A 121,092-nucleotide genomic window follows, 5' to 3' on the forward strand; every position below is an offset into this window, starting at 1 on the left:
GGCGTTCTCTACAGTGGGGGCTGTATGGCGTTATCTACAGAGGGGGCTGTATGGCGTTATCTACAGAGGGGGCTGTATGGCGTTATCTACAGAGGGGGCTGTATGGCGTTATCTACAGGGGGGACTCTGTATGGCGTTCTCTACAGTGGGGGCTGTATGGCATTATCTACAGGGGGGTTGTATGGCGTTCTCTACAGGGGGATGTATGGCGCTATCTACAGAGGGGGCTGTATGGCGTTATCTACAGAGGGGGCTGTATGGCGTTATCTACAGAGGGGGTTGTATGGTGTTATCTACAGAGGGGGCTGTATGGCGTTATCTACAGGGAGGCTGTAAGGCGTTATATACAGAGGGGGCTGTATGGCGTTATCTACAGTGGGGGCTGTATGGCGTTATCTACAGGGGGGGCTGTATGGCGTTGTCTAGAGTGGGGGCTGCATGGCGTTATCTACAGAGGGGGCTGTATGGCGTTCCCTACAGGGGGGGCTGTATGGCGTTCCCTACAGGGAGGGCTGTATGGCGCTATCTACAGAGGGGGCTGTACGGCATTCCCTACAGGGGGGGGTGTATGGCATTATCTACAGGGGGGACTGTATGGCGTTCTCTACAGGGGGGGCTGTATGGCGTTATCTACAGGGGGCTGTATGGCGTTCTCTACAGGGGGGGCTGTATGGCGTTCTCTACAGGGGGGCTGTATGGCGTTCTCTACAGGGGGGGCTGTATGGCGTTCTCTACAGAGGGGGCTGTATGGCGCTAACGCCATACAGCCCCCCATGTAGAGAACACCATACAGCCCCCCGCTGTAGAGAAAGCCATTCAGCTACTAATAGTCCCCTGAAGTTCTCCATGACTAACCTCTGACTTCCGGCGTCTGCGCAGCTCAATAAAAATGAAAGGAGTGCTGGTCACGCATGAGCACAAGCGCGACCGGCGCTCCATTCATTTCTACGGAGCTGCCGACACAGACCCCGGAAGTCCGAGGTTTGTGATTGAGAACATTGGGGGACTTTCAGTCCCCTGTTCTCCTTATCGCTGCCAGCGATCACACATGTATCCCCTATCCTATGGATAGGGGATACATGTCTTTTGTTTAATGGCAGAGCGGGGAGACACCTCCCTGCTCTGCAGTAGTGTTAAGTGGCGTCGCGCTGTAGCAGCCATAGCAGCCACTAGCGGAGGCTCCGGCCATGGTGGGGGCCCATGCCGACGGGCGACACGGGCCCCCTCATGCCGCGGGCCCCGCAGCAGCCGCTACGGTGGTAGTTACGCCACTGGGTGTACGGACTCAATAGAAAGTCTATGAGCCCGTACATTGATATATCGGCTTTCCGGAAAAAGCCGAACAGACATGAAGCAGCTGAGCGCTCACACGAGTGCTTCAGCTGCTTCGTTCTAGCGATTGGTGAGGGTCTCAGTGCTCGGACCCCCACCAATCCAAACTTCTGACATGTCACTATGACATGTCAGAAGTTTGTCGAACGTTTAGCTACACTTTATGCTTTTTTTCAATAAAATGGTAAAAGTGGATTGTGTGGAAGAGTTTTATCAATAAAACTTTATTTTTTATGTCTCTGTTTTTAAATACTTCATTACCGCCTTAGTAATGGCAGTTGTCTGATTGAAAGCGTCCATTACTAAGAAGGGGCATAGTGTTAGCCAGTAAAAAGGCTAGCACTAACCCCCTTTTATTACCTCGGTACCCACCAAGATCAGGAGTACTGGGAAGAGCTGGGTACAATCCAGTACCCGACCATCTGAAGTGAAGGGTACTGGGGTGGCAGCAGGCTGGTACTATCAGGCCCTTCCCACCCTGGTGATGCTAGGCTGCTGCTGCTTTATTGTATCTGGCTGGTTATGAAAAATGGAGGGGATCTCACTTAATTTTTTTCAATTTATTTTTAAAAAATGACGTGGGGTTCGCCCTATTTTTCATAACTAGCCAGATACAATAAAGCAGCTGCAGCCTAGCATTACCAGGGTGGGAAGGGCCACGTTTTTTGGCCCTTCCCAGCCTGATAATACCAGCCTGCAGCTGTTCCGCTGCCTAACCGGCATTTCAGATGGCCAGGTACTGAATCGTACTCGACTCTTCCCAGTATACCTGGCGGCAGTAGGAACCAGGGTAATAATAGGGGTTAGTGATAGCCTTTTTACTGGCTAATGCTAAGCCCCAGCCTTAGTAATTGAATGCTGTCAATCAGACAGCAGCCCTAAGGCCATAATAAAATATAAAAAAAAACAGACATAAGAATTTTATTTTTATTAAAATCAAAACTCCCCCATGCAACCCTCTTTCACAATTTTTTTTTAAAAAAAGTAGATCATCGGAGTAGTCCAATGAATCTACGACGTAGTCCAATGAATCTACTACGTATTCCAATGAATATACGACATAGTCCAAACGGTCCAGCGGAACCTACCAAAAAAAAGTTAGCAGTATAAAAATAAAAATAAATTCAATTTGCCACAATAATTCCCCTTCATGTAACTCTGCTACCTATCAACTGAAAAGTCATCCTTAGAGGGAAAAATGTACATGAAAGTCTAATTCCCAGGTGAGGCTTTCTTGTACTCCGCTAACAAGAAGCATTTTTCCTCCTGGCGGATGATTTTCTGTTGACAGGTAGCAGAGTTCTTCTGTAGCGGTGTTAGGGGGGCAAACTCGCCAATTGCCCAGTGCCCCCAGAATGGGCCGCTACTCTTGGGCCAGTGCTGTGTGCTTGCTCCCAGACTAAAATTTGCCAGCCAACCCCTGGCCATTGTCTCCCTGCTCCGCCGTTCGCTCTTGTAGGCCACAGCCTGGTTTAGACCTGAGATCTACAAGAGATCGGGAGCACGCTGATGATGTCAACTGCCCGGCACGATGATGTCACTGCATTATGCAAGCCATGCCGGGCCACTGAACTCAGTTAAAAATCATAAGTCAATTAGGTAATAAAAAGGGGGCATAGAAGATGCGTTAAACCATTTTCAGTGATAATGCTGCGTTGTTGATCTATGATACTAAATAATACAGTAAGAAGAATTCTTTAAATCTTCTCTATACATTAAACAGCCCACAACAAATAAACAACAAATGTTTTCCTATTTATTTATTTTTTTATATATTGCGTGTTTGTTGTGTAAAGCTAGTAATGACAATAACTCGGATAGATTGGGGGGGGGGGTGCCTTTTTATGGTTCGTCCCAGGCAGCAGAGGGGCTAGGTTCACCCCTGTTTGCAGATCGTGGTAACATCATCAGCCCGGGATTCCTCTGTAATTAGACAGCCGTTCTTCTCTTGTTTCCAAACGTGTAACATCCTCTTTTGTGGATTTTAGAGTAAGACGTCAACAAAAGCGACTATTTCAAGGTCTGTTCACACTTGCCATGAAAGAGACAGTACTACATACTAGAACAAAATGGCAAGACATTGCATTTACTGCATCAAGTATACAATGGGGAAGATTTATTAAGACTGGTGTCGTACGCTAGTCTTAATAACCAACTCGCTGGCGTAAGATACAAAACTTTTATTAAGAGGAGAACGCCTTTTTAAAAAATGTGTCGCATCTTTCCTCAGGCCGTGTGCCACAATTGTGGCGTAACGACCGTGCCTCAACCATCCCCCTCCCATCACATAAATTAAAAAAATACATACTCACCTCACCGGTCCTTTTCTCTTCTCCCAACTAGGTCCACTGTAGCTCTCTCTTCATGCCGTGGCTCATTCAAGGTACTGACACTGGACAGTACCTGAGTGCTGCGTCACACAGGTACTGACCGACAAATGCCCGGCCTCAGTTCCTTAAATGAGCCACGGCTTGAAGAGAGCCGCAGGGAACCTGTTGGGGACAAGAGAAGCGGAACTGTAGGGTAAGGTTAGGGGAGTAAAAATATTTTTTATTTTATGTATCGAAAGAGGGAGGGGGGTAGTCAGATTGGGGGAGGGCAAGGTTGAGCCACACAGACTCAAACCTATGCCAGTATGGAGCTAGCGTAGATTTCTGCTATAATTTACGCCAGTTTTCTGGCGTAAATTATAATCAATTTGACGTAGGTCTTGACTCTTTTTGCTAAACTCCACGCCCTTTTCCGACAAAAGTAAAAAGTCTGGAATTTTTTTTACGGCAGAAAACTGGTGTAAAACTTTGGATATTTTCCCTTTAATATGTCTTCTATAGACCAGTATTAGGCTCTATTCTTGTTGGGGGAGAATTAGTAAGACTGGCTTTTCATACACCATTTTTTATTAGAAACAAGCTGGAGTGAGATGCGACAAAGTTATAAAGAGGACGCATGTTTCTGGCATAAATTATAGGAAATACGGCAAACCATGGATGGCCACGCCCCCTTCGGCTAAACTTCACCCACTTTTCTAAAAGTGGCAAGAGGTGCAATTGGCATGAAATTCATAGTTGTTCCCACAAATTGCTACTTTTCTATGTCAGAAAACTATTGTGGACATTTTTTTATTACCAGACATATGTCAGCTGTATGGCAAAAAAATTTAAGTGACATACAGATAATTACGTCTTCCTATTGCCTTTCCTGAAAAATAAATATATATATATGGTATTGCAACGTATATGTTCTGTTAAGGTACAGAATAATGTCCAGTCTGCACTATTCCTCACAATCCAACAAACATCTCAAACAATCTTTTCCTCGTTGGGAGAGGATAAGTTCTGCAGTCATGAAACGATTGGGAAGACGAATATAATTATTTGCAAATGTAAATGTTTTTCTTCTAATAAAAGAGACGACACAAAAGTTCTAGTTATAATTTATCATTTATTTCTAATACCTACAATTATCACTAGTTTTACCCTACAGCCCTATTTATGATATTAATATTAAACTATTACTATTTATGAGGTCCCTATCCCTAAAGATGTTGATCCAGAAGAAGGCGAAAACCCCTGGACACTTTCAGCCAATCCATGTTACAGGGGGGAAATTCCCTCTTGACCCCGGGAAAAGGCGATCAGTCAAACCCTGGATCAAACCCTACTACTAATGCTATTATTACTATTATCCCCATTATTATTACTACTAATAATGTTTTATTACTATTATCCTTATTATTATTATTATTATTATTATTACTACTAATATTATTATTATTATCCTTATTATTTTTATTATTATTATTATTATTATTATTATTACTACTAATAATGTTTTATTACTATTATCCTTATTATTATTATTATTATTATTATTATTATTATTACTACTAATATTATTATTATTATCCTTATTATTTTTATTATTATTATTACTAATGCTATTATTACTATTATCCTTATTATTATTACTAGTACTAAAGCTTTTAATATTATTATTATTATTATTATTATTATTATTATTATTTTTATTATTACTACTACTAATGTTATTATTACTAGTATCCTTATCCTTATTATTATTATTATTATTATTATTATTATTATTATTATTATTATTATTAATACCGCTACTGTTATTATTGCTATTAGATCCCTAAACCTAAAGTTGTTGATCCAGAAGAAGGCAAAACCCCTGGTCACTTTCAGCCAATTTGTGACGCAGGGGAAAATTCCTTCTTGACCCCTGGAAAAGGCGATCAGTCAACCCCTGGATCAAACCTAACAGTTATCTAACTAATATTACAGTACTAATTTAATTACTACTTCAATTCTTAATAATTGAATTGCTATTTTTTATTTTTTTTATCGTTTGGTTACTAATATTATTAGACTATAACTATTCTACCATTGCAACTATTATTAATATCACTATTATTAATACTATTACTATTATATCACTACTATTACTATTATACTATATTATGTTGTCCCTATGCCTATACTGTTGATCCAGAAGAAGGCAAAAAACCCTGGTCACTTTCAGCCAATTTGTGTCACAGGGGGAAAATTCCTTCTTGACCCCGAGAAAAGGCGATCAGTCCTAGAACCCTGGATCAAACACCCTACTTTTATTAACATCTATCTAATGCATTATTATTAATATGATCATATTTATCTAATTACTGCTAGTATCTGATTAATATTATAATTTTATTACTATTACACTATATCATATATACTATTACACCTAATTATTCATATTATACTATTTCATACTTTTAGAGTTTTAATATTAATATTATTTCAGCGGCAGAGAGGATTCAGCAGGATCGTCCACAAGATGTTCCTCTTTCCTCTCATGAGCTGGTCCACGTACTGCCGGATGGTGTTCTGCCTTATCCGGCTTCTTCTTGTGGAGTTCTTGATTTTGATGGTCTTCACTCTCTGTATCTTCTTTCTTCTTATCTTGCTGTTTTCTTCAGTGCTTTCCTTTTCTTCTTCTTCCAGGTATTTGCACAGTTCTCTCATCATCATAGATCTTTCTTGCCGCTCTGTTTTCTCCATCGATGGTCTTGGCTGTTCTTCCTCTTGTATTAAAAAAAATTTCTGGGCTTCTGGGTTGGTCGGCATGAGGCGCTAATAAAACAATAGATTAAGTTACTTGTGTATTCAGACATTCTCAGAAACCCTTCTATACGGATGTAACTTCAACTAATCTTTCATAAAGGCAGAGAAATCGCCAATATTCTCACTAACTTCCATCTTGTAGAGGGGTGAAGGCAGAAGCTTGATACAATAGCCCAGTCTTCTTAGATGTTCCTCTGGGGTGATGTTCATATAAGCTGAAAAGAATACAACCTTAACATTATTTCTTTTTATTATAATCACAGCAGCCCCTGAAGTTGTGCCCATATCCTCACAGGAATTGTTAAAGAAAGTTTATTGGAAACTTGTATAACTTTTCATTATACATGAATGACCTTTATTTCCTGAATCCATAATCGCCCCTAATATGGATCTGAGCTGGGGGTCACCTGTTACCAGCAAAGCAGTAGAGACCAATTTGGCAAGATACATTACAGAGAATGGTCAGTCATCCCAGTGTAAAGAATTATACCTGATCCAATGCTGGCTGAATGGCCGGTCCACATGGTCTCCGATGCAGTCGTCGCTCCAACGAAATGTCGTCCAAATCCTATAAAACAGTCAACATATAGAGAAACCATGAAGTGAAAAGGTAACCCGTATGCTGCACACTTTACTGAATACAATGTGCGACCCAAGCCGCCATCTATAGAGTTATTCTTCTATATTGCTATCATAGCTCTTTACCAATGACTCCACCGGTGTAAAAGGGAATTGTGCACTCAGCGAATTATTAGGATTTCCTTGTCCCCTATTATAACAACTGCTGGGGACTCACTCCTCGTTCCCACTTTTCTCCCAAACAATGGCGGTCCCTGCCCGTGCTAAATGCCAGGACCTTTTTGTAGCATCTCATCAGCTCCAAAGTGTCCCTATGAATCAGCGCCTGGGCCCCAGTGCCAAATCTGTAACGGCCTCTCACCTGCCAAGTGCCATTTATAATACTGGTGTCTCCATACGAGGCCCTCAGAGGGAACATTGGACGCCCCGGGTGTGACTGCCCCCTCCACACCCACCATAGCTACACCCCTGATTCTCACCAGTGATGGGGGTGAGGTGGAGAACGGCAGCACTACTGCAACTACACAAAACTTCTAACACAACATCCATCCAAATACAAGATGTGACAAGTGGAGAAGTCATTGAGTAACAGCCGCAGCTTCACCCACAAACATTTATCTTATCATGTCAAGTTTTAGGTAAATAATAAATATTTTGGAGAATCTGTTATTATGAAATGTTAATAACATGTATGAATATGTGTGATGAGATGAATCAGCCGTCATTTATATTATATTCCGGGATCTTACCTGAGAAATCGCAGTAGTCGCAGTCGTCCGTCTTCACTCTCACCTGAGATATAACAGACTGAAGACAACTCAATTTTTTTTTTGTTTCAAATTCAAATCCAGCAATCCTATTGGCTGTTGATTAGTTCAGTTACCATGGTGACAGAAGCAGCAGTATTTTTAAAGGGACATGATCCTCTTATTGAATACAGTGCATTTTACTTTATGTTTCTTCATTTATACAAGATACCTAACTAATGTGTTATTTACTAATGTAAATGTATGTTTAATCTTCTTAAAGGTTATAATGTGGCATTTTGTTTTAATACTGTAATAATTCTTTGTTATTTTATTCTAAATGTTATTCAGACATTAGTGTCTTCTATGAATTCTTTGATATCCCAAATATTTTTTGCTATTTATCAAATTTACAATTTAACCACTTCATGTCACTGTTTTCTTTTTCTTGCTTGCATTCAGATTAGCAATTTTTATTTTAGTTTTTGTATAGCCAGTCTTTCCCTTCTCAGTTATTAGGGTGTTATGCATGACTATAAATTTTAATTCATTCAGAAATTGGGTCTTGTTTTGTTCTTACTCTTCACTATCTACTATCTTCCCTTTCCTTAGTATCCTACAAAATGTAGGAAAATATTTGGAGGCATAATAATTGTTTTCCAAACTGTATACTATGGCCATCGCCAGGTCAGTACAGCCTGGCCTGTTTATTTTACTACCACAGCATGAAGGGTAATGGTTAACAAATAGTAACCTGGGATTTGTTTCCTATACCCTCCTCCAGACCGCAATAAGTGTCAGCAGCAACTTCTCTACACAGATAACCAAGTGACTGCGCTGATCAGGTAACATTTGTACCATTTGTGGCGGTCAGACGGTTTTTCATATCCTTGACTGTAAAGTCAAAAGGTCCATTTACACGAGGCAAATATTGGTTCATACAATCGCTCATTCCCAATCATTGCCGTGTGTGAACAGGGCAGCGATCAGACGACAAACCAACAAACACTTGTTCCTCGGCTGTTTAATCTTCTATGCTGCCCTGAAAATCATCGTTGTCGGCAGCACATCTCCCCGTGTAAACAGCAGATGTGCTGCTGACAGTACGTATGTAAACTATATGGGAACTGATCAATCATATTAGCAATCCTTAGTCTCCATACAGTTTATATTGACCTGTGTAAAGGGTCTTTATACGAGCGCTGATCAACCGATAAATATCTGTCAAATTTATACAGTTCAGACAGAAAAAGGCGTATAGAAGTACAGTAGGGCCTCATGTATTTCTATGGGTGCCATATTACAGCTCAGAGGTTATACAGAGCCATAATACAAATGTATGGCCCTAGCAGGGCCGCATTATCATTGATGCTCCTGAAGCTCCTGCTCCAGGCCCCACTCTCTGATTGGCTTAGTGGGGGCCCCATGCATATTTTTGCATCTTTACTTCACAACTGCTGCAAATTTAGCATGATTTGTGCATTACCGCACTGTTTCTAAAACGGTTCTACGCAATTGCCAGAAAAAATGCTGTGCTTTTGCCGTGATTTTTTTCAAATTATGCCAAAACAGCAACTGAAAGAGGAGCAGGACCTTTTGATGACATCATAGTCACATGACAAAGGTCCTAAACCGCTGAGGAGAAAATTAATAGAAGATAGAGCGGAAGTCAGCTGACCACAGGTTTACACCTCGATTTACACCTGAAAAGACGGCTCCATTATGTCTGCAAACATCTGCCCATTGCTTGCAATGGGTTTTACGATGTTCTGTTCAGACGAGGTGTAATTTTACGCATCGCTGTCAAAAGACGGCGCGTAAAAATACGCCCCCTTCAAAGAAGTGCATGCCACTTCTTTGGACGTTTTTGGAGCCGTTTTTCATTGACTCCATTGAAAAACAGCTCCAATTACGTCCGTAATGGACGCCACGAAAAACGCGTGTACTTGCAAAAATGTCTGAAATTCAGGAGCTGTTTTCGCCTGAAAACAGCTCCGTAATTTCAGACGTAATTCGTTAAGACGTGTGAACATACCCTAACTCCTAATGCATCTCTATGGAGAAAAGATACAAGGATGCTGCAGGAGAGGTAGAAGGTGTGAGAAGGGGGTACAGGGGAGCAGTGCGTGAGGAGGGGGATACATGGGGAGCAGTGTGCAAGGAGGGGGGTACATAGGGAGCAGTGTGTGAGAAGGGGAGTACATTGGAGCAGTGTGTGAGGAGGGGGGTACATTGGGAGCAGTGTGTGAGAAGGGGAGTACATTGGAGCAGTGTGTGAGGAGGGGGGTACATTGGGAGCAGTGTGTGAGAAGGGGAGTACATTGGGAGCAGTGTGTGAGAAGGGGAGTACATTGGAGCAGTGTGTGAGGAGGGGGGTACATTGGGAGCAGTGTGTGAGGATGTGTGGGTACAATAGAGCTGTGTGTGAGGCAGGGGTACATGGGGAGCAGTGTGAGAGGAGGGGGTACAAGGGAGCGTTGTGTGTGATGAGGGGGTACATGGGAGCATTGCGTGTGAGGTGGGGGTACATGGGGAGAAGTGTGAGGAGGGGGCTACATGGGGAGCAATCTGTGAGAGAGGGGTGCACAAAGAGCAGTCTGAAGAGGGGGGCATGAGCGACAGTCAGTCAGTGGTGTGGGGGGCACTGGAGAAACTGTGGGATGCTTGTTTAGTGATGTGTTTTAAGTAATTTATGCAAGGGCGTTGATAGGGTCTTAAAAGATCAGGGGCCCGAGACATATATTTACCACCCCCCCCCCCATAAAAAACATAATACATTTTTACATACATATCGGAGATATCATATCTATAAAACTAAGGCTCCTATAGATACACCACTGGATAGAATTGGATGCATTGTCTCAGCAGACAGTATCACACATGATAGACTTAGATACATGGCCCCAGCAGACTGTATTATACATGATAGGCGTAGATACATGTCCCCAGTAGGCAGTATCACACGTGATAGGCTTAGATACATGTCCCCAGCAGACAGTATCACACATGATAGGCTTAGGGCTCATTCAGATGTGCTGTATGTTAAAACAATGGGGCCATTCACACATTCGTGTGTTTTCACGCAGCGAGTGTCCATTGCGTGAAACTCATGGCATGTCCTATATTGGTATATTTCACGCACCTAGCCGCCCATTGAAGTCAATGGGTGCGTGAAAACCACGTACAGCTCACGGACGATAACTGTGTGCTGTCCGTGTTTCACGCATCAATTACACTGAAAAAAAACAACAAAAGTGCTTGCGAGTGCATGAAAAACACACGCCACACACGAAGCACACTTATGCAAAACGCAACGCACACGACAAGATTTACGCACGTAAATCTGTCACGCTCCTGTGTATGTAGCCTTGGATACAAGACCCCAGCAGTAAGTTTCCTTGTACTAACCCTCAGGGGCAAATTTGGCATTTCTGGGGCCCCAAGCAAAGTTATGCCTTGGGGCTCTAATCAAAGACACCTGTAGAGAGTTCCCCACACAATGCCCCCCTGCATATAGTGTCAGAATCCCATTTTATGGTTCCACACTCAGTCCCCCGCCATAGATCCCCCTTGTAGGCAGCGCCATGCATGTCGCCTGCAGTGTTCCCTATAAGGTGACTGGCCGCGCACCTTCTACAGTCTCCGGCGCTAGCGACAGCCACAGGACGCACATAAAAAAAAGAATACTATAGGCTGCAAGTCACGTTAGGCACGTCCTAATAGGCATATGCCCAGGGCAGACCTGGGGCTTTTATCAGGTCCCCGGCTGCCATGGCACCCAATCGGAGGCCCACAATTGCATTTTCGGGCTGCCGATGGGTGGGAGAGGAAGCTCCCTCCGTCTGTAAACAAGTTAAATGCTGTGGTCGCTATTGACTGCAGCATTTAAAGAGTTTACTTCGATCGTGGTCGTTGGAGCAAGAGTCCTTGCTGTCATCAGACAGCCGAGCTCCGGCTCCAGCCTGCACGGGACACCCGTGAAAAGGCGACGGCCTCGCCTAAGGCCCCTTAGTGACCGCCGTGAAAAGACGTATTGGTGGTCACTAAAGGGTTAAAGAGAACCTTTCACTAGCCCATACATGTGCAGCTGAGTGCACCATGTAATAGGCAGGGCTTCACACACCTCGTCTCACTTTAAACTTTGTTACTAGTCTCCTACGTTTTTTAGATATCGGTGCCGTTATATTTGGCGCCTGATATGTAAATTACTTCACTGTTTTTTATGATATTGTATTTGCGCTCCCACAAAGTATTTTGAAATGTACACAAACTGATTGTGACTAATGAGTAAAACTAAATTTTATTGAATAACCCCCCAAAATCAGGGGTACAATCACCACCGTGAAAAGAGCCCACCATGCTAGGTTAAAAAATTATTAAATATACTTCATTATCTGATTCATTTGCGAACCTTCCTAGAATGAGGATCAGGATTGCGTTTAATCATTGGTGTTACAGCGAATTTAACCCTGTACAACACCGGAACCTGCAGTTACCGCTCCTATGAACCCCAGTGCTGGGGTCACCCAACAATAGCGCTGTCACCTACGCTAAAAATCCCCTCTCATATCTGACCCTACGCGTTTCTATATATTAATTTCATCAGGGGTCTGTTTTTGTATCAAACTGGCTACTACGCCAGTAATATAGAGTTGTAACAGATACTCTGTTACACACACAGAAACGTGCTCGGATTGATGTCAGCGGCACGCCTCACTAAGGACTCGGAGTATATATAACTAATACACCTCCCCTTTGGCTGAGGCCAAGCCCTAATACTAGCCAATCAACATCACAAACGTCATCCATGACGTGTGGTCATGTGACACCTGGCGCGTCAGTTGACATACCCGGAAATCACAGCCATCACCTAGGCGAACGCACATGCGCAGAGAGTGGCAGCGAAGTGCATCTTATTAACGCCTCTAGCCCTGACGTCTAGGGGGCAGAGTAAACTATTGCCATGGGAATAAAGATTACCGTCCAGCTCAAAACTGTAACCTGGCAACCCCTAATCTAACATGCCCTCCGGTCACACACTATGGGATGTGGATTAGTAAGTGATCAAAGTGTTTGATATAATACACCATGTCCATAATATGGGACATACATACCAGTTTGGAGAATTTAATAAGAGATGGTTCTAAATAGATTGATGGATGTTTAAATAAAACACATATAATTTGTCTGCTCATTTAAGCCATCTGGCTGTATACATGACAATCTATAGATCCACTGGGCCTCTTTCTTCAGGATTAGATTGTCCTAGTCCCCTCCTCATTTTGGTGGACGGACCAGTTCAATTGCCTGGAAACGTAAACATTCTGCTCTTCCTTGATGTTTTTCATGCCGTTTTCGCTTGACTCCATGGAAAAACAGCTCCAATTACGTCCGTAATGGACGCAGCGAAAAGCGCCTGCACATGCCATTACGTTTGAAATTCCGGAGCTCTTTTCTCCTGAAAACAGCTCCGTAATTTCAGACGTAACGGAGGCTGCTGTGTGAACAGACCCGTACAGTTCACAAAATCTCGTATATCATATTCGATTTCGGTGGTGACACTTGATTTTCCTCCCATTCTGGAAAAATGTACAAGCTCTACAGCTGCCACATTTATATGTACCTGGAATCTTCCTATCCAACCATGTTCCTTTCTGCAGTATAGGATCAAAACAGCTATGCATCACTCTGTCCCTGATATTCTTTCCCCTCCGGAACATAACAGATGGCTGGTAAGTGATCTGATCCGCCAAATCCATATCTGCACTGAGAATACGCCAGTATCTTTTTAGTATTTTCATAACTTCAGGTTGTTTAGAGTGAAAAGTGCCTATGAGCCTTGTGATGTTTTCTTCTTTTCTTTTTCTTGGGACTCTATCTGAGTCTCTTGCCATCTCATAAGCCTTTTTAACTACCTGTTTGGGAAAACCCCTCTCCTTCAATCTTATAGCAAGATCCTGTGACTGTAGCTCAAAATCGTCTAAAGAACTACAATTTTGGCGTACCCTTATGAACTGGCCCCTGGGGATACCTAGTTTCAGGGGATAAGGGTGACAACTATCCCATTGTAAGAAGCTATTTGTAGCTGTCTCTTTCCGGTATACTTTGGTTCGGGTCTTACCTTCCTTTGTTTTGGTAATCTTGAGATCTAGGAATGATAGTGAATGATCACTAATATCACTAGTGAACCTCAGTCCCAAGTCATTCTCATTTAGAGCTGCCACAAAGGCATTGAACTCTACAACTGTGGAATTCCAGAGTAACAACAAGATGAGTGGGTAAAATAGGAAAGAAATGGATCTTCTGGAGGTGCTGCTGCGTGTCAAAGTAGAATCAAAGAAATTCGGTCCGATATAAATAATGTTTTATATAGAGCAGAGTGGCTACGCGTTTCGACGCCGGACTGACGTCTTCATCAGGCCAGATGAATTGACAGGAGATGAGCAGGTATATATACAAATATTGGGATGGTCATGATTGGACCAATTCAGACAGGGCTGCTAACAAAAAACCGCCAAAAATAGGCAGGTCAAAGTTCAGAGCAGACAGGTAAAAAAAAAAAAAAATCAACACAATTGCAGTGTAATGACATGGTGTGCTAAAACCGATCAATTAAAACAAAGTAATGTGAGAAATACATGATCAGAACATTGGTATACAGAAAATTACATAATTGATGCGGGAAGTACATACAGGGAATTGGGATGAAAAAGTTTAATAAGACCATACAGTAACAGTTAAAAAGGATAATATAAATGAGACATATTGGTACCTACTGGATTTGAGTACGTGGGGACAATCTATGTGTCAAAAGTAAAAACAGAAACGGCCGTAGCCAAAGCAACTCCAAACAGTATGGTGGCCGACAGGGTTCAAATAACGATGGAACGCATGGTGGCACGCAAACGCGAGGGATCGCGTAGCGCTGCCGGGATGATACAGAGGAACGGAAGGCTGACAGAGCGCAATGTAAAGGCAATGAGCATTAAGTGACGAATTGCTGCATTTGCATAGATACATATTGGGTAGAGAAAAATAAAAGATATTAAAATGATGAAACTAATCACAATAATAAAAATTTTATAATTGCTTTCGTGTCAATTTGAACGTTGCTAGGTAACGCAGAACACAACTCAGTGACCAAGACAGCCCGGTCGGGCTACGGAAGCCGGGGATGGTCAGAAAGGAAGAAGAGGGAACATAACACGCCGCAAGGGCTGCAGATGGGTAAGTCTTAAAATGTATGTATAATGTGAAAAAGTCTTTTCAAAGTAGTGAAACTTGCGTATTACAATAAGTAATGATCAGTAGGGTAAAAAAGAAGATGATATGTAAGATATATAGGCAGTACATATGTTTAAAACTGCATTCAAATTTCTTATAAAAAGACAAATTTATCTGTTTGATTTTGAACAAAAAAATAAATGTCAGTTAGTCCAATGAGGACTCAGAAATGTCATTTAGGCCCCCTGGGTGCAGTGTTTGCATTTTAAATATCCAAAAGTTTTCTCTCTGTTTGAGTTTACTAAACCTATTTGGGACATCTGGATGGATATTCTCGATAGGTGTAATGGTGATTTTACTAAATTGACAGTCATGTACCTGTGCACAATGACGGGAAACGCTATGTTTTAAAAAACCAGTGTTAACCCCTTAACGCACCATGACGTAACTGTACGTCATGGTGAGCAGTACGTTCGCGCACCTTGATGTACAGTAACGTCAGTGCTTCGACAGTTAAACGCCGCACGGCGCTACACCGCAGCGGCGGTTAACTGTGCAGGGTGTCAGCCCTGCTCTCCCCGTTGCCGATCAGCCTGTCGCCGCTGATATCGGCAGTTAACCCCTTAATTGCGGCGCTCGATTTTGAACGCCACAATTAAGGTCTTTAGCGCCGATCGGCAGCCCCCATGTGAAATCACGGGGTGCTGGCCATGGTACCCATGGCAACCGGACGCCAGACAATGGCTTCCGGGTTGCCATGTACAGAAGCCTATGAGGGCCACCCGGAGGGTGGTCGTCGTCGGCTTCCTGTCAGTGTGACTGTCACGTCACAATGACAGTTGGAATGCATTACACTACGTGTGTAGTGTAATGTATTTCAGCAGCGATCAGAGCTGCAAGTCTAAGTGTCCCCTAGTGTCCCCTAGTGGGACAAGTGAAAGAAGTAAAAAAAAGGATAAAAATGTTTTAAAAAAAGTGTAAAAATGAAAGTTATAAGTGATATAAACAAGAACTGCTTTTTTTCCTATTATAAGTCTTTTATTATAGGAAAAAAAATGAATACGTAAAAAAAAAGTACACATATTTGGTATCGCCGCGTTCGTAACGACCCCAACTATAAAACTATAATATTATGTTTCCCGCACGGTGAAAAATAAACAAAAAACAATGCCAGAATCACTATTTTTTTGGTCACCACCCCTCCCAAAATATACAATAAAAAGTGATCAAAAAGTCGCATGTACGCCAAAATAGTACCGATACAATCTACAACCCGTCCCGCAAAAAAGAAGCCCTTACACAGCTTTTTTGACTGAAAAATAAAAAACTTATGGCTCTCAGAATATGGTGACACAGAAAATAATTTATTTTCTAAATAAGTTATTTTATTGCGCAAACGCTGCAAAACATAAAAAAACGTATATACATCTGGTATCGCCGTAATCGTACCGACCCGCAGAATAAAGTATAATAGTCATTTATAGCCCAGGGTAAACGCCGTCAAAAATAAATAAAAATCATTGTCAGAATTGATGGTTTTTGGTCACCTTGCTTGCCGAAAAATTGAATAAAAAGTGATCAACAAAATCGCATGTACCCCAAAATGGTACCAATGAAAATTACAGATTGTCCCGCAACAAATAAGCCCTCACACGGCTCCGGTGGTGAAAAAATAAAAAAAGTTCCGGCTCCCAGATTATGGCGATTATGTTCCAAAAGCGGATAAGATCGGGCGCCATTTATAAGTGCGACACTGGCCACATATCTGTGGATTATTATTTATTTACCCCATTATTATTCCCTTATTATGCCCCTGATGTACTCTGCCCAACCTACACATGCCCCCACATTATAAACTGAAATACCAGCAAAACGCCAAACAGAACAACTGCCAAGCAAAATCTGCGCTCCAAAAGCCAAATGGTGTCCCTCCCTTATGAGCCCTACAGCGTGCCCAAACAGCCGTTTACGTCCACCGATATGGCATCGCCATACCCGGGAGAACCCTGTTAATATTTTATGTGGTATTTGTGGCACAAACTGGGCACAACATATAGTGCACTAAAATAACACATCAGTGGAAAATTTTAATTTTCACTCTGCACCATCCGCTGCACATTAAACCCTTCGCGCACCATGACTTAATAGCATGTCGTGGTGCGGGGGGTTATATATAGAGCATCTCACTCGCTGAGCCCGCGCCATACGCTGCGGGTGTCAGCTGTGTATTACATCTGATACCCGGGACTAACGGACAGAAACAGCGAACACGGTGTTACAGGAGCCTGTAAAAATCACAATATACTGCAATACATTAGTATTGCAGTGTATTCTACCAGTGATCTAACGATTGCTGGTTCAAGTCTCCCAGGGGGACTAATAAAATATGTAAAAACAAAAGTAAATAGTTATTATCAGTGGAAAAAATTAAATAAATATTTAAAGTCCAAAAAGAAACCCTTTTCACATTTTTTCTCTAAAGTAATGTAAAAAAATACACAAAATTGGTATTGCTGCGTCCGTAAAAGTCCAAGATATTACAATATACCATTATTTAACTCACACGGTAAACGCCGTGAAAAATAAAGAATTTTAAACGGCAAAATAGCGTTTTTTTGGTCACCCTGGCTCTACCAAAAAATGTAATAAAAAGTGCTCAAAAAGTCTTTTGTACCAAAAAATGGTACCAATAAAAACTACAGCTCGTCAAGCAAAAAATATGCCCTCACACCACTATATTGACAGAAAAATAAAAAAGTAATGGCTCTCGGAAAGCGGGGAGGAAAAACTAAAAAGCAAAACATGAATCAGTTCGTAAAGGGTTAATTACTTTCGAATGAAAAATATTTATGCCCACATGTGGGGTATAGCCGTACTTGGGAGAAATTGCTTTACAAATGTTGGGGTGCATTTTCTCCTTTATCCTTTGTGAAATTGAAAAAAATCAACATTTTAGTGGAAATAATGTTGATATTAATTTTCACGCCCTAATTCTAATAAATTCTGCAAAAGACGTGTGGGGCCTAAATGCTCACTATACCCCTAGATACCTTAGTGGTGTAGTTTCCCAAATGGGGTTACTTTTGGGGGGCTTCCACTGTTTCTGTCTCTCAGGGGCTTTGCAAATTCGACATGACACCCAAAAACTATTCCAGCTAAATTTGAGCTCCAAAAGCCAAATAGCGCTCCTTCTCTTCTAAGCCCCGGTGTGGGTCCAAACAGCACTTTATTACCACATATGGGGTATTTACGTAATCAGGAAAAATTGTTTTACAAATGTTGTGGTGCTTTTTCTCCTTTATTCCTTGTAAAAATTAAAAATGGCTACCTTTTTTCAGAAAAAAAGTAGATTTTTACCTTTACAGACTAATTCCAATGAATTCAGCAAAACAACTGTGGGGTCAAAATGCTAACTTTACCCCTAGAAAATGCCCTGAGGGGTGTAGCTTCCAAAATGGGGTCACTATTGGGGGGTTTCCACGGTTTTCATCCCTCCAGTGCATTGCAAACGTGAAACGGCACTGAAAACTATTCCAGCAAAATCAGAAATCCAAAATCCAAATGGTGCTCCTTCTCTTCTGAGGCCTGCTGTGGGTCCAAACAGCAGTTTTTTACCACATATGGGGTATTGCTATAATCGGAAGAAATTGCTTTACATATGTTGGGGTGTTTTTTCGACTTTATTCCTCGTAAAAATTTAAAATTTCTAAGTTTTTTCACCAAAAAAGTAGATTTTCATCTTCACATACAAATTCAAATAAAGTTAGCAAAAAAACTGTGGGTTCAAAATGCTAACTATACCCATAGATAAATTCCTTGAGGGGTATAGTTTCCAAAATGGGGTCACTTTTGGGGGGTTTCCATTGTTTTCATCCCTCCAGTGCATTGCAAACGCGACACGGCACTGAAAACTATTCCAGCAAAATCAGAAATCCAAAATCCAAATGGTGCTCCTTCTCTTCTGAGGCCTGCTGTGGGTCCAAACAGCAGTTTATTACCACATATGGGGTATTGCTATAATCGGAAGAAATTGCTTTACATATGTTGGGGTGTTTTTTCTACTTTATTCCTTGTAAAAATTTAAAATTTCTATGTTTTTTCACAAAAAAAGTAGATTTTCACCTTCACATACTAATTCAAATAAATTTAGCAAAAAAACTGTGGGTTCAAAATGCTAACTATAACCATAGATAAATTCATTGAGGGGTATAGTTTCCAAAACGGGGTCACTTTTGGGGGGTTTCCACTGTTTTGGCAGCACAAGACCTACTCAAACCTGACATGGTACCTAAAATATATTCTAAAAAAAGGAGGCCCAAAATCCACTAGGTGCTCCTTTGCTTCTGAGGCCTGTGTTTCAGTCCATTATCAGACTAGGGCCACATGTGGGATATTTCTAAAAACTGCAGAATCTGGGCAATAAATATTGAGTTGCATTTCTTGGGTAAAACCTTCTGCGGTACATAAAAAATGTATTAGAAATAAATTTTTGAAGAAAAAAAATGAAATTTGTAAATTTCATCTCTACTTTGCTTTAATTCCTGTGAAACACCTAAAGGGCTAAAACACTTTGTGAATGCTGTTTTGAATACTTTGATGGGTGCAGTTTTCAAAATGGGGTGACTTCTGGGGACTTTCTAATATATAAGGCCCTCAAAGCCATTTCAGAACTGAACTGGTCCCTGAAAAAATAGCCTTTTGAAATTTTCTTAAAAATATGAGAAATTGCTGCTAAAGTTCTAAGCCTCGTAACGTCCTAGAAAAATAAAAGAATGTTCAAAAAACGATGCAAACATAAAGTAGACATATGGGAAATATAAACTAGTAAGTATTTTGTGTGGTATTACTATCTGTTTTACAAGTAAATACATTAAAATTTGGAAAAATGCTAATTTTTGCTAATTTTCTCTAAATCTTGGCGTTTCTTACAAATAAATATTGAATTTAACGACTACATTTTTTCAGTATCATAAAGTACAACATGTCACGAGAAAACAATCCCAGAATCGCTTGTATAGGTAAAAGCATTCTGGAGTTATTACCACATAAAGTGACACATGTCAGATTTGCAAAAATGGGGCTGGTCCTGAAGGCCAAAACAGGCTTAGACACTAAGGGGTTAACATTGAATCGATGCTTGTTTACTCTAGTGGGAAGGCATTGTGTGGTCCTGCCTATGTATTGTAACTGGCAGGGGCACTCCATTAGATAGATCACATACGAGCTACCACAGTTAAGGAATGATTTAATTGTCAAAGTTTCCTTGGTAACCGTAGATGTATAGGTATGTTTTTTATGTGTGATATTGTTGCAGCAAAGGCAGCGTGAGTGACCACACTTGTAGGAACCAGTAAGATTGGAGAGAAAGTTTGTCTGCGGTGCTACGGGTTTCCGAACTCTACTGGGGGCCAGGATATTTTTTAGGGTTAAAGACCGTCTAAATGTAATGCTCGGTCGGGTTGGTAACTTGTCCTTCAAATATGGATAGTTCTTTAAGATGTGCCAGTGTTTGCAAAGAATGGCTCTGATTTTTTTACTTCCTTTGTTATATGTAGTGATGAAGTTGGTATTGTATTTATTAGGTTCGGATTCCCTATTGGTAGGATTTAAACAGGAATCTTGCGATAATTCTGTGGCTTTGTGGCGTGCACCTTTGATAAGACTTAAAGGAAAATTCTTCTCTTTAAATCTTTTTTCCAAGACATTACACTCTTTCTTGAAATTTTCGTCTGTACTGCAACTTTTCCTGACCCTTCTAAACTGCCCAAAGGGTACGTTTTTCAGCCAGGGGCGATAGTGTGCACTCCTGAAGTCGATGTAGCTATTGACGTCTACGGGCTTGAAATGAGTTTTGGTGATGAATTTATTGATATTGGTGTCATAATTGATTTTCAGATCTAAAAAATCTATAGACGTAACTGAGAAGGTATGTGTGAACGATAGATCGTAATCATTTGTATTTAAAATTTCAATGAAGCGAGTAGCTTCATCTTCATTTCCCTTCCATACGAAGAACAGATCGTCAATATAACGTTTATACAATAAGATGTTACTTTTAAAAGGATGTTCCCCATAGATGTATTTATTCTCGAATGAACCCATATAAAGGTTTGCATATGCGGGCGCAAACCGAGTGCCCATTGCACAGCCTTTGATTTGATTATAAAATTGTGGTTGAAACTAAACGTGTTGTGATGAAGAATGAATTCAATACAGTTGATTAAAAAACGGACCTGCGAGTCGGGAATGAGGGTATTAGATGATAGAAAAGAGATAGTTACTTCTAGGCCTTTGGTATGTGGAATGTTACTGTATAGTGCAGTCACATCCGCTGTCAGGAAATGGATTGAGGATATAGGGGAATCAATATTCAAGGTAATTAAGTCCTTAATTAATTGCGTGGAATCCTTGAGATAGGATGGTAAGGTGAGTACATGAGGTTGGAGGTGTAGGTCCACAAAATGGGAAAGGTTACTAGTGAGTGAACCTATCCCTGAGATAATGGGACGTCCGGGGGGATTTGTGAGTGACTTGTGAATTTTTGGGAGGTGATAGATGAAGGGCATGTTGGGAAAGGGGACATACAGAAAACGTTTTTCTTTTTTGGTAAGTAGTCCCATCATCTCAGTTTCTATCATCTAATACCCTCATTCCCGACTGGCAGGTCCATTTTTTAATCAACTGTATTGAATTCATTCTTCATCACAACACGTTTAGTTTCAAGCACAATTTTTATAATCAAATCAAAGGCTGTGCAATGGGCACTCGGTTTGCGCCCGCATATGCAAACCTTAAAATGGGTTCATTCGAGAATAAATACATCTATGGGGAACATCCTTTTAAAAGTAATATCTTATTGTATAAACGTTATATTGACGATCTGTTCTTCGTATGGAAGGGAAATTAAGATGAAGCTACTCGCTTCATTGAAATTTTAAATACAAATGATTACGATCTATCGTTCACACATACCTTCTCAGTTACGTCTATAGATTTTTTAGATCTGAAAATCAATTATGACACCAATATCAATAAATTCATCACCAAAACTCATTTCAAGCCCGTAGACGTCAATAGCTACATCGACTTCAGGAATGCACACTATCGCCCCTGGCTGAAAAACGTACCCTTTGGGCAGTTTAGAAGAGTCAGGAAAAGTTGCAGTACAGACGAAAATTTCAAGAAAGAGTGTAATGTCTTGGAAAAAAGATTTAAAGAGAAGAATTTTCCTTTAAGTCTTATCAAAGGTGCACGCCACAAAGCCACAGAATTATCGCAAGATTCCTGTTTAAATCCTACCAATAGGGAATCCGAACCTAATAAATACAATACCAACTTCATCACTACATATAACAAAGGAAGTAAAAAAATCAGAGCCATTCTTTGCAAACACTGGCACATCTTAAAGAACGATCCATATTTGAAGGACAAGTTACCAACCCAACCGAGCATTACATTTAGACGGTCTTTAACCCTTAAAAATATCCTGGCCCCCAGTAGAGTTCGGAAACCCGTAGCACCGCAGACAAACTTTCTCTCCAATCTTACTGGTTCCTACAAGTGTGGTCACTCACGCTGCCTTTGCTGCAACAATATCACACATAAAAAACATACCTATACATCTACGGTCACCAAGGAAACTTTTACAATTAAATCATTCCTTAACTGTGGTAGCTCGTATGTGATCTATCTAATGGAGTGCCCCTGCCAGTTACAATACATAGGCAGGACCACACAATGCCTTCGCACTAGAGTAAACAAGCATCGATTCAATGTTAACACTGGTTTTTTAAAACATAGCGTTTCCCGTCATTGTGCACAGGTACATGACTGTCAATTTAGTAAAATCACCATTACACCTATCGAGAATATCCATCCAGATGTCCCAAATAGGTTTAGTAAACTCAAACAGAGAGAAAACTTTTGGATATTTAAAATGCAAACACTGCACCCAGGGGGCCTAAATGACATTTCTGAGTCCTCATTGGACTAACTGACATTTATTTTTTTGTTCAAAATCAAACAGATAAATTTGTCTTTTTATAAGAAATTTGAATGCAGTTTTAAACATATGTACTGCCTATATATCTTACATATCATCTTCTTTTTTACCCTACTGATCATTACTTATTGTAATACGCAAGTTTCACTACTTTGAAAAGACTTTTTCACATTATACATACATTTTAAGACTTACCCATCTGCAGCCCTTGCGGTGTGTTATGTTCCCTCTTCTTCCTTTCTGACCATCCCCGGCTTCCGTAGCCCGACCGGGCTGTCTTGGTCACTGACGGTGTTCTGCGTTACCTAGCAACGTTCAAATTGACACGAAAGCAATTATAAAAATGTTATTATTGTGATTAGTTTCATCATTTTAATATCTTTTATTTTTCTCTACCCAATATGTATCTATGCAAATGCAGCAATTCGTCACTTAATGCTCATTGCCTTTACATTGCGCTCTGTCAGCCTTCCGTTACTCTGTATCATCCCGGCAGCGCTACGCGATCCCTCGCGTTTGCGTGCTACCATGCGTTCCATCGTTATTTGAACCCTGTCGGCCACCATACTGTTTGGAGTTGCTTTGGCTACGGCCGTTTCTGTTTTTACTTTTGACACATAGATTGTCCCCACGTACTCAAATCCAGTAGGTACCAATATGTCTCATTTATATTATCCTTTTTAACTGTTACTGTATGGTCTTATTAAACTTTTTCATCCCAATTCCCTGTATGTACTTCCCGCATCAATTATGTAATTTTCTGTATACCAATGTTCTGATCATGTATTTCTCACATTACTTTGTTTTAATTGATCGGTTTTAGCACACCATGTCATTACACTGCAATTGTGTTGATTTTTTATTTTTTTTACCTGTCTGCTCTGAACTTTGACCTGCCTATTTTTGGCGTTTTTTTGTTAGCAGCCCTGTCTGAATTGGTCCAATCATGACCATCCCAATATTTGTATATATACCTGCTCATCTCCTGTCAATTCATCTGGCCTGATGAAGACGCCAGTCCGGCGTCGAAACGCGTAGCCACTCTGCTCTAAATAAAACATTATTTATATCGGACCGAATTTCTTTGATTCTACTTTGACCGCTCCACGCAGCAGCGCCTCCAGAAGATCCATTTCTTTCCTATTTTACTCACTCATCTTGTCAAGCGGTTTCCTACGTGAATCGGCACGGATCTGGCAGCAGCACTTGTGGACCACTATTGCGAACTTACTTCTGGCCCTTGGTGAGCATACCAATGTCTGTTTCTCACCTGCCTAACCTATTGACCTACACTATGTGGCGCCGTGGTTTTTGCTCTTCTCTTCACTCAGAATAACAACAAGTCATCAATATATCTTATCCAAAGACCTATTGATGAGTTCCACTTGGAAAATTTGTCTCCAAAGACTACAGTCTCCTCCCACCAGCCGAGGTACAGATTAGCATATGTGGGAGCAGTGGGACTCCCCATTGCTGCACCGCGCTGCTGATGGAAAATACGATCCTCAAAGACAAACATATTTTTTTCCAATACAAAATGTAGCAGTTGCAACACAAGTTGATTGTGAGCCACATATTGGGTAACTCGTGACTTAAAGAGGCTCTGTCACCACATTATAAGTGGCCTATATTGTACATGATGTGATCGGCGATGTAATGTAGATTACAGCAGTGTTTTTTATTTAGAAAAACTATAATTTTTGACGGAGTTATGACCTATATTAACTTTATGCTAATGAGTTTCTCAATGGACAACTGGGCGTGTCTTACTTTTTGGCCAAGTGGGTGTTGTACAGAGAAGTGTTTGACGCTGACCAATCAGTGACCAATCAGCATCATACACTTCTCTCCATTCATTTACACTGCACTAGCGATATAGCTATATCGCTATGTGCAGCCACATAAACACACTATAACATTACTGCAGTGTCCTGACAATGAATAGACATTACCTCCAGCCAGGACGTGATGTGTATTCAGAATCCTGACCACTTCTCTGCACTTCTCTGTGATTTATAGCACAGCACAGCGAGATCTCGCTGTAAATTACAGTTTACAGCGTAATCTCGCGAGACTACGCCTGCTATGCTGTAAATCACAGAGAAGTACAGAGAACTGTTCAGGATTCTGAATACACATCACGTCCTGGCTGGAGGTAATGTATATTCATTGTCAGGACACTGCAGTAATGTTAGTGTTTGTGTATGTGGCTGCACATAGCGATATAGCTATATCGCTATGTGCTGTGTAAATGAATGGGGTGAAGTGTATGACGCTGATTGGTCACTGATTGGTCAGCGTCATACACTTGCCCCCACAACACCAACTTGGTCAAAAAGTAAAACACGCTAAGTTGTAAATTGAGAAACACATTAGCATAAAGCTAATATAGGTCATAAAGCCATCAAAAATGATTGTTTTTCTAAATAAAAAACACTGCTGTAATCTACATTACAGCGCCAATCACATCATGTACAATATAGGCCACTTATAATGTGGTGACAGAGCCTCTTTAAAGGGAATGTGTCGCTAGAATTTTTTTTTTTCAGTTAAACAATTATTATTTAAGTGATTACACATTGTTTTAATTTTTTTAATTTTTTCACAAGTCAGGAAATATTATAAATTAGATTCTAATTTATAACATTTCCATGTGCTGGCCACTAGAGGGAGCAGTTCCCAAAATTGCAGCATGGTCAATGTGGTAAAGCAACCTCATTGCTTTATGCTGCAAATTTGGGGTAGAAACATTCGCTCTAGTGTCCTCACACAATCTCCCCTCCCTTATTCTGGCTAGTGCCAGGAGAAGGAGGGGTATGAATCTTCAAACCTCCTACACTGTGTGCCCCCATTTTCTGAGCGACTGCACAGTGTAGGAGGATTAGATACAGTGCTCAGCAGACAGTATAACACGAACATACACAAACATAATACACACATCACATACACGAACATAAATTACCTGCTCCTGCCGCCGCTGCCGCCTCCGCTCCTATTCCTTGCGTCTTCGCTTCCTTGAACATATGGCCGGAAGCCGCGGCCGGAAGTTGTCATCTTACTGTCCGGCAGCGGCTTCCGGTCCACATGAAAATGGCGCCGGATTTCGCTCTGCTAACGAGCTTTGTTTTGGTCTGTGTGGCATGCGTTAATCGACACATACAGAGATGAAAAAAAATGGCAGCCCCCATAGAGAAGTAAAAGTAAGAAAAAAGTAGAACACAAGAACACAAATAAATAAAATTTATGTTCATATCATACTAAAAGCAATATGATAAAAAAATAAATACATTTCATGACACCTTCCCTTTAAGGAAATACTCCACTGCTTGGCAGCCAAGCTCATGCGGTATAGAGGAGTACAATGGCTCTACATCGAGGCTTGCCAGCATTGCACCCCGTTCCAATATGATACCATCAATTTCTTTCAATACATCCATGGTGTTACGGACATAAGATGTCAAGCTAAGAACAAAGGGATGTAAAACTACATCTATATATGTGCTCACATTTTGGGTTAAATTGTTTATGCCTGATACAATTGGTCTACCACGTAGGGGAGGGTACTCCTTATGAATTTTTGGTAGGCTATAAAAACATGCCATAGTTGGAAATTGTGGAAACAAAAAATTTAATACGCTAGCAGTAATCAGTGCTCTACTTTTTGCATCCCGAAGGATGTCCAGAAGCTCCTTCTTAAATTGAGTGGTGGGATTCTCTGTGAGGATTGTGTAGCACTCTGGATTGAGTAGTATATCTTCACACATTTTTTTATAATCCTCCCTATTCATAACTACAATGTTCCCACCCTTATCGGATGCTTTTAACACTATATTTTGTCTCTTTTCCAAAGTAGTCAGAGCTTCACGTTCAGACCGGGACAGATTATTTTGCATCCCACTCAAATCCTGATCCAATGCCTTCAACTCATATCCCACCAACTCAACAAATAAATCAACATTGGTAAAGTCTCCAACTGGCGGCAGTTTCCTACTTCTGGTTTTAGGCTAGTAAACGGACCCTGTCCTGGTGTTCTGCTCGATTCCTCGAGTAACCCCTCTAGCACTTCTAGACCTTCCAAATGAGACTCTTTCATACACATTTCTTGACATTTCTCCCATTTATTGTGATGCTTAAAAAAACTTTATCCATTTTAATTTTCGAGCAAATAGGTGTAAATCCTTCACCCAGGTAAATTCATTAAATCTCACTGTAGGGACGAATGAAAGCCCCTTCTTTTAGAGCATGATCTCAGATGCCTTTAAACTATGATCTGATAGATTTATAATTTGTAGTTTATCTTTTCCTCTTCCTTTTACAAATCCTTTTGTCCCCTCAGCATATAGCGGGAAATCGGGGGGTTGTTGGATAAAAAATTACTGCCACTGCTGGTAGAGGCCACGACCTCTATTCCTGCCTCCGGCACCTCCCCTATATTTTTGTCTCCCACCAGTAGCCCCAAAATATGGACCCACTCTCTCAGAGTCAGTGGTTTCACTTTCTGATGTGGAGGGTTCAGACTCCCTTGGCCCCTTATTTTGCTGTTGCTGTTGTTGCTGGTTGACAAAATGGTTAAACGCGATCCAGATCCCATACATTCAAACATACTCATTCTATGAGGGTTCGCAAATGAATCAGATAATGAAGTATATTTAATAATTTTTTAACCTAGCACGGTGGGCTCTTTTCACGGTGGTGATTGTATCCCTGATTTTAGCGAGTTATTCAATAAAATTTAGTTTTACTCATTAGTCACAATCAGTGAATGATATGTAAATTACCCCTTGTACTGTCAATGGGACGTTTCTTTTCTTGTAAAGGGCAGGGGGCGTGATACTTAGCGCTCTGACACTGTCCAATCAGCTACGGACAGTGTCAGAGCGGCTTGTGCTGTCTGATCTCTCTGGCGAGATCACTAGTGCTCTGCCTGGGACTACTTCTCTGCTCCTGACGTCACTGTCCATATATGGACAGTGATGTCTGGGGCTTCCCCAGAGTCGGAGTCCCGGGCAGAGCTCTAGTAGCTATTAGAACTCTGCCTGGGAGTCTGTAGCGTAGTAAACGGCAGAACGGGGAGATACCTACCTCCTAAGGCCGCAGAATCTATTGAAAGTGGCGTCGCTCTACCGCTGTAGCAGCCATAGCGGCTGCTAGCGGAGCCACTGGGCATGTGGGGCGGGGCCCGTGACGGCAGGCGGCACGGGCCCCCTCATGCCGTGGGCCCTGTGGCAGCTGTTATGGTTGATACAGCGGTAGTTACGCCGCCTCCTAGACAGGGCTCCGTCTAGAAGCAGAACTCCCGGCAAGACTCTAGCCGGGGATTCCACTCCTGGAGGAGCCATGATGACAGCGTCAGCACCCGGTGGCTGAGTGGGCCCCCCCCAAGGGTAGTGGGCCCTGGCACTTGCCTGGTTGACGCTGGCACTGCACACAAGGGACAGTGATGGCATACAGGCAACAGAGTGGTAACATACCCAGGGGACAGTGATGTCATACAGGGGACAGTAATGTCATACAGGGGACAGTGATGGCATGCAGGGGATAGTCATGGCATACCCAGGGGGCAGAGTGGCGGCATACAGTTGACATAGTGGTGACATACAGGTGGCACAGTGAGGGGCAGACTTTTTTAGAGCCTGTTGTATTTTTTTCACACAACATGCTTTATCACTAATAATATACAGTATAATGCAGCTAATAAAGAATAATTCATAAATAATAATACACTACATATACTGCTGCTCTGTTCTCTATATGAAATTATACTGGAAGCCTTTCAGTTGTACAGAGCTGTAAAACAGCGGTCATAGACTTCTCTTGTACAGCCATATGCCTCCAATTTCATATGGAGGCCTACATATTTTATTTTTTTCTATTAGATTCATATGGAAATAAGATCGTGATGGTTTCAACAGCCAATTTTCTCTACAGGACAGCACTAAAGGTTTACAGTGGGCATCTGTCACATAAAAGTATATTTCTGCGTGCCAAGCGCCAATCTCACAATAATGAGCAACTCCCATTGCGTCTAATTGTCTCTACAAAGATAGTTAAAGGCAGACTATTTTTTATTTCTTTTTTTATGCAGAAATTGCGCCTCTTCGCAATAGCATCTTAGACGACCATTCATACCCTTCATCTCGACCCTAATGATAACAACAGTAATCTGAGGCATTTCTACAGAATTCGCATAAGATGAGCTGTTTTTAACACCGGCTGTCGCAATGCAATCATTAAGTAGTATTTGTTGCACAAGAGCTTACACTTCACGTGACGCCTGTGTGTCGAGCCAGCACCTGTGTCACTTACAGCTTTCACTATTTCAATAGACCACTTCTCTGGGAAGTAAGTTTACTTTGGACTCTCTGACACCACTATGAAGTAGCTACGTATTCCCACAATCTATTTTGTTGATAGATATATCAAATGACAGCGTTTTGTAAAACTAAAAGGTTTTTAATTCTAGTTAAAAGGAAACATGTCACAATACATTGCACAATAGCAATAATCTTATATAAAGGGGCAGTAAGAATCACGGGAGGGAATTTTTGTGTAAATAAATGTTAGTGCTTACTTTTTAATAATATTATCAGCATACCGTACCGTAAATCAAACCTCAAAAGGGTGGGGTTTAGGCTAATTTTCTTTAAAATGGCCTTTCTGAACCATTTTGGGGACGTTTTTCGGTTAGAACGAAGCAGACACTATTTAAGTCAGTTGTGTGAACATAGATCCTATCTATCTATCTATCTATCTATCTATCTATCTAATGTCTATATATCTACGTGTCATATCTATCTACTATATATATATATTTTTTAATTCAATTTCAAACAAGAATTGAAACACTTGAATTAGATATGAAAGATATCATACATTTAGTAAATATAGGGCCACCCTACCCCTGACACTGAGGCAGGAAAAAAAAATAATAATAATATATATATATATATATATATATATATATATATATATATATATACAATCTTATGTCTACCTACACTCCTCAACATTGAAATTGCAACAAGAAGAAAAAGTTTTGGAATTGTGGAACTTATAGGATCGATAGACATGTTAATAATATGCAAATGATAAAAAGATGGAAACAAAATATTCCAAACATCTTGATTTATTCAGTATAGAGTATGAGCGCCAGACGCAGTAATACATGCATGCTATAAATTAAGTTATTAATGGATATCTGAGGAATGTTATGCCACACTGAATGCACTTGGGAACGCAAATCATCAAGATTGGCTGCTGGCAGCTCCCTTTGCACTTGCTGACCAACGACGCCCCAGATGTGCTCGATGGGAGACAAGTCCAGAGATGCTGCAGGGCATGGTAGCACGTTTAGGCCACGCAGGCTGCTCACAGTAGCACGAGCAAAATGTGGCCTGGTGTTGTCCTGTTGAAAAATGGCATCTGGGACACTTTGGGGAGATGGACATATTATTGGTTTCACTACCAAATCAATGTAACGCCAAGCTGTTAGAGTACCTGAAATAAAGACATGGGGGATCCGGGTACCGTACATTATGCCACCCCACACCATAATCCCAGGATTAGGACCGGTGTGACGTTCTCTTTTGAAGGCCTCTTCATGGTGTTGCCCACGTGGTCTCCAGACCAATTTCCAGCTATTATCGCATCTGAGACAAAAGCGAGACTCATCACTGAAGAGTATAGACCTCCATTCCAGCCTTCATTGCCATCTTGCCATGCATCATGATAGCCTTTGAGAGCGGTGGTCAATGGAACACCTGTAGCTGGACGTCTGGCTCATAGCCCAATGTCGTGCAAACACCTTCTAATGGTTTTTGTCTACACTGGTTGCCGTCCTAGGCATGGGATGTGACATCTTGGCCTTGGCGCGTAATGATCTGCCGGAGTGACAAACCAAGGTCTCCCAGTTCAAGGATTCTGTCCCTCTCAGTTTGCGACAAGTGGTGATAACTGGCACATTGATGAACAGGATGCATCACACAATAATCCCACACCACTTGATCTGGTGACCTTTGAGGTTACATGTGACTAAAAAACTTTGATTTAATTTGGGCTTTTATGCTTTACCCACATGTCACAGACTGGAACGAGGTGCTTGAAAATGTGATCATTTGCAGATCTTAGCGAAACTTGGTACTCCCTCAATTTGCATAACCTTACGGCTCGTCCTTCCTAGTGTTGCAATTACAATTTTATCTGTTTATGTCATGTATATCTATTATCTATCTCATATATATCTATGTATGTCATATGTTAGAAGTCAGGATGCCTGGCAAAGTTCATGGTTCTCATTCCTTGGTAGCCAATGATGTGTACAGTGTAAGAATCAATGGTTGAATGGTTTCTGAGCATAATATAAGTGAACATACACATCACTATGGCTGGGGTTCTCGTACCAGTGTATGTATGTATGGGAAAGTACGGTATGTCATTTGTGTGTATTTGTGCGTGCGCTTGTGTCGTTTATCGGTGCCTATGCCTCCTCATGTGTATGATGGTGCATGAGAATGGCTCAGGGCCTTTTCCCTAAGATATTTTAAAACCTAAATGTTGCATGATAGTGTGCCACAGGTCTCATGGGTACATTAAGGGTTTACTCACCTGTAATGCAGAAAGGCAGACATGAGATGTTTGCTAGACACTTCATATAAGAACTTATTTCTTAATCTGAGAGTGCTTCAGATAATGGTGTAGGAGTTCTCCTAGCGCTGTGTGTATAGTGGGGGCTAATGACGAAGAAGAATTGGTTTATGTCATTGTGTGAAATGCCAAAACAGTTTTAGCAGAGGGGTGCTAGTGGATTTGAAATGGAGCCGGTGATATCTAGCTATAGATATGTGTATTTCTGCTAGTGGTTGAATAATTTGCAAATTTAGGTGTTACTTTGGGCAAAAACTTTGTTTTTTCGTTAAGCGATACACCTGAAAAAGTAGTGCGCATGCGTCCTGCAGCTCGCTAGAAATAAGAGACACTCATTCTCTCGAACAGTAGGGGTCCCAGCACTGGAAACCCAACCGATCATACATTTATCCTGTGTATAGGTGATAAAGGGGTTGGCCCATGGAAAATATTTAACTTTGAACATTCCTAACTATTATTGTCGCACACTTGTGGGGGTGGCCGGAGCAATGGATACACTCTTCACACAATTCTTTACTTTAATTCTTTACTTTCATTATAGACATCAACAAGGGGGGAGCAAGTAGTACAGAACTGAGGTTGGGAACGTTGAGCCCGCTGGGAGAGTCCGTGCCTGATACCACTATACAAGCTGCATGGGTACGCGCCTCCGGTAGTCACGGCAGGAGCTACCTGCTATTGCATGGACTATCTAGGAACAGGAGCCACCTACGTCTTCTGGCTGCACCGTGGTATCAGCAGACTAGCCGGCTTTCACACAGCCGTCGGTCCTAGCGGTGCTATCCGCTACATTTCCCGGCCTAACTCTCCCGCCCTCAGTCGGCGGCTTAACGATTATGCGTGCCTAGTAACGCAACCAAGTCCTGGGAAACTGGTGTGACAGGATAACAGATGGAGGATGGGAGTTACTTTAGTATCTCATCCATCTGTCCCTTATGTACTACTTGCTTTCCAACCTTTTGTGCGTAACCTCAACAGCAACACAACGTTCAGCTTAATAAAGGCAGTGTACATTCCTGTCGCAAGTTCAGCGTACTACATGCAGCGTATATTCCTGTTGTCAGTTCAGCGTAATACATGCAGTGTACATTAAGTTCAAGGACACGGGTGCTTAGAACATGGAGGTATCACACTAGTGCTACTTAGAGCAGGACACTTATCTGGTGAGTGTTCTATCCTAATCCTCGAATGTATCTCTGGCCACTTCTCTGTGGAGTCCTGCAGTCCTCTCCAACATTGGCTCCTCCTGCCTCGGTGACGTGACTCCTCGTCACTTTGCCCCTCCACTTCCGCCCCCAGCCCTGATGGAACTCTGCCCCGTCAGTCTGGTCGGCCATGTTGGCGTCATTGACGCCATTACCATGACACCGCCAACGCTCCACTTTGTGAGTCGGGAGTCTCTCTCCCCGCCTCACTGTGCCCGTGTTCCTGCACAACAGGTAAAATAAACAACCCTCCTCTCTAACACCTCTATAAACAATCCCACCTAATACACTTTCTTATACTCCTGTCATCTCCTTGACATTTATTTTATAGGAAATATGATAATTAATAAGATTAGCCTGCAAAAATTACTAAAATAAAATATAACAAGAATCTAGCAAAGTCAAATTTCTGTTCTGACTTAATCACATGATCAGTTTAAATATGATTAACAATTTATTTATTAATTTCCTGTTGCTTATATAGCAACAATATATTCCACAGCGCTTTACAGAGATTGTCATCACACATCATTTTCTTTCCCTAAAGGCGCCCACAATGTAAATTTTTTATCTCAAACACACACAACTAAGGCTTCGTTCACATCTACGCTAGGGCTCCGTTCCGTCTGAGCTTTCAGTCAGAACGGAGCCCTGAGAGACACAAACGGAAGCCATAGGTTTCCGTTTCCATCACCATTGATTTCACTATTGATTCCGTCAAGACGACGGAACCTTTGCACAATGGAGACAAACGGAAACCATTGGCACCAGATCCGTCACCATTGAAATCAATGGTGATGGAAACGGAAATCTATGGTTTCCGTTTGTGTCTGTCAGGGCTCCGTTTCGACAGAAAGCTCTGACGGAACGGAGCCATAGCGCAGATGTGAATGAAGCCTAAGGACAATTTCATAAGAATTTAGTATATTTTTTGTTGTGTGACAGTTACTGTATTCAGCAAGTACTAGACAATAGAAAAAATAGATAGTTTATTAGGTAGATACTAGTCAAGAGGTACATAGGTGGATATATAGATAGATAGATAGATAGATAGATAGATAGATAGATAGATAGATAGATAGATAGATAGATAGATAGATAGATAGATAGATAGATAGATAGGTAGGTAGGTAGGTAGGTAGGTAGGTAGGTAGGTAGATAGATAGATAGATAGATAGATAGATAGATAGATAGATAGATAGATAGATAGATAGATAGATAGATAGATAGATATACCGTATATTACAGCTGTTTTCTCCCCCCACTCGTGAGGATGTACAACATATAATTTATAACTATATATATCTATATATAAAATATGTATGAATATTCTATAATTGTAGCATCATAGTTGTAGATCATTCCTGTGAGGTGTAGCCTGAGAAACATTATCTAATTATTGTCCTGTGTATTGTAAAAGATAACTAGATAGATATGGCAGACAGACAGATGTTAGATAGATATATTAGTTAGAAGAAAGAAAATAGACAGATAAATATGGAAAAATAAAAAAGAAAGTTGTTAATCTCTGACAACAGTAGGAGTGGTGCACTTATTCTGGGAGTGCCATCAGCATCTCTCACTCCTCCTGTCCAGGTATATAGGGTCAGCAGGTAAGGGAAGCTGCCCATTACAGCTAATCATGGAAGGACCGCGCCTGAGCCTGGTACGTCTCCTGTGTGTCGTCGCAGGTGAGTGGTTTTACTATATCATAGGATGTAGCAGGCGTATAACCGGTGGAATTTCTATTTTAATCTATTACTGGATTTGTAAGGGATGTTCCCAAGAACAAATTAATTTCTATTTAGGTCATTCAGATGCTCCTAATAATAAGCTTAGGAAAAAAATATTTATTGTTTTAAAAACTTTGCCGTCTACCTGTGATATCTTAATCTACCGCAGAGAATGGGCAGAGGACCTGAAATATTTGTAAACCATGTTTTCTGTCCATTTTGAGAGTCATTTTGCTTAGCAAAGTGTCAATCAAGATTGGAATCAATTTTGACTCAATAAGGTGTAATTCTCCAGAATTCCCTGTCTTCTCTTTGGCTTCTGTTGGATAATCTTATTCAGTAATAATTGGAGACTGTATTATGTGGTTACTCAGGTTTCCTCTATGTAATATTACTTTTGTTTTATGATCAAAAACCCGTCAATATATAGGGGACATCTAAGAGGTGGCAAATACTTCTCAGCACTGTAGGCTCCTGATTTTAAATTCTCTCCACAGCGGTGTCTGGTAAAGTCCTGGTGAAGGAGGAATGTGCCCAGGGTCCAGAGTTCTGGTGCCAGGATATGGAGACAGCTGCTCATTGTGGGGCAGTGGATCATTGTAAGCAGAATGTATGGGAGGAAGAACAGGTAAGTCCCAATGTATTCACACAACCCACCAATCCATGCATTAACCTAAAGAGTCGTAAGAATATATGGATGTCATGTGAGATAATGCGCTGCCTATACTGCATGATGTCCCCGGTCATTTTCTTTCTTTACATGTTACGCAGAAAGATTCTTGATTTTACATCTATAAGAAAAAAATATTAAGTTAAAAAAAATTCCCCTAAAGTAATGTAACATTATTTATTCTGCACGATGAAATCAGTAAAAAAAAAAAAAAAGATAAAGATATTTTCACAGAATACATTTCTCTAATTGCTCAGTTTGATCCCATGATATAAGCAATCTTTTTGATCAGAGGTGACAGAGAATAGAGATTGGGATTAAAATGTGTTTATTTTCATTTTTAAAGCAATCAATACCTACATTTTTTTTTTTTTGAAATGGGCAGATGATGGCCTTCAGATCATTCTGGCCTAAATTAAGAATTCTGGGCACCTGTTTAGACTTTTTTTTAGACCACCAGTAAGGGCACGGCCAGACGTGGCAGAATTGCTGTGGACATTCCGCAGTGGAATTCTCCTGCGGCCGTTTTTTACAGTTTCAATACATTTTTAGGGAAGGTAGTTCAGACGTTGCGGAAAACTCCGCTGCGGATCATAGGCTGCGGTGCAGAATTTTCCCTCCGCAGCATGCACTGACTGTTGCGGAGAAGAAGCGGAATTTCACTGCGTAGTTCAGCCTTTGCAATGCAAAAACTGAAATCTGTGGCAAGTCCGCTGTTTTTTCGGCAACGTCTGAATTTCCTGTCAAATGTTGGTGCAGATTCGTTGCGTAATTGCCCCAAATCTGCACCAACATTTGCAGCGGAAAAACCCCGCCACGTCTGAACGTGCCCTAAAAATAATACAAAGTTGAAATTAGAGATTCTTTATATGTTTGGGTCAGTGCATTGCAAGATATGATGCAACCAGTGAGTGATGCTCCGGCTCCTCCGCACTCCTAGTGCAGCATATTCATTTGTACCACAGCTTTAGGTCGAATGCACATGATGCGTATTACATGCAGATTTTCGTGCGGGAAATCTGTAGCGTATTACAGTGCAAGCAAAGTAAATGAGATTTCAAGAAATCTCATCTGCATATATTTTATGCACGTAAATTGAGCTGCCGTGCATATTTTAAAATCCGCAGCATGTCAATTTGTCTTGCGTTTCTGCTTGCGAATTGTATTTGACTATTTTTTTTTTTTTTTAAATCTGCAGCATAAAAATGCACCTATTTCCGTATCAAAATGTAAAAACCGCACCTAAAAACGCTTGAAAAAAATGCACTATTAGGTACGGAGTTTACCTGCGGAATTACCTGTGTTTTTTTATGTGGATTTTCTGCACTAAATTCCACATTTAGCCTAAGGGCTTGTCTACATTTCTGCAGCATTTCCGCTAAAACTAGCAGACATTCCTCTGCGGAAAAACCGCACCATTTCCTGCGATTTTTACTGCAGAAAATGGTGCGGATTTTGCTGTTGTTTTTTCAAGTCTATGAGATGGTGACATCTCCTTTGAAAAACGCAGCAATTCAGTCCACTTTCTGCAGCAGGAATTGATAGGCTGCGGAACGGGGGAAAAAACGGATTGCAGGGGAATTTCGGGACGGAAATTTTACGCAGCGCGTGGATGAGATTTGTTAAATTTCACCCACTTTGCTGCTACTGTATTCTGCTGCATATTTTCTGTCTGCAATTCCGTTATGTGTGGTGAAGCCCTTAGAGTACAATGTTACTGCTCATAATGCAGCTCTGAAACATGACAGGATGTCCATTAAGATTTAAAGTCTATGTCATCCACTGAAATCAGTGCCCGCTGGTACTCTAGTGCCATTAACCAGCAGATGGTCTTTGACAGTTTTGAGATTTGGGTTTGTGCCAGTTTATAATGCCAATGTATAGAATGCCATGTGACTAGCCATACCGCTGTTCAATCACGTGTCTCTTCCTCTGAACAGGATGTTCTGTGTCTGCAGTGTAAGCAGATCGTCACAAGCCTCATCAGCATGGCAAAGTCATCCCTGGTCCAGGTATTATAAAGGCCTCTCACGTATATTGACCAAATGGAAAATCATGTTATTAGTGTTTATAAAGACAACTACTGCTCCTATCATCTGTGGTCATGAATATGGTGATATAAGGGATAATTGTAATATTTACTCTATTAAACTGATGGGATCTAACCAATGAAAATCAATGTATTTGCCTCGTACATGTATCAGACATGTTTCTAGGACTTGGCCAGTAGTTGTCAACAATACTATAGTAACATTTATACAGCAATTATCCCAGATTTTTTTTTTACCATGTATGTACTTTCAGAAAGATTAGACTGGGCACCAGGGACAAATCCCCGATGTCCAAATTCTGGCAACCGTCATTTTATCTAGTGCCCTGAGGTGCTCCAGGAGTTTTTAAAATCTAGCAACACCCCCGAGAATGGCCATTCCAATAATAAAATTTAATAGAATGCTCATCTGAAAAAACATATTTTTTTGTATATGGCCATCTACAGCTTAGTGCTAAAGCAAATTAATATTAATCTGGACAGGATATACGGTAATCAAGATTTACAGTCATAATATGGCCGCATAACCGCATTTACCATCCACATAAATCTGTATCTTCACACTTCTACTAAACTAAACCTAGACCACCATATAAACTTTTAGTTCTATATTTCCGATCAATATAACTGTGGGGGGGGGGGACCAGGCTTTAAGCATCACGTACAGTTTACATATTAATCTACACAAATAGTTGTGTAAGGGTCCTCATACATGGCCCAACATGAGCCGTGTAAATGAGCGCTGATCAACAAGACAGCTGGTTGATCGGTGCTTGTTTGCACCTTTCACAAGGAGCTGGTATGGGGACGAGAACTTGTTCCTACGATCGCTAATCGCCATACATTTCTATTATGTCGGCAGCACGTCTCCGTTTACACAGGGAGATGTGCTGCCGACAACAATAATATTTTCTGTTTGCTCGTTCATGGGCTGATCGTTGCCCTGTTTACACAGGACAATTAAACGAACGAACGCTCCTCTGCCAGATAATTATCCTGTATGAAAGGACCCTTACTTTGTAAATACATTATATTATCTATCTTGTACTGATCCTGAGTTATTGTGTGTATATATTTCAGAGCTGCATTCACAATTCTGCTGGTTGACAATGGAAGCAGTCAAAGAGGCTGTTGTCAGACACACTTTAACATGTTAGCCTAGCACCTATAATGCAGTGGTACAGTTTGATATTTTTTTATGCTTACTGTAAAGGATCTGCCAGGCACAACTTCTGTGTATACTCCCATAGGTAATCAGTCTGCACCTGAGTCTATGTCTCTGAGACTGACTCCATCTTCCACCACTCAGGATGGCAGGCTTAGGAGTGGGAGAGCCTATCGCAGCCTGGCCAGACGGAGCTAGCTCCCGCCCTCTGTCTATTTATACCTGCCTTTCCTTTTCCTCCTTTGCTTGTGATTCTTCTCGTGTGGTTTCCTGGCCCTGCTGCAGCTTCTTGTACCATTGTCCTTGCTTCATATTGACCCCGGCTTACTGACTACTCTCCTGCTCTGCGTTTGGTACCTCGTACACTCCTGGTTTGACTCGGCTCGTTCACCACTCTTGTTGCTCACTGTGTTGCCGTGGGCAACTGCCCCTTTTCCTTTGCTTTCTGTTCCCTTGTCTGTTTGTCTCGTGCACTTACTGAGTGTAGGGACCGCCGCCCAGTTGTACCCTATCGCCTAGGGCGGGTCGTTGTAAGTAGGCAGGGACAGAGTGGTGGGTAGATTAGGGCTCACTTGTCCGTTTCCCTACCCCCGTCATTACACTTACTGTACAGAGTCTGGTGTAAAGACTTTTTCCAGAACGTAAAATCGTCAGAATAGGTGAAGACTTTAAAGTATTTATCCGGGTAGGCCATCAATATTAGATCGTGGGAGTCCGACTGTCAGCACTCCTGCCAATCAGCTGTTAGACGGGGCCGCGGCGCAGCCTCTTTATTGTTTACATGATTCTTTTTGTTTGCACTTGCACGCGCCATTATATTTGTAGCGGCCGTGCAAGGTATTGCACTACTATCCCATTCACTTGATTGTGAATGCAGCTTATAAAACAAGCTGTAACTGAGGCTTCGTACAAGAAAAGTTACTCAATTATGTAGAATAATCCTGTATGTAAACCGTAAAATAGCATTCAAAGGAGGTCATATGCTTAACGGTACAGAGGCAATTTTTGTTTATAAAGATGTTGAAATGCATGCCAAGAAAGGGTAAGTGGGGCACTCTCTTCCATTCTTATAAAATGTCCTCTTTCTGCAGTCTTCTATCAAGAAATTTCTACATGAACAATGTTCCAGAATTCCTCCATTCCAAACAGAGTGCGTTAAGATGGTGGACGAGTATGAAGATTTTTTGATAAGTGTTCTTGAAAACCAGATTGTAAGTACCAGCCGCTTAAAGAGGCTCTGTCACCTGTTTCATACTTCCCTATCTCCTACCTAATCTAATAGGCGCTGTGCTGTAGATAACTACTGCGTTGTTTTTTAAAAACGTTTATAAGTGACAAAGTTATGATCATTTTAACATTTATGCAAATTTTTTGTAAAAGCCCAACTGGGCGTTTCTTTTACTTTAACCAAGTGGGCGTTGTAAAGAAGAGGGCATGACGCTGGTGACCAATTAGCATCATACACTTCTCTTCATTCATGTCCAGCTTTATTCGCAGCACGATCTCGCGAGATCACGCTGTGCCGTCACTTACTCCCACAGTTCCTTCACCGAAGCGACGAGAGAGTGACCAGACATCGCCTCCTGGCTGCTGGAGGCGATGTCTGGTCAGTCTCCCGACGCTCTGGTGAAGGAATAGCAGTGCGGGAGTAAGTGACGGTACAGCGTGATCTCACGAGATCACGCTGTGCTGTGACTAAAGCTGGACATGAATGAAGAGAAGTGTATGATGCTGATTGGTTAGCGTTATACACTTTTCTTTACAATGCCCACTTGGTTAAAGTAAAAAAAACGCTCAGTTGGGCTTTTACAAAAAATTAGCATAAATGTTACAATTATCATAACTTTGTCACTAATAAACGTTTTAAAAAAACAACACAGTAGTTATCTACAAGACATCGTCTATTAGATTAGGTAGGAAATAGGGAAGTATGAAACTGGTGACAGAGCCTCTTTAATACTTGATCTAAATAAAACACAGGATAATATATTATTTTAAAAAATTTTTTTTTTACAGAATCCAAATTCAATCTGCACTAAGCTAAGACTATGCTATTCTGAAGAAGCCCTTCACTGGAACCCAAATATGTTCAACAAAACAATGCTGGAAAATATCTTACCTATCGTCCAAGAGACTATTCAGACCATGCATGCCAAGACAACACAGGTAAGAGAAGGTGCAGGTGGTGTTGGGTAAGACGCCTCCAACCATTGGCATCCATAGAATTAGGCTTAGTGATAAGTCTGACCTTGCCTTACCTTAATCTTCCATTAGTGATTTTGTAGACTAAACCGATTTTTGAGAATGCAAATATTCAGTTTACAAGGAAGTATTAAGTTATGACTGAGGTAATTGTACATTGGATTTTCCATGAGAAGGAAGGCAGAAAATAATGCTCTGTGTGATGCAGGGAACCAGGAGGGGTGTTCTCTCTTCCTTGTACGCCCCTGGGGTTTGTTTCTATTTAGCAAATGTATTTATACACATATCACTGTCTTCTGACATGTCAAAAGATGTAATATTTTCCTGCACCATGTCCCTTCAAAACTCTGAGTCTTTCATCAGAGCTCCCATTATCTTCAAAAGGAATTAATCTCTGAGTCACAAACAGAAGAGGCATAAGACTTCAACTGGCACTGGGCCCCCTTTTGTGCGTTTGGTAAAAATCACAGGGCAAAGTGACATCTCAGAAGATGTTTCAGGGTAAACATTGTCTTTAACCCCTTCCCCTTTCATGACATACATTTACATCCTAGGCGGTTCGGCCTTTGCGCACTGTGCCGTACATTTACGGCATAGTGATGGCACGGTATGTCCTAAATGACATTAGGACTCAAATGTCCTAATGACGTACGGCAACTGTGCAATACAGCATCAGTACTGCGCCTGCGCCGAATATTGGTGTATGCGCAGAATATCAAAGTATACCTGTGCAATGGAGCATGAGCAGAATGTCAAAATACAATTTTACTATCTATGACCATGTGTATGGACATGCACACTACATGCTGAAGTACAAATAATCACTACTGGTTTACAAACAGTTACATATAGTTTTCAGAACATATCCAATGTTAAATACTTTTGTGTCAAAAAAGACAAAAGTATAATAGGTATGATACCTTTATTGGCTAACCATAAAAGTTCTATATGCGGCTTTCAGAGCACAGAGGCCCCTTCTTCCGGCAGTTTACAAATGAATGACTTAGAAAAAAGCGAAGAAGGGGCCTCTGTGCTCTGAAAGCCGCATATATAACTTTTATGATTAGCCAATAAAGGTATCATACCTATTATACTTTTGTCTTTTTTGACACAAAAGTATTTAACATTTCATATTGTCTCTGGCTAACATGGTGCTACACTATTTTTTACTGTACTTCAGAACATATCCAAGAAGAGGAAAAGAGGTACAGATATAACATTATGTATGTCTGGTAATAAAGAGATATTCGTCTATGTCCCATAACCTGTTTGGGAACATCAGTATTGTAATTACACCATCTAAAAACGGACTAAATACGCAGTATATTAGTAAGACCATAATATTTATTTAAATCCATGACGCCCCCAAAAATCTAAATGACTAATAACCATATTTCTAGACTTGCCATATAAATGTTTATACACATCTACACCAAAAGCAATATATTATTAATTTATTTAAAGTAAAATATGGAATACGACGTACTGTTTATAAAGTGTCTAAATAAAGAAATACATGTACATAAACATACATACACACCTACATGTATATACCTTAAAAAAAAAACGTATAGAGTGAGCCGTGCAAAAGTGCCATTCATTTATTTTTAAGGATCACTTTAAATTAAATAATTCAACCCAACGTATATAGAGTGCCTAACTATAAAAATATACATCTATACACCCATGCACATATATATATATATATATATATATATACACACACACACACACACACCTACACACACACACACACCTACACACACACACACCTACACACACACACACACACACACACACACACACACACATATGAATACATAAAAGACAAAAACGTCAAATACAAAGTGCCATTTGTTCATTATTGAAGATCTCTTTGTAGATAGACTCAATCTAAAATTAATATAATATATTATAATTAATTATAGTATTATAATATTATAATTAGTATAATAATTATATTAATATAATAATTCAACTTATAAAGAATATTTAAATGTATTTTTACATTATTAGTCCGTTTTTCTTACATCTCCTTCTTTCTATAATCTTCCTTCTCCTTTTCTCTGCATTTTACAGGACCATCTTTTCTTTCCCATATTTTCTATATCCAGAATGCAGGTGGTAAAAATGTAAAAGTTAACATGACGTAATTATTTCTAGATGTCATCACATAGGATTGTGAATATGCTTCAAAATACTTGAACCTAAAATATCCAGAAAACAAGCAAATAGGTGAATGCGCAGCAAACATAAGTGAATTGAAACCATTCAAAATACTCATATTAATTATATCAAGTGAGGGAAGGGTCAAAAAAAGAAGAAAGGAGTGTAATATAATTCAATAGATTATTATTACCGCACGTGAAACGTTTAATTTAAAAAACGACCTGGATTCAAGTCCAAGTAGTGATGGAGAGGGATTACCTGCCCTAATACTGGGCTATTATTTTTCCAAAGCAACCACCCTGATCCCTCGGTACTTACTATGGTGATGCCTATGAAAATGTGCTGCAACTGAAGTCAGACCACGATCTTTAGTCACATCTCCGGTCTCTAGGGTAATCGCTGATGGATAATTATGTAATGTCTCGAATAAAAAGTCTCCCCACTCTGTGGATTAGTAAATTGATAATCAGAAATGTACACAAATTACATTGACTACAATTTTATTACCGTGCCCCAAAGGGGTTGTTGGTCGTTGGTAATGACTCTTCACAAGTTTATCTTTTGTCAGCCAATCGCCCCCCACCCCCCCCCCCCCCACACACACACACAGCAATGTTATCGGGTGCTGATGAGTTGTTACAGAAAACTGGACCCCAGATCTTTCATAATACTAGAGGCAGGATCTAATAGGATGTCTGTCAGCATTCTGTAATGCAGAAGTATTCAATGTGTATTATCAACCAATCACATAGTCTAGTGCCCTAGAGAGACCGAAGTCAAATAAAAAAGTTAAATAAAATGTTTACAATTTAAAAAACAAACGTAAAAAAAATAAACACAAAAAACTCTCTCATTAAAAAGGATTTATATAAAAAAAATATAAAGGAAAAAAAAGTATATATAGTTGGTATTGCTGCGTCCATAACGACCTGAGCTATAAAATAATCACAATATTTAACCTGCATGGTGAACGGCGTAAATAAAGAGACGTTAAAAAACAATTCCAGAATATCTTGTTTTATGTTAATCTTGCTTTCCATAAACGGAATAAAAAGAGATGAAAACTTCAACTCATAGTGCAAAAAACAAGCCCTCACACAGGTCCGTCGCCAGAAAAATAAAAACGTTATGGCTTTCAGTTTTTATCTTGCAGAAGTAGTAAAATGTAAAAAAAAACTATGCAAACGTGGAATACAGTTAACATGTTATACCACACAGTGATCGCTGTAATAACAAAACCCCAAAAATCCCCCTACAAAAAATTCTAAAAGATATACAGTACATTATTTGTACTTAAAAATGGCGCCATTAAAAAAATATGTCGTCCCACAAAAAACAAGCATAAGGCTACGTTAACGGAAAAATAAAGAATGTGGAGATGAAATAACTGTCCTAAAGTACAAAATAGGTCTCAAGCCATTAATATTTACAGCTGTAGAGAGAATGTTAGGTAACAGGGCCCCGCCGTCTTGGGCCACATGGGATCACGGTGACAATATTATTATGATTATGGCACCCCCCCCCCCAATCTAAAGGGGGTTTTGTTGTACTCTTTGAGTTTATTGAACAGGTGTGTTGCTAGGGAAAATCGCTGGATTCTTCTAGAATCTGAGTGAGGTAAACTGTATCTATTCCTATTGGGCAGGGGCTTTTTGGCGGGAAGAGTTGAAGCTATAAAGTCCAGAGCAACAGTTGAAGAGGAGTCCGTCTGAGGTGAAGACTGGCAGAAGCAGCCCAATCCCTTTTATAATAAAGGGTCTGAGCTGCAATGCCAGACACAAACCATGGACAAGAGTAGTAAGTTTTCTGAGAAAAAACAGATCCATTTTTTTATTACAGACAACCCGCTTAATCTCTTTGTCAAAGGCCAACCCCAGTTTCATAGGATGCAAAAAGTGCTTATGCCAAATTGGCACTTAGAACACCAGCGATTACGCACTGGCACACTGTAGGCAGTTGCTATTACAATAGAGCAGACAACAGTATACCGTGCCAGGATGTTGGTCTTTACCATACCAAAACTATAATCACTAGACTATTGTGTATATATCTAATCTACCTATAGATATATATATCTATATATATCTATATATACTGTATATACTTGATATACTGTATATATCTTGCTTGTGCTCTCAGTTGGCCACTAGGAGCGTATGGTAAGGTGAACTTATTCCATCTGTTCACATGTTGTGGTACTGTGTGGTGGTATCTGTTGCTGTAGTGCTGCACTTGTGGGGGAACGTGGCTCAGAGTCAAGGAGGCTTGGCGTGGCCTTGCAGCAAGGGTACTATTGGGCCTCTGGGTTGCTCCCTCTGCGGGAGCGGCATTGCAATGGCAGCCATGCGGTGCTGCAACAATAGAGTAGGGACCCACTTTAAAGAGGTCACAGTGCAGTGGCAAGTGGGCTTATACAGTTTAATCAAAATGTTAACAAACACCCTCATGTTCATGTTTATATATTTTTGCCTAGCAGCTATAGATCAAAGTATAACAGGTGGATGTGCGGCCATGTCTAGCTCCACAATGCTGATACTGTATATACTTGATTTGCTTTCTATACAAGGCTTTAGGGCCCTTACATAAAGAACTCTGTTCAGCCATGTGGGGGCAATTTCTTCTGGGCATAGAGCTTGCTCTTACACATTTACCGTGCTGGCCCTCCATTCTCATCATTGAGTTGTATTACTGAGTTCACCAATCTGTATGAATGTTTTACAGGACATGAAGGGGGAATGGCCAATCCCAATGCCACTTTGCTGGATGTGTAAATCATTTGTGGGAAAATTTGAAGCAGCAATCCCAAAGGTAAATGTAAAATAACCCTTGTCTGTCAAATACTTTACTTAAAGGGAAAGTATCACCTAGACTTTTTTTCATAATCAAAATCAGATAGAAGCGTAATCTTTTGTTCTGATCTGTTTTTATTTTCTGATTGTAGATTTTATTTTATTCTATTTTCTGTACATGAATATGGAGGCAAGCTCCTATTAACAGCATTTAGAGATATGCTTTAAAGCAGCCACATGGGCCATAGGAACCTGTGAACAGGAGGGGCCCCATTGACTTCTATGGGAGAGTTTTCTAGGCACGTTGTGACCTGTGTTAAGGTCATTGTGCCGGCAGAAGGAGGAGGGAGCAGTGTCCATCACCTATTGTCAGTGGTGGACCCTGTGTTATCTATATTAGGGGTGTTACCTGTCATTGTAATCTTGAGGGTCAGTTCACACTGTTTTTTTGGCAGGGATTTTGACACAGAAACATCGTCGGAATCAGCGGCAAGAAATTGTCCCCCGTTGATTTCAATGAAAGACAGAAGAGTTGGTTTTTTTCCCGGGCGGCTTTTGGCTGCTCGCGGAAAAAAAAAAAACGCAACAGTTTCCGCTCTGACCTCCCTTGAAATCAATGGGAGACAGAAAAACCAGTGCCGCTTGTTTAGAGCATTTTTTGTCCACGTTTTTTTGCATTCGCTTCAACAGCTCAAAAACAGCGTGGGCAAAAAAAGTGAAAAAAAGAGTCAAACAATGCTGGCAATTCACAATCTGCCTCAAAATTCCTTCAGTTTTTTCTGCCTGTCAAAATAACTCTGTGTGAACTAGGCCAAACTGATAATAATGAGCTGACTGCTGAGATGGGATCCCTATAGAACAGGAAGTGTCAGTCTATTGTGAAGCTCAGTGGTCAGAGTGAAAACTGCAAGATTGTTTTAATATAGATCATGACAAAAAAAATCTTAAGAAATATGTTTAACATAAAAACTTGATTTAAACAATAGGTCATTGTTTTTGACATATTCCATAAGCCAGTATCATACCAATAGTAGAGTACATATGTATGTACATATACCCCCACACTGACATATATTTCATGTCTACAGGAAGCCATTGCAAAGGGTGCATCACAGCTATGCCATGCACTGCCAATGAAACTTTCCGGGGTGTGCCAGTGCTTGGTTGAGAAGTATACTGTTCTTATTTTGGACACCATATTGGGAAAACTGGGGCCAAAACTGGTGTGTGGACTGTTATTCATGTGTGCTACAGGTGAAAACTGTGCGCCAGGTAAGTGTGTCACACATATACACCTGTAGGATCCTGCCATTATAATTCGGGTATACCACATGCCCAGCTCACACAAGAACATATATAAAAACTGTACATTGTGTAAAGTCATTAGAAGAGATGGAACAAAGCAAAACGCAAATACACTTCAGGCCACCTTACATATACCTCCAGGACAGGAGAGAACCTTATTAGCAACCCCCTGCCCCGCTACCACCGCCTTTCTCATAGTGTGCGAAGGAGAAGGACGTAGTGAGCTTTGTGCCAGTCCCCATCCTGAGTTTGATAACATTATGCACTCTGGCCTTACAGGTAGGCATTGTAAACTTTTTTTATGATAGTCCGACAATCCAGAACATATAATAATCTGCCCACTGTGAAGTCCTGTAAGTGCCAGATTAAAGGAATGTTACTGTATTATAATCATTGGTTACTGACATGACTGGTAATACATGTACTTTTAGAAGATTTGTATAAGGAATATGGACCATATTTTGCTTTTGTTACCAACAAATCCATATATTTTATAACTCCTCGCAAAACAAATAAGTGAACCCTCTTCCCCTATTTCAGTAGATAATTAAGCTGTTTGGTTATCATATTCTTTTCAATTACATGTTTTATTTTTTATTGTCAGAGGTAATGCCAGTGTTGGAATCGGATATGACCTGTGACACCTGCATGGCCATCACCTCCATTGTGAAAAGTACAAGTGGTGTTAATATGACTCAGGAGGAAATCAGTGTGGCTCTGTCCCGAGTGTGCACCTCCGCAAAGGACTGGAAGGAGGTTAGAAAACTTCTAGAGAAAACTGGTGTAACTATATGAGCTGCAGAGGTAGTAATAGCTGCTGGCAGGGCCAGATTATAGAGAGAAATAGACCATACTTACTGATACAAGGGCAGGTATTAGTAAGTATGGCCTCTTTCTGTGTTTTTTTGAGTAAATATATGTCCTTTTTTGCTGTGGTTAGATTATAGGGAGGGCACATGGGGCAAGTATCCTGAAGCCTTCACCATAGGTACCATTTGGAGATCTAATGCAGAAAAGGAGAGGTGGTCAGGCATGCATGTGGCTTTCTCTTTAAGGCTGGGTTCACACACACTATTTACAGACGTAATTCGGGCGTTTTAGCCCCGAATTACGTCCGAAAATGCGGCTCAATAGCGTCGGCAAACATCTGCCCATTCATTTGAATGGGTCTTACGATGTTCTGTTCCGATGGTCATTTTTTTTACGCCCCGTTGTCAAATGGCGGGGCGTAAAAAAGACGCCCACGTCAAAGAAGTACCTGTCACTTCTTCAGACGTAAATGGAGCTGTTTTCCATTGACTCCATGGAAAAACAGCTCCATTTACGTCCGTAATGGACGCAGCGAAAAGCGCCTCAACGTGCCATTACGACTGAAATTACGGAGCTGTTTTCTCCTGAAAACAGCCCCGTAATTTCAGCCGTAATGGACGCTGCCGTGTGAACATACCCTTAGGGTATGTTCACACGGCTTATTTACAGACGTAATTCTGGCGTTTTCCGTCTCGATTTACGTCCGAAAATGCGGCTCGATAGCGTCGGCAAACATCTGCCCATTCATTTGAATGGGTCTTATGATGTTCTGTTCCGACGGTCATTTTTTTTATGCCCCGCTGTCAAAAGGCAGGGCGTAAACAAGACGCCCGCGTCAAAGAAGTACCTGTCACTTCTTCAGACGTAAATGGAGCAGTTTTCCATTGACTCCATGGAAAAACAGCTCCATTTACGTCCGTAATTGACGCAGCGAAAAAGCACCTCAACATGCCATGACGGCTGAAATACAGAGCTGTTTTCTCCTGAAAACAGCCCCGTAATTTCAGCCGTAATGGACGCTGCCGTGTGAACATACCCTTAAAGTCTAAGGGAATCGCATAATTGGACACATTTAAAACATTTTTAGGGACCCTTTAACAGGGCTTGGTTTATCAGGGTGGGGCTTGTTGTGGGTAGGTTTATTTTTGAGGCGTGCTCGTGCTATGTGGCATGGTTTGCCAGAATATAATTTTTTTACTGAATATTCCCTCTATATTGTCCTAACTATAAGGACCTTTCAGTGAGGACAGTACAGAGGGAAGTGATTGCCCACCACAGTGATCTCAGATGTAATTTGCTGTTAAAATTACAGTTTTTATGAAGCCTGGAAAACCCCTTTACGCCAGACCAGACAGCAAAATTATTCCAGACCAAAAAATTCAGACCCCATAATACAGACCCCAATATTCATGTCCCAACATTCAGACCTCAGACCATACCCCAGACCGGATCCCATAATTCAGACTCCATAATGCAGACTTTATACCACACCCCAACATTCAGACCTCAGACCATACCCCAGACCGGATCCCATAATTCAGACTCCATAATACAGACCTCATACCAGACCCTAGACCAGAACCCACAATTCAGACTCCATAATGCAGACTTTATACCACACCCCAATATTCAGACCTCAGACCAAACCCCAAAATTCAGACCCCAGACAAGATCCACGATTCAGACCCCATATTTCATACTCTTTTAATTACTCACCTCCCCTTGCTCCCGGCTCCTCTTCTGCAGGCCAGGCCGCTCATCTACAATGGCCAATTTCAGAACATCATGTGAAACTGCGCCAAGAGCTGGGCCTGCATAGGAGGAGCCGGGAGCGAGGAGTGGTAAGTAATAATATTGGCTGGTACCTATTGGATTAATTCAATAGGTAACGGCTAGTTAAAAAAAAATAAAAAAAATAAAAAGAACTGTGGTCTCTGCGTTTGTAGGACAATGTCCAGGACAATGTCCAGGACAAATATTTGACGGGATTGCCCTTAACCCCTTAAGGACCGGGTCATGAGGACAGAACAATTTTTTTTTATATTTCCCTCTTTGCATCCTAACTTTTGCTCATAACTTTTTATTTTTTTGTCCGACGTAGCTGTATGAGAGTTTGTTTTTTTGCGGAACGAGTTGTAATTTATGTAGGTACCAATTTTTAGTACATTTACATTATCGTTTAATTCATATAATTTCTTTTTTTTTTACACCGTACACCGATCATCATAAATAATGATGATCGGTGTATACCTTTATTGTACAGGTTGTTACGGACGTGACGATACCAAATATGTGAATATTATTTAATGTTTTGGGACTTATATTTTGAAAAGTTTATTTATTGTAAAAAATTTGTATTTCTGTGTTTTGTTTTTTTTAAATTTAACATTACTTTTTTTTTTATTAACTTTCATTTTATTTTTAATCCCATAGAGGGATTTTTCATTTTGATTTTTTAACTTTAATGTACGGGCATATATCTATATGCCAGTACATTAGCCTGTGTACAGATAGTACACAGGCAGTTGTTAGGACATACCAAAGTATGCCCCAACAACAGGGAATATGGTCAAACAGCCTGGGGTCCTTCAATGGACCCTGGCCAGTCCCCCCTTCTCACTATTGCGGGGAGTGCCGCGACCAGCTTTGATCGCGGCACTCAAAGGGTTAACGGCGGAGAGGAGAGGTTTCTCTTCCCTCCGCCGAAAGAGCAGGGCTGCGGCTTTGTATCACAGCCATTACAGCCGTTGCCCCGCTCATCATGGAGTGTCACACAGGACGAGAACACTCGTCCTAATGCGCCAAGCATCCGCCGTTCAGGACGAGTATTCTTGTCCTGTGTCGGCAAGCAGTTAAAAAATAGGGACTGTCCTTGCAAATTTGGGATTGTTGGCATCTACGGAATCGCATTCACGACCACCTCTCCCATTCGTTGCTGTGATAGGGTGTCAGGTGAGGTGTGGATCCTAGTGGTGGGATGAAGTGCTCAATGTCCAAACAATAAGATTGTAGAGTCCTAATACCCAAGAGATATGATTTGTAATTATCTACATGTACGTATATACAATAGAGGCTAACCATCCAAGGGTCATGGAAGGGGGTAGACACCAGTCCCTTCAGTCCCAGGGGACAAAACGTAGCACTATAATGGGGCCACCTCTCTTCTGCGCACGTAACTGTACTAAGCAGATATAGATCAATAGAATTGATCCAAATGGTATCATCCGGTGGTTATATTGTAAAACAATAATCAATAAATACCCATGTTTAATATAAAATATTGATAAGATTAATCAGCTATTCAGTATATTTAAAGAGGCTCTGTCACCAGATTTTGCAACCCCTATCTCCTATTGCAGCAGATCGGCGCTGCAATGTAGATAAGAGTAAAGTTTTTGTTTTTTTTTAAACGAGCATTTTTGGCCAAGTTATGACCATTTTTATATTTATGCAAATGAGGCTTTCTAAAGTACAACTGGGCGTGTTTAAAGTAAAAGTCCAAGTGGGCGTGTATTATGTGCGTACATCGGGGCGTTTTTACTTCTTTTACTAGCTGGGCGTTGTGAATGGGAGTGTATGATGCTGACGAATCAGCATCATCCACTTCTCTTCGTTAACACCCAGCTTCTGGCAGTGCACAGACACACAGCGTGTTCTCGAGAGATCACGCTGTGACGTCACTTCCTGCCCCAGGTCCTGCATCGTGTCGGACGAGCGAGGACACATCGGCACCAGAGGCTACATTTGATTCTGCAGCAGCATCGGTGTTTGCAGGTAAGTCGATGTAGCTACTTACCTGCAAACGCTGATGCTGCTGCAGAATCAACTGTAGCCTCTGGTGCCGATGTGTCCTTGCTCGTCCGACACGATGCAGGACCTGGGGCAGGAAGTGAGTGACGTCACAGCGTGATCTCTCGAGAACACGCTGTGTCTGTGCACTGCCAGAAGCTGGGTGTTAACGAAGAGAAGTGGATGATGCTGATTCGTCAGCATCATACACTCCCATTCACAACGCCCAGCTAGTAAAAGAAGTAAAAACGCCCCGATGTACGCACATAATACACGCCCAGTTGGACTTTAGAAAGCCTCATTTGCATAAATATAAAAATGGTCATAACTTGGCCAAAAATGCTTGTTTTTTTTAAAAAAAAAACGTTACTGTAATCTACATTGCAGCGCCGATCTGCTGCAATAGGAGATAGGGGTTGCAAAATCTGGTGACAGAGCCTCTCTAAGGTACATGATGTTTTTTTTTTCCTGTGTTCTTAGTGTTATGCATTTATCCAAGACCACCAGATGGAGCTATCAGATCTTCTCCTGAAGCCTTGGGACCACAAGATCACCTGTCAGGTATGTCACAGTAAACAATAGTGCACATTGCACCAAGCTTTCCATACCAGCCATAAGCACCCTGCATACAGATGACTGCGTGTGGGTGAACATAAATTTTATATATTTTATTATTGCAGTATCTATTATAGGTTCAATCCTTATCTCTTGTCCGCAGACACTCGGTGCTTGTCCAGCTCCTTTTAAGACCATTCCTGAGAACACTGCCTGTGCAGCTGGACCCTTATATTGGTGCCAAAGCCTGGACAATGCAAGAGAGTGCAAGGTATGTGATGCCCAAGGCTCAGGGAAGCCCAAGATACTGGAAATGTGTTTTCATTTGCTCATATTTCGACAATACCTTCGGATAGTGGACGGCCTCTCCCTAGTTTGTGATTTTTAGACGTTTTTGATGACTAAAGGGTGAAAAGTTAATATAAATGAGTGCCCCCAAGTCCTTTGCCTAAGGCCTAATTCACACGAACGCTGCGCATCTCTGATGTGAAAATCTGCAGTTTTTCACGTCCGTGGTGCATCCGTGCTCAGCGCAGACAAGGGACTGCGCACACTATTCTGGGATCTGTTTACACTATGTTGGTCGTATATGTCAGGAAAAACAGAAAAAACTCCTGACGTATGCAACTGTATGAGATAGTTACATATGGTGACTTCCATATGATGCTTTTTAGAGATGTTCATATAGGACTAGATCTGGGGAATATGGTAAATTTATCAGACACCCTTGATCAGTACAAATGAACTGTAAGATCTTTGGAATGTACTGGAGATGATGATACATTTTTTTTTATTATTTGATTTTTTTCACCCCACCTAGGAGTGTATCCCAGAGGAGGGAAAAGTACAAAGTATAGGCTTCTACTATTCCTCTTTTTTTGTATCTGCACCTGCACTGTGTGGACTTCCCTCTGTTGGGATCCAATCTTGTATTAAGCACAAAAAGAAAAACAAAAAAGAGAATAAATATGACTATGTGAATAAGCCCTAACGTTAGTTGTTATCGATAGCCCGCCAGCTTGGGAGGCACAATTGGGCACTGGTTGTGTAAATGGTTCTCACTATGTTAAGTAAACATGCCCCGAGTTGTCTAAACATGAACAAGCTCTTTGTGATGTAAAACGGATGATAAAATATAACATCCAAGTTAATAAATACATATTTTCTTTTCCAGGCCGTTGGACATTGTCTGGCACACGTTTGGCACTGAAATCCTGTCTGCTTTTAATAACAGTAACTAACACTGTGTGAAAATGAGCCCGTCCTCCCTGATAACTCAATAAATGACTGTCTATATAAAATCACTGCCTCTTTTGTTTTCAATTTGAATTTGAACATATTTACTCCAATTTTAAAGAGTGAAAACTGCCTTTTGAAAATGCAGAATTTTCTCTCTAAGGCCTCATGCACACGACCATAGCCGTGATTGCAGCAAGGATGGCCACGGCGTGTCACCTGCGGGCCGTCCGTGATTCATGAACCGTGCATACATCGATTTCAATGAGCACAGACCGCAAACCCGGACCATATAATGACTTGTCCTATCTTTTTGCGGGTCGTGGGCATGGGCCCGTAGAAATTAATAGGTCCGTAATTCACCCGCGGATTTGTGGGTGAATTTCGGCCGCAAAAATACGTTCGTGTGCATGAGGCCATGCGCAACGGACTTGCCCATAGAAGTGAATGGGGCTGTGAAAACTGCAGATGACATAAGGATGCACCTCCGTGTGTCATCCGCAATTGCCGATTTGGGGAACAGTTGCTAAGCGACAACAGTGACTTAGCTCTGTCGTCGTGCAGGTTGGAAACGATGTAGTAAAGCAGCAGAGAGCAGAGAAGATGGTGTCCATTATAAGGGTATGTGCACACACAAAATTAAAAACGTCTGAAAATAGGGAGTGGTTTTCAAGGGAAAACAGCTCCCGATTTCCAGGCGTTTTTTACTCGCATTTTTGACGGCCGTTTTTGGAGCTGTTTTTCTATAGTCAATGAAAAACGGCTCCAAAAACGGCCCAAGAAGTGACATGCACTTCTTTTTCGCAGGCGTCTTTTTACGTGCCGTTTTTGGAAAACGAGGCGTAAAAAAAAAACACCCCGTAGGAACAGAACGCCGTATTTCCTATTCAAATCAATGGGCAGATGTTTGGAGGCATTCTGCTTCCGATTTTTCAGCCATTTTTAGGGACGGTTACAGCCCGAAAACACTGCGTGTGCACATACCCTAGGGGTATGTTCACACACACTAATTACGGACGTAATTCAGGCGTTTTTGCCCCGAATTACGTCCGAAAAATGCGCCTCGATAGCGTTGACAAACATCTGCCCATTGAAAGCAATGGGCTGACGTTTGTCTGTTCACACGAGTCGTATATTTACGCCCCGCTGTCAAATGACGGCGCGTAAATAGACGCCCGCATCAAAGAAGTGACCTGTCACTTCTTGGGGCGTAATTGGAGCCGCTATTCATGGACTCCAATGAAAAGCAGCGCCAATTACATCCGTCATGGACGCGGCGTTCAAGCGCCTGCACATGCCGTTACGGCTGAAATTACGGGGATGTTCTCTCCTGAAAACATCTCCGTAATTTCAGCCGTTACGGATGCTGCCGTGTGAACATACCCTTAGTGTGGAAAAGCTGATAACACTGGTCCAGCACAGGCCATGTATTTGGGACAAGCATCAGGAGGATTACTCAGACCGCAATTTCAAAGACCATGCCTCGCAGGAGGTGGGCAAGGAGTTGTATCAGGCGGAGTCCGAGAAGGGCTCAAAATCACAAAAGAAAAAGATGGGTAAGTTTCACTCCTTTGTTTCATACTGTTTAGCAACAAACTTTGCAAACATGTTTTTATTTTTTATGGTTTTTTTTCTACAGTTGACTATATAAAACCACCCTGGAACACGTTCAGGGACCAGTCCAAGTGGGAGCTGAAGTATAAAAGGAGGAACTGGGACGGCTGCACTAAGAAAATGTCGTACTTCTATACAAAACAGCTTTCATTCCTGATTGATGTGATGGAGTTTGGCCTGTAAGTATATCATATATACTTGCTCATTATACTGTAGCTGTACGTGTGCAGTCAGGGCATTTAGTGATGTATGGGGCTATGCCAATGGCATAGGTATTGGGGTTTACAGTGGTCCCAATTGCGACTAGTTTAGACAGGTCAGGTGTGCACGCAGGGGGTGTTTCAAGTTGCACCCCCTGTGACTAGTGTTGGAAGGCACTCACATACTATTGGCTTAGCTATCACTGTGCATCATCACGGTGCCCGGGGCGAATGCCACATTCTATTGTATCTGCGTCCACAGGATACAGATACTATTGCGCATCAGGGAGGCTGTTCCATACTCTGCTACCGAGTAGACTACATGACATGTTACACGTGCAGCAAAGACGTTGGCACAGGATAACTGTGCATGCCGGCGCAATGATGTAACTGGATAGCACCAGCCTATGCAGGGATTCCATCTCAGTGCCTCATAGTCTTTCAGTGAAGTGCACCAGTGGTTAACAGGAGCGTGTAGATACATCATATGTAAAAAATTATGTGTTTGGAAACCCCTCTTTTAAAAAAAAATATTTTTCTGTTGGTGGCAGAAAAGCTGTGATTATGCCCGAAAATATGCATGTTAAATAAAAACAAACAAACAACAAAATACAATAGTATGCTTCTACGGCTTCCTGGGATGACGTTTCATCTGATTTTACCGCGGCAGCCAATCACACATCCCAAGAGGCCTGTCAGCTTGACGTCAGAGGGACAGCCTCTCGACATTTCATCCCTTGTGAATGCTGTAGCGTTCAAAAGGGATGAAACCTTATCATAGGAGGCTAGTCTTGCAGAAGGCCAGCGTTTAGCTTTTTTTTCAGTTCACTTTCCCGCAGTATTCATACAGACCAAAAAAACGCACCACAATTTTGCTTTTTTGTTCAGAATTCCCTGCGGCCAACAAGGCAGATACCCTGAGTAGTTTTTTACAGCGTATACGCCCTGTGTGAACTTACCCTTAGCAACCAGGTCACAGCACGGGTCCTGACACTTTCCAGTGCATACGTCTCAATGATATGTGCGCTATGCATGATGTTTTCACTACGAATGGCATCAGGACAAGAACTGCGGCCGGTGGTTAAAAAATAAATAAAAAGGACCCTGCTCAGGAGCAGAGGGTAATGACAGCTGGGACCCTACAGCTGTCTACCATGTCGTTGCCTAACATACAGGGCCTAACAGAGAGCAGTAAATACAATTTGTGGGTGTGAAGGAGTATTGGACCGGGGCTCATGAGCCTTTAGCTACACCCATGGCCTACACTATATACAATTTGATGAATAAAATATTCCCATGTGTATATTTTTGATACTGCAATTGTACTGGTGCATGATGGTAATTTTTGTTACTTTTTCTATAGGACAAAGGACAATTTAGACACAGGGGAGGATGAGAACAGATGCCACTGAGATCGAGGCTAAACCCACATAAGTGGAGATTGGCAGCTCTAGTTCAACACCTGTCACTGTGGAAACACCCAAGGTGTCCATTCTTGGGCCTTGTAGTGGTCTGACAAAACAGCTGCTTGAGACCCAAGGCAGGAGATTGACTTGAGGATTCTGGAGCATCTTGAGAAAAGAGGTACAGAAACTGCAGCAGTCACCTTCTGTAGGGCCTCAGCCCATCATCTTAGCAAAGTGCCCCTGGAAAGGCAGATCAGGTGCCAGTCCACACTGCTAGGAGTGATCGAGGTGTTTGGCACACACCAGTACCCACGAGAGCTGTACCAGGCCATCAAAGGGCGTGTGATGAGAGCAACTTTGGTTATGGAGCTCCCCCTCCAAGAACACCTCTGCAACCCAGCCAGCATCAACCATACGACAGTTCCATGTCTTTTTTTTTTTTTCACCCAGGATAGACCACTCTTTGGCAAGCCCAGGACATCACCTCAACAGTACAGGCATACGCAACAGGCGGAACCTGGTCCACGACCACAGCAAGACACTGTGACTTCTGAGTTTGATGACTTAGAATTTTTTTTATATTAATTTTGTTTTATTGCCAAATTGCAACATTTAATATACATTTTTTTTATATTGTTAATTATCTCTGTTGTTTTTTATGCTAGTAATCTAATTACTAGTAGGTTCTGTGCTGTATGTGTGATGTGAGTGCACATGAGGTGTATGTGTGGTGGGAGTGTGCATATGGAGTATGTTTGATGGGCAGTATGCATCATATGAAGACGACCAAAGAAAGTGAAGCAGGACTCCACACTCATTCAAAGGACTTCATTTCACCCATCGTACTGATAAATACATTAATATGTTAAACCCATACAATGGGTGACTGAAAGACCATTTTACTTGGTTCATGTTTTATTGACAGTCCATAATGAGGTATAGGTTTGTATTTCTGTATGTATGTATTGAACGAAATTGAATAAAAAAAAAAGTTAAACAGAAAAAAAAAAAAGGCCCAGAAATACATAAGCTTGTGACCCACGTCAAGGGTCCTCATTCTCTTGTGAGTCCCTACTCTACTACTGGAAGAGTAAACTAAACAGACATCAGCCCTAAACAAAAACAGGAAATACAAGATTTCTGGTCCAAATTAGGTGCCACCACCTATCTGCCAATGAACCGCTCCCACCAATGACAGGAAATAGTCAGTTCTAGAATTCCCAGATCGACAGTCCTGACACTCCAGGTCTTCCATACTGTGTGTGGTCCAAAGAGATGGTAGTTGTTGACTAATACTGGTTCAGTTCTGCGTCCAACACAGACTCATGAATCCTCAGGAAATTGTGGAGGACGACATGGGCTTGTATAACCTGCGTCACATTCCCTTTATCCACCTGAAGCTCTGGAACAGCCGTCACTGTTCCGGAGCTTCAGATGGAGTAGTAAGTTGGTGGTTAAAAATGCGCCTCTAGTCATCCAAGCCACGCCTGGGGAATGGACGCATCAGGTGAGGGGCAGTCCAAAGCCCACAATGACAAAGGGTGCTGGAGGTCCTGGAAGCAGTCTATGCTCTGAAAGAGCGAGCTGGTTTGACTGAAGCAGGTCACCCATTCTGGAAGCCCTAAAAATGGCAGAATCTACAGAGCTCCCATAGACCCCAGTATCGGAAATTACAAAACGATAGTCACTGTCAACCAAGGCCAACAGCACCACCAAGAAATACGGTTTGTAATTAAAATAGTGACTGGGTGAGGCGGCTTCTTAACGCAGATGTGTTTCCCATCCAGTGCACCGGCACAGTTAGGGAACTGCTCAGATTGGTAGAAGCCCTCGGCAATATGAATCCAGTCTTCTGCCTTGGGCTGTGGCATCTCCGCTGCCCGAGCTTGCTGCCAGATGACTTCACAGGTAAATCACATGATCTGTGAAATCGTGGATCAAAACGTGATGCAAATGAGTTGCTGGGAACAGATGTAAAAAAAAAATAAATTATTTTTTTTAATTATAGCAGCACAAGCAGTCAAAGTAAACGAATACAGTTATACTATCTGCAGCAGGGTGACAAGGCGGAAAAGGGACGAATGTGTTCTTACCCGAGGGCGACAATGAGCTGCTCCTCAGCAGAGATGCACCGTCTCATGGTGGTGTCCTGGAAGGCGAGTCCAGGACGGAGGTCTGACTGCAGACGGTCAAAAGTTGGAATGGACATGTGGCATTAGCTGTGGAACTTGTCCGGGTGCTACCGCAGGTCAGAGTACAGGATGTGGAAATGCCCCTTCCTATGCCATTGGGAGACAATGGGGTGAACCCAATACCTCCACCTCCAGGGTAACTAAACGTTCAAACTTCTGACATATCATAGTGACATGTCAGAAGATTTGATTGGTGGGGGACTGAGCACAGAGACCCTCACTAATAGCTAAAACGCCAGAAGTGCTCGAGAGAGCTCAGCCACTTTGCTTCTGTCCGGCTTTTTCCGGAAATCAATGTAGAAGAGTACGGGCTCAATACAAAAATCTATGAGCCCGTACTCCGATACATCGGCTTTCCGGAAAAAGCCAAACAGAAAAGAAGTGGCTGAGCGCTCACACGAGCACTTCTGCCGCTTCGTTTTATCGATTGTTGGGAGTCTCAGTGCTCGGTCCCCCACCAATCAAATCTTCTGACATGTCAGAAGCTTGTTAAAGGGTAAATAAACGTTCAAAAGTTCATGCAAAAGTATCAGATATGTCACAAGTATCAGATACCCAATTGTACAGTAATATTTCGTTAATCCGGCATCAATGGGATCAGATGAATGCCTGATTAACAGTTATCCTGAATTATCAGTCAGTCATAGAGAAGTACATAAAATGTATTTGTAAGGATAGAGAACCCTTAGAAAAATGGCCCATAAGAAAATGTTAGAGTAAGAACTTTTGAGATAATAGGACAGATAAGAAGTTTTAATTGGTAGGGATCTGTGTGTAAAGACAGCACCTTCGCTAAAACGATGATGCCGCTGTGATTGGCTCTGCTGGTTAGGCTGAAGACAGGGTCATAGACGTTCTATGTGAGCCGTCTTCAGCCTAACCAGCAGAGCTGATCACAGCCGGAGGCGCAGTGTGGTTCTGCACCTTCGTTTTAGTGGTGGTCTCAGCACCCAGACCCCCTGATCAAAACTACTGATATGTCTCTGGCATATTAAAAGTTTTCTGAAAGTGCAGTTACTCGAACACAAATATGCTACTATAATTTTGTATAGTTTTGTCCTAAATGGATATGTTTGCTCAGTCTTGTGCTTACGGTCTGGTGAAAATCCACAATATATTGCAGTCCAGTACTGAAGACAAGTGCCAGAATATAAAAGCTTTCTGGATTAGCGGATGACAGAATAAAGCAATTTCACTGTATTGGGGAAAGTGCAGAAGTCACGGACTATAGCGAAACTCCTGAGCAACAGAGCAGAGACAGGATCACACAGCCAAAAGAATAGAAGAAAAAACGGTTTTAATGTTCAATCCAAAATAAAAAACAATATAATTTGAACCTTTTTCTTCTCCTAAACATTTGATATAAATATATACAGTCACACAGTGCACAGGAACTACACATCAGGTTTTCTGGTAGGTGGAAAGTAATGGAGGCTGTTCTTCCCATTAACATATAAGATGCTGTGGATTTGGGCTGTATATTGGGGTTTCCCATTTGGAAATTCATCAGACGCTCCGATGAATAAGGTCTCAGTAACGTCACTGCTAACTAGGCAGCGGCCTGAATACGTTTGGGCCGCTGCTCTGTAACAAGTGATGCAGCCGCTGGGTGACAACTCTAGATCAGAGGTCTTGTGTAGGTCCACCATTGTCACCTGCATTGGGATAAAGGGCTGAAGGTACGCATTTATGCCCTGCCACTCTCGGCTCCCAAATACAGGAAGATGACAGCAGGGAGCCAGCACTAGATTGTGGTTCTCTCTATTTTTTTTAATTTTATTTAAAAACGATGGCAGCGGAGAGGAGGTGCCCGAGTAGGGGAGAGGGCGGACATCTGCCAAAATCTTCATAAGTTCTCAGTCCAGTTTCCTTTATGCCTCTCCTTGCACCTCCCATAGTTGTAAGGTAAAGGTGTGTATGCGTTTCATGCTCCCTCCTGGTTCTGTTCACCATCACGTCTCTTCCAGATCTGTCGGTGAGAAATGAATAAGCGTTACCCTTTGAATAATGCTATTTGGGGCTGGGGAACATGTTAATGTCTTATAAGCAATGGGAAATGAAAAAAATAACAATTATTTTCCTTTGTGTGTGACTTTTAAGGTTTCCAAGTAATGAGACGTGATCTCGGATGTGGATTTGTACAGAGGTTTCCCATGAAATTCTTCTTTAGGGCTCATGCCCACAAGGTATACCCATGTGGGGTTGACAAAAAAATAAAATGCAGCATGCTCCATCGCAAAAGGAACTTGTTCTTCATGAATATAAGAATTGATACCAGTGCCCATGTTGTATGTTACGGAGGCATCAATGCCAGGCTACTGCCCTCAGACTTATTGCTTCATTATTTGCCTTCTTGGTATAAAGGACAACGTTCAAACATCTCAGGCTGAAGTGTTGATTCTCACGTCTCTTCAGATAACAGATCTGCATTCCACTGACATTATTCAGACACCGTTCTGAAGTATTGAGCTCCTCAATCAGTCAGAGCAACAAGAGAACCACATACCTGAATATACGCTTCTGACAGAGTGATCATCTGGGGCAGGATGTCCGTTACTTGCAAGTCTTGCAGTTCATACCATTTCCCAGTGCCCTAGACAGAGAGAGAATGTAGAATATTGACAAGTTTTGAAACAACGGCATTGTTCCTTTGGCTGAAAGCAACTGCCACAAGAGGTGAAATAAGGGCCAGACAGCAGAGGGCCACCAGGCTCCCTTCAAGCTGTCAGACCCCCACCGATCAGATACTTATGGCCTATTAAATCCATTTCCCTTTTAAGAAGATCAAGCTGTAACGATAATTTTTTTCAACTGTAATAAGCAGGAAAACAACATGATACAAAAGTTAACAAGTTTCTCTACAATCAAATATTTTGATCCAGGAATCTGTATGTCCTGCAGTAGTCATGGAGAAATCTTCAATTTGTTCTTAATCAATTGAGGTTCGTAAATATGAACGGTGTGAACTTTATGGACACGACGCAACTGTGTAATAACGCACTACACCCCTTCTATCTCCCCTCTGCTCATAAGAACCTAGAGGGTTTGATGGATGGTTGGATTGCACCACCTTACACTCATAAAATAGTGATAGAAATTATAGTCTATAGTATAATTCTTTATGCCCTCAAGACCGTAAAGAAGTTACTTAAACACAAAAGTTTGAACAGCACATTCCAACAAAATGAAATAAAACGTGTACGCCTGTGACTGCAAATTTATACAGCACACAAGAAAATGGCGAGAGCACTCTGCGAACACCAAAGTCACCTAAGCCACTAAATGTAACTTAATATGCAATACTGCTAAATCTACTTACAATAGGGAGGTTCTTAGCGCACATATTGAACTTGCACTTCTCCCATTCTGCCCTGGGTGATTTAAATTAGTTTAGTGCTGGTTCCTACCATCCCCAGATATATGCAGGCTTAGACCCAGTTCTGGGTGTATGTGCAGAGTAAGGCCCCCACCCATGGAGGTCGCCTTGTCGTGGCAGGTGGGCAAACACAATTTGATCAAAATGTGCACTAAGAACCTCCCTATTGTAAGTAGATTTAGCAGTAATGCATATTTATTTATATTTAGTGGCTTAGGTGACATTGGTGTTCGCAGTGTGCTGTCGCCATGCTCGTGTGTGCAGAGTAAAGACGTTACTGTGCCTTATAATTTTATAATGCGGCCCTGGTGCCGATGAAGATGACAGTACAACACTACAAGAGTAGCAGATGTAGAATACTCACATGGTGGAGAACATGGATACGGTATGAACCCTCAGTGGGCTTCCCATCATGCACTATATTCGCTATAAGATCATAAGTGGTGTTCTTGTGCAAAGTCTGAAACTCCTCTGCCAGATACTCACGTAGATCCACATTGCTAGAAAAAAAAAAAAAAATACAAAAGGATAAATCATGGGGTGGCTTCGAAAATAGTCACCACAGGAAACAATAAAAGTTGTGTCTTTTTTACACTGAGAATCCAAATTAAAATGACAGAAGTGAATAAACAGAGACATTTCTCATGCTGCTCGGTGTGAATATATAAAGAAGAGCAATGATGTTCTCTGTGGTGAGCAATAAGAGTCCAACTGTGAAGGATATACTAAATACACACAAAAGGCAAGTAGTGTTACACAACCACACCAGTTTAAGCATATAAAAAAAAAAGGTATAATTTTATTGGAACACATTTCAAAAATACATACAACAAATCGCATTAAAAAAAAAAAATAAAAAAAAAAAAACACACCTTAAATTTATAAATTGTGTCCAAAATTGTAGCAGCACAGCGGTTAAAAAAATTAAAGAAACAGGCAACAAAAGATGCAGACAAACAACGAGGTAGAGGGTAAAGATATGCCAGGAGCCCACTTACACCCAATGTGTTTCGCCACCAGGCTTCGTCAGGGGGAATGACTCTTCATCATCCCCCTCTTTCTTATGCCATTGTTATATGCATTTTTAAAATGTGTTCCAAAAAAAATTATACCTTTTATATGCTTAAACTGGTCAGGTCGTATGACACTACTTGCCTTGTGTGTGTATTTAGGATTTTGTTGTAGAACACCTATCCTTGGGGCTTCCCTCCCTTGGTGTTTTCTGTGAAGGATATACAATGAATGACTAGTTTCCATGGGCTACATTATCGAAATAATTCTAAATACCAAAAAAAGAGCACGCAGGTAGTGCAGCGCTATCGTACATCACTCTATACAGCATCCCAGTAAGGTGTGATATACTCACGTGATGGGGAAATTCACAATGGTTGGGTTTTTCTCTACAAAAAAGTTGTTCTTGGTAAAGCGCTTTATGCAGAATATCAAGTAGGGAGGCAGCTTGGTCAGCTGGAAGCGCTTCAGGAAGTTCTCCTTGTAGGTCTTGTATTCCTGTAAAGACATGGTTCTTTATTAAGTGACCTTCTCCAAGTCATGTATGAAGGAATATGGAGCACTGTTCAGCTGCTGTAACCTTTAGTGAACCCATACTAACAAATTGGATGCTTATGTCCCGAAACTGGGTGATCCAGCAACCAAAGAATATCTGTGTAAGGCTTCGCTCACACCTGCGTTACTTTTCTTTTATCTTGCCCCATCATAGAAGCAGAACTACAAAAACACGGAAGCGCATGATCCAGTGCATGGCTGACACCAAAGGTGCTCGACGGTACCCATTATCTTAATTGGGTTACATTGGGTATCCATCATGACCTCGTTTATCCAGGCAAAATAGTGCTGCACTGTTTTGTCCAGCATTTCTCACTGGATCTCTGACGCAGATGAGTACATAGCCGACGGGAATTCTCTCTATGACAGGTTATATGGAAAACCTTTAAGAGGGCCCGGTGGCTTGGGTGGGGAAAAAACGTTGAGCAGTCCGTTGGCAGCCAGGGAAACTGTTGTCTAGTTAGTGGTTAAAGGTCCTTTTACTATATTATTTGCGAATGTTGCTAAATAAACCTGTCCAGAGGTCAATTTAACAGAAAATCCGTCATTAACTAAATTTCCTGGTGTGCCTGCTGTGTGGGGCCAGTCTACCCCAGGAGATTGCGATCCCATTACAAAACAGATCTTAATATCTCCCTTTAAAAGAAGGAGTGATCAGATAATAGGCTCCCGGGGTTGTGGGTAATTCATATTCACTGCTGCTGCCATGCCAATATGTCAGCAGAATACAGATGGGTATCAATTAATTTTATATAAACATTTAAAGTAGTCTGCATTAGTTGTTGTACCTTTTCGGTGATGCCATTGAACTTGGCCAGGATACTGAAGAGTGGCACTTGGGGGATGATGAGCTGCTCTTTCTCATCCTTGTACAGAGGGGCAGTAGGAAGGTCCAGGGTCAGATACATGAAAGGAGCTTCTACTATTTTCTCCTGGTACTCCTCATTTTCGAGCAGAGCCTCCTTTTCCTCTGCTGGCTGCAAACAGAGAACAATAGTTATTTAAATTACGAAAAAAATAGACATATCTGATTAGTCATTTTCTATCTGGGTCCACCTGGCACATCTCCTTAGGAAATTCCACCTGAAAAACCATGTTAGAGCTGCAGTAAAAAGGTGTCTGTGTGTATCCATTGGACTGATGTTAAAGGTTACATTGCGATTGGCCCCAACGATTACTAATACGGGTGCTCGAAGTCCTCTATTCCTCCTCACTGCTGGTAGGGAGGAACGTGGTACTAGGGATCCTTATACTAGTACCGTAATTGCTGGGACCTCCAACAATCCAACATGGTCACTTATTTGAGGTTGGGGAGCAGGATGAAAAGTTGTATTTCCTGGTTCTACATCTCTATAAAGAAGGGGAAGGAGGTGGAAAACTGCAAGTACGAGCAGGAAGAAAGATCACAACCTGTAAGGCCTCTTTCACATGGCAGAATTCTGAGCCAGCATCTGTAGGCCCAAAACCAGGAGTGGGTCCAAAAACCAGTAGAGGTGAGAATCTTTCCACTTTGCACACACCCTGTTTATGTTCCACTCCTGCCTTTGACTTACAAATACTGATGAAAAATATTTACCAAAATCTCGCCATGTAAAATCCCAGTTCACACAGCGTTTCTTGGTGCAGATATTGACATAGAAACCACGTTGAAATCAGCACCAATAAAATGCCCCAAATCTCCCTCTATTGATTCCAAAAGGGAGGTAGAGGTTTTTTTTTTCCCCCTGGCATCTTGCTCTCCCGTGGAAAATAAACGTCATGCCCCATCTTGGAGCGGTTCCCGCTGCTGAACCTCCATTGAGATCAATGGGAGACGAAAAAAAAGTGTTGTTCCTTTGGAGTGCTTTTTGATTAAAAACAGCCCATGGTTTTTAAATTACCTAAATAAATAAAACAAAAAAAAACGCCTAAGAAAAACGTGAATTTCAAATTCTGCCTCAAGAATCCTGAAGGAAAATCGAGGCCGTTTGTTCCTGCCTTACAAAAACTCTGCACGAACATACCCTTGAGGTAGCATTACACGGCACGACGTGGGCCATGTAAACGAGCACCGATCAACAAGTGGGCGTGTTTTTACTTTAGACCAAGTGGGCGTTGTACAGATGCGTGTATGACGCTGACCAATCAGTGTCATACACTTCTCTCCATTCATTTCCTCAGCACACAGGGATCCTTTTAGATCCTTATGTGCTGTCTTATACTAACACATTAACAATACTGAAGTGTTTAGACAGTGAATAGACATTCCACGGGATGTCTATTCACAATCTCTGCACTTCGTTACTCTGTCTGTGGTAGTTACAGCAGAGGAAGCGTAATCCCGCGAGATTACGCTGTAGATGACAGGTTACAACGAGATCACGCTTCCTCTGCTGTACCTACCACAGACAGAGTAACAAAGTGCAGAGATTGTGAATAGACATCCTGTGGAATGTCTATTCACTGTCTAAACACTTCAGTATTGTTAATGTGTTAGTATAAGACAGCACATAGCGATCTAAAGAGATCCCTATGCGCTGAGTAAATGAATGGAGAGAAGTGCATGACGCTGATTGGTCAGCTTCATACACTCCTCTGTACAATGCCCACTTGGTCTAAAGTAAAAACACGTCCACTTGGGCATTAAGCAACTCATTAGCATAAATCTAAAATCGCTAATAAAGTGGTGAAAACAGATCGTTTTCTAAATAAAAAGCATTACTGTCACCTACATTATAGCGCCGATCTCCTTATGTAGGAGATAGGGCACTTATAATGTGGTGACAGAGCCTCTTTAATGTAGCCGCATGTATACATCTGTGTGAATGATACTAGAAGCTTCCGTTACATTAGGACTTATTTGAGCTGATAAATGTAGACAATACTAAGTATTTGTTCTGCATGTGTTAATCTTACCAAATCAGGATGAGGCAACTTCTTGGTGAAAATCCGCATCGATCCTTGGAATACGTCCGTTACAATGGCTGTAAAAAACAAAAAAAATAAGCATAAGATATATAATTAAAAAACAAAAACAAAAACACACCTGTACATTCAAATAGTTTGCATAACATTATAAAAACATAGCTGCTATCTTCCAGAATAAGACATAGACCCCACACAAGTATGGGCAGATTCTTCATTGAAGACAACAAGAGAGCTGTGTGACAAACCCTTATCACCCAGAAATAGAAAGACACAAATTGTTGACTTCTGTTTCCAATTTTTTATTTTATATATCAGGTTGAAATGTTATCAAAGTATTACACCGAGGGTACCCTGAACTTTAGCAGTTAGAACAGAGCAGAACTGAATTTCGGGAGCGCTGCTTTCGCAGTCTCTGAAAAGGAATCTGGTGGCGCTTGTGGAGGCGCCAGGTCAATCAGCGCTTTTCCAGCATTTAGAGGTGCCACTAAAACAAATAGCACCGCGGATTGGAGGACAGTCGCTGATTGACCTGGCTCCCCCACAAGCGCCACCAGAATGAGGCTGCGGAAGAAAGAGCAGCAGCATCCACTGAACCCCACACTGTACCTGCGGTCCTCACTCCGGCTTGGCATCTGTAAAATGACTAAACTCAAAAGCGTCAAACTTTCAAAGTGATTTTAGGTTTGTATTTTTTCTTTTTAAATAAGAAAAATGATTAGGCAAGATCAAAAACATTTTCATTATTCCACGGTCTATTTGTAAAAATAAAAACGGATGTCTGAAAGGCTATGAAGTGTGTTAAAATGGTTGCGTCTCACTAGTCAGGGAATGGATAGCAGCATGATGCCTACTAACAGGAGTTCCCATCACCCAGGTAATATGAATGGAAAGTGATGGTGGACAAGCGCACCATCCGTGACCCCGCAGCAGGCGGTGAAGAGGAATAAGACATATAACCAAGCACATCTTATGATCCTCACCAGCAGTTACCTAGGTCATCAGCTTTTTCATGTAGTAAAGTGTCTACATGGATACGGGTCATAAAATCCTACTTTGGAAGATGTGGATCATATTGGGCAACATATTTTCTCCAGAGGCCAAAAGAAAAACGGTTAAACATTCCAATAAGGCTATTAAAGACTTTGCACATCTTATTTTATTGTTCAGTCTATACTGACAGGAGTGCACTAGAGGAGAAGTGTTTACGCAGAGTCTTCATAGCCCTAAAACGCTTTCCTACATTGTAACTGTACAGCACTGGCAGCTACAGATCACACAGCAACTGCGCTCGCGAGATTAGGGACGTGGGATGTTCGAGCTGGGAGATTATATGGTGCTACATGGAGCCGCTGTGGCTCCTTAGTAACCAGCAGTGACTGATGTTTAAGCCATAAAGTTGAGGTATTTCTTGTTTTAATTCAAGAAAAAAAACAAAAAACCGCCATAAAAGTACCAACAGGATAGAACTGTATTGGCATCCTGCTACATCCTAATTTCTGCAGTACTCGTGTGTGTGTGTGTGTGTGTGTGTGTGTGTGTGTGTGTGTGTGTGTGTGTGTGTGTGTGTGTGTGTGTGGGGGGGGGGGGGGGTCTCAACTGGAAAAACTGACGTGAACGATCTATTTAAGCTCATTGCACACTTGCATCGGTTTTCCTTCATTAGGTTTCCAATGCTTTTTGACAGTCGAAAGATGATTATTAGTCTGCTCCACCGCAATGAGGTGGTGGTTGAATGGACCAGGGGGTCGAGCATGTGCCCACCACTCCATTAAATGTCAATGAGTGACTGTCATTCCCATAGACTTTAGATGGAGTGCACATGCTCGACCGCAGCTCCTCACTGGAGGTCGAACAGTGAAGAGGAACAGAGGGACTTAGCGGTGGGGCCCTCAGCGATCAGAAAATGAACACCTATCCTGTGGATAGGTGATAATTTAGGACTCTGTGAAAACCCCTTTAATAGCATTTTTGGACATGAATGGGATAACCCCATGTAAGATTCTAGTGACAGGATCTCTTTTGGCTTGTCTAGAAGATGATCACGAAGATACCAATAGTGGCCGTTAAACACACACACACACACACACACATGCTGCAATATTGGATTGTTAGTGTCCAAACGGCTGCCACTAATCATTTTTCCATATCAATCTGTATGGATGTTAAAAACGTTCTGCAAGAGATTGAAGAAATGGAGAATGATTCCTATAACATGCAAAAAAGAAATATTTTAGAAGGCGCAAAGTCTTATTAAAGGGAAGGTGTCACAAATTTTTTTTTTTTTTTTTTTATATAATATTGCTTTTAGTAAGTCATTAAAATAAATTTTATTTGTGTTTTTGTGTTGTACTTTCTTTCTTTTACTTCTCTATGGGGGCTGCCATTTTTTTGTCATCTCTGTATGTGTCGATTAACGACACGTACAGACATGGAATACGGCACATACATCCACATAAAGAATGCGAACGGGAGCCGTTCCATTCACTATAGTGTACGCCGTCTGTGTGGGAACGGCACATGCGCCGCTCCCACACAGACAAAAAGGAAGGTCTTTGGTAGAGCGACATCCGGCGCCATTTTCATGTGGACCGGAAGTTGCGGCCGGACAGTAAGATTGCTTCCGGTCGCAGCTTCCGGCCATATGGTCAAGGCAGCGCAGACGCAAGGACTAAGAGCGGCGGTAGGAGAAGGTAAGTTATGTTTGTGTATGTGATGTTTGTGTATGTTCGTGTTAAACTGTGTGATTACCACTGTATCTAATCCTCCTACACTGTGCATTCGCTCAGAAAATAGCGGCGCACAGTGTAGGAGGTTTGAACATTCAACCCCCTCCTTTCTCCTGGCACTAGCCAGGATAAAGGAGGGGGGATTGTGTGAGGACACTAGAGGAGAGAGTGTGTATTCTCCAAATTTGCAGCATAAAGCAATGAGGTTGCTTCACCAAATTGCCAATGCTGCAATTTTGGGAATTGCTCCCTCTAGTGACCAGCACATGAAACGTTATCAATTAGAATCTAATTTATAATATTTCCTGACTTGTGAAAAAATTAAAACAAAGTGTAATCATTTATATACTAACTGTTTAACTAAAAAAAAAAAAAAAAAAAAATTCTAGCGACACATTCCCTTTAAAGGAACAGTGTCACCAAATTTTTTTTTTATATCAGTTTTATGTTAGGGTTTTATTAAAAACATTTATATTTATTTGTGTGTTACTTTTTTCTATTTCTACACTTTTTCTTCCCTATGGGGGCTGCCATTTTTTTCTCCATTTCTGTATGTGTCGATTAACGACACATACAGACATGGAATACGGCAGCTCCAGTCCCATAGGGAATGCGAACAGGGCCCGTTCCATCCACTATGGTGTACGCCGTGTGTGTGGGAACGGCGCATGCGCCGCTCCCACACAGTCCGATTTGAAATGCGCACCGTCCGGCGCCATTTTCCTGTGGACCGGAAGTCGCGGCCGGGCAGTAAGATTACTACTTCCGGTCGCGGCTTCCGGACTTGTGCACATGGAGCAGCGGCAGCAGACGGACCGGAGGGAGCGGCGGCGACTGGAGCAGGTAAGTGATTTCTATGTATGTTAGTGTTTGTGTGTGTTTACTAGTGTATGTAAACCTTCTACACTGTGTGTTAGCTCAAAAAATGGCGACACAGTGTAGGAGGTTAGATCGTTCAAACCCCTCGTTTCTACCGTCACTAGCCAGGATAAAGGAGGGGGGGATTCTCAGAGCTCACTAGAGCGAGGGATTTTTTCCCAATTTTGCAGCATAAAGCAATGTGGTTGCTTTACCACATGCAATGCTGCAATTTTGGGAATGGCTCCATCTAGTGACCAGTGCTGGGAAATATTATAAATTGAATCCAATTTATAATATTTCCTGACTCGTGAAAAAAATTAAAAAAAATTAGAACAATGTTTAATCACCTATACACTAAATGTTTAACTAAAAAAAAAAAAAAAACATGTTTTGCTGGCAACACATTCCCTTTAAGCCAGGAGGCAAATTACTGCAGACTTCAGAATTTTTTTTTCTTTTGTAAATAGCCGGACAATAAGAATAAACTGCCCTGGACATGCATTGAATGGCCACTTTATTACAAATATCCATCTAGCACTAAGTTGGACCTCCTTTGGCTTTCAGAACTGCAGCAGTTCGTCGTGGCATAGATTCCGCTAGGTGTTGAAATTGTTCTGCTGAAATATTAGCTCGTGCGGATGGGATAGCTTCTCACAGTTGTTCGAGAACGTATCCTTCTGCCATAGGCTAAACAGCTGCCATGAAGGGATGAACTTGGTCGGCCACAATGCTTAGGTAAGCCCTGCTGTTTAGATGTCCATCCACAAGTATCAGAGGACCCATGGTGTGCCAAGAAAACAATCCCAAAACCATTACTCCACCTCTACCAGCCAAAATGTCGCCACCTGACAGGAAGGGTTCGATTCATGCTGCTTGTGCCAAATTCTCACCCTCCCATCAGCCTGATCCAATAGAAACCTGGATTCACCTGACCAGGTGATGTTTTTCCACTGCTCAGTGATGCTATTTTTTCGCTCTTACAGCCACTGGAGAATTGCCTTTCCGGTTTCCTTGACAGCGATGGCACTCATATTGGTAGTCTTCTGTTACAGCCCTTCCAGGCTAATGAATGATGAGTTGTGTTTGGCTTAATTTGCTTGTCCGTGCATCGCCTGTTCGTCAGAATGATTCTCGACATCCTCCTCCGACCCCTTTGTTGATGTCCAAGGATCTCCTTTCGCCTCATGTTTTTCTTGGTTCACCCTCGACAACATTGCCCGAGAAAAACCCACAAGGTTGGCAGTTTTTTTTTTTTTTTTTAAATACTGGCCCCGGGTAGTCTAGCACTGATGACCATGCCTCATTGGAAAATCGCTCAGATCACTCGATTTTTCTATTTTAATGTAGATTCACACAAACTGATCCACAGAATACTTGCTCGCTTGATTTTATGCTGCACCCCAGCGTCATGTGTCGGATTTTCATACAGAGAAGCTGCTATCATGAAAGGGCAGGTGTCTCTAATAAAGTGGCCACTCAGTGTAAATAGATAAGTCTAAAAAAAAAAAAAAAAAAAAAAAAAAAAGGGGGGGGGGGCGGTCTATGCCAACAGCAAGTCTCTAATCGCATTGACTTCTTGGCTCTTGTATGTGTGCAAAACAATCTCCACTCCCTTGCTCAATATACCCTTGATGTATACGAACATACTGAGAGGGTTTACTTACTTTTCTTTTTCTTGGTGCCGCCAAGGGCAGAGTTCAAAGCATTTAAGAACCAAGAAAGAAAATCAACGCCATCACCTAAAAAACAAAACAATAAGTAATATGATAGATTCAAATAAACATATGGGGCGAAGTAAACTAAACTCCAGGGAAAATAGGTCATATATTGCAGCCTCGATATATACAAAACCAGTAACTCTAGATGATGTGCTAAACATTAAAAGAGACTTTACTTAAAAGTAGCCCCAGCATAAAGGCTATGGACACCTAAATTAGGAAGTTAAACAAATCTCACTGACTGATTGATTTAAAAATTAAATTAAAAAAATAGCCCTCAAAGGTGTACATAGCCATTAAAGAGGCTCTGTCATCTGATTATAAGTGCCCTGTCTCCTACATAATGTGATCAGCGCTGTAATGTAGAGAACAGTGGTTTTTATTTTGAAAAATGATAACTTTTGAGCAAGATATGAACAATTTTAGATTTATGTGAATTTGTTTCTTAACCCTTTCAGGACCGAGCTCATTTGGGCCTTCAGGACCAGCCCGAATTTTTCAAATCTGACATGTGTCAATTTATGTGGTAATAACTCTGGAATGCTTTTGCCTATCTAAGCGATTCTGAGATTGTTTTCTCGTGACATATTGTACTTTATGCTAGTGGAAAAATTTGGTCAATAAATTTATTGCTTTTTGTGAAAAACAGCAAAATGTAAAGAAAATGTGCAAAAATTATGATTTTTCTAATTTATCTGCTTGTAAGACAGACAGTCATACCACACAAAATAGTTACAATTTCACATATTCCATGTCTACTTTATATTTGCATTGTTTTTTGAACATTATTTTATTTTTCTATGACGTTACAAGGCTTAGAACTTTAGCAGCAATTTCTCACATTTTCAAGAAAATTTCCAAAACCTATTTTTAGACGTACCAGTTCAGTTCTGAAGTGGCTTTGAGGACCTTATATATAGAAACCCCCATAAGTCACCCAATTTTAAAAACTACACCCCTCAAAGTATTCACAACAGCATTTAGAAAGTTTATGAACCCTTTAGGTATTTCACGGGAATTTAGAGCAGAGTAGAGGTGAAATTTACATATTTTTTTTTTTTTGTCAGAAAATCCTTTTTATACCATTTTTTTCTATAACACAAAAAGGTTTTACCAGAGAAAGGCAACTCAATATTTATTGCCCAGATTCTGCAGTTTTTAGAAATATCCCACATGTGGCCCTAGTGTGGTAATGGACTGAAGCACAGGCCTCAGAAGCAAAGGAGCACCTAGTGGATTTGGGGCCTCCTTTTTATTAGAATATATTTTAGGCACCATGTCAGGTTTGAAGAGGTTTTGTAGTGCCAAAACAGTGGAAACACCTCCAAAAAGACACCATTTGGCAAACTACGCACCTCAAGGAATTCATCAAGGGGTATAGTGAGCATTTTAACCCCACAGGTTTTTTGCTGAATTTTGAGGAATTAGCCCTTAAAAAAGAAAGGTCTAATTTTTTTTCAATAAAACTTAGAAATTATACATTTTTACAAGCAATAAAGAAGAAAAAGCACCTCAAGATTTGTAAAGCAATTTCTCCTGATTACGGCAATAGCCCAAATGTGGTAATAAACGGCTGTTTGGACGCACGGCAGGGCACAGAAGGGAAAGAGCGCTATTTGGTTTTTGGAGATCAAGTTTACTCAATTGGTTTTCGGGTGTCATGTCGCATTTGCAAAGCCCCTGAGGGACCAAAACAGTGGACAACCCCCAGAAGTGACCGCATTTGGGAAACTACAGCCCTAAAAAGAATTTGTCTAGGGGTATAGTGAGCATTTTGATCCCATAGGTTTTTTGCTGAATTTAGTGGAATTAGGCCGTCAAAACTTCTATTGTTTTTTATTCTTTTTTTTTTACGGCGTTCACCGTGCGCTATAAATTACATATTTCATTTATTCTGTGGGTTGATGCGATTACGGCGATACCATATGTATATAGGTTTTTTATGTTTTATGGTGTTTGCACGATAAAAATCACGGTTTTAAAAAAATGATTTCGTTTTTGTGTCGCCATATTCTAAGAGCCACAACTTTCTATCAGGAAAGCTGTGTGAGGGCTTGTTTTTTGCAGAACAAAACTGTAGTTTCTATTGGTACAATTTTTGGGTACATGTGACTTTTTGATCCCTATTTATGAATATTATTTGGGAGATGAAGTGACTAAAAATAGCGATTCCGGTATAGTATTGTAATTATTTTTTTTATGGCGGTCACCGTGCGGGATTAATTACATTATATGTTTATAGTTCAGGCCGTTACGGACGCAGCGATACCAATTATGCATCGTTTATTTTTTTCTAATAATAAAAGGACCTTATAGGGCAAAAAAGGCAATTTTTAAATGTTATTATTTTGACATTTTACAATTTTTTGTAACTTTTTTCACTTTTTTTTTTTTAGTCCTTCTAGGGACTTGAAGATCGTTGTTATAATACCCTGCAATTCTTATGGATTGCAGGGTATTATACCTGTCAGTTTCACACTGACAGGAGGCATATTAGGTCCTGCCTCTGGCAGGACGTAATCGCCCTCAATAGATGGCACACCTGAAGCCTTTCTTAGGCTTCAGGTTGCCATAGCAATCGCCCCCCGCAACAATCGGCCCCCACAATTGCGTAGCGGGGTGCCGATGTTGCTATAACAACTTAAATGCGGCGGTCACTATTAACTGCCGCAATTAAGGGGTTAAATCGGTTCGGATCACTACTGTGATCCGACCCGATGTTTTCCCCCAGTACTAAGGCTGCTAGTAGCAGCCTGTACTGGGAGATGCCGGGCTGCGGGGAGCGTCTGTGTGCTGTAGGCACAAGGACCAGCTCTGCAGCCCGTTAATCTACGTGGGGTGGTCGGGAAGGGGTTAATCGACAACTGGGCGTGTTTTTACTTTTTACTAACTGGGTGTTGTACAGAGGAGTGTACGACACTGACCAATCAGTGGCCTACACTTCTCATTGTTCCATCCCAGCTTCTTTCACTGCACAATCACACTGTAACAATGGGCTGGAACAATGAGAAGTGTATGATGCTGATTGATCAGCGTCATACACTTCTCTGTACAACGCCCAGTTAGTAAAAAGTAAAAACACGCCCAGTTGTCTATTAAGAAACTAATTAGCATAAACCTAAAATTGTTCACGGTTATCTACATTTCAGCGCCGATCACATTATGTAGGAGATAGGGCACTTATAATCTGGTGACAGGGCCTCTTTAAAGGGAAGGTGTCGCGGAAAAAATATTTTTTTATATAAATTTGCTTTTAGTATGTTATTAAAATAAATGTTATTTATTTGTGTTGTACTTTTTTTCTTTCTTTTACTTCACTATGGGGGCTGCCATTTTTTTTTCACCTCCTTATGTGTCGATATTAAAAAAACATCTATTTTTACCACTTTATTAGCGATTTTAGATTTATGGTAATGAGTTGCTTAATGCCCAAGTGGGCGTATTTTCACTTTAGACCAAGTGGGCGTTTTACAGGGGAGTGATGACGCTGACCAATCAGCATCATGCACTCCTCTCCATTCATTTACTCAGCGCATAGGGATCCTGTTAGATCCTTATGTACTGTCTTATATGAACACATTAACAATACTGAAGTGTTTAGACAGTGAATAGACATTCCACGGGATGTCTATTCACAATCTCTGCACTTCGTTACTCTGTCTGTGGTAGTTTCAGCAGAGGACGCGTAATCTCGCGGTAAATGAGAGGTTACAACGAGATCACGCTTCCTCGGCTGTAACTACTATAGAAACAGTAACAAAGCGCAGGGATTGTGAATAGACATCCCGTGGAATGTCTATTCACTGTCTAAACACTTCAGTATTGTTAATGTGTTAGTATAAGACAGCACATAAGGATCTAGCAGGATCCCTATGCGCTATGTAAATGAATGGAGAGAGGTGTATGACGCTGATTGGTCACTGATTGGTCAGCGTCATACACTCCCCTGTACAACGGCCACTTGGTCTAAAGTGAAAATACGCCCACTTGGGCATTAAGCAACTCATTAGCATAAATCTAAAAACACTAAAGCGGTAAAAATAGATCGTTTTTTTTAAATAAAAAGCACTGCTGTCACCTACATTAGAGCGCCCACCTCCTTATGTAGGAGATAGGGTGCTTAGAATGCGGTGACAGAGCCTCTTTAAATACTAACTGTTTAAAGAGGCTCTGTCACCAGATTTTGCAACCCTATCTGCTATTGCAGCAGATAGGCGCTGCAATGTAGATTACAGTAACGTTTTGTTTTTTTAAAAACGAGCATTTTTGGCCAAGTTATGGCCATTTTTGTATTTATGCAAATGAGGCTTGCAAAAGTACAACTGGGCGTGTTGAAAAGTAAAAGTACAACTGGGCGTGTATTATGTGCGTACATTGGGGCGTGTTTACTACTTTTACTAGCTGGGCGTTCTGATGAGAAGTATCATCCACTTCTCTTCACAACGCCCAGCTTCTGGCAGTGTAGATCTGTGACGTCACTCACAGGTCCTGCATCGTGTCGGCCACATCGGCACCAGAGGCTACAGTTGATTCTGCAGCAGCATCAGCGTTTGCAGGTAAGTAGCTACATCGATTTACCTGCAAACGCCGATGCTGCTGCAGAATCATCTGTAGCCTCTGGTGCCAATGTGTCCTCGCTCGTCTGACACGATGCAGGACCTGTGAGTGACGTCACAGCGTGATCTCTCGAGAACACGGCTGTGTCTGCACTGCCAGAAGCTGGGCGTTCTGAAGAGAAGTGGATGATACTTCTCATCAGAACGCCCAGCTAGTAAAAGTAGTAAAAACGCCCCGATGTACGCACATAATACACGCCCAGTTGTACTTTTACTTTTAAACACGCCCAGTTGTACTTTTACAAGCCTCATTTGCATAAATACGAAAATGGCCATAACTTGGCCAAAAATGCTCGTTTTTTAAAAATAAAAACGTTACTGTAATCTACATTGCAGCGCCGATCTGCTGCAATAGCAGATAGGGGTTGCAAAATCTGGTGACAGAGCCTCTTTAACTAAGAAAAAAAAAAAAAAAAGTTCCTTTTAGCCTTTTCCCTGCACGGCAGCACTGCCGGTCACCCACATTTAGCGCTGTGCAAGAGAATGGATAAGTTCCTTGCACAGTGGGTGGACGGGAGAATTGCAGTGCAGGGAGAAACTGAAGGAGCCACAGCACTTAACTTTCTGAAAGTCTGTGGTCTTCCCAGCATTCTGACTCGCACCGATCAGGATGTGTTGGCATATACTAGTGAAATGCCATCACTTTCTTGAGGGGGAAATCCTCATTAGGCTGCGTGCACACGCTGCGTATTTTGCTGCGGAAAATACACATCAAAACCGCAGGAAACTTGCAGGTAATAAAACTGAAAAGTTTGTTTTTCGATGCGGTTTTTACATTTTGATGCATAAATTGGTGTTCTCATGCTGCGGGTTTGGTGCACTCTTCTTTAGAACTAGACAGATACAATTCGCAAGCGGAAACCACAGAAATTTATATGCTGCAGATTTTAAAACACACCGCAGGTCAATTTACGTGCAGAAAAAACCCCACACTTGATAACTTGAAATCTCATGCGCAGCAAAATCGCTCGTAATACGCATCGTGTGCATTAAGCCTCGGGCTGGAATCACACATGCAGTTTGCCGCAGAGCTCCGGTCTCACCCTGCTTTGTGATCTGGAAGTTCTTCTTGCTGCAGAGAACCACTGCCTGCAACATCTCATGAGGGGAAACATGTGCCTTAAAGTTTCTGGGGTTCCACAATTTACGCATCAGCTCTCCGAACCTCTGTACCAAGAGGAACATTATATCCCCTGGAGGGCGCAGAATTCCACGATAATTCTCTTCTTCCAAGAAGTAGTTCCTCAGTGGGGGAACATTGGATAATGCCTAGAATAGATAGTAGGAGAGCAGACGAGGATCAGCACGTAACGCACCACATTCTAATGTAATAAACTTAGTGCTTCTGATTGTTAAAGGGAAGCTGTCATGACATTTTTATTTATTTTTTTAATCATATTGCTTTTAGTATGATAAAAAAAATACATTGTATTTATTTGTGTTCGTGTGTTCTACTTCTTCTTGTCCATGGGGGCTGCCATTTTTTTTTCATCTCTGTATGTGTCGATTAACGACACATACAGAAATGGAATACGGCACATACAGCCCCATAGAGAATGCGAACGGGAGCCGTTCCATTCGCTATGCTGTACGCCGTCTGTGTGGGAACCGCGCATCTCCTTTGGTAAATTTATACCAGTGGTCTCCAACTTCTGGCTTCCCAGCTGTTGGAAAACTACAACTCCCAGCATACCCTAAAAAGTTGTAGCTTAATAACAGCTGAAGAACAAGGTTATAGAGACCACTGCTCCATATTAATAAACTGCTCCCTGCAATAAAAAAATGCACGTAAATTACCAGCACCACACACCAGATCAATGGTGGCCTGAACTCTGCTGATGGACTCCGTATGCTACATGGCATCCGTAGGGAAAACAAGTTCTATTCTACTTTCAAACCTCTTCTGCTCATAAAAGGCAATATTTGAATACTATATTAGGGAATTATTATTTATGCAATGATTCGAGCCTTTATGAACGGGACTAAGGCTGGGCAATTAATTAAAAAAAATAATTAAAAAAAACCCGAAACCATCATTTTGCGAATTTTGGTTTTACCAATTATTTTTTCACAGTTTAAACTGTATCTGCATCTTCGGGATGCAGATACAGTTGAAAGCAATGGTAGAGCACGGGACCATAAAGTCCCTGCTCTACCATTCACTATGTATCGCTGGACGTGAGGCAGTGATGTCATCGCGCCTGTCTGCGCTGTGACGACCAGAGGAATCTCCTCCACTTGTCGTTCAAATGAGGTTAGGAGAGTATGTATATTATTATTTTTATTGGGCACTATACTGTGTGGAGGGCAGCTATGGGGGGCATTATACTGTGTGGAGGGCAGCTGTGAGGGAGCATTGCCAGGGGGTATATTATACATAGTATACAGCAGGCTGAGGGGATAAATATATTTATCCAATGGCATAGCATACAAATAGGGGGCAGGGCATTTAAAAAGGGGTGTGTCCTAAATAACCATTAATCGAGGTTACATGTTCAATTAATCGCGATTTTAATTTAGGTCATAATCCCCCAGCCTTAAATGGGACAAACTTTGTTGCACTCACCTGCAAAACAGCATTGGCGTAGTCATTAGCTTTGATGTTATTGAGCCCCACAATGCCTGGTAGGTAGGTGGTCCCATCGTACGCACGAGACAACTTGGCTTGTTTGTCCAGATTACTGATTTGAGCTTTGGTAAATGTTGGCTTCAATACATACTGAGTAAGAAAAGAAAGAAGTATGACAGAGTGGCGTACAGATATTAAGAAGTTTCTGCCCATGGAATCTTTCATTTAACCCTTTGATGCAGCCAGTTTTGACTTCAGGAACCCTTTTACTATAGATACTATGTTAACCTTATTGTACTGGTTGTTCTGATTATGGCCATACTTAACATGTATATGTTATTTTAGGTTGTGACATTTGTTCAATAACAGGCATTATCACAGGAAAGCTCTGGGGGTCTTACTAGCCCGTAAAAATTTAAAGAAATCTCATTCACTATTATGAAAAATTGTATCAGAATAATATGCAACTAATTAAAGGGTTACTAAACTAAAAATTTTGACATGTTATAGCGACATGTCAGAAGTTTTAACCGGTGAAGGTCCAAGTACTGAGACCGCACCGATCGCTAAAATGAAGCGGCACAATCGTTCGGGCGAGCGTTATGCCGCTTCGTTTCTGATCGGCTTTCCTCCGAGCGGTGTACGGGCTCAATAGAAAGTCTATGGGTCCATGCTCGCTCGGCTAGCTGAGGAAAGATCATCAGAGATTAAGCAGCACAGCGCTCTGCCGAGCGCTTCTACGGCTTTGTGTTAGCGATCGATGGGGGTCTACGTGCTCGGACCTTGACCGATCAAAACTACTGCCATGTCAAAAGTTTTGTAAAAGTTTTGTTACACTTTAAGAGTTTACAGGGTTTGATGTACCATGACAGTTAACAGATGATCTAAGAAAAACAAGCCAGAGCGTGTTCCTGGGTGCTACGAGTCCCCTTTTCATCCTCTGAACTGTTCAGGGTTCCTGTTGAGATACTCAGGCTTTGGCAAACAATTCTTATATTTATTTTGAGAAAATACAAAACAAAAAGTAAAAACAACAAGCAGGGAAATTAGGGGTTAAACTACAGCTACCCCACAAAAGAATGCCCTCTGCAAAAGGTCTATCCTGCCCAGGACCATGTGGGTGCATTACATACTAAAACGCTGTAAACATGTGGTCCAGCTCGGCCAATTAACTGCACTTGACACTCAATTTACATAGCGGGTGATCTTTCTTGTGGCGTTGAGCCTCTTAAAGGTGGCAAGAGCACCCCACTTGCTTTTCTGTTAGATGTCACAATATACACAAGTGATTAACTCCCTTTAATGGGGTTGTCCAGTCCTAAGAAATTGATGGTCCATCCTCAGGATAAGCCATCAATATCTAATATCGTATGAGCACCGCTTCTCCTTTATTCCCTTTACTGCTTACACTGTGAAACACCGACACAATTGTAGTGGCGGTTCACAGTATTACAGGCATCTCTCATTGAAGTGAATGGAAGGATGTAATACTGTGAACCACCTCTACAAGTGTCGGTGATTCAGTGTGAGCAGTAAAAAAAAATGAAGGAGAATCAGCAGTCGTACAAGCGCTTGCAGCCCCTTCAAACAGCAGATTGGCAGGGGTGCTGGGAGTCCGACCCCAACCAATGAGATATTGAAGGCCTCTCCTGGGGATAGGCCATCAATTTTGTAGGACTGGACAGCCTCTTGAAATTAAATTAACAACAATGTAGAAACCTACCGTAATGTCTTCCAGGGATGAATCGATGATTTTGTAGTTATCGGGCAGACAATAAAATCTTAGGGTGTGAAGATTCAGGAAAACATGATGACTAAACTGAACACTGTGGATGTATGCATGAGACTTCAGCCCCCGACCTGCAGATGGAGAGGACAGAACTTTCAGAAGTCACATTCTACCCGCAGGAGATTTACGGATCCCTCTGTGCCGGTCACTTACCCTGGAAGTATTTGCCACACACCAGGCAGGCATAGACATTAATGTGTGACAGGGAAATAGAGCACAACTTCTCAAAGTCAAAATCCAAGACGCTCCTGTAAAAAAATAAAACCACCATTAGACATCGGAAACTTCTAGAACATTCCACCACCTCATTGCTACACAGACCTGTTGATAGTGTCCAGATATGGGCAATGTCTGCTGCGCCGGTCTTCAGGGTCCTTACGACTGTGCTTGGCTTCAACTGAGAGAAAATATTTAATGCAGGGAGTTCAGTTTTCATGTACAGAGATCCCAAAGCATTATAGAAATCCAGTCAAAATGATCTTCCTAATATTGGACCACCACTGATCATCACAATGAAAGGACGGCATAGAGATAAATGAATGAATGGCCCTTTACTTACAATGTTGTAAAAGAAAATTTAGAACAAACGGGTTTAAGTTCTCTCTAGAAAACCGTGGTGGTCTGAGATCAAAGACTTCACCAATGTGATCTTCTTACATAAAGTGACGACATATCAGATCATGCAGACTGGATTTTTCCATTTAAAAGCTACGGAAACCATTGCACTCTGTTTTTTCTAAAAAAAAACTTTCATGGTATTTAAAAAAAACTTTTTAATTATTTTTTTCTGAAGTTTTTTTTTGTTTTTGAGATACATCTTTTATGTTTCCTGGATACATAGAAGCCGTATCTTGCACTCAGAGCTGAATCCGTCAGGTCAGCAGGACTGACTGCTTTGGCGACAGCCAGTCCTGCGTGTCTCTCCGATATGCACGAGCCACCTGTTATCAATCACATCTGAGTTCATGAATGTATGATCGAGATAAAAAAGGCATAATATATATATATATCTTTATTAAAAGCCAATGAGAGTAAAAAAAACACCACAAAGCCAATATCTATAAGGCTATGGACACAGGATGGAGCTCTGCAATGTCTCTTTAAGAGAAAAAAAAAAAAGTTGCAAACAACCTTGTGGCACTCTAGCCTTAAAATAGCTTGAAGAGTAATTAAACTTTCATCAAGCTTTTTATTTGTCAACGAGACATATCAAAAGTTTGGTTCAGTGGGGGCCCGGGTGCTGAGACCCCCACCATTACTGAAACGAAGGTGCAGAATTGCTCAGCTGAGTGCTTTGCTCCGTCAACTTTGATTGGCGATCTACGTCAGGCTCAAGACTACTCACACAATGTCTATGTGAGCTGTCTACAGACTGACGAGCGCCGCTCGCAGCCGAAGGTGCAGGGCGCTCAACTGATCGCTTCTGCACCTTCATTTCAGCAACGGTGGGGGTCTCAACAAGTCCCACCGGTCCAAACGTTTGATATGTCTCTATGACAAATGAAAAGCTTGATGAAAGTGTAATTACTCTTTAAAGGGTCAGTTCCACCTTAGAGATTTATGGCATATCCACAGGATATTCCATAAATGTCTAATAGATGTGGATCTCAGCTCTGGGACTTGCACCTATCTGGAGGTTGGGGGTCTCGTGACCCCCATCCCACTGCATATAGGTGGGGAATGGAGTGGTGGTCACATATGTATGCAGCTCTATCCATTAGTTCCTATCGGAGCTACGGAAACAACTGAGCAAGCAATGAAGCAGGTGAATCTAGTCAGACAATTATGGCATATCCCATAAATGTGTAAGGTGGCAATGCCATTTAAAAGCAGGAAGAAAATACAGCATGCCCTAGAAATCATTCAGATCTATTCAGCAGACGGTCGCCAACTCCCTGAAGTTTTTTATTCTACTGATGTTGTGAACCTGATGGAGCACAGAGTCCTGGGACAGTAGATCAATAACAGACATTCCTGGTCTACCTCAGTCCTTTGTAGCCCTAACTATACAGTACTAGAACTGTGTGACGCCCAGTGCAGGAGAGCAATTTCTACAGGTATATTTTGAAAAACACCAACACCGAAAATGTCTTGCACAGGTAATCCATCCCTTAGAGACGTGTAAAAGGGAGGACAGAATTGTGAAGACAAACTGCGGCAGAAAACTGCATGGGGCAAGGAGAACTCTAGTCCCAGTAATAGACTAATGGATCTCAGAGGATGTTGGGAGTTGTAGTTTCACAAAAGCTGGTGAACCACTGGTCTGGGATAGACAAAACTCAGCTGTCATGTATCCAATGAGCCTAGCATCTATTTTTGTAGAGTTTACAAGGGGTATTCTGAGAACGAACATTTATGGCATATCCACAGGATATGCCATTAAAGCTCTTGTCCAGGTTGAGGGCTGTTATTTTATACTGATGAACTATCCGCAGGATAGGTCATCAGTATATGATCGGTGGAGGTCCGACATTCGGACCCTGCACTGATCAGCTGTTCCGGCTGACTACAGGCACCGGATGTTATGAAGTGGCTGATGTCAGAAGCAGTCTCAATATAGCACCCATCCTGCACCTATTCAAGTGAATAGAATCAGAGTTGCAGTACTGTAGCACAACCTCTATACAGTGTACAGAGCCTACTGCTTCCGACATCGGCCACAGCGTAAGATCTGGTGCGTGGAGGCAGCCGGAACAGCTGACCACTGTGGGGTCCAAACGCTGGACCTCCACCGATCATATACTGATGACCTATTCTGTGGATAGGTCAACAGTATAAAAAACAGTTCCCAGCCTGGACAACAGCTCTGAAACCTGCACAAAGCTCCAGAACGGGGACCCCTGATCTCTGTCCTACCTTCTGTCTCTGGACTCCGACCACTGTCTGACGAGGAGTTCGGGCTTTCCGTAAACAGCTAAGTGCACTTTGCTACGCTATCTCCGGAACTCTAATAGGAGTGAATGGGATTTCCAGAGACCGTGTAAACACAGCGTCAGAAGGTAGGATGAGGGTCAGGGAGCCCTGTTCTACAGAGGCGGGACGCACATCTATCGGACATTTATAGTATATCCTGTGGATATGCCAAAAACGTCAGAGAAGGGAAAACCTTGAGGGCCAACTCTATCCATACGACCTATTATGAACATCATAGAGAGGAAAGCACGCTTGGTTGCCCCTTCTATTAGCCAGATCGGACAAATGCAAAGAGTGGCTACCATTGGCTTGAATGGAGGTCACATATTCCCCCAGGGAGCACAGCTGATCGCAGGGGTCGGTACCTGAGGAGAGCAGCATTTACAGAAGAGGTGGCCCATGTCTATGGCAGTTCTTATTACCTGGCTCCTAAAGTCTATAGCTATTTGTCCTTCTCCAGCAAAGGTTACATCCCCTATACAGGCACAGTGTGAGCAGCCATGCTGTTTACTAACTCCAACTTATATATTCCCAGCAGTTTAGAAAACAAAGCTGAATGCTCATTGGTTGCAACTACTTGTACCGTCAAAGTGAAGCCCAGGACCCGCATGTAACTTCCGTCTGCATGGTAATCACATGGGTGACCCAGCACTCCATATTCTACGCTCACCTGCTGCCGCCTCTTCCTCCACATTCTCCTCCGCATCCCGTTTAAGTCGCTTCTCCACGTTCATGCTGCTCACACCGCCACCGATGCGTACCGAGCCTCGACTCTACTAGACGCCCCGCCCCTTTCCACACAAAGAACATTGATTGGTTGAAGAACAACAAGAACGAGGTTTGACACGCAGACATATTCTGGGCTCTCATTGGGTCTATCCATGTGACCTTTAACCACAGGTTACCAATCGGTGTTGAGTTCGGCTGGGTCTACCAACCAATTAGCGAACAGAATGGTTACACAGTACAAAAAGAGACAGGAGACTGGGGTAGAGAACGGCGGGGTATGGAGGAAGAAACGGAGCTGCGGATGAAATCGGGGCCCGGCGGACGGCTGGATATGAATCATGGATTCGTTCGTCATATCCGGCGGAATCAGATAGCGCGGTGAGAGGCTCCGGCTTTCACTGTGTTTACTCTAGTGTCAAAGAAGGCATGCTGGGAGATGTAGTTTCTCCCTTTCTGAGAACCACTTCGTGCAGTTCAGTATATATATATAATCTCTCTCTCTCTCCCCCTCTCCCTGTTTACTATATGCAGACTTTAATGCAGCTTTTAATTGCGGATTTGTTTACGGCAAAAATCCATGGAAAAGGACAAGTGACGTAACGAGGGGCCCTTAGGACTCTAGTTACGCCACTGACCACATTTTCTATCTGTTTCAGAAATTACGCAGGTCGCTCAGATGCGCGTGCTCCCGTGGCGTTGCTATTCTCAAAGACAACATAGCTATAATATAATTTTCTATGTATGATAATGTACCTCAAAAGTGTACAGACCTAAAGTTACCACATATTAACACAATCCAAGGAACAAATATCACCATACTGTTACTAAACAAAATCTAGTGTACAAAGGCCAATATTACCAATGATAACATTATACAAGGGACAAACAATACCGCCACACCATGACCACATACTATAACTGAATAATACTGCCACACCATGACCACATACTATTACTGAATAATACAGCCACACCATGACCACATACTATAACTGAATAATACAGCCACACCATGACCACATACTATTACTGAATAATACCGCCACACCATGACCACATACTATAACTGAATAATACTGCCACACCATGACCACATACTATAACTGAATAATACCGCCACACCATGACCACATACTATTACTGAATAATACCACCACATCATGACCACATACTATAACTGAATAATACCGCCACACCATGACCACATACTATAACTGAATAATACCGCCACACCATGACCACATACTATAACTGAATAATACAGCCACACCATGACCACATACTATTACTGAATAATACTGCCACACCATGACCACATACTATAACTGAATAATACAGCCACACCATGACCACATACTATTACTGAATAATACCGCCACACCATGACCACATACTATAACTGAATAATACCGCCACACCATGACCACATACTATAACTGAATAATACCGCCACACCATGACCACATACTATAACTGAATAATACCACCACACCATGACCACATACTATAACTGAATAATACCACCACACCATGACCACATACTATAACTGAATAATACCACCACACCATGACCACATACTATAACTGAATAATACAGCCACACCATGACCACATACTATAACTGAATAATACAGCCACACCATGACCACATACTATAACTGAATAATACCACCACACCATGACCACATACTATAACTGGATAATACCGCCACACCATGACCACATACTATTACTGAATAATACCGCCACACCATGACCACATACTATAACTGAATAATACCGCCACACCATGACCACATACTATTACTGAATAATATCGCCACACCATGACCACATACTATTACTGAATAATACCGCCACACCATGACCACATACTATAACTGAATAATATCTCCACACCATGACCACATACTATTACTGAATAATACTGCCACACCATGACCACATACTATAACTGAATAATACAGCCACACCATGACCACATACTATTACTGAATAATACCACCACACCATGACCACATACTATTACTGAATAATATCGCCACACTATGACCACATACTATTACTGAATAATACCGCCACACCATGACCACATACTATAACTGAATAATATCTCCACACCATGACCACATACTATTACTGAATAATACCTCCACACCATGACCACATACTATAACTGAATAATACAGCCACACCATGACCACATACTATTACTGAATAATATCGCCACACCATGACCACATACTATAACTGAATAATACCGCCACACCATGACCACATACTATTACTGAATAATACCGCCACACCATGACCACATACTATTACTGAATAATACCGCCACACCATGACCACATACTATAACTGAATAATATCTCCACACCATGACCACATACTATTACTGAATAATACCTCCACACCATGACCACATACTATAACTGAATAATACAGCCACACCATGACCACATACTATTACTGAATAATATCTCCACACTATGACCACATACTATAACTGAATAATACCACCACACCATGACCACATACTATTACTGAATAATCCCTCCACACCATGACCACATACTATTACTGAATAATACCAACACACCATAACCACATACTATAACTGAATAATACCGCCACACCATGACCACATACTATAACTGAATAATACAGCCACACCATGACCACATACTATAACTGAATAATACCGCCACACCATGACCACATACTATTACTGAATAATACAGCCACACCATGACCACATACTATAACTGAATAATACCGCCACACCATGACCACATACTATAACTGAATAATACCGCCACACCATGACCACATACTATAACTGAATAATACAGCCACACCATGACCACATACTATAACTGAATAATACCACCACACCATGACCACATACTATAACTGAATAATACCACCACACCATGACCACATACTATTACTGAATAATACCAACACACCATGACCACATACTATAACTGAATAATACCGCCACACCATGACCACATACTATAACTGAATAATACAGCCACACCATGACCACATACTATAACTGAATAATACCGCCACACCATGACCACATACTATTACTGAATAATACAGCCACACCATGACCACATACTATAACTGAATAATACCGCCACACCATGACCACATACTATAACTGAATAATACCGCCACACCATGACCACATACTATAACTGAATAATACAGCCACACCATGACCACATACTATAACTGAATAATACCGCCACACCATGACCACATACTATTACTGAATAATATCTCCACACTATGACCACATACTATAACTGAATAATACCACCACACCATGACCACATACTATAACTGAATAATACCACCACACCATGACCACATACTATTACTGAATAATACCAACACACCATGACCACATACTATAACTGAATAATACCGCCACACCATGACCACATACTATAACTGAATAATACAGCCACACCATGACCACATACTATAACTGAATAATACCGCCACACCATGACCACATACTATTACTGAATAATACAGCCACACCATGACCACATACTATAACTGAATAATACCGCCACACCATGACCACATACTATAACTGAATAATACCGCCACACCATGACCACATACTATAACTGAATAATACAGCCACACCATGACCACATACTATAACTGAATAATACAGCCACACCATGACCACATACTATAACTGAATAATACCGCCACACCATGACCACATACTATTACTGAATAATACCAACACACCATGACCACATACTATAACTGAATAATACCGCCACACCATGACCACATACTATAACTGAATAATACAGCCACACCATGACCACATACTATAACTGAATAATACCGCCACACCATGACCACATACTATTACTGAATAATACAGCCACACCATGACCACATACTATAACTGAATAATACCGCCACACCATGACCACATACTATAACTGAATAATACCGCCACACCATGACCACATACTATAACTGAATAATACAGCCACACCATGACCACATACTATAACTGAATAATACCGCCACACCATGACCACATACTATTACTGAATAATATCTCCACACTATGACCACATACTATAACTGAATAATACCACCACACCATGACCACATACTATAACTGAATAATACCACCACACCATGACCACATACTATTACTGAATAATACCAACACACCATGACCACATACTATAACTGAATAATACCGCCACACCATGACCACATACTATAACTGAATAATACAGCCACACCATGACCACATACTATAACTGAATAATACCGCCACACCATGACCACATACTATTACTGAATAATACAGCCACACCATGACCACATACTATAACTGAATAATACCGCCACACCATGACCACATACTATAACTGAATAATACCGCCACACCATGACCACATACTATAACTGAATAATACAGCCACACCATGACCACATACTATAACTGAATAATACAGCCACACCATGACCACATACTATAACTGAATAATACCGCCACACCATGACCACATACTATAACTGAATAATACCGCCACACCATGACCACATACTATAACTGAATAATACCGCCACACCATGACCACATACTATAACTGAATAATACAGCCACACCATGACCACATACTATTACTGAATAATACTGCCACACCATGACCACATACTATAACTGAATAATACAGCCACACCATGACCACATACTATTACTGAATAATACCGCCACACCATGACCACATACTATAACTGAATAATACCGCCACACCATGACCACATACTATAACTGAATAATACCGCCACACCATGACCACATACTATAACTGAATAATACCGCCACACCATGACCACATACTATAACTGAATAATACCACCACACCATGACCACATACTATAACTGAATAATATCTCCACACCATGACCACATACTATTACTGAATAATACCTCCACACCATGACCACATACTATAACTGAATAATACAGCCACACCATGACCACATACTATTACTGAATAATACCACCACACCATGACCACATACTATTACTGAATAATATCGCCACACCATGACCACATACTATTACTGAATAATACCGCCACACCATGACCACATACTATAACTGAATAATATCTCCACACCATGACCACATACTATTACTGAATAATACCTCCACACCATGACCACATACTATAACTGAATAATACAGCCACACCATGACCACATACTATTACTGAATAATATCGCCACACCATGACCACATACTATAACTGAATAATACCGCCACACCATGACCACATACTATTACTGAATAATACCGCCACACCATGACCACATACTATTACTGAATAATACCGCCACACCATGACCACATACTATAACTGAATAATATCTCCACACCATGACCACATACTATTACTGAATAATACCTCCACACCATGACCACATACTATAACTGAATAATACAGCCACACCATGACCACATACTATTACTGAATAATATCTCCACACTATGACCACATACTATAACTGAATAATACCACCACACCATGACCACATACTATAACTGAATAATACCGCCACACCATGACCACATACTATAACTGAATAATACAGCCACACCATGACCACATACTATTACTGAATAATACTGCCACACCATGACCACATACTATAACTGAATAATACAGCCACACCATGACCACATACTATTACTGAATAATACCGCCACACCATGACCACATACTATAACTGAATAATACCGCCACACCATGACCACATACTATAACTGAATAATACCGCCACACCATGACCACATACTATAACTGAATAATACCACCACACCATGACCACATACTATAACTGAATAATACCACCACACCATGACCACATACTATAACTGAATAATATCTCCACACCATGACCACATACTATTACTGAATAATACCTCCACACCATGACCACATACTATAACTGAATAATACAGCCACACCATGACCACATACTATTACTGAATAATACCACCACACCATGACCACATACTATTACTGAATAATATCGCCACACCATGACCACATACTATTACTGAATAATACCGCCACACCATGACCACATACTATAACTGAATAATATCTCCACACCATGACCACATACTATTACTGAATAATACCTCCACACCATGACCACATACTATAACTGAATAATACAGCCACACCATGACCACATACTATTACTGAATAATATCGCCACACCATGACCACATACTATAACTGAATAATACCGCCACACCATGACCACATACTATTACTGAATAATACCGCCACACCATGACCACATACTATTACTGAATAATACCGCCACACCATGACCACATACTATAACTGAATAATATCTCCACACCATGACCACATACTATTACTGAATAATACCTCCACACCATGACCACATACTATAACTGAATAATACAGCCACACCATGACCACATACTATTACTGAATAATATCTCCACACTATGACCACATACTATAACTGAATAATACCACCACACCATGACCACATACTATTACTGAATAATCCCTCCACACCATGACCACATACTATTACTGAATAATACCAACACACCATGACCACATACTATAACTGAATAATACCGCCACACCATGACCACATACTATAACTGAATAATACAGCCACACCATGACCACATACTATAACTGAATAATACCGCCACACCATGACCACATACTATTACTGAATAATACAGCCACACCATGACCACATACTATAACTGAATAATACCGCCACACCATGACCACATACTATAACTGAATAATACCACCACACCATGACCACATACTATTACTGAATAATACCTCCACACCATGAGCACATATTACCACCACATAGTGACTGAATAATACCTCCACATCATGACCATATATTGACTGAATAATACCTCCATACTGTTACTGAATAATACCACCACACCATAACCACATAGTGACTGAATAATACCCCCATGCTGTTACTGAATAATACCTCCACACCATAACCACATAGTGACTGAATACCCTAAATTGTTACTGAATAATACCTTCACATATTACCATCACATAGTGACTTAATAACATTATACTGTTAATGAATAATACCGCCACACCATAACCACATAGTGACTGAATAATACCCCCATACTGCATAATACCGCCACACCATAACCACATAGTGACTGAATAATACCGCCACACCATAACCACATAGTGACTGAATAATACCCCCATACTGCATAATACCGCCACACCATAACCACATAGTGACAGAATAATACCCCCATACTGCATAATACCGCCACACCATGACCACATATTGACTGAATAATACCCCCATACTGAATAATACCGCCACACCATAACCATATAGTGACTGAATAATACCCCAATACTGTTACTGAATAATACCACCACACCATAACCACATAGTGTCTGAATAAACTTCTATACTGTTTTGATACCGTTATTTCAAGTTTTTCAATACCAAGCTGTGCCGCCGCACAGCTTAGCATTGTAACACATGAATGTATGAGCGAGGCTACGGCTGTGTGATACAGTCATTGCTCCGCTCCTGAGTCCTGACAAGTGCGCGCGGTCCGCATCACCTCATGCTGACCGCGCGTGCACTTATTGTCAGGGGCGGGTCAATGGCTGTATTATACAGACGCAACCCCACTCTAACGGCGGCGATCAGCGAAACCTCTCCTCTCCGCCGTTATTCCCCTGAATGCTGCGATCAAAGCTGAACACAGCATTCAAGGAGGAAATGAGAAGGGGAGGGTGCCCTTTGGGATCGTGTTACGGGGAATCCCTGTGACGCGATCGAGGGACTTACCATATTTAGGCAGACAGCCCAGGGTCCATTGAAGGACTGCAGGGCTGTCTGACCAGATTTCCTGTTAGGGCATACTGAGTTATGTCTTAACTGCCTGTGTACGATCAGTATATAGATATATGCCAGTACATTAAACTTTAAAAAAAAAAATAGGTCATGTTAAATTTAAAAAAAAAAAAAAACACCATAAACAGTCTCAATACATAAAATATACACATATTCGGTATCGTCGCGACCGTAATAACGCATTTATGACGTCATTCATGTTTACGCTGTTATAAAATAAAAAACTGCTTTCTTTCACTTGTTAATGTGAGGCACGAGGTATTATAAATTTTGAACCTCCGCGTGCCTCACATTAATAGTAATTAACCCAATCATGTACCTCACCCATTAACCTAATGTTGTTCATTATGACTTAGGAACATGATGGGGTTTATTACTATTAATGTGAGGCACATGGGGGTTCAAAATTCATCAAACCACGCGCCTCACGTCAGAAAATTGAAGAACTTTTTTTATTGTTGTTGGCAAAGTATCATTTTGGTATGGAGTATCGCAATACTACACGAAGTATCGGTATCGAAGTCCAAATTCTGGTATCGTGGCAACCTTAATAGTGACTGAATAATACCTCCCCACCATTACTGAATAATACCTCCACACCATTACTGAATAATACCACCACACCATAACCACATAGTGACTCTATAATACCACCATACTGTTACTGAATAATACCTCCACACCATTACTGAATAATACCTCCACACCATTACTGAATAATACTGCCACACCATAACCACATAGTGACTGCATAATACCACCATACTGATACTGAATAATAACGCCACACCATAACCACATAGTGACTGAATAATACCACCATACTGATACTGAATACCACCACACCATAACCACATAGTGACTGAATACTACCATACTGATACTGAATACCACCACACCATAACCACATAGTGACTCTATAATACCACCATACTGTTACTGAATAATACTGCCACACCATAACCACATAGTGACTGAATAATACCCCCATACTGATACTGAATAATACTGCCACACCATAACCACATAGTGACTGCATAATACCTCCATACTGTTACTGAATAATACTGCCACACCATAACCACGTAGTGACTGAATAATACCCCCATACTGATACTGAATAATACTGCCACACCATAACCAAATAGTGACTGAATAATACCCCCATACTGAATAATACTGCCACACCATAACCACATCATGACTAAATAATACCCCCATACTGTTACTGAATAATACCCCCACACCATAACCACATAGTGACTGAATAATACCCCCATACTGATACTGAATAATACCACCACACCATAACCACATCATGACTAAATAATACCCCCATACTGTTACTGAATAATACCCCCACACCATAACCACATAGTGACTGAATAATACCCCCATACTGTTACTAAATAATACTGCCACACCATAACCACATAGTGACTGCATAATACCCCCATACTGTTACTGAATAATACCCCCATATCATAACCACATAGTGACTGCATAATACCCCATACTGTTACTGAATAATACTGCCACACCATAACCACATAGTGACTGCATAATACCCCCATACTGTTACTAAATAATACTGCCACACCATAACCACATAGTGACTGCATAATACCTCCATACTGTTACTGAATAATACTGCCACTCCATAACCACATAGTGACTGAATAATACCACCATACTGATACTGAATAACACTGCCACACCATAACCACATATTACTACCAGATAGTGACTGAATAATACTGCCATTCAGAGACACTTTAGGCCCCCAATTCCTTTCAACATTTATTCCTTACGAACAGGCTCGTGTCTGGCTAGGGATTCTACTTGGGAACACATTACGGTTATCCACAAACCTGGAAAAGATCCCTCCCTTTGCCCCAGTTACAGTCCTATATCTTTGCTGAACGTCGATATAAAGCGTTTCGTAAAGCTGTTGGCCTCTAGTCTAGCTCCCCTCCTCTCTGACAGCATTCACCCGGATCAGGCTGGATTTTCAATGGCTGAAAAGGCATTTGACAGTGTCAATTGCGTTTTTCTTGAAGAATCGCTTTGCAGCATTTGTCTGAAAGAACACATGCTGACTTGGACCCTTTCTCTTTATTCTTCGCTCTCGGCCAGAGTCCGGGTGAATGGTGTCCTTTAGGAAGATTTTAATATCCTCAATGGCGCTCGTCAGGGTTGCCCTCTGTCCCCCTTGATTTTCATATTGACTTTAGAGCCCTTTCTGCAGAGAGTTTGTGCTAGCCCAGATATAAGTGTAATTGCGGTCCAAGGTAAAGTGTTCAAAGTGGCTGCGTACGCCGATGACTTGTTCTTCATTTCCCAACCTAACATATATCTTCCAAACCTGATGCTTGAATCTCGTAAATACGCGAACCTGTCCAATTTTAAGTTCAACTACTTAAAATCCGAAGCTCTGAATGTTGCTCTGCCCTCTACCACAGTTCGATCTTTATGGGATGCGTTCAGTTTCCGGTGGGCGCCACGATCAATTAAATATCTAGGTGTACACTTACCTGCCGATCCTCTTTTACTATATCAGCTTAACTTTGCGCCTCTCCTTCAGAATATTAAGGCAGACTTTTGATAGATAGGCAAAAGGAACTTTCACGTGGTTTGGACGATGCGCCATCATTAAAATGAATGTTCTACCCCGCGTCCTATACCTTTTCCAAACAATCACGATTAAAATCCCACCAGCATTCTTTAACGTCATCATATCCCTTCAAAATTCCTTTTATTTGGGGAGGGAAACCACCACCGTACGCTCTTCTGCAGATCTAGGAATCGAGGTGGGATAGGTCTTCACCTTAAGGACGCAGCCTAGTTTGGGCCTTAAGGCTCAGAGCCCATTTTTCAAATCTGATATATTTCACTTTATGTGGTAATAACGTTGGAATGCTTAAACCTATCCAAGCGATTCTGAGATTGTTTTCTCGTGAGACATTGGGCTTTATGTTACTGGTCAAATTTGGTCGATATATTCAGTGTTTATTTGTGAAAAATAGCAACATTTAGAGAAAATTTGGAAAGACTTTAAATGCATCTGCTTGTAAGACCGAGGGTTCTACCACCCAATATAGTGACTAGTTCACATTTCCCATATGTCTACTATATGTTGGCATAGTTTTCTGAACGTTCTTTTATTTTTCTAGGACGTTACAAGGCTTAGAACTTAAACAGCAATTTCTCATATTTTGAATATAATTTCAAAAGCCACTTTTTTCAGTTCTGAAGTGGCTTTGAGAGGCCCATATATTAGAAACCCCCATAAAACACCCCATTTTAGAAACTAGACCCCCTCAAAGTATTCAAAACAGCATTTTGTAATGACTGGGTAGGGAGACAGACAGGTGAGCCCTAATCTACCCGCCACTCAGTCCCTGCTTACTTGCACAGCCCGTCCTAGGCGACGGCGTACAACTGGGCGACGGTCCCTACGCTCAATATGTGCACGACAGACAAAGGTACACAGAAGCTAAGGGAAATGGGGCAGTTGCCCACGGCAACACCGTGAGCAACAAGAGTAGTGAATGAGCCGAGTCAAACCAGGAGTGTACGAGGTACCAAACGCAGAGCAGGAGAGTAGTCAGTAAAGCCAGGGTCAATATGAAGCAGAGGTAAATAGTTCTAGCAGGAGCAGCAGAGCCAGGAAAACAGACAGAATCACAGGCAAAGACAAGCAGGAAATGAAGGTATAAATAGACCGAGGGCGGGAGCTAGAACCGTCTGGCCAGGCTGTGATAGGTTCTCCCACTCCTCAGCCTACCAGCCTGAGTGGTAGCAGATCGAGTCACTCTATCAGACTTACGAGCAGGTGCAGACTGATTAACCACGGGCGTCTGCTACTGTAATACGATGCAGATTTTCCACCCGCATGTCCAGACAGAACATCCGTAGCAGTTACGCTATGTGTGGACGTAGCCTTTGACAGATACAATTATCCTTTAATTCTGAGTATTTTTGATAATTTCATACCTTGTGACAAGTATTCTCCTTATTTCCAAAAGGTCATGGAAGGGCTCACATGTCTTGAGAACCTCCTTGCTACCAATGCTAGTAATTTGTCAAATAATGCTGTCCAAATCCATAAAATAGGTGTCGGCCAACTAGACCTGATGCTTCTGTGTCGCGGAAGTTTTTCGCCATGGATTTGACAACGCTACCACTAAATCTGTATGTAACAGATTAAAAGAGTGAATTCTGTGGCTTGCCAGAATTAGTGATGGGCCAGGGAGCCATAGTAATCAGCGCTCGCACGGGGGCCTGGGGCTGGCATACCCTCTTCCCCCTCTGTTATGCCCCTGTGTGCTATAGATTTGAAAATTTGCAGCATGCCTAGAATCCACAATGGATTTTGTACACTGTTTGTGGAAGGGTTCAATTATGCAACCAAACTTCAGCAACATATACATTGGGGCAGACTTAAAAACGTGATAGAATTATGGCATACATGCTGTATTTATTTATATGGTTTTAGACAAACTTTTCAACATGCTCAGCAAAGGTGTGTGACTTAACTGGAAATGGGATGTGCTCTAGCAGAAGGAGCGTAGATTAAAATGTGCCATAGTGTGCCAAAGATTTGCACAAGTTAGATGTCTAGATGTGCCAAATCTATCATGCAGCATACAAAGCTTTGATATATTTGGTGCATTTTCTGACTGCCTTATCTTCAGTTTTCACTTAGACAGCGTTCGTAAATCTGCCCCTCTGTGTTTGGAACCCGCCTAAGTGGGCGTCAGAGCGTCCAATGTGTGTAAATAAATGCACCTAAAAAGCTGAGGACTCCGCATCGTGGGGCCTCTCTACCAATCAGGCTGTGTGGTGTGTTCATTTGCATGCACCCGAAAAACATTTATTTTTTTTGTCAATGGGCGTCTGACTATAGGGACACCCCCCCCCTCCCCCCAATTCATTTGTAGCCAACGCTCCATATGCTTCCTCCGCACCATGGCCATCCTGGAGCGGCGGGACCGTTTTAGCAATTTGTCAGGGCCCCAACGGTCGAATCACCACCAACCTAACATCACCCGTACATAGGTGATAAATCTTGACAACTGGAATAGCTCTTTAACCCCTCAATGGCCGGGCCTAAAAAAAGGCTACATTTATCAGTTTTTGCCTCTCTGCCTTTCAGCAGCCATATAATTATTTTTTTTCATTGACGTGGCTGTGTGAGGCCTTGTTTTATGCGGGAGAAATTTTATTTTGTTTTTGTGAGGTTTTTTTATGTAATGTATGGGCAATAAAATATATTTTTTTCAAAATAATGAGCGCTCATTCGAACGAGTGTAAAACTCGTCCGTGTGCTGTGCGTGAAAATCACGCACCGTACACGGACCCATTGATTTTCAATGGTGCCATTCAGACATGCGTGAGTTTTAATGCAGCGTGTCTGTTGCGTGAAACTCACTACATGTTCTATATTGGTGCGTTCCCACGCACCTACGCGCCCATTGAACTCAATGGGTGTGAAATCACGCACAGCACACGGATGCATATATGCAATAAATGTGCTTTGCGAGTGCGTGAAAAACATATGCCACTCGCAAAGCACAGATGCAATAATGCAGCGCAACGCACATGGACCAGATTTACGCGCGGAAATCTGTCATGCTGGTGTAAATTTAACCTTAGGCCCCATCGTCCAAAATTCCGGACCGTAATTACTGACCCATTCACTTCTATTGCTCCCATACGTTATATGTGACTTAATGCGCCTTATGTACCTAACCAGATGAAGAGGCCGGTTGGGCCTTGAAACGCGTCACTTTACTTGTGCAAATAAATTACCTTGAACCTTATCTGATTTTGCCTATCATCGTTTAAACACCGTATCTACACGGCAACGGAGTAAATACCTCACGGCTGCGCCCTTGTATATTACACTTTTCTTTCTTGACCTCCAGGTGTTGTGACTTGACTTCATCAGGCCTATGATATGTTTTAATATTTTTTTTGTATTTTTCACTAGAGATGATTATGATAAGGAGGTCAAACAAGCTAAAGAGAAGCAAAGGAAAAGATCCACTCCCGGACCATCCCGACCGAAGAAACCAGACCTACAGGTCTACCACCCCCGTCCAAAAGGTGAGCACTCTGTGTAGCCGTGCTTCCACACTACATACAGGAAATTCCTAAGTATTCGGGTAAGTTCACATGGGTCGCTAGGGAAAATTCTGCAGCACGTTCGACCCAGATGCTGCAGGAAATTCTGGCCTAAGGTCTGCACCAAATTGTGTTTGATTTGGTACAGATTTTCGGAGAGAATAGGGAATTAAAAAAACAACATACCGTACTCCCTTGTGCTGCCTTTTTAAAGACTCCCTGCTTATCTGGCTGCTGTGTGTTGAGCTGGCCTCCTGGGATGGCGCATCATGTCGTGTAATTGGCTGCAGCAGTCACATGCGGCAAAACGATATCCCAGGAGGCCGGATGTAGACAGACCAGCCCGGGGAACACGGACGCAATCGATACGGGAGCGCCAGGGGAAGTGAGTATGGTATTTTTATTATTTTACAGTGGAAATTTTTATTTTATTTTTTTCTTCCAGTTGCTATATTTACTGCAGCAAAAAAATTCAAAATTTGCTGCAAAATCTTCAACAAATGTGCAACCATTCTGCAGCAGTGACATGCTGTGGATTAAAAAATCCACCGCATGGTAATTTCTGCATGGAAATTTTCTGCAGCGTGCAGATGAGATTTGTTAAAGGGATTATCCCACCACAATAACTTATCACCTATCCACAGGTTAGGTGATAAGTGTTTGATCGCTGGGTGTCCCACCTCAAAACCGGGGTCCCGAGTTCCCTGTATGAACGAAGCGGCAGGTCACGTATTCGCGCTGACAATCTATTCATTCTTTATAGGACTATTGGAGACAACTGAGCACTACTTTATTCATTCTCTATGGGTCTGCCGTAGATAGCAGAGTGGCACCACGCGTGCCCTCAACCCGCTGCTCTCTTCACACAGGGGACTCTGGACCCTCATTCTCTTAATGGTTGGGGGTCCCAGCGATGAAGCACTTATCACCTATTCTGTGGATAGGTAGTAAGTTGTTGTGGTGGGATAACCACTTTAAATCTCATCCACTTTGCTGCTACTGTAATACGCTGCAGATTTTCCACCCGCATGTCCAGACAGAACATCCGCAGCAGTTACGCTATGTGTGGACGTAGCCTTTGACAGATGGAATTATCCTTTAATTCTGAGTATTTTTGATAATTTCATACTTTGTGACAAGTATTCTCCTTCTTTCCAAAAGGTCATGGAAGGGCTCACATGTCTTGAGAACCTCCTTGCTACCAATGGCAGTAATTTGCCAAATAATGCTGTCCAAATCCATAAAATAGCTGTCGGCCAACTAGACCTGATGCTTCTGTGTTGCGGAAGTTTTTCGCCATGGATTTGACAACGCCACCACTAAATCTGTATGTAACAGATTAAAAGAGTGAATTCTGAGGGAAAAATCGGCATGAAAATCCATATCATGACCTAAAATATTTGTGAATGGGATTATGTTAAACCCCATTTACTGGCATTGTACTCCATGTTGAAGTCCACAACAAATTTGACCCATCTAATCACACCTTAAACGGGAGCAGAGATAAGCATCTGTCAGACTCATCTTGGCACCGCTTATGCTAGCGGAAAAAAATTCTGAAAATCCGTTGTGCTATTCCCATAGACATGAGGTTTTCATGGATAACTTGGAAATTGGCAGGACAGGACTCATGTTTATGACCGGCTTAAAGGGGTCCTCCAAACTTGTCTTTACATTGTCACCGGGATGATTTGGGAGTTTGGTGGAAATTCCAGGTATTATAACTGCATAACAGGACTTCTTATATGGGGAAGATGGGAGATTTCTCTTCCTTGCCTTTACCTTTGTAAAACCCTGACCTAATGATCATGGATAGTAGCGTCCTATATATAAGTAGGGTAGGAGGAACAGATTAAGTTTCTACTGGACCTGTGAAGCCTAACACGTGTCTGCGCTATGCAGAGTGTAGGTACATGAAATCTGTGAACCGAATCCTCTCCCTCCCATGTTTTGCTGCCAGTCCGTGCAGACAAATACTGTATATTTAAAGAGGATCTGTCACTAGTTTAGTGAGGAGATTGGGCATTACTAATCTAACAGGCGCTGTTATGTTATGCTGATATGTTACGCTGATAATTTCAGTGAGAATTGTATCCCAAAAACTTTTATTTTAAGTTATGAGCTTTTTTTTCTAAATATGCAAATGAGGCTATACTAGCCAAATGGGTGGTAATGCTGCTCTTTCTGTGGGCGGTGTTTTTGTATGACTCTGTCCAATCGGCGTCATACAGATTCTCTCCTTCCCTGCTCAGAGGGATCTCCGCTTCAATCTCAAGATCTCGCTATGTTTATACGTCTGGCCGCAGCTCCTTCAACACATCGCCTTAGTCTTCCTGGATGAGCACTGTGTTGATGGAGCTGCGGCCAGAAGAGTAAACACAGCGTGATATTCAGATTGAAGCGGAGATCACTCTGTGCAGGGAAGGGGCGGAGCTGTGTGACGCTGATTGGACAGGGTCATACAGACAGCGCCCATAGAGAGCGCGCAGCAGTACCGCCCCTTTGGCTAGTATAGCCTTATTTGCATATTTAGAAAAACACTCCTAACTTATAATGTTTTTTAATGCAATTTTCCCTGAAATTGTTAGCATGACCGCGCCTATCAGATTAGTGAGGAGATTGGGCATTAATAAAGTAGTGACAGATCCTCTTTAAGACAGAATGGAAACTGATGGATAACCTAACAATAGTTTATTCCTATTATTATATTTAATATCCTGTGTCCTCTTCAGTAATACAATGTGTATTATGTGTCCCTTCCCAGAAGGAAAGACCCGTACTGATCTAGTGGATGATGACCTGAGTGACAGTGACTCCAGTACTGACCCCGAGCCGCCTGGAAATCCACTTTTCTGCTTGGAGTTTGAGGCAGACGGAGGTGACATTACTTCCGTTATTGTATATGAGGTGTGTGTTAGTTGCGATGAAGTTTCATTTATTGAAAGCGATCTGCTGTTTTGTTTAGACTAGTATAGGATATGTGCTACACGCTATAAAATGATGCAAGTACGGCTCTGTTCAAAGGCGATATGACTGATGTGACAGATCCAAATGCACACTGCTCTTTAACAGGGTCTCATGGGATTCCGGCATCTCTGCAGCGGTATTCTTTCTGGCAGAGTGTGCTGTTCATGCTGTAAAGCTTGACCGAAACCCGTACAGAACCCTACAGCATGAGTTACATAGTTGATAAGGTTGAAAATAGACAGATCCATAAAGTCAAACCTATAATCCTACCGTGTTGATCCAGAGGAATGCAAAAACCTCCATGCGATTGAAGCCAAATTCTTCCCCAACTCCAAATCTAGCAATCAGAAGAAATCCCTGGATCAACGTCCCATCTCCAGAATCTAGTACTCCCAAAAGGCTGGGCGATTATGACTGATTTCTTTTTTTCTTTTGCCAGTTATAAAAAATAGGATCAATGGTCATGCTACATGCATTCAAGTAAAAGGAAAATATCTCCATTGTTTGGGAAACTATCCAATCCCCAGTGCTTATTTTAGGCTTCGTTCACATCTGCGTCAGGACTCCGTTCAGGCTTTCCGTCAGGGGAACTCATGAACGGAACCCTGACTGAAACAGGTTTCTGTTTGCATCATTTCAATGGTGACTGATCCGGTGCAAATGGTTTCCGTTTTTCCCCATTGTGTAAGGGTTCTATTTTGACGGAATCAATACCGTAGTCGACTACGCTATTCATTCTGTCAAAACGACAGAAACCATAAACAATGCAGACAAACGGAAGCCATTTGCATCGGATCTGTCACCATTGAAATCAATGATGATGCAAATGGAAACCTATGATTTCTGTTTTGTTTCAGTCAGGGTTACGTTTATGGGTTCCCCTGACGGAAAGCCTGACGGAGCCCTGACGCAGATGTGTACGAAGTGTTCCAGAAGAAACAAAGATGACTGGACTCCCGTTTTTCTAGGAGGGCTGTCCGTTAGTCTAAGAGTCAGTTCACACATTTTGGCGCTGATGTGGAAAGTGTCAGAATCGGCGCCAAAAAAACGGTCCAAATCGCCCACTATTGATTTCAATGGGAGGCAGAGGCATGTGTGAAAAAAAGGCATAATCTTCCAGTGGTGTCCACTTCTGACCCCCCCCCCCCCCCCATTGAAATCAATGGGAGGCAAGAAAAAATACGGGCCCTTGTTTTGAGCATTATTATTGTGACGGTTTTTGCATTAGATTCGACTTCAGGCAAAAAAGCGTTTAAAAATCTGCCTCAAAATTCCTGAAGCAATTTTGAGGCAGATGTTTTCTTCCTGCAAAAAAAACAACAAAAAAACTGAACTATGCCTGAAGCATATGTACATGTTGATGAGGGTGTGATACGTTTAACACTGGACAAAAGCGGAGCATAAGGCCCCATGCACACGACCGTAGATCTCGTCTGTAATTACAGACCCATTCATTTCTATGGCCAACTGACATTTTCCCATAGAAACCTTCTGTAAAAAATAGGACATGTTGGGTTTTTTGTTTTTTGTTTTTTTTACGGACCATGCTCCCATGATTTATAATAGGAGCACAGTCTGCAAATGCGGATGACTGTCCGCGGCCGGCCCTGTCTGTAATCACGGACTGTGATTGTGGGCACGGTCTTGTGCATGGGGCCTTAGGTATTGTTTGTGTTGGCGTTGGGTTCCTGCAGACACTTCATAGACATGAACAGTACATAGAATATTCTATATAATGCAGCCATGAGCTTAAAGGAGTTGTCCGGGCACGGGAGGTTTTTCATACAGATTGCCTATCTACAGTATAGGCACCTGGACCACGCACCGATCAGCTGCTCTGGCTGATTCCTTGCACCGGAGGTTATGCAGTGGTCATTGCCGGAAGTCGCTGTACTTCAGCTCTGCTCCTACTCACTTAAATAGTAGCAGAGCTGCAGCACGGCTGCTATACTGTAACCGGAGCCATCGGCTTCCGTCATGGACATCCGGTACAGCTGATCGGTGCGGGATCTGGTTGTCAGACGCCCACTGATCATATGCTGATCCTGTGGATAAGTCATCAGTATGAAAAACCGCCCCGTGCCCGGACAACGCCTTTAACACTATTACCTGATTGCACACAGATGAAAGCCATAGGGAAACCCCAAGATTCCCTATGGCTTTCATCTGTGCGCAATCAGGTAATAGTGTTAAAGGCGTTGTCCGGGCACGGGGCGGTTTTTCATGTATTTGTATAAAAATATAATTTTTTTTTCTCCATTATGTTTATTCAGGATGATGATGCTGAGCAGATTTCTACAAAAATCTCAGTAGAGAACCATATGGAAGCCAGAATGAAGGAGGCTCTGAAAAGACGGATTCAAGAGGAAATCACCAAAAGAAGGGGGCACCGCTGAATTCTCCCCCTCACACAGCCTATTCTTGTTCTACTATGTGGACACCACCTCATTCTCCAGTGTGAGTGAGGGAATTTTATTTACTGAGGACCAGTTGGAGACCATGTATGAGCTCTACCATGCCAGTGTTGAAGGGCACCAGACATCTATTGCCTCCTGTGGGAGAAGTCTTAGGAAGTTTGTGGCATTCTGTGCCTTACATACTCTTCAAGATACTGGAAGATTTTCATTGCTTTGAATGGTTTTATCTAAGTATATAGTATTCTGTTTACAGAAATGGAGTATTCACAGTAAAAATACTGATGCGAAGAGTACACTTAACCCCTTACAGAAAGGTAGAAGCCTTTATAGTAAACCCACATTGATCGAAGTATTCTACAATATGCCCTGGTACAGGTGAGGTAGTGGGTACAAGTCAGAGATGCCCCATATGTAGTTATTTTGGAAAGAAGTGAGTCCGTTCATATGGGGGCTCTTTCAAACTTGAGATCTATACTTGAATTACATCTATGGAGTATTGCGGGAGCCCTGTCCGTGCTTCTAAAAAGCCAAGATTGAACAGTGAGAGACAGCGTGTGTGATTGGGCTACATAAGCAGCAATATTTAGGGGGATATTTCATGCCATTATTATTTAGGCTCTGATCTAAAGCAGTCTATCCAATGGACATGTGACACCATACAGGTCTGTTTTAAAACTTCACAAAAAAAACAACCCACAGCATGTCCTAAGACTATGTGCACAAGCAGTAGATATTTCCCCCTGCGGTTTCAGATGGCCTAAAATTGTCTGCAACGTCTGTTTTACATGTGGGTTTAACTGCAGACTTTACCTGTTGCATAGCAAAAAAATCCCTACAGATAGTGCATGCCCTCAAATCTGCGGAGATTTTTATTTTTTTTACTCTGCATGCACTCTAGCGACTCGCTGCTGTAAGGCTCCATGCACTCCGCTCTGCCATGTGCATGAAGTCTTAAACACATACATTTTTTTTAACCGCATAGTGTGAATAGGACCCTCTCCGTTAATTACTCTGTAAAAGATTTCTGCTGCTTTCCTTTAACACTTTTTTCTTTTTTTTGAGATGTTACAGAAAGTGTTTTTAACATAATTGTATTAACCCCTTAAGAACGCAGCCTAGTTTGCGCCTTAAGGCTCAAAGTGAAATATGTCAGATTTGAAAAATGGGCTCTATGTGGTAATAACTTCAGAATGCTTAAACCTATCCAAGCGATTCTGAGATTGTTTTCTCGTGACACATTGGGCTTTATGTTAGTGGTAAGATTTGGTCGATATATTCAGTGTTTATTTGTGAAAAATTGCAAAATTTAGAGAAAAAATAGAATTTTTCTAAATTTAAATGTATCTGCTTGTAAAACAGACGGTTATACCACCCAAAATAGTTACTAGTTCACATTTCCCATATGTCTACTTTAGATTGGCATCGTTTTTTGAACATTCTTTTATTTTTCTTGGACGTTACAAGGCTTAGAACATAAACAGCAATTTCTCATATTTTTAAGAACATTTCAAAAGCCTTTTTTTTAAGGTACCTGTTCAGTTCTGAAGTGGCTTTGAGGGGCCTATGTATTAGAAACCCCCATAAAACACCCCATTTAAAAAATTAGACCCCTCAAAGTATACAAAACCGCATTTAGAAAGTTTTTTTTAACCCTTTAGGCATTTCACAGAAATTAAAGCAAAGTGGAGGGGAAATTTGCAAATTTCATTTTTTTTTTGCTGAATTTCAATTTTATTCCTTATTTTTTCTGTAACACAGGAGGTTTTACCAGAGAAATACTACTAAATATGTATTGTCCAGATTCTGCAGTTTTTAGAAATGTCCCACATGTGGCTCTACTGCGCTCGTGGAATAAAACACAAGCCCTAGAAGCAAAGAAGCACCTAGTGCATTTTGTGGCTTTTTTTTTTTTTTTTTTTTTTTTATTAGAATATATTTTAGGCAGCATGCCAGGTTTGAAGAGGTGTTGAGGTGCCAAAACAGTAGGAATCCCCCAATAGTGATCCCATTTTGGAAACTGCACCCCTCAAGGAATTCATTTATGGTTGTTATTTTGACCCTACAGTTTTTACACAGCACCTATTTGAATTGGTCATTTTTCTTCAAAATTTCTTATATTCGCAGGGAACAAAATAGTGCGGCAATACCCCATGTGTGGACCCATGGGGGGGCTCAGAAGGAAAGGGCCACCATTTGGCCTACTGGGGATTTTCTGGTGTGAAGTCATGTATGCAGAAGCCCCTGAGGTACCAGTACAGTTGAAACCTCCAAGAAGTGACCCCGTTTTAAAAACTACACCCTTGAGGCATTCATATAGAGGTGTAGTGAGCATTTTGACCGGAGACCTACACCCCATAAACTGTAATGTGGGTTCTCCCGGGTACGGCAATACCCTACATGTGGCTGTTATCAGCTGCCTGGGCACACAGCAGGGCCCAGAGGGGAAAAATGAGGGGTATAAGCTGTGCGGAGTGCGTCAGGGTAGATGAAAAATCTAAGGGATGTATGATAAATTTTAAAACTCTTTCATATAGAGCCCTGTTTTTTCGGGACACATGTCACATTGATATATTGTGTCCTTCCTTATCCCCCTCTTATAGCAGACTTTGTACCTCTTTTGACTTTTTCCCTTCTTGCCAGTTTGGGGAACTTCTCCTGGAAAGTGTTGCCCTGGTACGATGCGTGTGGCCTCGCTTCCAGAAGTACTGGGTGCCCCCCCTTCTTGGTCCCTAAAGATTAGGTTTTTGATAACCACCTCTTGAAATTCCAGTAAAGTTCCCGTCTGGCCTGTACATCGACGTAGCACGTACACATTGTACAATGCCATCTGTATGATGTGCAAGGCCAGCTTCTTATACCACACCGCATGGCGCTGTAGGGATTCAGGACTTGATCTGACAAGTCCACCCCTCCCATGTACCTATTTTAGTCCAGGATGGTCTGGTTTGGGGGTCTCTGTACTGGTACCTCGTACAGGTACATGGGTACTGGTGTGGGCATGTATTGTCAATACAAGGACATCTCTCTTGTCTTGTACTTGACACACAATATGTTGCTGCTGGATTGTGCCCTGCTCTCACCCCTTCTTGTTTGCCCAAGCAGTGTCTTAGGGAGGCCTCTCAGATTTTTTCTAGCAATGCCGCAGGACTTCTGGAAGCGAGGCACTTGAAGAGTGGGACGCTGGTATAGTAGTGGGTGCACCAAATCCCAAACAATTTTTGCATTAACTCCCAGTAAGGGAGGGGGGGGCTTTCTGGGGGCTGAATACTGATGTCCTTCCCTTCATATATCCTAAATTTGTAGGTATACCCTGATGCACTCTCGCACAGCTTATACATCTTCACGCCATACCTTGCCCTCTTACCCGGCAGGTATTGGCGGAATTGAAGCCTCGCTTTAAAAGGTACCAAGGACTTATCAATAGAAATACACTTCTCGGGGGTGTATGCTTGGGAAAACCGGGCACTGAAATGGTCTAAAAGGGGTCTCTGTTTATACAAACGGTCAAAACTGGGGTCATCTCGGGGTGGGCACGGCTCATTATCCGTATAATGTAAGAAGCAAAGTATTTCCTAATTTTTATTTTTTAGGTTCCAGTTCAGTTCTGAAGTTGCTTTGAGGGGCCCATATATTAGAAACCCCTATGAAACACCCCATTTTAGAAACTAGACCCCTCAAAGTATTCACAACAGCATTTAGAAAGTTTATGAACCCTTTAAGTGTTTCACAGGAATTTAGAGCAAAGTAGAGGTGAAGTTTACATATTTATTTATTTTTTTGTCAGAAAATCTTTTTTTATACCATTTTTTTTTTTTTTATAACACAAAATGTTTTACCAGAGAAACGCAACACAACATTTATTGCCCAGATTCTGCAGTTTAGAGAAATATCCCACATGTGGCCCTAGTGCGGTAATGGACCGAAGCACCGGCCTCCCAAGCAAAGGAGGACCTAGTGGATTTTGAGGCCTCTTTTTTATTAGGCACCATGTCCGGTTTGAAGAGGTCTTGTGGTGCCAAAACATTGGAAATCCCCCAAAAGTGACCCCAATTTGGAAACTAGACCCCTTGAGGAATTCATTGCAGTTTTCATGGGGTGCATGTGACTTTTTGATCAGTTTTCTATTTTTAAGACGCGTGGTGACTAAAAAAACAGCAATTCTACTATTTTTTTTATTTTATTCTATTTTTTTTTTTACGGCGTTCACCGTGCGCTATAAATTACATATTCACTTTATTCTGCGGGGCGATACGATTACGGCGATACCAGATGTTTATAGTTTTTTTTATGTCTTATGGCGTTTGCAAAATAAAATACGTTTTGTAAAAAATCATTTACTTTTTGTGTTACCTTATTCTAAGAGCCAGAACTTTTTTTTTTTTTTTTTTCCATGAAGAAAGCCGTGCGAGGACTTATTTTTTGCGTAATGAAAAGTAGTTTCGATCAGAACCATTTTTAGGTACATGTGACTTTTTGATCTCTTTTTATTCCATTTTTTGGGAGGTGAAGTGACCAAACAATTGTGATTCTGGTACGGTTTATTCTTTTCTTTTATAGCGTTCACCGCGCGGGATAAATGAAATAATTTTGTAGAGAAAACCGCCTCTGATTTTCTGGCGTTTTTGAAGCTGAAAATGAAGCTTCTTTTGAGGCGTTTTTCATCGTGTTAAATGTAAAATCAGCTCCAAAAAATGCCTCAAGAAGTGACATGCACTTCTTTTTACACTTCGTTTTTTAAAACAGCGGCGTAAAAAGTCGCCCCGTATGAACTAAATGCTGTTTTTCCCATTGATTTCAATGGGCAGATGTTTGTAGGTGTTCAGCTTCCGTTTTTTCAGCCGTGTTTTAAGGCGTAAACGCCCCGAAATACGCCTGAAAACACTGTGTGAACATACCCACAGTGTTTTTTGCCGCTGATTTTGAAGTGGAAACTGTCAGAATCAGCTTCAAGTTATGCCCCAAATCGCCCCCCTATTGATTTCAATGGAAGGCAAATGTTTTTGTTTTTTTCCCAGACGGCTTATGGCCACGTGTGAAGGAAAAAAAAAAAGCGGCCTGTTCTATTTTTGAGCAGTTTCCGCCTCTGACCTCCCTTTAAAGGGAATGTGTTGCCAGAAAAACATGTTTTTTTTTTAAAAATTAAACATTTAGTGTGTGGGTGATTAAACATTGTTCAAATTTTTTTTATTTTTTTGCACGAGTCCAGGAAATATTATAAATTATTTCTAATTTATAATACTACCCATTTTTGGTCACTAGATGGAGCTGTTCCCAAAATTGCAGCATTGCAACATTGGGTTAAAAGCCCTCGCTCTAGTGAGCTCTCAGCATCCCCCCCTCCTTTATCCTGGCTAGTGCCGGGATAAACGAGGGGTTTGAACGATGTAACCTCCTACACTGTGTGTCGCCATTTTTTGAGCTAACCCACAGTGTAGTAGGTTTACATACAGTAGTAAACACACACAAACACGAACATACATTGAAATCGCTTACCTGCTCCTGCCGCCGCGGCTCCCTCCGGCCCGTCCGCTCCGTTTGCTGCCGCTGGTGCAAGTGCACAAATCCGGAAGCCGCGACCGGAAGTAGTAATATTACTGTCCGGCCGCGACTTCCGGTCCACAGGAAAATGGCGCCGGACGGCGCCAATTTCGAATAGGACTGTGTGGGAGCGGCGCATGCGCAGTTCCCACACAGACGCCGTACACTGCAGTCAATGGGACGGGAGCCGTTCGCAGTCCCTATGGGACTGTGGCTGCCGTATTCCATGTCTGTATGTGTCGTTAATCGACACACACAGAAATGGAACAAAAAATGGCAGCCCCCATAGGGAAGAAAAAGTGTAAAAATAAGAAAAAGTAAAACACAAACACACAAATGAATATAAACGTTTTTAATAAAGCACTAACATCTTTAACATATAAAAAAATAATTTGTGATGACACTGTTCCTTTAAAGTCAATGGCAGATGAAAAAAAAAACCTGTGGTGCTCGTTTGGAGCTCTTTTTTTTTTTTTTTTTTTTTTTTTTTTCATGAATTTTTGCCTTAGATTCTATAGACTGAAAAAAAAGATTCTGGCTTTTCAAAATGTGCATCAAAACTTTGAGGCAGCTTTTTTTTTTCTGTCTGACAAAGAAAACCCTCTTGAGCTCCCCTTACAGGTAAACCTTCAGCAGGCACATCACAGGCGGATGTTTGGATGTTGATCTACTTTTGGTCAAGTAATGTATATAAAAATGCAGTATTAAAGCGCAAGCTGTCACTATGTATGGAAGGCTTTCCTCATATATGAACTTATTGTCCACGTAGTGGTTTGGTGCTTATAATTCTACTCAAAGAAAATAAAACATCTTGTATGTATATTTAACCCCTTGCTGCTGTAGCCAGTTTTGAACTTCCTGACAGCCTAATTTTCAAACTAATGTATCACTTTGAATAACTTTTGAATGGTTGTTCTTACACAAGCGATTCTGAGATTTTCTCGTGACACATTGTACTTTGTTAGTGGTAAAATTTGGTCGATACATTGTGTTTATTTGTGAAAAAACACCAACATTTAAGAGAAAATGTAAAATTTTTCTGCTTGTAAGATAAATATACCACACAAAATGTGTACGTTATGTTGGCATAATTATTTGAACAATCTTATTTTCCAGTACCTTTTAGAGGGTTTATAACTTTTTTTTAAACTCTTTATTAAAAGTAACTGTCAGAGTCAAACCATCACATACATCAGGATAACATTATACACTCAATAGTACATATGTCAGAAGAATCAATACATACAAAGGGAATACTCGCAGGTACCCATGATGTTAAACCGTGGTTCGCAGACCACATATACATAATACAGATTGATCAAATCATTCTAACAAAACTTTTAATCCGGTACATCACGAAAGTAGGAATACGCCCCCAGTTCGATATTCTGCAATAACGCCCCCATCATCTCGTACGACATAAAACAAAGCACCTGGAAGTGTCCTCCTCCCGACTCCTTTACCCGCTCCCACCTTGAATCAGAGCATCTGATAGCCCTTGGACTGTACAGTGAGTGAGATTCGATGAGCACCAACCATTCCAGATCAGATCAAATTTAGCCGGTTTCCCATGGTGTTTATACACTATTTTCTCAAATGGAAGTATGTCATTGACCAATTTACGCCATTGCGCTACTGTCGGGGCCCTATCCGCCATCCATCTCATGGCCACCGCCTTCCTTGCCATGAATAGTGTTTCTCTGAGGAAAGTCCTCTCATATATTGACCATTGCTCCTCATTGAGCAGTCCCAGCAAACACACCTCCAGCCTGCAAGGTATCGTCCTCCCCAGCACTGCCGTCAATAATGCAACCACCTCCTCCCAAAAGCTAAAAATCCAGTGACAACCCCACATTAGGTGAATAAAATCAGCCCGCATCTCTCCACACCTATGACATTGTGAGGACGCCATTCTTCCCATACGATGTAATCTTACGGGCGTCAAGTAACATTGGTGGATGATAAACAGTTGCACTAGTTTATTGTTTGCCGCTGGTGAAACCAGCAAGTGGGAACCCTGAGCCTCCCTCCATTCCTCCGCTGTGAGTTGTGGAATTAGTGCACGCCACCTATCTTCAGCCACAAGGGGCTCCATTCGAATTTTAGCCTCCAGTAGAAAAGAATAAATTTGAGAAACGACTCCACGTGTAAACGGTGTGTTCAACCTCACCACCAAATCACAGCTAGAGTATGTCACGGAGTTCAGTGGGAATTGTGCTAATAGAGCATGATGGAGCGGTATGCAATATAATTCATCCCCCGGTGGTATATTGAATGCTGCCCGAATCTCACTCACCGTCATGACCGACCCTTCTTCCGTTAGCAATTGTGATAGAGCAGCTACCTCTCTAGAGGACCAGTAACGTTTCCCCACCATCCCGTGCAGATGGGAAAAACTCGGATTATCCCACAGCGGACTCTCCGCCACCACCCCCACAAACCCCAGTAGATCTTTAGCCTGTTGCCAGACTCGTCTGGCCAACTTATGCAAGGGTAACAGGGAGCGGTGTCTAAAATCATGCGGTTCCAATATCGGCCACAGGGTTTTCAAGCCCAACACCCGGGCTAAATGACACTCCGCATTAGTCGTTAGGGGGGGGGGGGAGACCCAAGAAGTCAAGTACCTGAGCTGACCCGCCAAGTAATATAGAAAAACATCCGGTAATGCAGCCCCGGCCTCATCTTTAGGTCTTTGTAGAATCGACAGCTTGAGTTTAGATCTCTTCCCCCCCCCCCCCATACAAACGGCGCGAACAGCGAATTTATTATTTTAAAGAAGCTTTTAGGCACCAACACATCCATATGCTCCAACACATACAAAAACTTCGGCAATACTATCATCTTTAATAGATTAACGCGTCCTGCCACTGACAAAGGCAGACCTTTCCACACCTGTATTTTATCCCTTAGGTACGTGACCAAGGGCGCTACATTTAACCCGTACGATCTAGAGCTATCCCTAGCAATATTAATCCCCAAGTATTTGAACTCTGGTCTTACTGGCAGTCCGCAGAACTGGATGCCCCATCCACAGTTATCCTGCCTCAAAGGCATCAGATACGATTTGGACCAATTAATTAGTAACCCGGACTACCTTCCAAAAACGTTAATGAGGGATATGGCCCTAGGAAGGGTTTCTTTGGGGTTCGCCATAAACAACGCCATGTCATCCGCATATAACCCTATCCGGTCCTCTCTGTCCCCTATTCTAATTCCCATATATGCGGGATCCCTCCTGATGTTAAGAGCCAGTGGTTCAATGGCCAATGCGAAAAGAAGTGGCGAAAGTGGGCACCCCTGCCTGGTGCCCCTATGGAGGCCAAAGGAAGGGGACAGTGCCCCATTCACCAACACCTGCGCTCGTGGAGATTTATACAACAAGGAGACCCAATTAATGAATCCATCCCCAAACCCAAATCTTCGTAGCACTGCCAGCAGATAAGGCCATTCTACCGAGTCAAATGCCTTTGCCGCATCCAGAGATGCCACAGCCCAGTCCTGCTGCTCCTCCCATCCAATCTGCGTCACCACCTGTACCCGTCTAATATTCTCTGAGGTGGACTTGCTGGGTATAAAGCCACACTGGTCTGAATGGATGATCTCCTTTATCACAGTACATAGCCTATTAGCTAGCATCTTAGTCAAGATTTTGTAATCCACTGTCAGCAGTGAGATCGGTCTATATGACCCACATTCATCTGGATTTTTGCCTGGTTTCAGCAGAGCTCCGATAGCTATTCTCAAACAGGGCCAGCAATTGGGGGGCCAGCAGCTCCCCATACTGTAGATATACCTCAAGGGGGATACCATCCGGCCCTGAGGCTTTCCCCTTAGCCATAGACGCCATCCCCTCCAAAATCTCGTCTACCGTAAATGGAGCATCAAGCATTGCCACCCGCTCGGCTGTCAATGTAGGAAACGATATTCCATCCAAATACTTCTCCATCTCATCCATCCTATAATCAACTTTTGAAGCATACAGCTGATCATAAAACTGTGTGAATTGCTCGAGAACATCCCTCGAGGAGGTGTAGGTTCCATCGCCAGGCCCCACTATACCCATCACCGGGAGGGATCTAGAACTGTTCCGCACCATATGAGCAAGAATTTTACCAGATTGATTGCCCAATTCAAAATGAGATTGTTTGCTAAAGAATAGACTACGCAAAGTCTTATCCCTCAAGACCTGTAGATACTGTCTACCCAAATCCAGCCAAGCATTCCGGTTAGCTGGTGTGGGATCCTGAACAAATGCCCCTTCCGCCTGTGAACATTGATATGCTAAGTCCTCCTCCTGCAGGGCGGAAGTTCGTTTTACATAGGATATGGAGGATCGGAGACTTCCCCTCAAATAGGCCTTGAGGGTATCCCACACCAGCGACCGATTTTCCATCTGAGCATGCGCTTCTATAAAGATTGACAGCTGATCCGGTATACGATCGTTTTGTTGAATGAGCTGAAGCCAAAACGGGTGTATTTTACCCATACCCCTTCTGCCTGCCTGTGGCCTTTTCAATGTTAGTAAGATTGGGCTGTGATCCGAGATCCCCCTCGGTAAATGATCCACAGAATCTACCTCCTGGAAAACCGCAGGCGATCCAAATATATAATCAATTCTGGACAGCGCATTGTATTGTGGGGTGTGGTCCTCCACAGATCAATCCATCCCATTTCCTTTACAAGGAGACTTAACTGAGAGGGGCTTCCAGGACCTCTACTCCCATTCCCCTGAAATCTATCTATACCAGGGTCCATAGCCAAGTTGAGATCCCCCATCATAATCACCCGGGCCCCCGGGTATGCTGACACAAATCGGACGGCTTCCTGGATTATTGCCAGTGAAGCTGGTGGAGGATTATACACCCCCAAGATCACATATGGACATTCATCAAGAACCGCATGTAGAAAAATGTACCGCCCCTCAGGGTCCATGTTGGATTGTAGCAATTTCCAACGGAGCTCCACGTGCACTAAGATGGCCACACCTCTAGAGTACGAGGTGTGTGAGGCATGTCCCACCCACTGCACCCAGGGCTTACTCAAACTCCTCACAGTGTCAGGTGTCATGTGTGTTTCCTGTAGACACGTTAAATGTGGACGCTGTCTCCGCACAGCAGCGAATATCATATGCCTCTTTTCAGGAGACGCCATTCCCCGGACATTCCAGGACATTAACCGTAATCCTGCCATTTCGTACTGTTAACACATATTGGAGCACCGTAGCCCAGGAGCCTACCCACCAGCCCCTGAGTGACAATTGTCCCGCCCCCGTCTGCAGTTCCCTCTATGTCTCGTAGGTGTACAATATTTATGCCAATTTCTGCGGTAATGTGAGTTGACTCAGTTTCCTTCATAACAACATCAAGAACAGACATTGCTCAACAGGAGCAAACCTTTGTAGCCAATACTCTAGGGGGTAGTTTCTACGGCTAGCGTATTTCTGCCGCAAATACGCTATCTGTATAAGTATAGCGTTTCTCCCGACCAGCATCCCATCCACCAGATATTATAAAACATTTTAAAACCTGACTCGTATTAACGGTCCCCCGTCTCTCTTATTCAGAACACATAAGGAAGAGATTGAGGACTCAACTGCCCAGCTTATAACACGGACCTCAGGCCCCCCATAGCAGGTTGCAGATAACATGGTACAACATCACATCATTATCTTATAAGGATACTTTCAACTGGAACTTCTGTACTACACGCAATATGGGGTATCCATGAGTTCCATATATCGGCAATGACCTCCCAGCCTGCACAGCCACAGCAATCAGCGTCGAGGAGATCGCCTATGCTTGCGCGTAAGCTATTCTTCCGCCTCAGTTGGATCCGTAAAAAATATGGCTCGATCTCCATCCACAACCCGCAATCTAGCCGGATAGGCCATCGAATATGGAATCTGCAGGTCCCGGAGTCGGCGCTTGATAGGGACATATGACGCCCTCTGTCGCTGCAAATCAGGAGAAAAGTCCGGATATATGGACACAGAGGCATTTTCAAATCGAATCCCGCCGGCCTTCCGAGCTTCCAGCAGAACCGTGTCCCGATCTTTGCAATTCAACATCCGAGCAAGCAGTGGTCTTGGGGGAGCACCCGGAACTGGTAACCGTGCTGGAACCCTGTGCGCCCTTTCCACCGTATACGCCAAACGAGAAGGAGGCAGCTGGAAAGATCTCCTTCAGCCATTTTTCCACTAATTCTCCAGGCCTCTGCCCCTCTGCCCTCTCCGGCAATCCCACAATGCGGAGATTATTGCGGCGCGATCTATTTTCTAAATCGTCGGCTTTCTGGCGCCACAGATCAAGAAATCCTGCCCTCCGTCTCCGTGACTCTCTCCCGGACATTTTGCAGATCCTGCCTCAATAGGCCCACGTCCACTCTCACCTCATCGATCTTAGCCGTTAGTGTCGTTCGTGTCTCGAGGATGGCTGGCAGCAGCTTTTCCGATGCCTCCTGCAGCGTGATTCCTGCATCCTGTTCCGAGGGAGCAGGGGTGGATGTCCCAGCCACAACCTCGGCCTGCGCAGAAGAACTCCCGCCGGCGCCATCTTGGATCACCACGCGGGCATATGATTTCAGCTTTTCCGCCGCGTCCATCGCTTTAGGCGGGCTCATCTTTTTCCTGGAACATGCCCTTCCGACGCAGCTGGTAAGGAATTTTGGCTGATTTCAAGGATTACAGCACCGTCAGGAGGATTTTAGACAGGATGCTTGCCCGGAGCTATCGTCACACACGTCCTCTCACATCAGCAGCTGGCCACGCCCCCCCAGGGTTTATAACTTTAGCAGTTATTTTTCACATTTTCAAGAACACTCCCAAAACCAATTTTTATTTTTTAAGAGACCGAAGTGGTTTTCAGGGGTCTATATATTAGAAACCCCCTATAAATAAAATTTAAAAAACTGCAACCCTCAAAGTATTCAAAACGTCATTTAGGAAGATTCTTAACAATTTAGTCGTTCTACAGGAATAGATTCAAAGTGAGGCCCCATGAACACTAACTTAAAAACGCCCGTAATTGCGGGCCGTAATTAGGGCCCGTAATTACGGGCCCATAGACTTCCATTGGCCACGGGTATCTTCCCATTTGCTTACGGGAAGGTGCCCGGGCCGTTGAAAAAAAAAAATATAGAACATGTCCTATTTCAGGCCATAATTACGGCATCGGGAGGCCCATAGAAGCCTATGGGGCTCCCGTAATTACGGGTGGCTATGTGTGTGCACCCGTAATCACGGGAGCGTTGCTAGGCGATGTCAGGGGATAGTCACTGTCCAGGGTGCTGAAAGCGTTAAACGATCAGTGTGGGATAGAGAGAAGGGGCTGCACTGATTGGTAGTAACTCAGCACCCTGGATAGTGAGTACCATGCGCGGCGCACACAAAAACCCGCAAAAAAAAAAAGTCCGACCTCCCTGGATGACGTTTCAGCCCATGTGACCGCTGCAGCCAACCACAGGCTGCAGTGGTCAGATGGACAGCCGCGTCATCCAGGGAGGTCGGACTGGATGTCAAAAGAGGGACGCGTCACCAAGACAACGGCTGGGGTACGTATGAAATTCTTTTACTTACAATCGCTGTGTTCCGCTGCGGAAACTCTGCCCAAAAGGGCTGCCCCTTCTCTCTATCCAGCACTGATAGAGCGAAGGGGCTGCTTATTAGTGCAGTGCAATTTTGCAGAGAAAACGGGTCCGTAAATACGGGTGACAACGGACCCTTATTTACGGGCACGGGTCCGTAAATACTTGTGGAATACGGGTGACAAAGGACTCGTATTTATGGACGGGAAAAAATACGTTTGTGTGCATGGGGCCTCAAGGTGAAATTTGAAAGTTTTGTTTTGCAGATATGTAATAATGATCGGGCCTGAAAAGGCTTTAGTGACCAACTACATTTTTCAGTTTTTACCTCTCTGCATTTCACCAGCCATAACTTTTTTATTTTTTTCATTAAGGTGGCCGTATGAGGCCTTGTTTTATGCAGGAAAAATGTTATTCTTTTTTTCATCGTTTGGAGGTAGGAAAAAAATTTATTTTTACGGCGTGAATAGAAGAAAAAGCGATTCTCGGAACATTGCTATAAAAAAAAACAACAATTTTTTGGATTTGGAAGTCTTTATAGATGGAAATAAATTGAACACAAAAAATGTCTTTAAAAAAACTGATTGCAATAGTCAGGGTATGTGCACACACACTAATTACATCCGTAATTGACGGACGTATTTCGGCCGCAAGTACCGGACCGAACACAGTGCAGGGAGCCGGGCTCCTAGCATCATACTTATGTACGCTGCTAGGAGTCCCTGCCTCGCTGCGGGACAACTGTCCCGTACTGTAATCATGTTTTCAGTACGAGACAGTTGTCCTGCAGCGAGGCAGGGACTCCTAGCATCGTACATAAATATGATGCTAGGAGCCCGGCTCCCTGCACTGTGTTCGGTCCGGTACTTGCGGCCAAAATATGTCCGTCAATTACGGACGTAATTAGTGTGTGTGCACATACCCTTACATTGAATATACTAGCTGCCATTATAAACCATGGCTTAATATCATCCCTAAAAGACAGTTTAACAGGTTCCCGACCGCTGGCCGTAAATATACGGCCAGCGGTCAGGGTCTCTAAAGTCCGGCGTATAGTATATATACGGCCGCACTTCAGAGACTGTGCACGCGCGATCGCGTGCACACAGCTCTATGCCCTGGCTGTTGCTAACAGCCATGGGCACTGGGCAGAATGTCAGGGGTCAATCTTTTGGCCCCTGAACATGTGATCGCTGTGACAACCAATCACAGCGATCACATGCATTTCTGCTTAGAAAACAGTGTGCACGCGATCGCGTGCACACAGCCCTGTGCCCTCGCTGTTACCAACAGCTCTGGGCACTGGGCAGAGTATCAGGGACCAATCTGATGGTCCCTGAACATGTGGTCGCTGTGACAACCAATCACAGCGATCACATGCATTTCTGCTTATAAAACAGTGTGCACGCGATCGCGTGCACACAGCCCTGTGCCCGCGATCGCGTGCACACAGCCCTGTGCCCTCGCTGTTACCAACAGCTCTGGGCACTGGGCAGAGTATCAGGGACCAATCTGATGGTCCCTGAACATGTGGTCGCTGTGAAAATCACAGCGACCACATTTGTTTTATTTTGAGTTTTCTGGCAGTAAATCTCCTGCCTCTTTTCTTCTCCTCAAATATTGTTTCAGTTTGAGGAGAAAAAGAGACTCGGGAGAATTGCTGCCAGAAGATTACAGTGAAAAAAAAACAAACAGTTACACTATAAAACATTCTCTGTATAGATAGATTTCTATCTATCTATACAATCTATCTATCCATCTATCTTTTTTTCTATCTATCTACCTTTCTTTCTTTTATTCTATTAGAATAGGCAGGTAGGGAGTATATAATTATATATATATCCACATATATATAATATATATAGCAATAGCGGTTTATTTTTTTGTTAGCGGTAGTGTAGATATATATAGCAGTTAGGCCCCATGCACACGACAGCAAAAAACCTCCGTTTTTGCGGACCGCAACTGCGGTCCGCAAAAACTGAGCCATTCACTTTCATTGAACGCTGACACCTTTCAGTAGCACTACGGAAGGGTGTCAGTGCCGTGGAAATGTTCCGGGAATTATGGAACATGTCCGTTCTTTCGCATTTTGCGGGCCGTGCTCCCATACTTTGTATGGGAGCACGGCCCGAAAATGCGGCTGTCAGATCGCGGACAGCAATTGCGGGCACGGTCGTGTGCATGGGGCCTTAGTTTGTGTGTTTTATAAAAAAAATAAAAAAATAAAATTTGTTTAGTTAGTGTTAGTGTTAGTTACGTTATGGCGAGGAAGTTGTTTAGCGCCGAGGAGGCATACGCCATGCTGTGGTCTGAGTCGGAGACCGCATCAGAGATGGCGTTCGAGATGGAACCTGTTTTAGGTAGTGACGATGACAGCGTCACTTCAGGTTCATCTTCAGGGGACGTTGTCCCTGATGCAGTCGAAACTGCAGAACATGAAAGCGCAGGGCCAAGTAGCGCTGTAGCACGGGACAGCCTGGTCCCTCCAGTCCAGGCTCTTGTATGGGCACCTGCCCCATCTTTTGGGCCTAGAATCCACGGATTTACTGCCACTCCTGGCATAACCGTGGACAATACAAATTTTGTCCAAATGGATTACTTCCATTTATTTATAACGGACGACATCCTAAATCAGATTGTCCACGAAACAAATTTATATGCCACGCAATATATAAGGCAGAAACCTTCATCCACCCATGCCAGAGATTGGACGCCCACCAATTTGCAGGAATTAAAAAAAAATTTGGGGCTCACCCTAAATATGGGTATTGTCAAAAAGCCCTCCATTAGGTCTTACTGGTCAACAAGACCCGCCCAAGCCACCCCAGTATATTCTGCAGTAATGCCCAGGTCTCGTTATGAGACAATAATGAGGTTCCTCCACTTCAATGACAACGCACAGGCCCCCCCAAGTACCGATGCAAACCGGGATCGGTTGTTCAAAATAAGACCGCTAATAAATTCCCTGAATAATTTATTTCTGCAACTCTACACCCCTGAGCAGAATGTAAGTGTGGACGAGCAGATATTTTGGAAGTGTTATAGAAACTCTGTTGAGTTTTGTAAAACCAGCTTTGAAAAAAAGCGATATGTGAAATAATCTTCTTCTATCGTCCGCCCTCCTACATCTCTATGTGATAAATAAGGCCACATATTTGGTATCCCCGTGCACGGGAGAAGTGGCAGAATGTGAACGGAGATTAATTTTGACCGTGGTCTATACCGTGTGTGAAAAATGCTGGTATAAACTGACGCATTTGCTAAAAAATTGCTAATTTTATTTTGTTCCATCTTATTCAAGAAACTTTCAGAAGAAAACTGGACTGTCTAAAAATATGATAAACCCCTTGAAGGAAACCTTGTGGGGTCTGCTTGCGTGAATGAAGTCATTTATGGGGTGATTCTAATCTTTCAGCAGCATTACGCCCCCCAGAAAACAGTATGCGGCTATAAAATCAAATGCAAAATTCCTGGACCGAAAAGGCCAAAAAGCCTCCTTTTATGCCAAGCCCTGGCACATGCCCGCACAGTGAATAAGGCACACATATTTGGTATCCCATGCACGGGAGAAGTGGAAGAATGTGAAAGGAGATGAATTTTGTCCGTGGTCTATACCGTGTGTGAAAAATACTGGCATAAACTGACGCATTTGCTAAAAAAGTGCTGATTTTATTTTGTTCCATCTTATTCAAGAAACTTTCAGAAGAAAACTGGACTTGCTAAAAATATGATAAACCCCTTGAAGGAAACCTTGTGGGGTCTACTTGTGTGAACGAAGTCATTTATGGGGTGTTTCCAATGTTTCAGCAGCATTACACCCCCCAGAAAACAGTATGCGGCTATAAAATCAAGTGCAGAATTCCTGGACCGAAAAGGCCAAAAAGCCTCTTTTTATGCCAAGCCCTGGCACATGCCCATGAATAAAGCACACATATTTGGTATCC

The 121,092-nt window shown here is 42.0% G+C and overlaps 3 protein-coding genes across 4 annotated transcripts; 2 read left to right on the forward strand and 1 right to left on the reverse strand.

The window, feature by feature from the left end:
• Positions 1–9,405: 9,405 nt before the first annotated feature.
• SFTPB (surfactant protein B) lies at positions 9,406–53,381 on the forward strand. The gene is made up of 11 exons (XM_075855351.1): positions 9,406–9,466; positions 35,088–35,218; positions 37,201–37,272; positions 39,567–39,686; positions 40,492–40,641; positions 45,568–45,654; positions 46,724–46,907; positions 47,545–47,696; positions 52,020–52,100; positions 52,258–52,365; positions 53,269–53,381. Exons 2-11 carry the CDS (start codon positions 35,153–35,155, stop codon positions 53,302–53,304), a joined length of 1,056 nt encoding a protein of 351 aa, XP_075711466.1. The 5' UTR covers positions 9,406–9,466; positions 35,088–35,152; the 3' UTR covers positions 53,305–53,381.
• Positions 53,382–60,020: 6,639 nt separating this feature from the next.
• Positions 60,021–84,595, reverse strand: USP39 (ubiquitin specific peptidase 39). The gene is made up of 13 exons (XM_075858556.1): positions 84,454–84,595; positions 81,192–81,267; positions 81,024–81,118; positions 80,805–80,941; positions 79,079–79,231; positions 77,556–77,781; positions 71,843–71,917; positions 66,580–66,647; positions 64,473–64,661; positions 63,485–63,627; positions 62,483–62,618; positions 61,249–61,335; positions 60,021–60,711 (listed from the first exon to the last, which is right to left on the reverse strand). The coding sequence occupies exons 1-13, from the start codon at positions 84,515–84,517 to the stop codon at positions 60,667–60,669; spliced, it is 1,494 nt and encodes a 497-aa protein (XP_075714671.1). The 5' UTR covers positions 84,518–84,595; the 3' UTR covers positions 60,021–60,666.
• A 128-nt stretch (positions 84,596–84,723) lies between these two features.
• C3H2orf68 (chromosome 3 C2orf68 homolog) lies at positions 84,724–107,842 on the forward strand. Of its 2 annotated transcripts, XR_012882514.1 has the most exons (5): positions 84,724–84,890; positions 98,509–98,624; positions 101,407–101,549; positions 103,883–104,066; positions 106,151–107,842. XR_012882514.1 is itself a non-coding variant. In XM_075858557.1 (4 exons), exons 1-4 carry the CDS (start codon positions 84,790–84,792, stop codon positions 104,003–104,005), a joined length of 483 nt encoding a protein of 160 aa, XP_075714672.1. In that variant the 5' UTR covers positions 84,724–84,789; the 3' UTR covers positions 104,006–107,842. The 2 variants fall into 2 exon arrangements, 1 of the variants encoding a protein (XP_075714672.1); XM_075858557.1 differs by having other exon boundaries at positions 103,883–107,842.
• The last annotated feature ends 13,250 nt before the right edge of the window (positions 107,843–121,092 follow it).

The sequence above is a fragment of the Rhinoderma darwinii genome, chromosome 3 (assembly GCF_050947455.1).
Source record: "Rhinoderma darwinii isolate aRhiDar2 chromosome 3, aRhiDar2.hap1, whole genome shotgun sequence".
NCBI classification, from domain to species: domain Eukaryota; kingdom Metazoa; phylum Chordata; class Amphibia; order Anura; family Rhinodermatidae; genus Rhinoderma; species Rhinoderma darwinii.

Excerpts from the sequence above, each read along its gene's own strand:
- USP39 (XM_075858556.1), bottom strand. The coding sequence starts at position 84,517 with ATGAACGTGGAGAAGCGACTTAAACGGGATGCGGAGGAGAATGTGGAG. Across the intron at positions 81,119-81,191 it reads TATCTGGACACTATCAACAG|GAGCGTCTTGGATTTTGACT; the intron begins GTCTGTGTAGCA and ends ATTTTTTTACAG. Across the intron at positions 60,712-61,248 it reads TGTCAGAAGCGTATATTCAG|ATCTGGAAGAGACGTGATGG; the intron begins GTATGTGGTTCT and ends TCTCACCGACAG.
- C3H2orf68 (XM_075858557.1), top strand. The coding sequence starts at position 84,790 with ATGGAGGAAGAAACGGAGCTGCGGATGAAATCGGGGCCCGGCGGACGG. Across the intron at positions 84,891-98,508 it reads CGGCGGAATCAGATAGCGCG|AGATGATTATGATAAGGAGG; the intron begins GTGAGAGGCTCC and ends ATTTTTCACTAG. Across the intron at positions 101,550-103,882 it reads CTTCCGTTATTGTATATGAG|GATGATGATGCTGAGCAGAT; the intron begins GTGTGTGTTAGT and ends ATGTTTATTCAG.
- SFTPB (XM_075855351.1), top strand. The coding sequence starts at position 35,153 with ATGGAGACAGCTGCTCATTGTGGGGCAGTGGATCATTGTAAGCAGAAT. Across the intron at positions 40,642-45,567 it reads TGCATGCCAAGACAACACAG|GACATGAAGGGGGAATGGCC; the intron begins GTAAGAGAAGGT and ends AATGTTTTACAG. Across the intron at positions 45,655-46,723 it reads TTGAAGCAGCAATCCCAAAG|GAAGCCATTGCAAAGGGTGC; the intron begins GTAAATGTAAAA and ends TCATGTCTACAG.